The sequence below is a fragment of the Cyrtonyx montezumae genome, unplaced genomic scaffold, assembly GCF_038088225.1.
Source record: "Cyrtonyx montezumae isolate F1298 unplaced genomic scaffold, pur_monq_1.0 scaffold_18, whole genome shotgun sequence".
NCBI lineage: Eukaryota > Metazoa > Chordata > Aves > Galliformes > Odontophoridae > Cyrtonyx > Cyrtonyx montezumae.
Genome location: NW_027071914.1, coordinates 2,539,500 through 2,683,678, shown reverse-complemented (window position 1 = coordinate 2,683,678; position 144,179 = coordinate 2,539,500). Strand labels below are relative to the sequence as shown.

The following is a 144,179-nucleotide window of genomic DNA, read 5'->3' as shown; positions in this document are numbered from 1 at the left end:
TAAGTTCCTGTGCTCTGTTGGCTCTTGAAACTTCAGACTGTCTTTTCATCCCTGTTAGATAGCTAGAGCAGGCAGTAACAAAACAGAAGTAACTGTATGTTACAGTTTTACCCTGGTTAGCTGGAGTAACCTTAAGTCAGTATCTGAAGTTGCCATGAGGATTTTGCTCTTGAAAGGCCTGGTGAGGATAGGAAGCTATACCTTCTGTTTTCAGACTTTTTAGTAGCTAGGAAGATTTCCAGAGGCAACAGCCACTTATCTGCCCCAGATAAAATGTTCACAGTACTTCTATGGGAGAGCTCAGATAAACATCTCTAAACATGACCCAACCTTTTGATCACCAATGTTCAGATAAGATAACCCCAAGTACATTAGTGAGATGAGACTGAATCAGCCTTGAAATTAGAGATAAAAAAGACTGACCTAATTTCTCCACTCTTATCTCTTCTCCCCTCCTCCTGCCCAAGTGTTAATCAAGTTATATAGTCTAATGTTTCCCAGCACTTTAATGTGTTTGCTTTAAACAAAATGAACTCTTAAGAGGATCCACAGTCCTCCAGATCTTTCTGATTGCATCTGTGTTGCGCTGTGTGCTTCCTCATCCCTTTTGAGGCTTTCATATATTTTAGCTCCTTCACACTTCCTTGTGTCATCACTTAACCAAATTCTCCAAGACATCCTTTCTTTTTAAAAATCCCCCTCCCATTTTTATATTTATTTTTGTTTCTTTCTCATTTGACTATTTTTAAGTCTATTTAATCCCTGCCAACTCATTCATATCTTCCATCCAATTGGGATACACACAGCTGAACACAATACCCCAAGTTACGTGATGCCATTGCCATCTTAGAAAAAACACATTTATTTAATATCTGATTTTCTGTCTCCCCATTACTTACAGGTCATGTCCAATAATACTGTTTCCCAAATCTCTGTCTGATTGAGTACTTGCATTTTCCTTTAGACGTATTAGCTACATTTTTCTACACTGAATCATGTTTGTTTTCTTCTTATTATGGTACTAATCTCTTGAGGCTTCTTTTGAACAAGTGGATGGAAAGAGCTTTTTTTCCTTTATTATTGCACAAGAGGGTTTTATGTCTGTGGATGTGTCATAACAAAATGGTTTTGGTACCAGCAAACCTTATTCCCCTTGTTATTAAACCATAACACACTTCAGGACAACTTAGTCATTGTGGAATAACACTGTCTTATGAACACCACGTATACCTAGCAGTAAGAGAAAGTAGGCTAGAGATAGACAGAGAGGAACGACTTACAAGCTGAGTGAAAAATTAACATCAACTATTTGTGATGAGTTAAAGGAAAAAAAAAATCAATAACAGCTACATTTTTATGTTAATCAAAAATTTGCTGCTGTCATCCCACGTCTTAGAACTGAAGGACAGCAAAAGTATGTTTTTAATTGTATACAACTACAATGGAATTTGATCTGTACAGAAGCTGCTCTCTCTTTTTGACTCATGTGCAGTTAGTATATTTACTGTGTAAAGGTGGGATTTGAAGGATTTACTGTGCGTCATGGACCATTTTGGAAAGCTGTTTCTTCACACTCAGAGCTGGCCTTTCTTCAAGGCCGCTCTGTCCTCTTGCCATTTAAAATCACTGCTTGCCAGACAGAGCTGGTAGCAATGGAACTGGTGCGTTTCTCTTGAGGATAGTAGAGCAGCTCTCATGCACACAGCCAATCTCCAGTTTTCCCACAATTGTCTAAAAGTCAAAATTCTGTCTATTTGAAGGTAGACACGTGTCTCAAATATATGTAGATATACAACATGACACATATATGAAGATATTTATATATGTATATAAAATGAGCTTTGACCTTTTTGAAATACATCTTAAGTTTCTGTAGTGGCTGGTCTACTGTACATTCCAGAGTAGACCTGTCAAAAAAAAAGAACTTCTTTGACCCTGACAGCGTAACTTTCAGGTTTGATTTGAATATAAACTGCTGTACAAAAAGCTCAAATTGACAGGCTCACTGAATGGAGGAGAAAGTTCCCTACAGCTTATTTACAGCACGGGAGGTTATACTCTTGGAGCTTATTGCAAATCCAGTACCATCTGACAAAGCTGAAAGATAAGATGTGGCTGGATGACAGTTCACATGTGAAAAAACATCTTGGTGGTGAGTTAGCCCAGAAACATTATGTCTCTTTAATTCAAGAGCTCTGGTGGGATGCTTAACTCAAGTAAAACCAACACAGTTCAGCTGAAAAGCTGACAGCATTCTGCTTTATACCACTCGGTATGTTGATACCTATAAATTTACGTGATCTTGTAGCAACTGCATGTTATTTATGCACTATCTGAATGTAGATACAGAACCTGATAAAGCAGGTTCTGTAAAGAGGCTTATGTGGGGAAGAAACTTAAAAAAAAAAATAGAACACTTTGGAAATACACCACAATACTTACAGCTCTGGGCAAAGAATAGTGTGGGAGTTAGTTGGGGAAGAAGGGGGTTGGCACTCTGAGCGAGGAGAGCTCAGTGCCACCGCTGTCAGCCTGGCAAAATCTAGGCTAATTTCCCCAACCCAGATGGCTGAGGAGCATGGAAGTAGTAGAATAGAAATAAAAGAATAGAAAAGCAAGTAAGAAGTAAGAGTAGGAGGAATTAACTCATCCCAGGGAAGTTGAAGTTAATCAGGAGCAAACACTGAAGTCAATAAATAGAGGGAGGAAATAAAGAACAGAAGAAAGATTCTCACTTAAACGTTTATAGCAACAAGTTCTAGAAGAACTCTCTTGAGTTTGCATCCCATGGAAACAAAACCATCAATAATACAATCCTGGAAAAGCATCCCCACTCCAAGCCTTGAACATTATGGATCCAGGAAATATTAAATCCATCTGCTGTGGAGAAAATGTTTTATCAACAACAATAACAAAAAAAAAAACCCATTTGATTTATTCTCTAGACATTGGGCTCAGACTCAGTCACTAAGCTGTGCTATCTAATGTGGTTAGACAACTTCTAGGGAACTAACCTCTTGTTGCTGTTACTCATAGTATTTGCTTTTCCCCTATTGCCTTACTCATCTGATTCCTCCCTTCTTATTATAACCCTGGGTGAGCTGATAGGTCATAATTTATACTATGGGCTGAGACTTTTATGCTTTTGTTGGTAACTTGAGCCAAGGAAGTGAGTTATTCTTGCCTTTGCCTTGTTTCTCTGTCTCATTCTTTCTCTGTCTGGGAGCTTACCTAGACCTTGAACATACTAACTCTATAGTACTGCTCATGAGGAAAGAGGCTAATTAGCTGTCTGTGACTGTCTTTGGATGAGTTTGTTGTTCTGTTTTTTCTTTTCTGGATACCATTTAGTAGAAGCCTACGTTGATAGAGTACATTTAGTCCCAAAGCATTCTTCAAACCATGGATTTATCCACCTAAGTCATTTTAACTAATTCTAAGATATAGGCATAATTGGAGAAAAGCACAGAGTAGGCAGTAACACATGTAATGCTAGTAACCAAATTGCATGAAGATGTCAAAATCACCATCTGGCAGACAGAAGGCAGTACATTCACATGGAGCAAAAAAACATCCACTACCCCACCCCATTTCATTTCAAAAGAACCTCACATACTGAGCGTTCTTAAAAAAGAGCTTCCAAAGACAGTGACCCCAGGGAGTACCCATCTCACCTAAGGATGTTCGTATTGTTTCAGTTTTTCCACACAAACATAATTTAATACATTCTCTACATCTGCCACCATCAGGATTTCAGTGTGTTCATGACCTATGGCAGAGTCAGACCTGGTTGGTTCTTGCGTAGGCACCATCAAAGGAAAAGTGTAAGGGTTCAGTGAGGTAGCAGTAAGGAACAACCAGATGGTCAGTTGGGGCATATTACATTTCTTCCCAGGAAAAGTTAAAACATTTAGCTCACCTGTCCCCTTTTCAATAACCATAAGCCTCAGAACAAACCAACCAAAACCCTCTCCCAATCCAGAGGAGGGAAACATTATGAGAGAGTTTGAATAGGCCCCAGCAATAAGGATAAATACAAAGCTACCCGATTAAAATACACTTTACCTGCTTCAAAAATGCCCTTATGATCTTCTGAATTGGAGCAGTAATTCTCAAGGTGCTGTCTGATGGCTGCCATGGCCTTGCCAAGGGTGGTTCCATGTTGGTGGTGAGAGAAGTGATTATTGTATCTGCAGTCAGCTAGACACTGCAGCGGGGAAATCTGGGAGATGAAAGGCACCATATAAATATACAATATTATTACTGCTATTACTATTATTTCACTGGCCTTTTGCCTCAACTTCTGGTTGAGTGAGAGAATATGAGTACTCCTGAACGTCCCCAACCCTACATTTAGTCAAGCCTTGTCTTTAGCACTGCAGACCTCCAGACATAATTTTTCCCATCATCGCAGTTCTCAGAGCCACAGACCACGTTTCTTTACTTGGTATTAACTTCAAAGTATTTTTCCTTTTAAAATACAAGTCAATGTTATTTGTTAAATGACTGTTTTGAACTTGAATCCAATATTTTTTAGTTAAAAAAAAAAAATTTTGTTTTGTTTTGTTTTTTTTTTATCTGGAAGGAATCCAAACTATCCACGGCTTTTATAACCCAGCTTCCTTATGAGTCAGGACATTTATTGCCAAAAAAATATTATCTTAACTTTATTCCTACTATATAGCAGTGACATCTAGTGGCTTTCATTAGCGTCATGATGAGCAAGGGAGAGACACAGCTGGCATGACTGGCAGAATGAAAGATTCAGGGAAGTTATTCTGCCATCGTGGAGTCAGTGGAATCGAGGTGTGCTCTTCTAAGATGTACCTAATATTAAAAAATTCTAATAGCATAATGAAATTAAACTGTCAAGAGCCAAGCTAAAATATTGCATTGTTCACAGCAGAGAGCTCCTTCCTTCACCACAGAAGAAACAGTGTTCTCTTATTTCCAAACCAAAGCTCAGTGCAAGGTAATTAATTACCGCATAACCTAAATGTCACGGGCACAGCCCAGCTCCTTTGGAAAAAATGGGCTGTGCTTCATTTTTCCATAAAGCAACATCATGTCTTAAACATTTATTGCAAAGACAAAGCTCCTTCTCAGGCCTTCAGCCACGATTCATTTGCATGCCGACAATTTTATACTCAGAAGCATCAAACATTTAAGTTTCAGTCTCCTTGTACAAGAACTGATGCGGTGCAGTGGCATTCAGAGGCTCCTGGAGTAATACTGGCTCAAGAGTTTGGTAAAGCGTAGCATTTGTATTGATGGCATGAAAGTCTATCATTAGCTTTGTAGATGAAGAGTTCTTTTTGTTTTTTTTAAATTGTGGAATAACATTAATATTACACCAATCTCTCTTTCTTTCTCACAGTAATATTGCCTGCAAAATTCAGTTGGCACAAAATTTGTCAGATTTTCTTTCAAGGCACATAGATTTTGATTATGATGTTTGAAAAACAATATTCACCTGGCGCTGGGGCTTCTTCTGATTTCAAATTCTACCATAGATTTTATACACATCTTCCTGTTCCTTCAGCATGGAAAGTCCTTTATCACTACACTGAATTATCCATGTAAAGAAAATCATTTAATAACAGCAAAAAAAATTAAAATGCTGTAACTGAGAAACAGCCAGCAATAACTGCTCTGTTTAGTGGTGGACTTGCTCTTGCTACATACAGAAAAGGAGAAAAAAGGTTGGAAACCTTAATTTTGCACACTACCCTGTGCTGGCAGCAGTTTAGGTAAACCACAGGTTCGTTCCATAGCGGACAGAACCCTTGTATTAGCATTGCTGGGAAAGCCTGTGTTATGCAACTGCTGTGTTATGGCTCTGCACGTGTGTGCCTGGGTTTGTGTGTGTACACATGTGTTTTATTATGAAAGGATTTACTCTCCCGTGTGCAGCAGTGACAGCATTCAGGAGGAAGTCATGGCTGGGAAATGTCTAACATAATATTTGCATTGAGTCTGCAGTTTGCATCGGTGCCAGAGCTGTCGCTCTGCTCCCCCTCCTCAGGATTACTCGGGGGGTTGTAACACTAAATGTCACGATCCTCTTTGAAGTTTAGACTTCAGAACTGAGACGTTTTTTTCCACGCTGGCAGTTCAGTTGCAGCCTTCTTCCACGGATGCCAGGCCAAGGGAGCAAACTGCCAGCTCCACATCTGCCTGAAGCACCTTCAGACTCTCAACCAACCACTTCCACCGGGGATCCGTCGCAGAGCTCACCTGCTGCTTGGCTGCAGCATCACGCTCCTGGAGTCCCACCGAGGTCAGACCTGGGGGTGTTCTCCAGTGCTTCCCAGCAAACCCTGCTGGGGGTGCACAGCCCTGAGCCCACAGCTGATGCCCACAGGGCAGCATTCCCCGCTGCTGGAAAGCGGTGAGCCAGAGCAGCATCCTGAGGGGAACTTCAAATGCTGCAGCAGGTCTGGGAGAAATATTTATACACCTGCATTTTCACATATGCTCTACTTTCCCACTTTATAAATACACGGGATCCAGTTGAACGCTTGGCCTAACAGAGCCAAGCATGCCCTCTTCTGTTTGATGAACCAGCTGTTTTTCTGGCCTGTTCGGACAAACGTATTTGTGTGTGTTGGTTTTGCAGTTCATTGGGAAAAAGACATAAAAGACAGTTCATGTGTGCATTTTTGTTATGTATATAAGTACCAGGTAGAAAATTCCCTTCAGTCCATTTACTTGTTTCCTTTGCATTTTGAAAGGAAGCAGTGTGTAAAACACTTCAGAAGGCACAAAGGGTGGAACATTAATGCTTTTCAACAAACAAATGCAAAGTCCACTCGTGTAGGTGAGATACCAGAGTAGGTCAGGTTAGAAATCACCATAAGCTACAATATCACGCAGTGTCAGTCCACACACAGGACTGATCTAGCCTGGGCAGCGGGCTCCTCCTCACAGTCATTCCTTTGGTTTTGGCTTCCACATCTGCATTCCATGAATGGACTGACGCTGGCATTAAAGATACACAGTGGGATTTTCGAGGATCCAAGATAGCCCCAGGTGGCACTAAAATGAGCGTTTTATGGATTGCTTTGGCTATCTCCTCCCACACAGGTAAACGAGGCATAAACCTACCCACTTACCTCTGCTCACGGGCAGACAACAAATGCAAGCTTGTGAACCTCCCCTCATGGAGCCTTGTCAGGAGCTAACACAACATGACAATCTCTACCAGCTCATAAAATTATAATGGGATGTCAAGGAATTTATTGCCAAGTCTGAAAAAGAAAATCATTTCAATATCCTAGTATGCGCTCACCCCAGCCTTACAACCTGCCGAGAACTGGGTTTTAAATTGCTGCACTAGCCAATCCCTGCCAACTTTGACTTCTTTTGGAGGCATTGTTTTTTTATTCAGCTATAACTAAGCTGCATCATGAGCTTTTTTAAGGAAGATGTGTATCTGGAACAGTGCATGGAAAACCTCAGGTTAATGCTCTTGACAGTTTGTCCAGGCAGTAAAAGGTGGTTGCATGTAACACCACAAAAGTTGTGCAATCCCCCATGTAAGGAACTTCTGCTCACACAAATCACAAAAATTAGGCAAAGGATAGGATGTGATTCCTGGAGGAGTCTAATTTCACCCTGCTAATTTTATTTATTATTTAATTCTTTGTGTAAGGGCTGCATTTATAATTTAGTATTTTGTTCTATTTGCCTTTGGGGCCAAACTGAAGAAGATGAGGTAATATAAAATGATCCATCTAGATAAATGTTCACATTTCACAGACATTTAAAATAGTCAGGGTATATTTTCACAGCTATCTCCCACTTCCATTCATTAGGAATATCATTATGTTTTGTGCAGCAAATGAATTTTTGAAGATCTTATTTTCTGTGCATGACCTTATTTCATGATTTCACAGCCAAGCCAAAAGGGAGAAGACAAGTTAACAAAGAAAGCCCATGTCCTGAAAGAAAGACTGTTCTTGAAAATGTCAGCTATAACAATGGCAGTGGATATGTATAAACCAACATGTTAAAGCACTGGAGAAGACAAGCCAAAACGATATCAGTAAGTTATAAGATTTCTGTTTCATTTTGAAGCAAAATAATATTTTCTTCTTCTTTAGGAATTTTTCACAATGTTTCATTTCCATGCACGACCTCAAAGCTCATATCTGAATGCTCCCAAGGGGGAATGTTAGAGGGACAGAACACTTGTCTAAGTCACCTGCATTCACGTGCTCTTTACAATTGCTTCGCTAGGGATAAGAGAGATATGCCCCATCAATTTAAATGCTGGCAAATCTTTGCAAGTATGATAAGCAAATACTGACTTTTTCACTGTCAAAAAGACAATCGTAGTTGGATTGGCACCAAAAGTAAGTGAGGAGAACAACCTACTAAATCAATAGCTGAGCTAGGTGGCTGAATATGTGAGAGAGAAGTGATTTCCAAGCTGCATGCCAAGCTCGTGTTCTCTGTGGTGGGGCCCCATTTTGCGTTGGGGAAGTCGGGACACTGAATCGCAGTATCATGGGATTATTTGGGCAGAGAATTGACTGCTGTTGGCTGGAGGTACTGAAAGACAGCGCTGATCTTGCTGTAGCTCTGAAAATAGATCTGCACCTGTTATTAGTGTCAGTGTTGCCATTAAAATCCCATCCAAGGGCGTAAATAACTTGCAAACGAGAAATTTTCAAAATAGACACCACTCCTCTTCCCAAATCTTTCTAGTTACTCAAAAGTCAAGACAGAGTATTCCAAGAAAGAAGGAAACATAAGATAAAACAATTAAGAATGGTGTAACAAAAGTGTGCAACAAACTACTCCACGTTTAAAACGTGATCAAAGGTCAACGTATTGACTGGGACATACCTGAAGAAATACAAGGCCAATTTAATGTGCCAACTTCTTTCTTCCTGCTCTTCTTCACTCTTGCATGTTGCTTCCAGGCTTGGCAAAGCAAAGCCCATCTCTCACTGCTTTCCACTTGCTATTGTACCTGCTATCTGGATCACTCTTGCAGTTGAATGTGGCTTTTGTTCTGTGTCTGGCAATGTAAGAAAGTAATATAAGTTACTGTAACAACAAAAAAAAATTAGTCATTTCAAAAATCTTTACTCTGGGGTGTGATGTGAGCTGCTTGAAATTCAGTAGCTGGATTGTGAAGTAGTTGTGCTACACCTCCCATTAATCTTCAAACACAGTGATTTCAAGAGAGCATATTAAGTTTTTCAAAATATTTTCCCATGAAATTACAGTGGGGACAAAATAACCCACACACAACCATACGTGGAGGCAGAGGACATTTACATACAAAAAAAGTGGAAGGATACGCACTTGGAAGAGGTGGTCACTATTTATAAGCAACAGGTTCAGTGATGCAGCTAAGAGAGTGTAATGAACAGGTACGTACGTAATAAAAACTGATTATACAGGGAATATGGATCCGAAGAGAGCAGTAGCAACTTCAGCTGTAAATGTCCTTCCTAGGTGTCCTCAGTCATAGGCTTGAGGTCACATTATCACATCTTTTAAATCAGCAGTTTCCATATTGTACACATAAGTAACACAGTTCCCACTACTCCCTATCTAGTGCCCAGATTTCCTATTTGAGAAGATAACCTTCTTTCCCAAGCTCATCCAAAGCAGGGCATGCACCAGCCTGTGAGTAAGAGATTAAGACATACAGAGGGTCTTAGCTGAGATTTCTCATGCTGTCAGCCCATGTAACAACATATATATTTCCTAATCAACTTGGACACCAGCTGAGCAAATAGGACACCCATCCATTTCAATAAGTTCTTCCACACAAAATACTGATTTTCCCTAAAAAAGGAGTATAATCTGTCACTGCAGTAAATGAGAAGAAGCATGGCAAGCATATTTGGATTGTGTCACATGGGACAAGTTAAAAGCTCAGCAATGGGATCAGGAGTTGCCAAAATGTCATAGAGGTAGTGGAAGAAGTGAAAGCCTTGCCAGCTCTCTCATGAATGTGTTGGCTCTAGCATTTATATGCTGGATGCCTTCATGTGGCAACTTGAATTTCCTCAATTCACTCCTCTTGTTTCAGTGATTTGGTCATGGAATGAAAAAGCAAAACGCAACAAAAGCACCCAATGTATGTGATTAATCACTCACTCCACGTAACTCACAGCAAACAGCCAAAAGCTGCTCATGGCAAGCAGTTCACCAACACTGCAAGCTGAGGTATATTTATATGGAGTGTTCAGTCTATTAGAAATAGGTATTTGCAGGAAATCCACCAACAGGAAAATACATATATATGCTACTTATTACTGGTATCTTTGTCAATTCAGTTATTTACCTAATCCAGCAGAAGGTACAAACCATGATGGCCTCCCAGGAGAACCAGCTGGACACAAGGAGCACATAACACCTGCTAAGGCACTCAAACCTGTTTACATGCAGGATTCAGCAATAACAAGCACGGCACACTTCTCAAAAATTTTGCTTAAACTGCACGTATTTTCAAAAGAACGTGGCACCAGATATACAGTAACCTGAAAATCTGTTCATCCAACTTGGCCCATATGTGAGGGCTAAATCCTGTAGGAACTAACCACGCAAAGGCAACACCTGGCTTCAGGCTCACTGTGGTCTCAGAGTGGTCATCAGATGCAGGAGAAAAATACAACCTTGAGGGCAAAAGATCTTACCCAAGATCATGTGTAGCAATGCCTTGTTCTGCAGTCCTGCTTTCTGAGTGGGCTTCCCTCCCAGTACACCCCAAGTGGCAAACAGCCTGAAACAGATGGATCCGCACCAGCACATATACAGCTGTAAATAGATCATATATAATGTGTTTCATTTTGCATTCCCAGCTTGCCAACAGATATTAGGCCATGTGTCTGGTCGTGAGAGAGAGAACTTAAGCCCTGCAATAATAGCTACAAAATTTTTCTTCATTTACGGCTGTGGGAGAAGGGCCCCTAAGTGAGATGAAGGCCCTGTTGTGGCTGAATGTAATGATTCATGTGAAGTCTTGAGCAAGTGATGAGTATCCAAACCGAACCAGAACCCACATCTCCAAAGAGGGGAGGCTGCCCACCGGCCCGTGCTCACTCTTGCTTCCTGGATACTCTGCTGCTACTCCGGTTCTTCCTCATGAGTTAAAAATGTACTCTCTCTGATTGTCACCTGCTCTTAGCACTGTTCCTCAAGAAGTCGAGCTGCTTTAACATTTGTTATCCAAATACAGTATCTGTGGCAAATTAGCTGCACACTTGGAAAGAATCACAGCAAATGAGCAATCAACACCAACAATTAAAAATAGTACTGGCCCATTTTTGTTGTACTTGTTAAATGGTATACACTGTTGAAACAAATGGCTCAAAGCAGCACGGGGCATTTTGTCTACAATTCACGTCCTGAGGTTGTGTTAAATCTCCTCACATCTAAAACACAACACTTCTAGTGCCAAAGGGGTTACATTTTTCCCCAGAATCTAGGCAAAGTACAACGTGTGAATCTTCAGAAGGAACAGTATAGGAGAGGCAAACCCAATACAAGCAAGAAGTTCACATTCAAGGATGCAAAATTGCAGATACTCATGTTTTGGGATTACATGCATTCTAGCAAGTATACTGAGAGGAGCACTCAAGGATATCTAGTCAGTTTTCTTGCCCAGTAACAGGATTATGAGTTTCTTTACAGAAATAATTCTCCATCTGTTCTGGATTGCCTATCTGCTCACCAACATCTCCCAAAGTTAATAGAAAAACATGAAAAAAGCTGATCAAGCACAAGGCCTTTTGAGGAAGGAATGTGAGCAAGGACATGCTTGTGCAAAACAGCATTATCACACTAGCTGCAATGTGCAAATAAGCTCAGGCATCTGATAAACCTGTCCCTGAAGCAATCTGCCTGCAGTAAACCAGATCCCGTAGATGTGGCTTTGAAGGAAAAGTGAATTCATTCTTCAGCATTGCTATTTGCCTTGCTGGTCATGCAGGGCTAATTTTTGTTTTGCTCTTGCCCTGAATATATAATTTTTCTGAATTCTGCTCCAGATTTCTTTCCCAACCCTTTCGAGACAACCAGCGCAGGCATTTATGCTTTTCTGTTCTCAGAAATGTGATCTTTATCAAAGCAAAGTCTGACCACCCTTGCCTTTCGTGCTAGGATAGCTCTCTCAAGACATCAGAGGCAGTAGGCACACGGCAGCAATAAGGATGCTACTGAATGAAAAGGAGACATTTTTGCAAAGCAAACAATGCAAACACGTGCCCCCAAACCGTGCCTTTATTACATTTCCAAGTATGACCTGCAATCAGAGCCACAGGGAAGTGAGGACCAGACATTTTCACTGAGCAAGAGATTCAAACTGCAGCTCAGGGCCTTGTACACACTTTTTCTCCCCAAACAAATAAACACACATATCTCAGTGTCAGGATCCAACCTCTCACTTTGCTTAACTACACGCTTGCCTAAAAAAAATCCCACAGGAACACAACTACTTCCATACCAACCTTTTTTTCCAAGCCCTGCTTGTAATTAAACTCCCTAGCACACAATCATCACCTTCTAAGGTCCTTTCTCAGCCCCCTAGTCCAGCAGCTGTCCCCATGAGTTTGGCAAATGGATGTAATAGTGAAGTTACTGCTTCACTTGGCAGCTGCCCGCTGCTGACCCTTGCTCTCTGAGTTGGTCCATGGCTCTTGCCATGGAAGAATGCTAAGCAGTGCATTGCCTCATCTACTCCACTTCTCTCCCCAGCCCTTGCAGTTTGTTCATCCTCAGCATTATTAGAAATGTTAACATACCTTACTGGGTGTTCAGGAAGCACGTCTGTGCATCAGCACTGCCATCCTCACAGTGCCCGCCCGGGCTCTCCTTGGCCAATATCCATTTGTGCTTGGGCATTTCATTCATGAATTTGCAAACTTTTATCAGTTTTTGACACCAGCATCACGACGAGACAAAACTAAATAGATATGACACAGAAATACACATAGGGTGCATCGGCTGTGATACAGATGCACAGCTGAAACACCCATCAACTCCAGCCTGAGATGACTGCATCCAAAGGAAAGCCATGCTGTAGAGTCATGAAACCACAGAATCACTCAGATTGGAAAAGACCTTCAAGATCACCAAGTCCAACCCCAACCTAACCATACTACCCTCACTCCAACAACCCACTGCTAAGTCATGTCCCTGAGCACCATCTAGATTTTAAACACATTCAGGGATGGTGACTCGACCACCTCTCTGGGAAGCCTGCTGCAGTGCTTAACAACCCTTTCTGTAAAGTGTTTCTTTATATTCAACCTGAACCTTCTCTGGCACAACTTCAGGCCATTTCCCCTCGTCCTGTCGCTGTCACCAGTGAGAAGAGACCAACCTGGCTCTCACTGCAATCACCTTTCAGATATTTGAAGAGGGCAATAATGTCTCCCCTCAGCCTCCTCTTCCCCAGACCACACAGCCCCAGTTCCTTCAGTAGATAGGGGGCAGAGGGGTTAAAGCACGATCGAGACACAGACTTAAACAAAATGTAAACTACTCTTCTCCTCCACACCACAGTTCCTCAGCACTGATCAGGGATAATACTTCCTTTTACCCATCTTATTTGCCTCTCATCTTTTAGAAAAAAGACCTTGTCATTCAGATGCACACACTTTTTAACTGGATTTCTACAGCATATGTTCCTTTGTCCAGATATCACAAATCAATTCTTCCCAAGGTAAAATATTTGAGTCCACAGCTTTTCTCAGACCAGAAAACCCAAGCTAAAAGGCTGGAATGCAGCTCACCATCTGAAGCCATGTAAACCAACACGTCAAGACAGCAGGAAGTCTTGGGAGGGTGGTAAAATTAAATTTTTCCCAAGCAAAACATTTTCATTAATTTGATAACCAGCAGCATTTTATTTTGACATTAGCTGAGATTCCAATCTAGATAATGGGACATGGCAGCTTTCAGCTGAAAGCTGAGGGAGGATTTTATACATACATATATAACAACATTCAAATAGTTTGGAAGCATTTGCTCCCTTTCTGACGGAGAGTTTCACCTATAAGCAGCACACGCGGGGATGTGTTTTAAAAAATATTTCCATATGCTAAAGGAATGCAAATGGCTGCCAAAGAAAGTGGCTGTTACAGCAGCAGGCTGGGGCTGCTTTTAAAGGAAAAACTGCTGCAGAAGCGAGGTATCCACAGAGGTGCACTAAAGCAACACTAACTGCAGTGACCTTGAGATGACCTAGACCTCCTCATATTACAAAAATGAAAGGGGAGTTAGAAAATCTGAGGCCAATTAGACGCTTTTTTTTTTTTTTTCCTGGAGACATGATGAAATTTCCTGAAACAAAAACTTTAGCAAATTCTATAAAATACTTCTAGCTTTGGTGGAAAAATAAATTATTGCCTTTTTATCTCCTCATTCCTGAGGCACAGAACTGGCCCACTTCTGTTTGTGCAGATGGATTGGAGGGAAAACACCCAGAGAAGGGCCAAGTGGTGAGATTCTTGGCACGAGCAATTAAGTGTGAAGTTATTCTCAGGGCTGCCTATTTGTTATTGCAGCAGGAATCATTAAGATTATATGGAAAGATATTGTCTGGGAAAAAGTGTGAAGTAAGGATTATGTGTCCTGAAACGCAATTAGCGAGCAAAGCATTGTCTGGGATCTCTCTGGACCAGCAATTCAGGTGGCTACCAGGACACTCAGCTTCACTTGTGAAGCATGTTCATTGACCAGGCCTGGAAGCAGGAGCCAGCTTTGCTCTGAAGATAGGAGGTTGTCTCTTCACTGCCCTGCACTGCTTCGTGTTCCCTTTTATCAGCACGTTGGCCAGTAAAATGCAGCTTCTGGGCACTGTGGTTCACGGGGCATCGCTCCTACCACGCGCAGGCAGGAGCTGATAGAGAATTCAGTGTTCAACAGCCAGGCAGAGGTGGGTGATAGCTCAGCCTCCTGTTGATCAAGTCCCACGCTTAGTGAAGGCTCGTGGTTCTGGACTGCCTTTTCCTACACAGGACACCTGAGAAGCAGCCAGGGATGCTTCCAGGGAGCGGCACGACTTTGCCTGGCCTGCATAGGATGCTGCCCACAGTTTCTTGGAAGCATAGGATGCTGCCCACAGTTTCTTGGAACATCAAGGCAATGGCCATGTTTTTGGGAGACCTACCTCACAGGAGGACCATGCCCTTGGCTCACAGCTGAAGCAGCTCAACTGTGCAGAGCTATCTCCTCCCCAGGGCTGCAGATGGGCAGGGCCAGGAGTGCTGGTTCAACACCACAAAGCCCAGAACACAAGCTCTGATGCAGAGTTCAGGGTCAGTGCTGAAGTTCTTCACTGCCATATCAGTCACTGCTGTCCTGCTGCCCCCAGTCCTGCTGATACCACCAACACAGTGTGGCTTTCTCCACCTAGGCACGACAGGTCATTTCTTTGTGATGAAAAAAATCAACCCCCCAACAGCACGGAGCAAATGAGACTTACAGCTTTGCGGGCTGCAAGTCCACAAGGGCTGTGACCAGAGGGGCTGCAAAGAGAGATGGGAACACTCTTTTTTTAATGGGTTTCATGCCAAGAGGCACCAGGGTGGGGTAGGGAGCACGAATGGGCCTTTCCAGATGTTAGTCAGACCACGCATCAAGGCCTGCCAGCCCATTTATGCCTGCACCCCTCCGCAAAAGTGAGGGTCCATATAAAAAGCCAATGATTTTCTATCCTGCACAATGGGAAGTAGAGGTTTGGGGCAACACCATGCTGGCTACTGCCCTGCCTCTCTCCTCCTCGCTCAGCTCAGTAGGGAAATGTGTGTATTTCAATCCAAATGCTGGTGGTTTGGATTTTTCCTTTCTCAGCTCGAGTCTCGTGGCATTTGCTGCAAACTGTCAAGGGTTTGCATGTTCGCCAGGAGCATGTGCCGAAACAGAGGAATGCCTACAAGCACTGGGGAGGAGTCAGCAGGATGCCTTTACCCAGCACTTGCCAAACCAGTCTGGGGGGTTTGGAGTCAATGATGTGTGTGTTTAATACTCCCAGCAAGTGCCTTTTCTCAATCAAACCCCCCACATCACCTCTAAGGAGCCACTGAAACGCAGACAAACCTCCTGCAGGGAGAAGACACATGCAAAACTAATCAGAGATGTCATAGCTAGATAGGAAAGACTTGCAAGGTCATTGGGATCATCTGCTGGCAAGAAACTTCATCATGCTGACACCACGAGTTCCACAGGCAGCATCTCTTGGACACAACTGGATTCCCCTCCCACGAAGGCTGCTTCAGGTTCATAGCAGTGACCAGACAGCAGGAAAACAGTACTGGGAGGGAGAGGGGTCAAGCTCCAAACCTTTGCAAATGCAGCTGTAACTAAATACTCCCTCATGCAAAGCAGTATTAGCTAACTATCCAAGAGGAGACAAAAAGCAGTCCTGACTAATGCCTACATGGATACATCCAAATACGTTTTGCAGAGATGCATAAAACCCGTTGAAAATTCTGTGGCATCTCTCCTTGGTTCAGTTGCAATGTTTCCTCGTTGAATTACTGTTTGGAGTATTTTTAAAAAGAAAGCCCAAGGATTACCAGTTTTCAGCTGCTGCAAGTAGCTTGTACGGGGGCTGTACTGAGTATTTGCTGATAGTGGGAACACTGAGCAAAACTAAGGGAGCTCAGACAACCGAATCAAGAGATACCTGGATTGCAGCAGGTCCTTCATCCTGTCATGATACTCAGATTCAACGCTGACTAGTTATTCTAAGAGGATGTTAGCTAGAAAGTTTGGTATTTGCTGCTGATCTACATCATCTCATGTTCGGAACTGCAGCCTCTTATCAGTGACACCATAAACGAAAAATGAGTGCTGATGGCAATAAAAACTGGAAAGCAAGCATTTCTATGCTGCCTTTCAGAGCAGTAGTTTCTCCTGGTTTGTAAGTTGTTAACAACTGACTTGCATCCTGTTTCAGTAACAAAGAGCATAACACAAATGTTTTTAAGGTATCCAAGAAAAAGCTGGAGCTTGGAGAAGCCAATGAGTGCTGCAAGTCCATCCCTCTGCAGGGCAGCAGCAAGAGGCTGCAGGTACACAGGGTCCAACGCAGCACAGGGCAGCAATAAAAGCTGCCACTGACAAAAAGCACAGCAGTTCCCTCAGCAGGCTGAGCCTGGACCACAAGAAAACCTCATCAAGACGTGAAAGAGCGACGCAATTTGAGCATTCCCAAGGGGTGAGTCAGCTTGGGTTTTAAACTGCACTGATGATTGCAGCCTGTTTCATCAGCACTGTAGGCAGCGGAGCTTTTGTCTGGCACATGCAGCTTTTCCTCCATACTTCTTCCAGTGAGCAGTGCATACAAGGCAGGGCTGCATTGCTGCAGACAGGATCCAGCCTGGCACCTTTAGGGGAAGCACTAATGGAGATGAGGAGAAGAGGATCTTTCCCACTTTTCGTTTTGGTTTTTTTTTTGTCTTTCATCTACGCCCATCTGTTAAGTGAAGCTGAGCTCCCCATGTCACTCAGAAAAGGCAGAACTCAGTCCTGTGATGTGCTTTGCACATGAACCACGAGGCTCCCGTGGAAAAACTCTCAGGATGAGGCTATCAGGACTGGGCTCCAAGGCACAGCATCAGGAGCTGCACAAAGCCACTGCTTCCTCTGATTCCAGGATTTCCTTCCAGGTGGAAGATTTGAATTTGGAAACCTCTTTCCAGCTGGTAGCAGAGGAAGGCCTGGGCAGCACCACTGGAGCATCTTCCCATGGATTCAGGTACAACGGGGCCCAGATCAACATCACACAGCATATGACAAGCCTTACCTGGAGGAGGCAAAAACATCCCAGCAGCATGTCTCGGGAATCCTGACAGGGAGTAACTGCTGAGGGATTCACTCTTCTGAGAGCTATAGATGGAGGGAAGCCTCATGGCTGCCTGTCGCAGCATGACCCGAAGAGTCTGCATAACAAAACGAACAGTTATGTGAGACTCCTTAAACAGACTGCTCTGCTTGTGCTCTAGCCCTTTTCTTTTTTCTTTAAAATTTAAAGCATGGACACACTCATCCCTCAAAACCATTCCCATTTGCAAGTTCTAATACACTGGCACAAAGGAAAGCTCAGATTCCCAAATGACAGCAGCCGCATCTTGCCACTGCAAGCTTGGGAAAGACAGCTGCCTGCCACACTGGAGACCTGCAGGCCTCCCACTGCTGCTCAGAACCTCCCAGAATGCTGAGCCTAAGGAATTCCCACTGGAGACCTTGGCCTGGGACCCTTCCCCTACATTAGATCTGTAGATGAGTGCAGGGCACTTGGCTGAGAGCAGTACTGGAGCAGCACCTCAAATCCCACGGCTATGTACTTGCTTTCCACAGATGCCCTAGAGAAGTTCCCAGTCATCAAATGAGATCCAAGAATTCAAGGCAGAAGTGTAAAGATATTCGAACAGAAAGAGGGTCAATCTCATGGCAGGAGAAGAGATAACTCTAAGAAATGCATAGTGCAGGACAGCAGCTTAAGTAGTGAAACCAACACAACCCTGCAAAGACATCAGTACTTCAAGAGCTTGAACTTCTTCCTGTCTCTCTCCAAGGCATTTGTGCTACTGCCATCAGCACAGGTAAAGCACTGGGGAGCCAACCCTGCCACTGCTAGCACCCCCACAGGGGTGCCACATCTCGTGCCCATCCGTGACACCTCTGTCCTTGAAAATACAGAGATCCCCAGCACCTCCTGCCTTACTAGGTTGCACAGATGGACGCTGATGGCTCTGCCACTCAGGGACACCAAGTTAACCTGCAAGGCTGTAGTAGGCACCAAATTTCCACCCTGCTGCTCCCCCACGTCCAGAGAGAACAGGCTGCAAAGCTGAGGCATGCTGCTCATGTGCTGCTGTTGGGAGAGGTGCCATCAGCTCCACTGGAGGCTCTGCATCAGGACAGAAGCTTTGCTGGAGAGACGCAACGTGTCCTGATGGGCACCTCGTGGTCTCCTCCTACCAAAAGAGCCTTCCCAGCCAAGAGGGCTCAATCTGGCAAAGCTCAGTCCCCAGTCCCCAGCTCTCCTGCTCCTCCAGCATAGAAGTGCCAGCCGGTCTCAGGGGAAGATATACAGAAAAAAGTACTCTTTTCTTCCAAGCGTGTGTTTGGAAATTAAAGATGAAACCTTCAAAGGATTCCTTCAAAGGAAAAAGGAGGAAAAGAAAATAGCAGATTTTAGACTGTGGAAAGAGAGTAGTCAGGAGATACAAACGCATCTCCCTTTATTTGCACTGAGCTGTGCCAAGGAAAAGATGAAATCGCAATTCTTTAAATTAAGACAAGCAGAGCTGTTTCTACTTCAGTCCAAGACCTGTCTGCAGATATTAAAAAAAAAAGAAAGGGCCACCCAGGAGGGGCTGACTTAGCAGAGCGGCCTGCAGGAGGGCTGGGTGCAGCTCACGGAGCCTGGCAGCTCCGTGCTCCTGGATGAAGGCAAAGTCCTTCCTGCACAGCAGCTGCACACCTGGAGGATCCACAAACACAGTGGGGACATCTCATGGCTTGTTCTCTGCAACCAGAGGGGGAACATCCCTCAGGAGCGGGCACTCCTATCTATGTTCTTCCCCCTGCTGGCATGCACAGCCTCTGCTATTCGTGGAGCCCTTCCAGTGACCACCGAGAATAAGTCTCTAAAAATATCCACCCCTCTCACTTCTCCAGAAGGGAAGATTGTAGTTTCCTGCCTTCCTGAAGGCTTTTGACTTGTGGAAGCAACAGCTCTGCATTGCAGCTGAGCAGGGGGAGCAGCAGCTGCAGAGGAGAAACCCACAGTACCAAAAAGAGGAAGAAAAAGAGGCAGGAAATCTGCCACTCGCTGTGCACACAGGGAAAGAAGCTACCAGGGCAGGGTGAGAGGACCCAAGGCACAACTGATGGCCTGAGGCAGCTGTGAGAAGCACCCACATTTGGAAGCCAGCTCAAATCATGGGGACATCAAAGCCTTTGGTGGACCGTAGCAATGCAGAGCAGACATCAAAGCTCCCAGTCCCTCAGCACTGTGTGCAAGCACTCAGAATCAGCCTTCATGTTCCACCCCCAGGCCCAACTTGGCAGCACCCACTGCCTCATCCACGAAAGGCTTGTGGTAAATGGTTTAGATCGCAGAAGTTCTGTTTTGTGGGCCTGGTATACAGCGACCACTTGCTGCCACCTCCTCCTCAGCACTGCCACACTGCTGCCCTGAGCTACTCACCATCTTTGTAGCATCTCAGTGACCATTTCTATCTGATGCCCAGATCAATTCCTACAGCTTCTCTCGAATGATCTGCACAAATAACAGATCTGAGATTCCTTTCTAGGAGCTGGGCCAAGTTGAGCTGCAACTTTCAGATGCCAGCTCTCAGTGCATCCCCCAGCTGTGATGCTTGCTGAGATTTCAGCACCAAATCCTCTTGCCCTGCAGTAGATACCTGGCATTACCCATTCTTTATTTATCATCTATAATACTCCTCTCTACGATTAAGACTAGAGCCTCCAACACTTCTCATAGGGGCATAAGCCCATTTCTGCACCATAGGAAAAGCCTCTCAAATTGTATGAGGAATTGGTATGCAGAACTAGCACCAGGAGCAGGCTGGGAGCCACAGTTCAGGTTGCATCCCCCAGGGGAATGATGCTCAGTGTTCTTACACTGTGCTAGCAGCAATACTCGGCCCTGCAGCAAAGAAAGTACAGGTCTCTGCTGCCCTCTGATACAATCCCGCATCAGCCCCACGCAGGGCAGGGAGGGAAACATCCTGGCACCAAAAGAAACCATTTTTGAGGGTCCTGGAGAGGACCTGGTCAGGAAGCTCCTCGGCAGCACTTCCACCAGCCAGCAGGTGCTGGGTCTGACCAAGGGACTGCCCTGCCTGCAGCACAGCCCTGGCCATGCTGTGCAGATGGTTTGCTATGCTGAGCTTCCATTGCCACAAATGAGGTGATAGGAAACCTTAAAAATCCTCAGGTTGGGTTGTCCTACTCAAACAGCAGGGAGAACCTGAGCACCCGTACCCAGCTCCTGCCCTGCTCTCCCTAAGCCCAGGGCCAGCTAGGGACCCTCTCCTTTCCAGTTCTCCATAAAGCACTGCCTGTGCACCTGGGCAGTTACCTTGACCCCACACAAACAGGTTGACTCTGAAAGTTGCAGCCCTCCATCAGGAGCGTGGACTTAAACCAGCAAACCCAAGAATGTGAGAGCTCAAAAAGAGCAACCAGGGAGACTAAGAGCCATAAAAACCTGCCTGGGAAGCGCAGTGCACCTGCACTGAGGGGAGCTCACCTCTGCACACTGAAGGCAGTCTGCTCCATGCTGACCCCAGTCATTTTGCTCGGGTCAGTTCCAGCCTCAGGAGCTAGCAGGCTCATCCCTGCTCCCTGAAAAAGTAGAGGGATAACATCTGCTCATTCTTTGGACACAGGAAGGTTTTGTAATGCTTCCTGCACGCGTGTTTGCACAATTTGCTGTAAAGATTTGGAAAGAGAGGCCAAAAAAAAAAAAAAACAAACATTCCAGATGCTTCCTTGATTCAGTCCACCAGATTGACATTTCAAAAGTGGTTATTTGTAACAGGGCGAGCGTTTCAAGGGTCACCTCCCGGCTGATAATCAGCTCCTGCTCTGTTAGGAAGTGGCTCCTAGCTCCAGACAGCAAAGAGGTTTGGTGCCTGCCCAGCACACGCTGCAGGGCAGTGTTGGGCAGCCTCCACCACTGAGCCAACACCTGAAACTCATTAGCTGTAATTGCTGCCATCCCTGGTAGGGGCTGACCCACAGCAGGAGATCTGGCACGATCAGGTTCTACAGAAATACAACCAGGGTTGTGCAGGACAGGAAAGCAAGGTGTTCCCCTGCATCCAGGCACTCTGCACATGCTGTTCCCCTCCACTTACTCTATCTTCACAAGTTTTCCCACCGGGCAACCACCACCCTCCCAAAGCCCAGGCCGTCCTGCTCACACGCCCCACTTGGATTTCTGCATCTCACAGCTGCTCAGAGACAGAAAAAACAAAACCAAAACGCTTCTGGACATGGTGAGCAGCAGAGGTGAATGAGGAGCAGACATCTGGAGAGCAGAAACACGCTGCAGCAGAGGAGAGCCAGCAGCTCCAAGCACAAAAGTTGGGCCTGGAGCACTCAGCTCTATCCCTGCCGAGGAGAAAGCTGTGGGCAGTAACACCAAGCCCCAGCACTCAGCCCAGCCACGCTCACCTCGCTGCTCACTCTCCCACTGTGCCATGCCAGCAGGTTTGCACTGCCTGAGCACACCTGTGCCCAAGGAAAGCACATACCAACAGAGCTCTAATAGGAGCCCTTCTCCAGGCACTAAGTTTGCAGTGAAGCTGTTATCTCAGTGCTGATGTGCTGAAAAAGCCAAGAGTAACCGTCCGGCATACCCTGACAGGCAACAGCAGCTACTTGTAGCAGCAGCACAGTACTAACTCATTCCAGTGACAGATGGGATCCTAAGAGCCTCAGACAAGCAGCAGTCTGTGAGAAAGCACAGCAGCACAGCCCAGCAAAGCCCATCTTTAGATGTGCACTTCAAAAACTGACCACAAATGGCTCGCATGAGACCTGCTGAGCACTCTGCCCCTCCGATCCTCTTTTCAGACTATGCTCAGAGCTGTGCTGAATCACACGCACACCACTGCTGCTCCAGAGAAACGTACAGCACCAGTCAGGGTAGTGGCACAGCTCCCCAGCTTGCAAGGATAAAAACACAGCTGCCCCACACATTCAGGGCACTGAAGGACACGATGCACACACCCGCTGCCTCAATTTAAGCACAAAGCCTTTCCCACCACCACATAACAAGCAGTTTGGGCTAGCAGCAGCTCCCCTGCCCCTCAGAGAGCACACAGCAAAACCATGCACTGCTGTAACACAGTACAACAACGAGAATGGTGACGAACAGCTCTGCTGTCAATTTAACAGCCACAGCTGTGGCAAACTGACAACACTCAACAGCCCACCCTTAACCACGGGCAGACTGGCCCTGCTTTGCCCGGTGCTCACAGGACAGCTGATGGCAGTGAAACACCCCCAAGCTTTGGTAAGGATTGAGAGCCAAAGGAGGACCCCAAACCACACAAGGGTGACGGTGAGCACCCAGCAGAGGCACCTCCAGTGCTCCCAGTATGAGGTCTCCCAGTGGGAATAACCAGATGAGTGCTCCGAGTATAAAGGCAAGGACAAGCAAAGCCCACCCAGCTACGATGGATTATTAAATCTGACCTGGCACTTTATACTCCATGTATCTGCAGATGCATCCCAGAGCTTTCTTAAGGCTTATTTGGGGAATGACACTCAGCAAGACATTCACAATGGCTTTAAATACTTCCACAGTGCACTGCTAGCCCTGAGGTTTTCCTCTCCCTGAAGTACAGCCAGCCATGTCAGAAGAGCAAAAGTTGCATACATCACACACTTAGAATACCAAATTTGCTAATGCTTTGCCAGAACCCCCTGCACTCTCAGCACAGTGGTTGCAGTACCTTGACCTATGTTCCAGGTTAATGCAGAGCAGCACTTCCAAGAGATGTCCGAGTCCTGTGCTGGGTGCCCGCAGAGATGGCTGCACCTCGAGGTGACACCAGGGAACCCCACCACACTGCCCTCATCCCCGGCCCCATGCAGGCAGTATGAGGCACTGCTGGGTCTGTGGGATGCACTGGTTCTGGTTGGACTGCTCAGCAATGAATCATTACTCAGCAGCAGCAGCAGCGATGGCTCTTTCCATTATTTAAAAGCAAAGTTTACTCAGGAATAGAGCTGACAGAGCCCCAGGGGATGGAGTGCTGGCCTTCCTCACGTTACCATCTGACCCATGTCAGAACACAGCCCAGTAAGTGACTGGATGCCTCCCACAGGAGCTGAAGCACCTCTTCAGCCTCAGCACTGCACGTCACCAAAAGAAAACCCAAGGAAAGAGGTTTTTAAGACGCAGGAGCATCAGAAATCCCCTTCTGTGAACACAGCTCAGCACGAGCACACCCTGCTTCAGCACTTTAACAAGTCCACCTGCATCCTTGGTAAATAACAAGGACATGCTCCTCGTGATGCTTCTGCCAACGCATGGACGCAAATGCTGCAGCAAAGCAGACAAGCTTCTCCAAGATGAGGAAAGCAGCTCGGCTCTTCACCATGTAACGAACGTGTAACAGCAGCATTAACGAGATGAAATTAATTACTGATCCATTCATTCAACAAATTAAGTTCAAACTTTTTTTTTTTTATTAAGCACATTCCACAGTACAAAGCTTTAGATCATGAACGATATCTGTACAATTTAACAGTTCCAATAAGCTGTTCATACACCAACTTTCCAAACAGGTAATTGGCAAACATAATTACAAGTTAGAATTAGACTATCCCAGTGCTTTGAAACATTAATATAGCAGTAATGTACAGTTGCTCAGTTACGTTAGCAAATCAAAGTCCAGAGTGCAGCCAGGATCACTACCATGAATCCCAGGAGTTGAGTTCCTTGGGTGCCAATCACAGAAGTGCACTGCTATGTTACACGAAGCACAGAGAGGTTGGGACCGCATCTTCAAATACCGTTATGTCCCCAGGAAAAAAACGTGAAGTCAAATCTTACACATGCATTTAAAAAAGGACTCCGTTCCTCAGAAACAAATACCTTTTGGTTGTTGGTTTTTTTTTTCTTCAGGGCCGCAACAGATTTTTTTCCAAGGATTGGATATTAAAGCTATCAGATGAGAGGCTGCCCTGCCCTCACACCGCTGCCAGGCCTACCAGGCAGGGGTGTGACGGCCATCTCCCGTACCTCATCACGTTTGGCCATGTGGGTGAAGTAAACGCAGTAACACACGAACGGGAGCTCAGCACTGACCCCAACACCCCGCTCAGTGCGAAGAGGAGAAAACCTCCAGGTGCACTTGTGTTTCTCTGAGCCCGTTTGACACAGAAATGAAGCACCCGAGCACGGCCGTGGCACGCTCGGATCAGCCCCTGGCAGTCTGACACCTCCGCCCTCCTGGCTGCACCAGGGGACAGCTCAGGCCCAAGAAAGCGGTGCCGGAGGACAAAGACGCACGACACCAACGATCAAGGGACTGGCAGCACGTTTCTGTGCCAACACGTATCTTCCCCAGGTGCTCCACGCCGAGTCTGACTGAAGCACGAAGAAAAGCCACCAACAGGCACAGTCACGCACGGCGAACGGGGATTAAACATTCAAGTTTGCATCTGTGTCCACGTCTTACTCCGACAGGAGAGAAACGCAGCCGCAGAAATCCGAGGGGAGACTGAAAACATAAAAAGGAACTGGGGAGATTCCCAAATAAAAGCATGCTAACGAAGAGAAACCAGGAGCAGGGCGCTGCCTTCCAGCTGAGAGCTACGGGTAGGGAAACCAGCACGGCAACTCCACTGCACCACGAGGAAGGGTCACAAAGCAAACATAAGTAAACGTCACTTTGGCCCACGGCACCTTCTCCACCGAGCAGCCAAACCAATGCTAAAGCAGGACACCAGCAGGGAGAACCCGCTGGTGTTCAAAGAAAGACAGCTGGAAACACTGCGGCACAAAATATAGGATACAGAACATAAATTAAACTTCTTTTTTGTTGTCGTCGTTTAATTTTTAAAAAGGTTTAGAAATTACATTTTAAAACATGTAGTTCCCATTAAAAAAATCCTAATGAATACTGAAAACCTCCTTTTGCAGAGAAAACGCCTAGGTAAATTCATGTTAACCCCTACAGTGCCAGTAGTTAGAACATCCTGCTGCCAAGTGCTACCACATCTCGTGTTAGTGTGTAGTGTCAGGACATCCTGACTGCGAGCACCTGGAGGTTACACTGTTATGTACATTATATCTACATGCTTATACAGTATCTGAAATGAGGCAAGCACACATGGAAAGGTTTTACTATAGCAAACATTAGGAAGCGCAGGACGGCTGTGGTACAGAGCACAGTTAAAAGGAAAAGACAGTGCTATACAACTAGTTTAGATAACCTAGCCTGAATTACAGGTAATCTTTAATTTAAAAGAAATTATCGGTGCAGGAACAAGTAAACTGTAATCCAAAAATATTACTGAGCAATTCAGAAATATTTCTAAGAGTCCAACGTACACTCCTATCAAACAAAACAGGCTCTGAATCTGTCATAAGAGCAAAGTCTAAAGGACAACGATGACTTCGAAAGCAAAGCTCTGTACATTCTGGGTATGTGTTTGGCACCCAAATTTCATTGGAGAATGTTTTTTTCTTTAAAGTCAGACAAAAGTGCAAAGCAATATAAATTAGGCCAAGTCCTTTCTTGACGTCTGATTTATTTCTGAAAAACAAGCCATCTGAGTTCAGGTTCTACGGACAATATACATGTGAAGCTTTGGATTTCTCATTGCAGGGAAGGGTAGGCTTCTGAAATTCATCTACTCGAAGTCAGTGAATTTGTAGTAAATTCAAAGACGACCACTGAGAGCAGGAAAGATTAAGAAATTTAGATACAGAATTGTGCTGCTTTGCATCTACACAGCATCTAGAACCAATTCTGACTTTAGCTGTCGGATCAACATCTTCAGGCATGTAGTAGCCAAAATCCAGTAGTTCAAGACTGTGAAACCCTGCAAGAGACAAAAGACAGGCTGAACTCACAACATGCAATCAAACAGCAATGTGTGGAGACACGTGGAGAAGGTTGAGCATGCACCATGTCTGGCACTCCACACTGAAACTACAAGAGCAAAACACCTGTGAGGAGTACAATGCTTAACATGCTAAGGAGGTACTCAGCTTTAAATAATTCACTGTGCTGAAGTCCTTCCTCCAACGATGGGTGCACCTCCACGGGACACTGTCTTTGTTGCTCCCAGCTCACCTCAGCAGCAAGATTCTCAATGACCTTAGTTCACAGGCTTTACTGAAAGTGACTTACAAGTGACCTTTCCTCCCCCCCAGGCTGCAGAGGAGCAAGCTTTGCTCAGGATACAAACTTCTATACACAGGATTTTAAGAAAACAGACAACACATCAAGTAGTTTTAGATTTTGTTTCCCCTGTCCAGACACATGCCCATGTAAATTCTTTCCACAATTCATTACGAATTTTGGTTCTACCTGCCACTTTCCAAAATCACTTTTGTGGACTATGGTGAACTATCCTGTTCTGATATGAAACTCCCATTAAAGGTTAAAACATCTTTAGACATTAACCAATGGCTCCCCTCCTCCCTACCCCAAGACCTAGTGCTTAATATAAGAATATTAGACTATCATATGGTAACAATTTTTATCATGTTACAATAAACAACAGGAATTCAACAGAAAGCAATAAAACTCTCACAGCCAACTGCCAGGACTGTCAAAAATGATCTGCTTTGAAGAGGCATAACATTGCAAGCCTTGTAAAAAACCAAGGGCGCGGGGCTGTTTCAAAAGACAGAAAACTATAATGTTTGAAAGCATATAAAACTGTTTCATTAAATGTCATAATGAAATATTAGCTGTTTGACCATAATTGTACATAAATTTATGATATGTGGATTCTGCTTTCAGAAAAACACATCGAAAAATGACATCACAGCATCTCTCCTGTACAGGAAACAGCATCAGGGGACAGTCATTATTGACACTAACAATTCCTGAGATCACATCCCTGCCTGTTTTTAGTTCTGCATCATGGGACAAGTCAGACATAAGCTGCTCAAAATTGTCAAGCGTGCAGAATTTGAAAGGAAGAACATAATGCCAAAGGCTCTTCATACTTCACTGACAAATCTCCATGATAGTGGATCTTGCAGGTCACATGCAGCAGGAAAGAAAATAAGACACCAACATCATCTTCTTGTGCTTATGACAAACTGTATAGCTTTTCCATGATTCAAAACTAATAACCATTCGACTTCAACAAGCCTTGGAGTTTCCACAGCACAACGTTCATCTAGGTATTGTCCCATGTGGCACAGCAGCCAATGGGAACATGTGCCTATAGAGGAAGCCAAAACCCCTGGGGACACAGCCATGGTGGTGCCAAGCTTTCCACAGCAAGCCTACAACCATGCCACACAGTTTTGGTGTGGAAGTGATGGGGAAGTAGCGTGGGAGGAACTCACTGTTTTGAACAGTTTCATGATTTATCTCCCAGGAAAATGTCATTTAACTACTTCTCCACTCACCACAAATGTTACATTATCACACTTGCTTTCACATTTCTATTGGCCTCCCACTGCACTAAGAATAAAAGAAGGCAGTGAGTTTTACTAAGTCACTCTTGTAGCAACATTCTTAACGTCAGAATTTCTTACATGAGCTGCTCAATACTTTATTCAATACTGCAATAACTCTTTTGATGTAAGAAATACACTCAGACTTTTGAGTTTTAATTTAGAAAAGGGCAGATAAGGACATATGCATGAAATACTGCAGGGAATACTAGTGATTCCCTAACATTCTTGCAGGACAGAACTGAAATTCATATAAGCAATGAGTTGATTTAAATATACTTCTACATCCAAGTTCTAGAGGAGCTGGATGTACATTCATTTCCTTTGATTTTGAAGCAAATAAGCAAGCTCCATTAACTGCTGACTCTGTGTGCTAACACAGACATCTTCCTTAGTCATGGGCCTAATGATATTAAATAATGACAGGCTTTAAAACTCAGTCCAGCAATGCCCAGGCTTTCGCCCTTGATGCTCTGTGGAACCTAACAAGCCACTGAATCTGATGTCTATGCAGAGAGGACATCATTGTGGTTTTCCTCAAAATAAGAAAGAGTTCACTCAGCAGGAACAGCAACCAACACTTCAATGAGGGATGCATACAGGTCAGAGGAAAGTAATTTTTAAGAAACTGCATCTCAAAGAAGCCAAGTATTTCTTCACATACAAAGATATTTCCTACCCAGAAAGAGAGGTCCTACAGAAGGAATGGAAAAAAGTCAGATGAAATCATTACTATAGCAGGAATAAACACACACAGATAGATAACAAAAATCCAGGCTTACACGAAGAGCCACAATGTTTAAGCCAACTACTAATTATCTACTTGAAATAAATCCTTCCAGCTGAGGCAATATTTCACCTAATTCCATTTGTTGTGGTGTTTTCACTTCCTTGAAAGCACCCAGTATCAGCATGGGCAAAGACAGGGCACTGGAGAGTTTGCTAAGGCAATTCCTATGTTTCCAAGTGCCAGCATTCACAGCTATTTATAGTGTGAAGTGCAATTGTTGGCAGCAGTGCAGATGACAGAAGAAAACGAAACCACTGTTGTAACAAACAGATCTACAGCAGAGCTTTTACCCACTGTGCCTGAAGGACTAAAGGAAGCTGACTTGCAGAAAAATCAAAACAAAAACCTCTTAAGTTTGACAGCTTTGTCACACTGCCTAACACAACATAATTTTTAGTTCTGAAAGTCTTCCCAGATACTTATGATCACCATAGAATTGCTCATTTCTGATGAGCATTTGTCCACGGGTTGTATCTACTTTCAGTTTACTAGGAACACATTAAGATCCGCGTTACAAAGATGCCTCAAAAGCTTTGAAAGATTCTGATTTCAACTTGCAACACTTGTACCATGCACCAGATCTCCCTCCATCTCTGATAACACTGCTAATATCTAATAACTTCCCATATTATACCTCGAGCACCCAATTATAATCAGGACCAACTACTGGGGACACGGGGTTAAGATATTACGAAGTGGCAAGTTTTGAATTTCTGTTTTCTTAAGGAAAACAACAGTTTATTGTTACTGTATCCCAATCTGCAGGGGAAGCAATACATTTATGAGCACGTTATAGGCAAAGAGACAAAGGCTTACCTTCTGAGGGTAGTAAAGTGCAGACTGTTATCTGGAGATGTAAGTGTATGTTCTAGAAGGAGAGCGTGTCTCGTTTGGGGCACTGGGTGGCACGTTCAAGAAATCCCAAATCAGAATCGTATCGTCATGGGAACTACTAATGATCTGAAATTCATCAAACTGAAGCCTAAAGACACGTCCTGAATGTTCCTGTGAGTAACAGACATCAGTTAGCAGGCCAAGAAGAGGATAACATTTCATTGCTCGCACAGATACGGACGTGGAATGGTGGATTAACATTTTGGTGCACTGTTAAGGAAGCCCTTAGTTACAAGACACTCTAGTCACACTAGAGTTCAAAGAAAAAGTGCTCATACATAAGCTGTTCAGCATAACACACAGCTTTCAATTAAAGCACTTGTAAACTCTGACTCTGCCCTGCAGGGGCCTGCTGCACACGTCGAGTCAGAGATTATTAAAGACTAATGCAGTCTATCAGCCAGGAAGCATCAATCTAGAAGACTGGCTGGCACTAACAGTGTACACCAGGGGGTCCTTCTCTCACATAACATTTTGCATTCAACACTGCCACCAGCCCAATTTTGTGAAGCACTAACACACCACATCATGGCTTCACCTAGGGCAGTGCTGCAAGGACCAGTATGGCTCGCTCATTAGTAAACACAGAGCATGTCCAAATGCTGCCACAAGGAAAGGATGCTCCATCAGCTCTTTCAAGAATCCTCAGCATGGCACTAGGAGGTCCAAAAAAGGCTTCCCTCTTCATCCTGCTTAGCCATTTGCTAGTACATTTAAGAGGAGCATGAGACCTTTGCTAACAAACTAACTGAAGCTGTCAAACTGATCAAACTATAATCTGAGCCACAGTATACCCATGGAAGAAGCAATTAGTAAAACTAAACACACATATGGCTTAACAGAATAGTTAAATCTCATCTTCACACAAAGATTATTCAAAAGAAGAAAAAACAGAAGTGCTTCTAGAATTGTAAGCACTTCTGAAGTGTCAGAAAGGCCAAACAGGCTGAGTAAGCCAGTTACCATCGTTTGCAGACAGTAACTTTGGGTTGCTGCTACTTTGGAAAAAATGTCTGATTCCTGAAGTAAATCTAAAAGAAAAATATTGCATGAAATTTCAGTTTATTGTCATAAAGCAAAGCCCTCAATACAAGGAAAAATACTGCTTAAGCAACAGCCTCAACTCTGAGAGTCCTCTGAGGCAATGAGAGTTCCTCTGTTAATTCTTTCCACTTATCCTCCCTTCTCTTTGCACACCTCTTCCTTTCAAACTGAAAGGATAGGAAGAAGGTTGAGGAAAGACTCGCAGCATTTCAATCCCACTATTCCCTTCAATAAGAGGAATTCCAAAGCCAGCATGACATTGGCATTAGGGAACCACGGTAATAACTGAAATGATTTGACATAATGTCATGATTTATTTTTTTAGAGTCTCTGAGAACGTCTTAATTTTTCATTCAAGTTTAAGTTCAACTCATGGATGATATGCACATTTTACTTCACTTTTACCAGAAGAAATACCCTAGGCTTTACAGAGAAGCCCCTCAATTTCTCAGCTAACGTAAGGTAAGGGAATAAAATGCCTCTCACTTTTATATGAAAGATTTCAGATAATCTCAAATTAATAAATTAATTATACATACCACTAACGTACGCAAGCATAATGTACTTGCTGGGGCACGAGGGTCAAGAGCAGCTTGCAAGTCCCAGACTTTAATTTTGCTATAAAGTTAAGATAAGATAAGGTTATAAGCATTGTTTCAAGTGTAAGCACAGAAACATCTAAAAGCAACGGACAAAATTCCAGAACTTCCCTTCAGCTAATTTATCAGAATCAAACAAAACGTTCTAATTTATTTTTTGAACTAAATTACTAAAGCTGAATCTCATAAAACACAGACAGTTTTGTACTTCTTTTTAACAGCAAATACAGCAATGCCTTTGTGACAGCCCAAGTGGGTTGTTTATACTCAAGACAAACTAAGTGCATTTGTATACACAAACCAGTTTGGAACTGAAGAACTCAAAAGCCCACAGCACTACTGATGAAGTGCAAAGATCCAACAGGAATTAAGCAGGGACTGCCAACCCCAGGGAGACGATAAGCCCAAATAAAAGGCTAGAGACAAACACAGTTCAAGAACTGTTTTCAATAGATCTACTGTTTACTTGAAGTACAGTTCATACAGAAAAAACTGGAGAATTTGGACATGGATGTATGTTGTCCTGAATCTACTGCACAGTGAAAATACTACTTGCAAGGCAGAGCAAATGAGAAGTGCTTATGGTGGGATTGTGGGGCTCCTGCCTTTAACCTGAGAAACAGCCACTGAACAGTTCTGAGGGCCCTACAAGATACATCTGTGCTCACACTAAATTTCTTCAATGCTGTTGTTTTAAAACAAACACAAACTTAAAGGAAGCATCAATGACTCTGAGTACATGGACCTGGAAAGGAACAATTCCTGAGGGAAGCAACAAAAGAATGCACTGTTTTAGACCAAGTGTCACTTCAGCCAAAATTCTATTTTCTGTTAAGAAGTCAAAGATGAGTGACAAATCTGGTGCGCACTAAAGCTCATCAGAAAAGCAGTTTCTTTTCTACGTAAAACTGCAGCCTGCTCTGCTGAAATGCTCAAGCAGAAGCCACTTAAATAGTGGTCCACCAGTCCAATCAGAAGAGACCTTTTGTGCCACAAACAAAGCCCAAAGGCTGTCAGAATGTTTTAAGAAAGGCAGAACGTTTTGCAATTGCTCTCAGAAACATACCCATCATAGGCTCCACTAACAATCCGCTTGTTGTCAAACCTGATGCATCGGACCAGCTCCTCATGGCCTTCCAATACTCTTAAACAGGCACCACATTCAATGTCCCATAGCCTTAAAAGAACAGAAGAAAGTGAGCACTTCAGGTTCAGTGCTAACCTTACACAGAGTGATTTAAGCATGCAATTGAATGGCTTTCTGTGGAAGATAGCACAATTTGATAAAAAAAGCAGCTGGTAGAACAAGGAGATGTTCCTTGTACGCAGAGAAAAACACACTGCAACTGCAGTACATAAAGACTAATCTAGACATTCAAAATTACATATAAATAAAGGCTCTATACTTGTTAAATTATTTTAAGAAACCTTAATATACTTTTCTTTTCCATTCTGCAGAAATAAGTGATTCCTAGAGGTTCAGAAAGCATGAAAACCAGTGACCAATGTCTCCATCTCTCAAGCAGAAAATAAGGCCAAAAACTACCAGAATACAGAGTTTTGTTTCCCTTCATCTGAACCTCACAGGCTCCCTTTTTCACGTGGATGTAATATGTTAACTCTCACACTGAATAAACCTCCAGTTATACAGCACCTGCTTCCATGGCAAGACATACTGAAGATGAACAGGGAAGCAGCAACAGTCTGGGAAATCCCACTGTCACATGTAAATGCACACAGGTGCATACTTACAGCCTGCTGGCACCCACCTAATGGTATTGTCAGAAGATCCACTGACAACTAGTCGATCCCTGTACTGCAGGCATGCAATGCCACGCTTGTGCCCGTTCAGAGTACGAACAAACTCGCATGTACTCGTACTCCAGACCTGTGAAACATGAGAAGAATGTTTCTCTGAGAATTACAATCAATAAAGGGTTTTGACTTCCAACAGAAGCTGTTACAAACTCATAAGCAGAAGCCTAAGACTGACATTTGCTGGAAAGCAGAATGAAAACTTAGGGAGTATTTTTACAGGCAAAGAGGAGGTATGTGGTCTTAGTGGAAGATGGCATTAGGGAATCTAGTAATGACAAGAGCCATTTGCTCTGCTATTGTACATCGTGTCAATAAGGAAGATTAAAAGGTTGGAGGTAAGCTTTTTTAATTTATTTTTTTAAATATTTTCAAGTAGTAGACACTGGTTCAGGTGACTTTGAAAGGCCAATGACATTTGAATCTTGGTACGGTAGTAATCCTTTAAAAAAAGAGAAAGCTATCTCATATACAAAAATAAGCTGGTTTGTTGTTTGTTTTTTTTAACCAATCTGCTTCTAAGAGAAGACCAAAGCCATGGCCTATTAAAGCTTGGTGGCTGTTCCTTCCTCAACACGAAAGTATTTTGATCAAATTTGTCCATTTTTAATGAGCTGCTATAGAAGTTGTAACGTAAAGGATTCATGTAAAGTAGCTCATTTTCCAAAATAAGTGCTGTGGGTCCTTTGGCAGATATTCGGATGTGAAACTGCCAAGAGCTTTTTGGCACAGTCTAGGGTAGCTCTGGTTCTAGAGAAGGAAGGGTGGAAACGCTTTTGTTATATTAATACACTCTGGGTAACTCAAATTTTCTGGTATGTAATAGTTTTCAAATACAGCATTTTAATTATTTAAACACAGCAAAGTCTGGTTTAGCTGGGAAGGGGCAGTATGGAAAAGCAACTTCTGATAAATTTCATGTCTGGAACAGGACTGCCAATTGAAATAAGAAAAAAAAAGGCATTTGGAAAAAGGCACAGTATGCCACATTTAACAAACAAACCAATCTTGAGATTAGAGTTCAAATGACGAGTAGGCTTTACTTTTTTGGAGCTGTACAACCGTGACCACAAAAATGTTACAAGCCTCATTATATGCACGAAGACATTAACAGCTAGGAGGAGGAAGCAGCTAGCTGAATGGCAAGAAGAAAGGCATAGAACTGTTTACAAAAGCCTTGCCTATTCAGATTGGAATTGTAACTTTCAGAAGCTTTTCTGTCTCAGTACGCATCCAGACCCAAAGGAGAGCTCTGCCAACTTACTTTAATGGTCCTGTCACCTGATGCTGACACAATATACTTGTCATCAAAGTCTACCACATTAACAGCAGCACGGTGGCCAACCAGGACACGGCGCAGGGTGATGTCAGTAGGCGATGCCATGTCCCAGACAGCAATGGATCTGTCCTTTGAGCACGTCACCATTAAGCCATTACTGAACCTCAAGTGAAGCACTGCCTCATTGTGATGAATCAACGTGTTCAGAACTTCACCAGTATTTACATCCCAAACTCTGCAAAAGAAAAGATATTTATCCCAAATGAATGAACTATGTACATTATACAGTGCAAACACAAACAGCTCTGCTACCATCTCCAAGAGAGGGCTTTCTGGTTCGCCAACACCTCTTTAGGCTATGGAAGGTCAGAAAGGTAGGAACTAGGAAAGTATCCTGGTTCACTTCCCAGTCACAAGCCGTAACTAGCAGCAGTGAGCAGTTATGCAAGGAAAAGCCTAAGCTAGGACTCCTGCTAAAAGAAAGGGTTGCACAGTAAGGAAACATGACTAGAACTAATCTTTTCAGGTGGATTAGAACCTGTGTAATGCACAAACTGCAAACCAAAAACAAATATTATACAGCTTATTTTTTTATACCACTGAGAGTTAGCACAAACCAGTATCAATTGGAAAGAAGCAGCTTCGTGGGCTTACATCAAGTGAAAATCACTAATGATTTTATAGTAAGTGATAGCCACTATGATCAGTTCTTAATTTCAATAGATGAACACAGAGAGCAATGCAAACCACCAGGAGTAAAGGCCCTTCCACCAAACTCTACTTCAGCATTTGCATATATAAAGTCTTCTGTTCACTGATAAACACTCCATATATAACGTTTCCTTTCACTGTAAGTCATAACTAAAGTATGTCAGAAGGTGATGTAAGAAACGTTAAATGAGGTCATCACCACGTAACCAATGCATCAGCCACTGCACTCCGTGTTGTGCTTTGAAAGATACAGGTCACATTCCTTCTCAATGCTTAACAATACAAAGCACGAGACAGACTTTGAAAAAAATGACTGAATGTGATGCTCTGCCAAGTGCAAATGCCTTACTTTTGGAACAGTGGTATTGCACTCACATAAGGGATGTTTTCTGACATTTGGAGATCATTACCTGATATTCACTCTTTTTAAATTTTTTTCCCCAAAAAACTCAACACTCACCTCACTGTAGAATCTGAAGATCCAGTTACAATGACCCTTTCATCATATTGCAGACAAAGAACTGAGCCAGTATGTCCTGTTAATACTTTCAAACATTCCAAGCTTGTTTTGTCCCAAATCTGTTAAAAATAAAAAGTATAAATGGCTTGCCAAGATCAGGAACATGCATTCAAGAAACTTGAACACTTCTGCTACCGAGAAGGAAGAAATCTGGACAGAGCAATAAGAACCCTTGGCAAAGCTGCCTGTCCAGACAGTGACTCTTGTCCTCCTTTCTAAGTTGGTAAGTCTCTTTGATGCAAGCTTTTGGCATAACAGTAAACAACCAAAGAACATGAAAAGACAAAAGGCTGTTTTGCAAAAAGAAATGCCATGGCACTCAGGGATAGCTTGCATGAAAGCTGCTTAGTTTTCATGGAAGCAAACCATTTGGAATGACAAAAAGACACAGCTGGCAGTAAGTACTACATAGTTCTCTTTCATGTAGGTGAACTCGTGCTTCTTTGCAGCCAGAAGCACTGATTTCCTGACTGCAAAGTTTCTAGAGTACAACACAGGTGAAGACTTTACAGGGCTACAGAAGGCATTAAACAATGCTGGAGTAAGATACAAGAGAACTCATCAAGGAAACAGCTTTCCATCCACGGCAGAACTACTATTTACACATAGAGAAAAGACAAAAAAAGTCATTACCTTAATGGAGTTATCTCGTAGGCCACTGATTATCTTCTCATCATCATACTGTAAACAGTAGACACCTTTGCTATTTTCAGAGCGGCACTGAATCCTTTGCAAATTATGTCGCCCACATCGCCAGTTAGATTCTATAGTCTAACAAGAGGTGAAACAATCAGGAGTTAAGCACGAGGCTGCAGGCTCAAGCATGATTACTCCAACAGATGCACAGCAAATCTTTCCCACTGTTACAAAGTTCATCCTTAAATTTTAGGGATAAGGGATTTAAATTGCGTCTCTCCACCCACCCATAAAACACCATCAATTTGGACCTCTGTATTTTGTCACAACAAAAGCAGAGTTCAGTGCTGAAAATCACAGTCAAGCAGCTTTCATAAGAAAGTCAAGAGGAACCATCAGAAAGATGCATTCCATAACGATCTGGTCTCCCCCTGTATTTACACAGACATCTTGCAGCAGCAGCAAATAACGTGTATGGTGTGTGCTCAGCATCACTGAGTAACTAATGTACAGACCCCTGGGCCCTCCCTGCCCCTGCCCAGCCATCTCCCACGTTAGCTGTCATGGGAGACAGGACACCTTACAGGGAGCCAAACTATTTCAGAGCAGAATAAGAATTATTTCCATCTTGTAATCAGCTTTCCTACTTGTGAAAAGCCCAATGTTGGCTCCAAAGACAAGCGAGATACGGGATTTTGGTCAGAAGGTCTGTGCACAACTCTGGGACAACACTTGCAGTACCTCAGAGGCTGAAATGCTTTTCATCTTCTAGCACAGGCACAACAGCCCACATATCTGACTGCTTAACTGATGCCCTCCACGGTGCTGCTGTGGGGTGAAGCTGATCAACTATCAGTTAGTTTGGAAAAGGTATTTATAATCAAATCCTAACTCTAAAGCAATACCAGACACTTCTGCTGTTCTGTGCAGTTCTTCCTCTCCTCTCCAAGACCAGAAAACAACTAAAGTGATAATTAAAGACAAAAGTACAGTGCAGCTATGATCTCCCAGTTCCAGGAAAACAAGCCTACTTTAGCACTAGCCAGTGTACCACTTGCTTTTCTGTGCATTTACCCCTTCAATTGTCTCCCACTCTGCAACTTGGAGAGAATTATCCACAATTATAATACAAACCTGATGTACTACGAGAATTTGTCTTAACTCAGAAGTACTAAGGGAAGCTTCTGGAAGAGCATGCAGACCAGTTGTTCATCCCCTTTCATTCTCTTCCAATTTGTTGGGGAAGCTAATGGAATTAAGACAGCAAGTCATTTGCCAGTTCAGGATCAGCTTTCCTGGCCAGGTAGAGGACTGCTGATTGCCAGACTGAATCGGGCACAGGCTGTTCAGATCTGACACTGGCTCCACTTGGGCTCCTGCTCTGAAGGTAGCAGACTGCTCATTTTGCTACTTCCTCAGCATGGGATGGACGTGTCAGGAAGGAAGGGCTCTCAAGCTTCATGTGAAGATTTATCATCTGTGCTCGGAGGGCAGAACTGCAACTCATTAATTCCTTTGCTGTTACAGAGCTGATAGGCTACTCTTGGAAACAGCAGAGAATTTAAGATACTAACAGCAAGAACCATTATAACTAAAGATCTGAAGGCAAGCCATTTTAAAATGCAATAACTAACACTGAATATGCTGGAGATAAAGTATCCCAGATTCAAGTCATCCAATTCAAATAGCTTTAAAAACCATATACATTCAGACATTCAGTTTTAAGAAGTCGCCTGAGGGAGAGTTTCCCTACAGGAACGTTCTTGGAACGGTCTGAAATTAGCAGCTTTACGTACCACGTGCTGGATTACTCTAACCACCAGGCACTGCAACACCATTTGAGCACCTCCACGCCTCAGGTTCCTGTGACAGCCATTACCAAGAGCTACAGAACACACCGAGAGCACCACAGATCAGCAGCCTCTAGCAGTTTTCTAATCTGAACAGCAGTCGGTAGGAGTATGCTGACCAAACATTTTGGAACTAGTGTTGGCTTAACTCTTCGTAGCTCACCATAGGAAGCGACATAATATGCTTACCACAAGAAAACGCTGGCGTCAGATAAAGGAAACTAAAGGAATTATTTCTATCTACATGAAGGCACCGTAAAGCTGTAAGTCACATGCAGGTGCACATTCTGATTCTGCAAGTAGATATCATTTCGTTTGTACGCTCTACGGTGTGGCTACTGTGGGAAAATACTTGATGTTTTTTGAGAACTTGTAAAATCCCCTTACACTGCGTAAATTTTCAGTGCGCTGGGAAAGTAGCCACAATACACAGAGAATATACAGCAGCATTTAAATTAGCAACAGAGTGAAAACAGATGTGTACGTATAGAGAAATAACATTATTTTAGATGACTAAATACAGCTGAGTGGGTGGGCAACCTGGAGGACCCTCTGAAAAGGAACATGTTTAATACAATACTGGCAACCACATAAAAGCTTCTGCTGTAGGAGATTTCTGGTTGTTACCAAATAGTGCAGTTAATAGGTTTTCAGCTGCAGCTCCTTCCAGGAGATATCTTAATACAGTACGTACACACTGAGTAGGTATGCAGGCGTGTACAAGCAGACAGGAAGAAAATCGCTGCTTCAGGGACTGCTACAAGCATTGTGGAGTCAGTGCTGAGAGACTCCATTTATTTGCATGCTTACAGCAACAAAGCTAACACCAATTCACACAGCACTCTACTGCATTTTCTGCAGACTCTCGAAATCTCCAAGGTAACTGTCCCTAACCATGGGTTTCACAGCTAAAAGCAAGCGGAGCAGAACGCTGTCCTTGGTTCACAGGCACAGCAAACAGTTCCACACACTTTACCAACCACTCACTTAAGAAGACAGCAGCAAGTATGCTACACAACCAAAAAAATCTGGACATGAGGGATAAGGAACAAATGGGAAGGTAAAGCATCTGCCATGTGGAGAGCCATTTAGCAGATGAAGAACAGCAGAAATGGACAGAAAAAGGCACTCTGAGAAAAACTCCCAGAGAAGCCCAAGATACAGAAGAATAGCCAAGCCTTAACCATGCCAAGGTAAGTTCACTGGTACAAGGACAGTAAAAAAGATGCAATCCACCTGGACTAGCAGTTGGAACATTTGCCATACTTTAGATGTTAAGCATAATCTATTAAGAGCAGGGTTTGGTTTTTTTCCCCCCATGTTTGATGATGTTCACTTCCTTGGCTAAAAACAGGACTTTTATCCTTGTGAATATTAGTGCAAAGTGGGTTTATCTTTACCCCCAAAACCAAAGAGACTGTTCTCTGAGAAAACACAACTTTCAGGACAGAAGCAGCAGGAAAAGGATCCTACATATTTGAACCACAGAAAGGGCTCTCCTGAGGCACTGGGCATTTACAGCAAAAACAGCTGAAGCCCCAAACCCTTGTTCTTCACACACTTTTAGAGTTGATCCTGTGTCATCAGGGTGAAAAGGGCTGAGTATCTCATTCCTTCTGAAGTTAAAAGGTTTGATAAGCAAAGATGGAATGACAGTCTGGCTGTGGCACCAGGCTCCTCACACTACTGAGGAATTTCCCCTCCCTGAAGATGCTATGACCATTAGGAAATTAAAAAAAAAAAAGCACCAAACAAGGATGCTGATCCCAAAGATCCCAATGGGAGTCCCAACATCACTGCTGGGTTTCCAATCTGCTGTTAGCCAGCAAAAGCAGAGCAGCTTCTGTAGTCTCTGTGAGAGTCTTATGAGGAAATGCTGCATGATGCACGTGGCCCAGGAGGCTTAAAGTGGTCCTCAAGGGCAACCTGCACAGTGCTGCCTGGCCTGTCACTGCAGCAGCACAAAGCACAGCACTTCAGACCACACAGAGCCAAGTGCCTCACAGCAATGCGCGGCAAAGCCTACATGGGAAGGTGAAATAAACAGTGACATGGTAATTAAATGCAAGAAAGTAATTCTAAATAAAGGCCAGGCTTGTGTATTTACCTGAATACCCAAATGACAATAAAACCCATCTTCATAAAGAATTACAGAAGCAAGACTAATGAACAGAGAAACAGGAACTGATTATAACCCCACTAACATAAAGCACACAGCAATCGTTACACATTTGTTCAAGTCCAGGCACAAGTCTGAAAAATAAGAAGAAAGGTCCACTTTCACATTAAAAACAAGAAGAAAGAAAGAACTTTTAGTAACTGGGCTTCCCATCTGACTTGTAAGAACACAGCACTTTGTTGTTACACTGTGAAGAACACTGAAATTAAAGTGAGGCCAAAAAGCTACGAATGTACTACTGAACCACTCCAAGTCCAAATATTGCATGGGCCTTCAGACCACTTTGGGCTAAAGTATCACTTTTAGGGTGAACTCTTTTAGGAGACCAGAAGAGAAGCTCTAAATGGTGGAGTCCAAAAATATAAACAACTCTACAGAAAAAGGAATGGGAAGCTGCTCCTATAACAAGTATTGCAATGAAATCACATGGGTTTTTTTTGGCAGAATTTAAGACCTAAAAATTAAGTTCTATCATTCACAGCTACTCAGATAAGATCCAAGTGTGAACAATATAAATTGGTAAATGTTGTCTTTCTGCATGCAACCAACCTGATACATATGAAGCTGCTCAGTGGTCCACCAAGTAAAACCATCCCCATCTCACTGCAGCCTTGCCACAGAAAGAACAGATCAGATGCTGAGTGGGATAGGTATGGACAGTGGAATAGGCACATCTGTTACCAAGGAAGAGAAGACCACTTGCAAAAACTGTATTAAAGGCCAGCAACAAAAAAGGAAAACCCTGGGGAACAGCTGACTGTAAGATGTTCTCTCAGAGTGGCAAAGCAATGTTACACACAAGGGATGCCTTAGGCAAATCAGGTAAAAAAAGAAAAAAAAAAGGAGTGGGGCTGCAGACAAATGGAAGCTTTAGCCCTAAATAACAATAATTTAGTATTAGAATTCCTACTGCCCAAGATGGTGGCAATGACTGACACGCTGAGAACAGAAGAGAGTGAAAAGGCAGGAAGTAAGAATGGAATGAGGTATCCACACAGCATCCAGCACCGTGCCCTGGGGAGGCCACCAAGCAACAGGCTGCTGTGCAAGACTCTTGGACTTCACCTGCACAGGTGGTGTGTTTTCCCAGGGAGGGAATAAACACCAGAACCCTCTCATCTCCTATTCAGTAGGAGATGTAAAAGAAGATGGAGATGAGCAAAGCAGTTACTTCTTCCCCAAAAGGTCTGTCCTCTGTATCAGGCTCCTCTGCACAGGTAGCCACGAAGCATGAAATCCCAGGAGATCCAAGGCAGCATCTGATGAAGAGAATCCTTTCCATCTCTGCAGCTGCATGTTGCAATGACCACGGTACCACCCACATATGGCTCTCGGTGGTTTTCTCTTTGATGTTCCCCCTCATCTCCAACTTCTATCAAGGATGTACAGCACACTTAGGACACACAGTGAAGAGCCAAGCTTTCAGGTTACAGATGTAGTGTTAAAATATACTGACTCTAAATGGACTCCTGCTACCAAAGAGAGGTACAATAAATCCAACTCTTCCAGACATGGAAAGGAAGTGTTAAAAATGTGAGCTAACATCAATGGAAGCAGAGAGCTCCTCCCAAGTACTCTGATGACACACAGGTGCTGTATACACACCTGACGAAGTACAGTGCTGATGAAGGACAAAATCATTGCATCTTTTAGTTCCCATTTGAAACAATAACTTTATCATCTCAATTAGGTGGACCTAAGCTTCCCAGAACCAAGATGAGAACTTGCCATGTTTTTGAAGACAAGGGAAACATTTATGGAACAGCCTCCTCAACTCATCACATGGACACTTGTGCTAGTTCTGCAGGGAAAACCGAATAGTTGGCCGGGCTTCACAAATATTATGGAAAAAGTCCAGGGACTCAGGGTTCTGCAATCAGCAGTATTAAGCTTCCCATCTTGGCATGCTGCCCATTAACACAACCCACTCCAAACAGCTGACCTTCATGCAGTGCTTAGGGACTGCACCCAGTCACAGGACACCTTGCAGCAAAAAAAATTCTCCCTGTAAACCAGTCTTGCAAACCCAGACTCCATTCCCTGAGATATGCCCCCAAGAGGGTTTTCCCCTGAAAAATATCCTGCAGAAGCTTGGCAATCCAATGTGGGACACGGAGACATTTAGCACTGCTGGACCACCTCTTGTGAAATGAAACCTTATTAAATATTTGGCTTCACAGAGGGAGAGATCTCTTTCCAAGAATTTGGTTTCCGATCTCTAAATGTCCTCTTATTTTCAAATCCGATGATTTCAGGAGTGACATGATGTTCCTAAAATGTGTTTGGCACGAAGTGAACAGCCACTGGCACTAGTAAGCCTTCAGAGAGGGAAGGGAGCCTCATTTGCCGAATCACAGCCTGTCCTACCTTGCAGTTAACGACACATCATGGTTGCATGGACTTTTGACCTAAAATGCACATAATGTCTGAGGGAAAGAATTCACATTTGCTACTTCTCATTCCTCAGTTTTCCTTCTAATCGTTAATGCAAGTTTTGGATTACTTTTCAAATTCTGTCAGTCAATCAAAAGAATAAAGGACATTCCTCTTAGAGTTCATCTCCACCCACAGACCCAGTTCAGCACCAGCTCCTGAAAACTAGTACCTTCTCATGTCACAACAGCCTAGCCAAATGTGCTTCACTTTCGTCCTCTACAGGGAAAATACTGACTGAATAGATTTCCTGTTACATCAAATAGCTTTTACTGTATTAAAAATAAAGTAATTGAGTCCTTCAGATGCAAGGTAATTCAGATACTATGATAATCATATTGCAGTGCTAATACAGTAGCCTTGGTAGGAGGACGAAGGGAGTGTCTGCATCTCTGGCTCATCATGAGCTCCCTCAGCTCTGACAGAAGAATGAAGATCTTACCCAAGGCCCAAACAAATATTTAAAGAAAAAACATTTTGATATTCAGAGATAGAAAACTCTTCAACACTGCTAAAATGAAAGTCTTATTTAAGAGCTTCTGCATGTTGCTTTGAAAAACGAAGAAATGGGGAAAGTAAGGCATAAAAAAGCCCAACCAAATGTAAAATCAAAACCAAGCATTAGAAAGTTAGGAAGTGTTCCAGCCCTTACAGTTAAGCCCTGTTGCCATTGTTACCTACCACCTACATCTTTTAACAATGTTAAAAGCTTCTTTTGAAAGTCCTTTAGGAAAGCAATTTGTGAAAAGTGCTTTAAAAGGGTGATTCATAAGAAAAAAAAAATCTAACACACTCTTGGACGCTGAGTTGTTAGCAAAAATACTAACCCCATTCCAGGTTTGAAACCTACAAACAGCAGTATTTCAAAACCTGAAAGAAACATTTAAGAAGAGAAGAAACTAACACAGTATGACACTCTCGCCATTCTGCCTTCCCCTTCCAGCTGAGCCCAGAGTGGGAAATACATAAAGCCAACAGTGATGACACTGGAAGTAGCCATTAGTTTCAAGCAGAGACTTCACCATTCCAGAAGACTGGACAAAGATGCGTTTGGTTCCTGAATATGGACAGAGGCTGTCATTCAGCTTGCAAATAAGCATCAGATTTCTTTGCATAGGTTACATTTAACCCATAGTTCTGCATCTTTAAATGTTTATAAATTGTTTAACAGGTTAAAAATATTTAGAAATTGGATTATATTTTGCAGCAGTTACATTTTACAGATAGGCTCAGAGTTCTGAAGAACTTTACAGAGTGCCAAGCAACACAAACTCACGTTTGCCATAGCAGAATGATTCCATTAGATCATGTAGGCCTTAAACATCAAAACACATTTCCCTGCTAATGAATTTCAGACCAAAACGTTAAGTCTATCACGTGGTTGAAATAAATACAATAACACCTGAGGTGTCACTGAAGAGTCCTGTGTGTATGCACAGCAAACTGAGCAAGACTGACATTCTGCTGCTAAGTACAACAGTAAGATGATCCTGATCAGAAATATCTTTAAGGAGTGAGCCCAACATTGTTACTCCAGCAAGATATCCACAATTTTAGTATCAGACAAAAGATCTGTCATTTCTCCCACCTCCTTACCACCAATACCCTTGCCGAGTTTGTTACTGCAGGACCAACTGTTCTTCCATCACAAAAATCTTCAAAAAAGATTCCCATTCACTGCAGAAAGTTATTTGTATCATTTACAGTTTTTCAAGTAATAAGTCACTACACAAGCTACACTTCCAAATGATCAGTGTTCAGCGTTAACCTTCAGATCATTTTAAGTGAGTGTAGCAAATAGACCAGAACATTCTGAAGCACCCAGAATTGTCTTGGAGTGATGTTTCCTAAAACTGCCATTTTATTAAAAACCACAGACCCAAGAGTTCCAAAATCTTTAAATGCAAAAAAGACAGTGTGAACACAAACCTTAAAGTAATGCTTTAAAGCTGCTGAGAGTATTTCTTACATTTTCAGAGCTCAGAAAGCAGTAGCAATACAAATGCATAACATGCTTCATTGTTCCAGCATGCATCTTTGAATCATTAAACTACAAAAATATTTCTGCTGCAGATAACACATGTCAGAAAACATACCTCTATGTCCTGTATTATCTTTGGGTATAAGGACCTGTAAAATGAATTTGGGGGGCCATCTGTTGGTCTGTTTTTAAACAGGTACTGATCCCTAGAAAGAACCAGAAACATATTTTTCAATTTACCACAAAGAAGACAAAGTGTAAAGGAATTCAGAACCTGTACAGAACATAAGCTTACGACACATTCTTACAGAATTCTTGTAATAATTTTTAGTATTGAAACTATAACCCTTCAGAGTTCACAACTTGACAGCTGTATTTGAAAAGAAACAGGTGTTTTTCTTATGGCTTTCTGATTTAGGGCTCTCTGCTTCGCAAGGCTTTGGCCAGCAGGGTGTCCTCCTCTTGCACAGCTCCTTACATTATGCCTTGCATTTTCTTAGGCACACCACTAGAGAGCACAGAGAAACAGGTTTCTAAAACAGAACACACCTGATACCTTCATATCCTTGCAAAAGATGAAAAGCTCTTTACTGCTGCTGCCCTTACAGTCCACAGAAGAGATAAGGACTGCAGTGATACCCACTGTGAACTTGCTCTCTGGTGGAGCTCACAATTAACTAAATCTAACAAAGAGAACACATTAAAAGATAAATTACTGCCCAGGTACTTACCAACCCCTTCTTTCTGACAGTCCCTTCCACAGCGGATCTGTGCGTACCATTCTTTCAATCAATTTTTTCCATAGCATTCCCTCAGAGATGACTCTCTGCCACTCCTTACATACCAGCTCTGCTGCACAGAGTGATCTGGCATCAAGATAGGAAAGGATGTTTTCTGCTATGTGATCTAAACCTTGCTCTACAAAGAAATAAAAGCAATCAACACGTCAATCACTTCATAGAAAACTACTGAACATGTTTTACAGTACATTCAGAGGAAGCCAACACAGCTTTATTTAAGGCACTGGAGCAAATGTGATTATTCATTGCATACATATAAGCATCAGTTACGAATTAACTCCACCAGATACATCAAAATATCCAACTCCTTAGTCCTTTCCTACACCTAGGCTGGCCCATTTTCACAGGAAGAACAACAGCAAAGCAAGCTGCACCGTTGTGCAGCAGCAGCAGAAGAAAGCATTTTGCTGCCTCTCAGCACAGAATCCTGGATGTTTTAAGCATGCAATGCATGGGGCTATGTGGTCCAAGAAGCTGGTATTCCTCAAGATCCTTTATCACACATCTGAATACAAGGCTGTAATACTGATTCCTGCTGCCTTACGTGCAATGTTAGATAACTCATCTTAGCAGAAGATACACTGCACAGCAACAAACACAGACATCTCCAGGAGAAGCTTTAGGAAATACTCTGCAAAAAAAAAATAAAGATTAAACACAGAATCCCTTTTGTACTGCAGCTCTACAACCTACTGGTGCCAAACTCTCTCCTTAATTTTGGTTAGGACATGAGTATGCACAGTGCCCTGCAGCCTGGTGCAAGCAGGAGAAAGCAGCAGGAATGCATCAGGTGAATTCATTACAGGTACGTGGTGCTTTAACACCTCAGGCAGTTATGCTGACTCATAGGTGGCTACCAGCAGCCTCCAGGCTCAGGGAAGCTACTCCTGAAGGATGTACACCAGCAGCAGAGGGCAGCTGCATTCAAGGGGGATAATACTTTTGAAACAACTTCAGGTTTAACATAGTCGTGTTCAATGCAGCATTTGTATTTGGTCCCAGTGGTGTGATTGTTTCTAAGAACAAGAAACAACTAAAACCAACTCAGGATCACCAGGAGTCGAATACTGCTGAAACAGTGTCAGCTGGTGGCTCAGCTTCTGCACCATAGGTTTAGCTTCAAAGATTTCACAACATATGTAAAACAGCCACAGTAACAGATATCATCTTTGTATCTCCTCTTCACCTGCTGCTCTCCCGGCCCTGGGCACACCACAGAACAGAGGTACGTGATTGCCTGCTGACCACGCAGGCTTTGATGGGTCAAAGAACAAGTTCAGCAATGTGCATGACAGAACTCCAAGCTGCATTGCCTCAAATGAGAGGCTTTGGACAGTACTGAGATGTCACAGACACAGTTTTGTGGGGACTCTCATGGCATAACTGCACCTGCAGCATAAGGCATGATAGCAGTAAGCCAATATGCAACAGTTATAGAGGACAGGAGAAACACTGACATTTTGGATGATGATCCGAACTACCAGAAGCAGCTCAACACTAAGGACTGGTTTTTTTAAACAGTCCTTCCAATCAATTCAGAGAACTATAAAAAGGCATCTCCTAAAAACATGCTGGGTTTAAACAAGATTTTCAGTGCCAGTCCTAACAAGATTCCAACAACTGAGAGGTGGAAAGGTCTAAGTAACCAGTGGGTCCCCAGGCCAACAACTCCCACACCAGGGAAGCCTCACCCAACACCAGAGCATCTCAGAGCAGCTATAGCTGCAGCACCTCCTGCACTAAGAGCAGCCTGTATTTGTACACATCTTTAAAGCTGTCTTCCAGCTCTCTCCACCCCAGCCTTGCTTGTAACTATCAGCTTCAGGATTCTAAGCACTGTTTACTTAGGATACATCGAAGTTACCGTGATTTGGCAACGCTCCCAAGGTTTCTCAGGGCAAGGTAATCATTGCAAGGTCCTTTGCCAAAGTTAAAAGCACAAAACCACTGGGAAGCGAGAAGACAACTCCACTCACTGCGAAAAGCAGAGGACACAGCTTGTGAAAACAAGACAGCTGTGCTGAGTAAGCAGCTGTGATGCTGGAGGTTACAGGTGTTAGCAACAGGGCACACACCATGCTTTAACACAAACAAAACTAACAGTTATTCAGGACGTAAGAACAACACCATGGTGTTCAACAACGCAAGATCAGGACATGACCATCAAGTACAGCTGTCACATTCCCAGCACACAATGCAGAGGATATGGCAATTAACTCCCACAACTGCAAACGCTATCCGTACAGTGGGACTGCATGTGAATGAGCAAAAGAATCACATGAAGTTCATCAGGTAAACTAGCTGTACCACCAAGGGAGCATCTGTCCCCAGCAGGCACATTCTGGTCAGTTTCACTATGAATCTCTTGTCACTAACAGGGTACAGCAGAATTCATGCTGAACAAACTCCTGCTGGATGCTTCTCTGGCCTAAGAAGCATAACTATGCCGGACTGGCTAAACTTAAATATAAAACAAACAAAAAAGAAAACCACCACACAAGCTATACTGCCATTCACGGATAGGGAAAGTTAAGACTAATTAGCTGAAAACATTTAAGTGAATCCTAACTGCACTTTTTTCAACCACACACTCAGAAAGAAAGGGTATGGCACAAAGCATCCATGCTGGCACCTGACTGCTGCTAACACCTTGCTCACAGCTCTGGGCAGACCATGGGCACCTCAGATGCAAAGTCCCACTTCCCAAGGCAAAAAAATGATGGGTAATGTGGGACATTCAAGTGACATTCATATGCAATTATACTACTTTAAAATTTTATCTGTTACTGCCATCTCCTGGCAATGAACTAAACAATTATTCCACCACAAGGCAAGACAAGAATGCCAAGGAGCTGTCAAGTTACCAATAGCCAACCCAACAAAAAAAAAGCCACTGCAGAACATCCTCTGAACTCAACAAATGCACACATTGGCCTCAGCCCCTATTCTACTGTACCTAGATCACCTTTCAGAAAGCACCAAACAGACCCAGGTCTGCTCTGAGCCGAACTGAAATGCTTTTCAGAGTTAGGAGGGCAGCACCCCTTGCTTTCCAGTAGCAAATTAAGTGTTTTAGAATCAACAGGCAGCAAACAGCACACTCACTTACTGGAAATCCATACGTACTAGTTGAAATCCTAGGTGTAAGAATTCCAGTGTCACTTAGGCAGTTTTGGTAGAGTTTGATTTCCGCTGCTGTTTTGAGTCTACCAAGGAGCATCAGGCTCCCAGCCATGGTGGCAGACAGCAAACACCATGCTGGCTTTCCATCTTAGCTCTTGTAGGGCTAAGCAAATATAAAGACTGTCAAAGCCCACTGTCTTGTAATTCCCTATTTAAAAATGTGATGCTCTCATCATATGTGTGTATTCAACAGCTTCTCCAATTGCTTTTAGCTTTCTTTTCCTTGAAAAATACTATTTTTCAAAATGATAATTCTCCAGATTAAACGCCACTGTGCAGAGCTGATTAAGAAAAATGACAGACAAAAGCAGAAATGTCTTATAATTATTTGGTCTTCAAACAATTGCATTTGAAAGGGCAATAATACTCCTTTGAAAAAACAGTTGAGAAAACCTGGATCCAAATCCACCTCCAGAAATGCAATCAAATTAAGCAGACAAATGCAACTTCATTAAATAGAGAAAGATGATGGTTACCAGACAACAAAACCTACTTCAAGGTATTCAAAAGACGTGGTGTGCTTTCTAGCAGGCAATAAAGCCAGCAAAGCTGAGGGCAAGGCAGAGACCAGCAGCCAGCACACTGACCTCAAGCTGCAGCCTGAAGGCCCAACAGTCTCTCCAGAACCTGCCCTGTTCTTGAGGGGGATGACGTGCAGTTACTTGCTGGCTGCCCACAGACACCGTGAAGCTGAGATGGCTGCTGTGCTGCTAGGAGTCACTGCCCCTGCTCCTCAGGTGAGAGGAGCAGCACAGCACCAGCCAGCTGGCAGTGCCCGACTCATGCCAGGATGTGGTGTAGCAGAACACGTTGCAGAGAGCTCAGAGCACCCGGCTGTGCCTGGCAGCCTCCTGCTGCACGTGCAGAGCACACAGCCTTTGGGTTGGCACCCACATCGTGCTCAAAATCCTGTTTTATAAAGAGCATTTAACTGTAATACAGCAAGATTTTAAAGACAGAGCTGGAATGTGGTTCCTAAGAGAGCAAGTATTCTAATTAGCTTAAAATACACAGAAAGCCTTCTTTCCTAATAAGACTTGTTTTCTACAGGATAGGAGTGCTCTCAAGAGGGTTAATACCTGAGCACCCATCAGCAAACAGATGCTTTAGGAACAAGGAGAATTTGGGCCTGGGGAGCCTTAAGGCAGGAGGTGCTTGGCTGCTTCTCATCACTTGACAGACCCAGGACTGCTGCAGACTCCTGCGTGTGGTGCAACCCTAGTACCAAATACTCATCAATTTTGCATTGAGCTAAACTGAGGCTTTTCATGAAAGCTGGCTGCAGTCAGCTGCCACAGCTTCACAACAGAAGAACGTCTCTACACGTCCCAGTCCGTGGCTGTACACTTTACACTTCAACACATACAAGCTGCTTTTTATGAAGCCTGTATTTACTGAGTTCTGAGGATCAACTGCAAATTATGAGGTAGAAACCCTTCATTAACAGGCATAATTTTTACAATCCTGCATAATGGCTAAAAATAGATTTGTAAAGGTCAGCAATGAGTGCTTTCCAACGCTGTTAGAATACAGGAATCTCAACTTCTACGAGTACACACAGCCTTGAAAGCTGCATGCAAAGCACAAGCGTACAACCTCCTGCTTGCAGAGACATACAGATTTACCTCACTCACACCAAAGCCATGTCAAGTGAAATATTTATGCAGAGTTGCACAGTGGGACCAGCAGCAGCTGAGATGGGCCTGAGATAATCCCATCAGACAAGATGCAGGACTTCACTTTCAGACAACTTAAAGCCCAAAGTGGCTGCAAGTGCCTGTTTTACATTAAAAGTCTGTGAACGCTTGGTTTGAAAAGCAGTTTCTAAATTAGGGACTAAAACTTTTGAATTTTCTTCAGTAGAACACATCCAGCATTTATTGGTACACTTACCTAATAGTGAATAACATTATTCCCAGCCCTCACATCTCTTCCAGAGCTTTTGTAGTTTTACAGAAGACGGTGAAAAACGACGGCTGTTGTTCATTACAGGTACCACATGAAGATTTGGTTGAATTTCAACAGTAAATTGAAAAAAATTACAATCCACGGGGATTTCCAAGCTCAATGTGCAAACACTGCTTTGTATGACAAATGGAACCCAAATGTGAGATGTCAGCCCTGTAAGCCTGACCAACACTAGTCACAAAGCAGTCACTTGGATTGTGCAATTGCACTGAGTTTGATCATTTTAGAGATCCGGGTGAATCTGTGGAAGCTGAGGCATCATCAACTGTGTGCCAGGCTCGTGGCAGCAGGAAAGAGCCTGAGCACAGCCCAGTGTGTAAGGAGAGAGCCTGCAGACTGAACATTCTGCCACTACTTGCAGCGAAGCTCATCAGAACAACCACTTTCTCCACCGAGGCAAAGGGGAGCCAGACATCACCACCACTTTCCATTTTCCCACATTCTCAAAGGTGTGAAAATCAGCAGAGATAGCAGCAAGCAGAAATGATTTCAGTTTAAAACAGAGATTTTGCTTACACCAGACCAGCAGAACTACCTTTGAAAAAAGGTTGAGGCAGGCACTGCTCAGCAGCCCAGCCAGCAGCACTGTGGCACAGTACCGCATGAAAACGTGGCTTCTATCAGGCGTTCTGGGAAGCTGCATTTTCTACCATGAGTATCTGCAGAAAAAATAACTCCTTCAAATGAATAAAAACATCACAAAGCCCCCAAGGTTTCCTCGTGACATGAGGCAGCTGCTGATTCTCAGTGTTGCAGGTAGTGCCAAACATAAAGAAACCAAAGTAAAATAACTGAAAACAGCAAATCACCTCCAGCGAAGCATCTCTCTTTACAATGCTGCCTTTAAAAAGGTTGATACAGGAAACAGGAACAGCTTCCAGTACCCACATCTTCAAAACAACAAAAGTTGTCAACATACATATCTATTTGTTACATATATAAATGCAGTAAAAACAACTGTCAGCTATGAAGCTCCCAAAAACGTCTCAGGAATACAAATGTGATACAAAAGAACTGTGCATCTCCATTATATCTGCCTTGACACATAACACAAAGGCAAACAAAAGTATAATTGAAGCTCATGCTTGCACACGATGACTGTGATGGTCTATTTCACTTTATTTTTGTTACATCTTGGATACTCCCCTAGAGAAATCAGGAAATCAAGAGCAAAGCAAGCTGAAATAAACGTCCACTACTGAAAGGAGAGCTCTCCAGCTAAAATGAGGAGCACATTTTTACGCATGTGCCTTGATAAGCTGTCTTCTTTTAAAAGAAATTTCATGAAATGAAGATGTGAGAGAAAAGGCAATTTCCTCCCTTTCATGGCCTCCATTCATATTTTGATGACTTTTTTCTTTTAATAAAAAGGAAATAGAGCACATGAGATTCCATACTATTTTGTGTCCTACCCCATATTCTTCATCCTCCTACTTCATCCCGCTGGCTACTACAAATTTCATTTCAACCATGCTTGACAGATGAGTCAGAACCCCATCACTACCTCCAAAAGTTGAATTCTTCCAAGTTTTGGAAAAAAAAAATTACATATAGAGAACAGAAACCCACAGCACCCAGGCTAAGACATAGTATCAAAAACCAAAACAGGTACCAGAGAATTCTGCAGGTGACACTACCAAAGCAGAGCACCAGCTAAAGAGCATGTAAGAGTCAAGCTGCCCAAGAAGCCTTCCTCACCTGTCCCTGGGCTCACCAGATGACCAGTTTCTAGTTCTTTCCACTTTTATCACCTCCCTGTACCCTCACTGCTCACATTTGTGGCATTCTTGGGATAATGGCCACAGACCACTCACTGCTGGTGTCAGACTGTGGTATTTTACTGCCAGCAGAAAACAGAACAGATTTGAACCTTATCTGATGAGTACTTCCCACTCTGGGAATGACGTCCACACACTTACCCTACAGAAGAGATCTTTTCAGAAATTCATGGGAAGAAAAACCCACAACTTCCCAGGAAATTAAAAGCTACAGATCAGATTTCATGTACTGCTTATTAATGCTCCATATTTTTCAAAGAAATTAATATCTTAAGGGTAAGAATATATTTCATATTTGAGCTTGACAAAGTTTTACTCTGATCTGTGACAATGGAGGTTCTGAACAACTGAAGAAAGGAATCACAGATGGACAATACACAGAAATCCACAACTGCTTCAGCTCTCGAGTCAGCAACGAGACCAGACAAACCAGATTTGTTTATCTGTGCAGGCAGCTTTTCATTCAAGATTTGGAAAACGTGCTATTCTTCAGGATACACCACTCAAACTGCTCTTCGTGGAACAACACTGGCATCCAGTGGCCAACTCAATTAATCACAGAAGCAAATGACTCAGCTGCCCCTCTGCATTTCCTCTGATTAGGACACATAAGAAAATTGCTTCCATAAACACACTTCATGTAAAAATGAATATTAATTTACCTGGTAGCGCAGTGATGAAGTCCCGTTGTAACATGGGCTTCAAGTAAGAGTTAATATGTCCATGCTGATAGTGACACATTCGTGAAATAAGGTGTTCCACAAATTCAACTTGATCTGATTCAGACCACTGGTCGAAATATTTAATACACAAGTCTTTTTCCTTTTCGTAGTTTCCTTCTGATGGTCTTTTTCTTGAGACAATCACAGATGAAGTTCCATTACTTATCTGTTTTTCAGAAACAAAATGTCAGTACTTGCAATGAATGAGAACAGCCTTATGAGAACTCTCCAAGGAACAGAACATGAGAAGAAACAAAGATAACAAACAAACTTCAAAACATCATTCAAGCTACAGGCAACGCCATGCACACCTCATCTTCCATAGCAAAGCCCAAGTGAAAGGCCCTTGTTCCAAATCAGAAGTTATTAATTACGCCGAGACTGGAATTCTCCTAGCTCTTACCATTTTAACATCAAAGACCTTACCTGTTTCAGAACAATTTTTCAAACTACAAGGTTTCTACTGCACGTGGCATTTTGCTGCACACTGCAGTCTGCCTCCACAAATGCTTTACAGAGGCTCTAGCAGTTAAAATAATACGTGTTCGGATATAACTTCTCCAATTAATATAAAAACCATCAAGACCCTCCATGTCACTGTCGCACTGTTTGCCCACAAACAAGGCCCAAGAATGACATGATGTCAAGCAGCAATGCTTGTTTTGTTTCTGAAAAACAGCTCATGTCAATGTTTGAGACATCCACATAAAATAAACCCTGCGAGTTTCAGCGACAAATAAGGATGTCTCAGCACACCACCCCAGGACTTGCTACTTATCAGTAAAGAGAATCAAAGAGTGGTGCCAGGCTCTTCTGAGCTCTTTATGATATCAAAAAGGGCTCCTGAGGCTCTCCTAAATACTCCCAAAATAGTCCAAAGCCAACTGGTTGCAGCTCCTTTCTATGCCAAGTGTTGGACTTTTCCTTTTAAACAAAGGCCACCAGCTCCAAAAGGCTGAACCTTCTTCACACTTTGAAGCACATCTGTGTCTGCTGACTGCTCTTTGCAGCACAACCGTGTCATCCCAAGGTCAGCACAAACCACAGAATTTAATATCTAATCATTTCTCAATTATTGTTCATTGATGCCATCCTTCACTTGAAAACTGAGCTTATTTGAGGATGGTAGTCAACTACATTTAAGGATGATTATGCATCTGCAGGCACAAGTATTTGGAAGCTTCCCAAGGGAAACCACAGCCCGTCGCTCCCCATGCACACAGCAGACCCACCTGCCATAGGGTATTTTTCTTTGGAGACTCATCTTCATTCTGATCCTCCATCACTGACGTGTTCTAGGAAATATGGAATTGGGATTTTAATTTTCTGCTTTTCATACTACAGCCATTGCTCACTGTACAAGCATGATGCAAAAGCAAATTAATTGAACAGGTATAATTAATTTTCCCAGTGAACGGAATTATCAGAGATTTTTGGCCACAAAACCTGCGTCTTGTATATAAATTCCCCTTCTAACTGACACATTTATCAAACCCACTTACTGTAAAGACAACTCCCCAGCCCCTCTTCCATTTCTTTGAAGGGTTTTCATGCAGCCTTTCAACGCTTTTCTCAGTGGGAAATAAATTCACTCGCATCCTACTCAGGCCAAAGTAATTAAACCTGTCAAAGCAATCAACTAGCACTTTCTGCCAAAGCAAAACTGCACGCATCTAGTTGAAAATAAATGAGAAAAAAAAAAGTCATGACATTCTGCTTGCATGCAAGAGTATTAACTCCTCTTTGCAGACCCAGCTCAGCACAAGAGGAGGGATCACCCTCTGCACCCTCCTGCAGTCAGTGTGTGGCCTAGGGCCCCTCGGCAGTCACCAGCTTCCTTCACCCTGACTTTATTTCAAGGCTTGCCCCACATCCCCACTGCTCCTCCCTGCTCCTCAAAAACAACAGATGGAAGAATTTCCAGAAGCATTCAGCCACAAATATTTCTTTTAGAGGTCACTTCTTAAAAATCTTTCCTTCTTTTCATTACCTGCTCACTTCTGTCAGTACCCCTGCTGCCATTTCTTTCTGCCTGCCCACTGGCACTCCACATCTGGGCTTCCCACCAGCCTGCCCTCCCCATTGCACGCTGAATAACCAGCAGATGGCCGCCAAGAAAACGTGAAGATCTTCAAACACTGCCTGCATTTTTTTTAATCCTTCTTCCCCTCTCTCAGGGGAAAGAGGAACAATACACTCAAGTCAAACACGTGATGAAATAAGTCACACATCTCCTTTACTCTTGCCGTTGCTGAATATGGATTAACTTCTTAACAACTACATTCCCAAATCAAAACGTTGCTCCACATCAATAAACATTTGTCACTTCATCTCCCTCTCCCATTAGGAGTGAACCACACCAAAATCAGCAAACTTGAAACCAAAAATTAACAGCATTATCCCCACAGGCAAGCCCTGCTCCACCACCTGACCCTAGGGCTGGTTCTGAAGCATACCCTGAGCTCTCTTCTGCCTTGCTGTTAGGTATGAAAATCACATCTCACACAGAGGGAGGATGTCATTATGAAAACTGTCTCCCAGGCAATAGGAAAACTCCAGTCTGTCTGGTTATGGCATGCACAGCAACACCTAATACAAGTCCAGGAGAGAGAGAGCAGAGAACCCGGAGCTGGACAAAGGCAGTGAAGGCACTTCTGCTGCTCCCCAGACAGGTACGTTTCAGTGCTTCTACACATGTATGAACAATAACACTGGATAAGTAAGCACCACTTCCCACGCTTCCCGATTATGGATTCTGGAGAAGCACATCCTCTGTGCTGCACAGCCCTCCTGGCACCCAGCAGGCCCCTGCCTGGTAGCCTGGCCCAAAAGGCAGGCACGGCTCCAGGGAATTAAGCCAGGTATGTTTTTCAGTTTAAAACCAAAGCAAACTACTTTAAAATTGCCATACGCTGTAACCAATGCTTTCAGTTAGTACGCACTGAGATGAGTAAGGAATATCACAATTTCTTTTGATGTTTAAGGTTAAAAACACGCACTGATTCTACAAGCTGACAGCACCTAGGAGCCAAGAAGAGGAACCCACAGAGAGAGGTTCAAACCTTGAAGTCTCCCATTGTCATGCCTGGGGGTGGGGAGGGGGGAGGTCCCTGGTACATACACTGCTGTACTGGAGCAACAGGAAGGCTGCATTTCTTCTGCCCCCCTCCACTTATATCTCTCATCCTTCAGGAGGTCAGAACAGTTCTGCCCAAGGACGGTTTCTCGGTTCCACAGCAACCACCCAGCACACACAGCAGTGATGCTGAAAGGCACTTCCACATCCTTTCAACATCTGGGCCATGGACACAAGGGCAGACCGTGTGGATCCACTTTTAGCTGGAAATTTAACTCTGCATATGAGACTGCATTTTACACATAGTATTTGTTAATTTAATGGTATCAACTACAGGGTTTACTGTGTCATTTTCTCCTATCCTAAACTTGCCCCAGATTTCTTGCACTGCTCTAGAGCTTGAAGTTTTTAATCTTTCATTCTTACACTTTCTAATCCAAAATATATGGCTTGGTTTCCCTATTATATATAACCTAATAAATTCTGTTTCTGCCTTGTAGAATGCTTAACTTTTCTGGTAATTCCCCAGATCACATACAACCCCACTCATATGGGATTTACACACTGTACACAGACTAACACATCACCAGGACTTAACTGCAGAACACAAGACGACCAGGCAGATCCTGGTTGATCCAGGAAGAAGTGATCAGACAACTCTTAATTTGTCCTGCACATTCATCAGAAGAAGAATTTCAGAACTCCTAACAGCTGGTGCCACCAGTCCTTGCTCGGGAAGGTCTCCAACTATTAGGCAAGAAGGCAGATAGGCATCTACAAGTTGGACACTCCTCCTTATGCCATTCATTCCCTGCTCTCCACCTGCGCCTTGCTGCCTACCCCACCCAGCCTCGACACAGCTTCCCATTGCCCTCCTGCAAGGCTTCCCAGTAGCTCCTGAGCACCAGTAACACCGCCCACACCATTTCCCTGTGCAGCAAGCGTGGGTGCAGGCACTGAGCTCCCTCCAGCTCAGCTGCATGGCCCTGAGTCCCTGCATGGTGCTGAGCAGCGCTCACAGGCAGACAGAACAGGCAGGATGTGCTACTGCCAGGACCACAGAAGCCCAGCAGCTCCTCACAATAGATGCTGAGCTTCTGAATACTGTCAATTAGTCCTGCTTCTAAGTTCATTTTTTTTCCAGAAATTCTTGTTAACTTACTCATAGCTCTTGCAAAATTAGAATGATATTTCAAACCAGCTGTCATTCCTTAATTAGTCAGCCTGGAACAAGCACTCCATCCCCTACCAGGAAAGGCAGCGACAGCGACGCGGTAACAATGGGTCTGAGCAGACATTTCACGCTGCCCCAGGTCACGCTCAGCTGAATAAAGTCACTCCACGAACAGTCCATCTCCATTGCCACCAACAGTAAAATCAGCAGTGGCAATGAAGTGCACAAACTGCTCTCTGTGCTGCAGCATCCCATGCTCCCCCTCTCACCCTGCAAGAACTCCAGGCTTTCCTCAGCTTTTCTGCTCACAACATCTCCAGTCCTTGGGATAGCCACCCTTCTGTGGGATGCAGGTGGATGTGGCAAATGGGCTTAGAAGTTTCTTGGGGAGAAGAAAGAGGTACTGACAAGCAACATCATTACATAAAGCTCATTCCCTTAGGAAGTCTGATTCTAAAAAGTTTTAAAAATCAAAACAACCATCAACATCCCCCAAAGGGAAAAACACTGTCAATATTATAAAACATCATAAATCACAGCATCAAACCAGATCCTTACATACCTGGTAGCAACCAAACTCTGGCACCTCCCTGAGGTTTACAGATCCACAGACGCATAACCGTATGACACCGGGTGCAAAAGCACCTCCAACTTCCCTGCAGACTAATAGCTGGCAAGGCAGGTCTTGCTCCCAGAATACAAGAAAAAAGCTGCACCTTTCCTTATAGCAGAAAGCTATCCTGCCTCCTGCCAGCCATGCTAGCCACAAGCAGGCAGAGCTTCACGTTTCTGCACTTGGGAGTGCTTTTAGACACTTTATCGACTGAACAGCAGCACGGTGAGCTTTGTTCTTTTAACCCAGTTTCAGTTCCAGTACCGACAGAGCAATTACAGAGGTGATAGCAATAACCCTGGGAACTGGGACGAGACTCACAATTAGCTGCAGCAGCTCCCAGCCAGGCAAACAACACTGCAAGACTCTCCAGTAACTCCTCCCTGCTGAAGGATGGAACCATAGCTTTAGACAAAACTAGACAGGAGCTGTGCTACCTTGAGAAATGGAAGAGTTTTCAGCCATGAAGAAATGGAAAGTGGTGGCCAACAAGAACTTTACTGCCTTGCTGTTAGATCAGTAATTCTAATCTGAGATCAAGTAAGCTAAGACTTTCAAGATCTCATTTAAGTTTCCACTTACTGCAGAAACTTCAGTTAAAGCTACTGGATGAACAAAACACTTCAGTTAGTCTGGCTCCCATTTCCTTCAGCACACCACGCCTCCATTTAGCCTTACAGAAATCTAAGAAATGATAGAAGAACCTACGTACATACGTGGATACTCAGAAGTCAAACACAGAGGCTGAAGCTGGCTCCCTGCAAGCTCACACTGCCTTCTGAAACCAGCTCTGCCAGGGACTGCTGAAGGCACTAATTATCAGCACCCAGGGGAGGAGAGGCATCCAGCACCCAGCATGACAACAGGACCACGTCGGGAAGGGGATCAGGAAGAAAACCAGCAAGACATCTCTAACATCTGAAAGCAATGGGGATGCATCTCTTGTGGATTCTTGCTTTTGAAATAGCCAGGAAGCCCCAAATGGCTTAAGAGTGCTGAAAAATGAATGCAAGTCCCTCTTTAGGAAGTAATGGTCACTATTTTCTAATCCAGGAATCCGCAAAACGGTGTTTATTAGCGACATCTCGACACTAGATCAGAGACAAGAAAAGCTTTTAACTACTGAGAGCCCAAACACTAAGTGATGTAGGAGAACCACCAATCTAAACCACATAAAACACAAAGCAGCTCTTTTCACATCAAGGACAAAACCTCTTCTCATGTCCCTCCAAATCTGCAGAGGAATGCAAATTGCTCTGGTGGCTCCAAATTCCAGCTCAGAAATAGACAGCCGCTGACAAAATTTGCCTATGCTAACAACTGGAAAGGCTCATAGCCTCCAAAAAATCTCTGAGTATAGCCAAAGGCTATACAGGGAGGAAGCATGTAAAAGACTCCTGTATCAACAAAGTAATAAGAGATTAGGAGCAGTTACTCCAAGCGGGGCACCAAAGACGTTCGGCTTCACAAGATGGCCCCAGCAACGCCACAGCTCCAGGTCTCAGCTCAGGCTGCCTACAGCAAACGGGGCTACTCATCATCCATTTTTGCCATTTGCTGTTGTTCGTTCTGTTTTTCAACTTAGTGAGATGATTAAGCCATACCTGCATGAAAACAGTCCCCTGAGATGAAAAGTAGAAAGTGGAGCCAACGGCCAAACGATTTGCCAAATAAAACTTAGAAAATATATGATGGTGGAGAAAACTCTTAATCCGCAGCTCAGACACTATAAAGCACTGTGAAAACAAAACTCTAAGGGTCAACGAGTTCAACCTGAAGGGGGTTTCAAGTAAATTGGAAGCCAGTTCTGCTGAACATGGTCACAGCTATATTTGAGATCTGTACTAACAATTGCTTGTTTCAGCTTAAATCGAACTGTTTATGTAAGCATTAGGTAAGCGCACGAATCAAGCTCAATCCCCTTCAGTTCTCCCCTGGCAGCCAGGCTCCCCAGTTGCCAGGTAGTGCAGTTATTGCTGGAAGTTCAACCAAAAATATACTTGAAATACTGAGAGTGTACCCAGATCTAACAGCTGAAGGCAGAATTAGAAGGAAATCCTCACGCTCAAAATAAAGCATCGCTTTTATTAGTCTCTGCCTAACCACCAAAAAGTTTGCAAGAAGATTTAGAAGCTCCAACTCAAACGGGAGAACCATCTGAGAACAAACACTGCTTGGACCACAGTTCACACACTTGATGCTTTTAAAGGACACCTGCTGCTTTTACGTACCCGATTTTACCTCTCCCACGGGCCTGACTTTGAGGAGGCTCTGCCTGAGCTGCCAGCACCCAACAGTCCCATCTCTGCTCAGAGAAAGAACATCTCAAGCCTTCCTGCATGACAGTTATTCTGGAGGTGAGGAAGAACACAAACAGGCACTAACAACTAGAACTGCACACTACAGATTATCTGGATTAATCACAAGTGCTTTGATGGCCACAATTAGTACCAGTATTTCAACCTGGCTTCTGAAACATCGATCTTTGCTTTACGCCACTGCAAAATTAATCTGCTGCTCTTCAGTAAATGCATGACTGCAAATCTCTTAACGTTTAGCACGTCTGACCAAACATAAACTTCAGAAGTCACTGTGGGCCACGTCCACAGAGCACTAAACTGCATCGCTTGCTTTTACAGTGAGACTCCACCAAAATAATCACAAGTTGAGAATTCCTGCTGTGATCCAGCTCCATGAGACACCAAACAAGGGCTCCAAACCCACGGAAGGACTCAGGGCTCTGGCACCTCCACGCAGCAGGCAGCCAGCCGTGTGCAGGGCATGGGGCCTGCCGCTGCCAGCAGGGCAAGGAGCTTGGTAATGCACAGCCCAACCTGCACGGCACAGCTGCTGGGCAACTGTAAAAGCCAAAGAACTTTGCTAGCTTTTCAAACTTCATAAATAGCATGACACAGGCTTTCATAAAGATCAGAACCATAGAATTGTAGCTTGGTATAAAAACTTAGCTGACTGATTAAACTGGCAGTCAGTTTTTGGCTGGAATAAGAGCAAACCCTGCTACTTCTGTCCAAATCACCAGCTGTTTTCCAGCGTGCATATATTTTCACTCGATGGATGTTACTAGGAAAAAAAACATATAATTACCGCAATCCCAAGAGACACCAGTGTTTTCAGCAGCAGGTGTAATTGCTAAAATTAGACAGGGAGGAGAATGCTTTTGATCTGTCAGACGATTTAAATTGCCCATACCCTCCCCTATTTTTTTTTTTTTTACAATACACAATAGCTTTGCACTTCTTAGGGGAGAGCTTACCTCAACAGGTACCGTGCGGATGGTGCCTTAAATATTCCTTGCGTAACTGTTCCAAACACACCCTGCTCTCATGTAATTTTCTGAGAGTCTGGAGCAAAGAGTCGGCAACCAAAACCTGCCTGCATCCATCTCATCTTAACACACTGTACGTACGAGGACAGGGAACACTGAGTTGTGTAATTGTGGCACTTGGATGAGTCAGCCCCGCGCCATTCCGAGCACTGTGGCAGAGGTTTGCCCAACAGACATCAGGCAAACTGCTTCCCTGCACGTAAGGATGGGAGCCCTGCAGAAGGGGCACATGGGAGCCCACAGCCCCTGCCAAGCAGTTCCTAGCCTTCAAACACAGGCGTTAATTTGGTGCTTTCTGCACACATCCTTCTCACTTCTATAGCTTAACTTTACTACACACCAACCACAGCTGAAAACTGGCTCTATCCTCAAGCAGCTGGGCTGCACAGTGCTCTGCCAGCCTCCTGAGAGGCTGAATTCTACCTCCAGCTCACAAGCCCAGCCCGCTGTTCAGCTGTCCCGCTGCGTGGGGGCTGGCCAGGCACCCAGCCCACCCTGGCAGGTTTGGTGCTGCATGCAGTCGGCCACATTCACAAACATCTCAGTGCTTCCACAGCACGGTACCGTGGTCCGGCTTATCGTCGACACTGCTGAAATTCCTCAAACTGAGGAGCACGGTCATTGCTGAACTAACTGAATTAAACACTACTGAAGTTGACAGAGCTTCCACTGCATCACAGGCACTCATCCTGAGCCGCCAGGGAAGGCACCGCATGCTCTCCTACACAATCCTCATCCCTCCTTGAAGTTTTTCAGATTAAAGGCAGGATGAAGAGAGTCTCAGAAGCAAATTTTAAATATAGTTGGTAATAGGGTCATTCTTCGACACCTTCAGATTCATCCAAAATACATCAGCCTATGTTAAAATGAAATATGTTTGCAATTCGGCTGCCTGGTGCAAAGCTGAAATACTCTGAGGGTTATTCCTGGATGCCCAGAGGGAATTTAGGTTCAGACTTCTGCTTCTGGATCCACGTGAAAGCCATTCTGCCCAAATTTAGTTACCTCAACGTGCCAGACAGCAGCTGCGCCCAGCTCCCAGCACAAAGGTGCCTGAGAAGTGGTACAAAGAACACAAACGGGCATCGGAGACTTCTGTCTATTAAAAGAACCCAAATCACTTTTAAAAGTCCAACCAACCCTTCTTCCATCCCTGCTGTCATTTGCCACACATGCTGGCACTCACCCTCCTCCCCTCCCCCTGCCACGTCCAGCCCTGTGCCAGAACAGCAGAGCACAGCAGGAAGACGGCCCATGGACAAACCCCCCCAGCTCACTGTAGGCTGAGCCACACACACACACACACCACGCACTGAAGCACATGGAGCAACTCCCAACAGCCACAAGGCCACATGATCGAGTTCATCACCATGAAAGAATAATAAATGAGGATTTGAGGAACAAAGGATAAGCTTCAACTAAATCAATTCTCTAAGCCTTTCTCTAGTTTTTCTCGGAGCAGATCTGGCACTTTTCCTCCCCATCGTCTCCTGCTTTCACTGGCCACCAGGACCATGTCAGAACTCATTCTTCAGGTGTCCCTGAGGAGCAGGAAAACTTCAACCACATTCTGACGAGAAACCTACACAGACTCCCCCCCACCCCCCGTATAAGTTACAAAAACATTACTCAAAAACACGGAGGAGTCTGAAACAGCAAAGTCACAGAATGTCCTTGGTAACCTCAAGTATTTGTCTTCTGCAAAACAGAAGTGTGGGAAGAAACATTCCTGCGCACAAGAAATTATAGAAGCTCGCACAATGAAAATATTCAATAAAAATCAAGCCTAAAACCAGCCAGCTGCTCCAACAAAGATTCCAGTGCCATTCAGAAGCCGCTGGAAAGCCATGTTTTATTCCAAAGATGCATGGCAATATTATTTCCAAGTTGGCAGCTAATGACCCACATTATTCCATGAAATCCTAACCACTTACTAATTGTATGAAACAAGTTTCTGCTTAATACCCAATTTCAGTGCATTTTTGATACTCAACCAAAAGCCCCAGGAAAGCCTTCTCTTAGATAAAGGCCATGGACTAGCTTCAGTTAAGAAAGAAGCCTTCAGCAATAAAAGATGCTAAAATCCAATACCCATTTTCTTCTTCCCAAATCTCCACTCAGCCTCGCCTGGGTTTAGCCAAACACTACACTCAAGTGCCGATTTTATCGAGGTATTAAAAGCAACGTGCAATTGCCTAATTTGGGTTTCACATGATTTATGTAATGGATGTCTAAATGCTCTTGACCTCCAAGGCCAGCATCACTGCTCCCTGCAACTTCAACCTGCAGTTAATTAATAGCAGAAAGCCTCTCGTTTGAAAGCTCTACAGAAGGGGATTTGAGAGCAGGGGGAAGATGTGCCCAGTGTCTCAGGTTCTGCTTTTGGGGGGACTGTTTTTCATCCATCACTTCAGCAGTTCACTTTATATTCCAGCACAATGCATCAGTCCCATGGAGAACTGGAGAAGTTTTACAGGATCCAAAAGCAGCACGTTGTGCAATGAAGCCCTGAAACCAAAGCTGGCACTGCTGCAGCAGGCCAACAATTATCTCCTCACTTTCTGAAGACATTTGAGTCTCACATCACTTCAGTAAAAAAACTGCTGCATACTTCCAAACAAAAAGAGAGTGTTCTCCAGAGCTCTGGTTTTCATGTCCTGGTTTGGAATCTGGAAGGGTTTTTGCTTCCAACTAGCAGTACTAAAGATAGCCAACAGCTTATGTAGAACTTAACAGACACTGCAGGTAAACATAAAAATCCATGCAGCCACTTAGGAGCACCAGGTATCGTGGCCTTCAGTCTTCAGATACTGAATTCAAAGACTTTTGGCCCAATATGTACGGTTTCTCCCAAACCACACAGTAGTACATAAGCTCAAGACCTTCAGATTACACTCCCTCACCTAAGCTCGAGAGTACAGAACTGTTCCTGGATTCCTGCAACATCATGGATGCCTTTTTTTTTTTTTATGTTGTGTCTTGAATAAATCCCCCAGCTCTAATATCTTCAAAATCTTAGCAGACAAGAGCACTGTGACTTCCCAAAGAAAGTTCCAGGGTGCATTCAAATTTCTCAATCACGTTCACAACTCTAAAGGTATCTCCACTAAGCCCTTCTTTAAGCAATTTTCCAAACAGGGCATTTAATTATGAGCCTCTAAACATTGTATAGGGAGAATCTCCATGTCCGCTGTTCCTCACTAACAATTTTTTCTTTTTTTTTTTTAATCTTCAGCTCTTTTCATATTTTATGTTAAACTGAACACTTGAGAGTAAATATTTTTGCAGTTATTGAAGAAAACCCCACAAGGTAAAGAGCAGAGTAGATGCCAAAACAAAAAACAGAAAAAAAAACCAGGGTTATTCAAGAAGCACAGACCAAGCCACCCCTAAAATCTGGCTTAATGCCTGTATCAAGAAGAATGCATCAACCTAAAGAATGATAAAAATACTTAAGAACTCAAAAGGAAAGGGTTCAGCTCCAAAAGGTAAGAATCTCTCAAAGCACCAGCACAATGCCATGCAACACAATTCAGGACTTACAACATCTCTGTGTAGCCAGGCCTCGCAAATGTGACTGCTTTGTTATAGATACATCCTACAGAACAGTACAAAGTTTTGGTTACAGTTCCTCCTTCTTTGCTACGTACTCACATCTCCCATATTCGATATGTGGGTGTTTCAAAGATTGGCTCTGTCCTGTTGGGCTTGTCAACTGCTGGCTAATCTGTGACTGTAATTTATGTCCGTTCTACCCATAAAAACCAAACCATGTATGTGAAGACTTTCCTACACCCCAGCCACTAAGACCTCTAGCACACAGGTCAGACACAAATGGAGCAGGCCTGGAGAAACCAGTGAAAACCTTGCCCACTAACCCCTGGGGGTCCTTACACTGAAAGAAGGAACACATGTCCTGGCAGGAACCACTCTCCAAGAGCAGTATAATTCATACTGGCAAAATTACGACTAATGCTGCTGATAACACTGCAGCCCAGTTCCCCTCAAGCATCCTGGCTGCTGCCCTCTGACCAGAAGCTGAGTAAAGGTACTGCACAAATTTAATTTGCACCTTAGCAGGAAAATTTTGTTTATTTCCTGTTTCTTTGCAAATTCTTTGAAGGGAGGTAGAGCAGATATTAAGGATGAAGACTGCGTCAGACGTACATGGAACAGACCGCCTTGCATCTTCTCTTCCCTGCTATGGCACACTTCACTCCTTCTGGCACAAGCACGGCATTATTAACAGGCAGGCTGAAGAACACGGCAGTTTACTTTGCAGATTTCTTTGCACCATAACAGGGGCAGGGAGCATAAACCTCCTCTTTACCAACAGAGGGGCAGAGGAAGTGCACGCCCAGCAGCTCTGTGCTCTGAGATGCAGGCTTCTGCAGGCGCATCCTAAGGGCTATCAGGAACAACAGCTCCCGCCCACTGCTTGTGAAATGCATCAGCCTCAATGCAACTGTGCTAGCTTTCCAGAGGAACATAAATTGATGCTTGAAATGATTCTTATCTGTGGAAGATAGAAGCCACGGCTCGGGATTTGCTGAAGCAAGGTCTAGCATCTTTGGCTGATAGGTGAATCCATCACCAAGAAGTGTGCTTGCCTCCTTAGGGATCCCTCCCAGCCTGAGAGAAGGCAGACTGGGATCTCCAAAACAGCAGCAAAAGGCACATTAGCAAATGACTGATGGGGAATGCATTTCTAAGCTCACAATTCTGTTCCTACATTCAGAAGACTTCTGCAGAGTGCAGCTTAGTTAAATATCACAAAGGGGGTCAAGGAACTACAACTTCCCTCTGATCTCTATCACAGCCATAAAGATTATAGATTAGGCGGATGACTTTTGAATACTAAAAGCTTCTGAAGAAAAAACAAAGGTGAGAGAACTGCCCTGTAATTAACAGTCACTGGGGTCAACTAACTTGAAACGCTTGCATTACACGGAAATATTTCAAGGTAGAGGATCAGGAATCCAGACTTATAGACATTCAGTGCACGTGCGAGGCCTCTGGTATCAGGGAACACTTGTGCTCCTCAGTTAAGGAGGCTACAGAGGAAGAGCTCTGGTTCATAGTTGGACACGAGCTCACTGGCTAACACTCAAAGCCATCTAGCAAGTAACCATTCTCTTCTGCTTACAAAGTGAATTTACCCAGTAAAGTGAAGGTCCCTCTTCTTGCCCCTACAAAACAGCAGGCTTAGTTAATAATTAAAGTTATAAAACCGAAAGCACTCAGTAACACAAAGAATGACAAAAAAGCACTTGTAACACTTTCCTCTGGATAATAAATCATTCCAGGGAGAAAAAAAAAAAAAAAGAACAATTTCTCTCTGCACTTCACATTTCCTCATCCTGTCTGTGTCTAGGCCTCACCATGGCCATGCAGCAGGAAGCTGTGCTGGGCACCATGGTTAGGGTGCTGCACAATGAGAGACACAGCGACATCACAGCACGAGTGAGAAGAGAACACAAGAGCTGGGTAAAAACCTTGCCATCGCAGTCTGCGCAGCAAACACCAAACTGAGGTGCTACAGCAGCCCTCAGAGCCTGCAGCAGACACTGAGAACTGAAATAAAGATTTGAGAAGCTGCTGAAAATGTCTTATTGCTATTCATTTTAAAGGAGACTCCAGCTCCAACCAGCAGAAACATCTAGCTGCAAAGTACCACTGCTGTTGAGCAGGAAGAAAAACAGGCATTTACCATGACGATAACAGACCCAGCACCACCCACACTGCACAGACTGCAGTCAGAATCACAGAACATCATGCAGCTATTAAGGTGGGAAAAAGCCCACTAAGGTCCTGGGGTCCAGCCATCACTTGAGAGCCTTTTGCAACCACTGGGCTTGGCCCTACAGCTTTCTGTCTCAGAAAGGAGTCTGAAGCAGAGGGGCAAGCACAGATATTTCAGAGATTGGAGAGAACGCCGTGTTCCTTCAAAAATAATAATAATAATAATAATCGAATCTGCATTTCTTTTTTAATGGACCTGTTGGACTGCTTCCAAGAAGGAACGGTAACAGTCTGACTGTTTTGAGGCAAAATACCAGAAAACATGTCAAAGAAATATTTGTAAATGGTTTCAAACCTAAGAGGAGAAGGAAAGCAGTTGTCTGTTACAACTCCTTTTAACAGCTGCGGAGAGGAATAACATTTTCAGAAGGAGGCCGACTCAGTGACAGGCTATTCATCACTCCCCATTTGTGATGCTGCACACCATAGGAAGAGGTCTTAACAGAACACAACTACTGCACCCATTGTAATGTTAAGAATCCTGCTTCACACCCATGTCTGAATCTGTGCTGTGAAAATGACAGCACGGCAATAAAAAGAAAAGATGCTGAACTTTCCATATCGATAAATCAATTCTTGGTTTTCAAATACAATTTTCTCCAGTTCTAGTTTCCATTTTTGTACTTCCATCTGGCATCTAAATAGAAATGCCAACCACCAGAGACTCTAAATTAGTGAGGAATAACAAATAGGAGCATTGGCAAGTTCACGTTAAACTGTATCTTACCAATTAATAAATTCAACTTTCCTCTCTGTGCCCTTGCTCAGCTGTGATAGCACTGAGATTCCTTATCACTAAAAAAATCATTTCCTTTGCGGAATATACTGTTGTAAGAAAAAAAATATTGAAGACCTAATGCTTCATAACTCCACTCACCAATTTTAAGTTCCTCCAAGCAGTAATAAATTACAATCGGTCAGTTCAGAAGGCTTTTAAGATGTTTTTGCAAAGACAGCTTCCAGTTATGGGGGGTAAATCAATGCACTCCTGTTGTAATGTGCAGGAAGGACGGGCTCCAGCAAGGAGCACGCCAATGTCACCTCCCCATGGCACACAGCCCTGGGTGAGTGCTAAGGAAGCACGGGACACTGCAGACAACAAAGAGCAATGCTCAACAGACAACAAATAAAAAGGAGCAGCAAGGAACCACGTTGGAAGGGTGTCAGTAGGGTAAGCAAGAAGGGTCACACCAGTAAGAACACTCAAGTAAGACATTAGCCTGCTTTCAATCTTGCAGTCAAATGTGTATTAAAGACAGGACTCACCCAGCAGCTATTTAAATCCAAGTGTGTTCATAATGGTAAGGTGAACACCTTGGTACAAAACCACCATTAAAGACAATTAAGTAGTTACAAATAAGCCCTCAGATACTATAGTATTTTCAACAATTAATTGGCACTCAGTACGTGCTTTTCCATGCAACAACACCAGCCACGCTGTGGGTTTTTTTTAAATGATGCAGCCCTCTCCATTCACTATAAAGTCACAGAAAGAGGGCAAATATTCACAGAATGGCTCGGGTTGGAAGGGACCTCTCAAGGATCATCGATTCCAACGCCCTGCCATGGGCAGGGCACGTGTTCAGAAACTTCCCTAAAATAAGCAGGTATTTCTCTGCACAGAAAAGCACAGAATACAAAGTATGACTTAACCTAAAGAACTAGAACACGGCCACTCAACCCACGGGCACCAGAGGACATCTGCTTAATGCTACAGTTGCATTTTAGAAGCACAGTTAGGCTTCAGGGCATTGCACCTAACCTCAGCTTCCTCCAGGTAGGTGTGAGACCACTCCTGAAGCCTTAATGTTCCAATGACTACAGACGGAGCACAACATCCTGAAGGAGCTCTGCAAAACTCCTAACTTAAGAACTGGATTTCTCTCTCATTTGGACAATATGCTAACTAGCCTACATACATAATACACAGATAACTAATACGACGCTCAGGTAACTTCATGACAGTGAAGGGCTTCTCGATTCCCCTCCTTAATTTATCATCATTACTCTAATCTCATCACATGGCTCTGGGTAGACGTGCCCTACCCACTTCTACACATGGGCTTATAAGCTATGGCACAACAAAAGGCAAGTCACTGTGCCAAAAATGAAGAAATGGGGAAAGAAAGCGCTGCCACTTTCACTTCCAAGTTCCCCTCGGGCCTCTCTGAGTCACATGCCTGAAATGAGAACTCTGTTTTTAAATCTCTCACAGCTGCTTCGAAAAGATGGAAGAACTCTTCATCTGAGCTACAGTTCTACAAGAAGTCTGACTGCCATACACTCAGAAAGGCCTTCACTTTGGAAGCACTACGAGCAGTGATTCTGGCTTTGTAAGCAGCCTGCTCAAGACAGCTCTCCAGCCCCACCTTATCAAAACACCTTGTGTACTCAAGCAGCACATTCACCAACTCAGTTTTGTACTTCAACCAATACTGCCAACAGAAGTCTGGAATACAGTGTATTCTGCATCAGTTCATCTAATGCTGAGTCTGGTCCAAGCTTGCATCTGCTCCATTTACAACCTACCTGTTAAAAGGTGCTTTAAGAAAAACTCCTCATAATAACAAAGCTTGCCATTATTTCAACTGGGGGGACCACTGAAGAGTCCTGCTGGTTCTCAGATTGGTGTTTGCACTCCCTGCCTGCAATCCACACCCTGACCTGGACAGAGCCCACCCAGCCCAACACACCTCCTCCAGAATGGACTGCCCACGGCCCAGCAGCTCACTCCCTCACAGCCTGCAGTCTGAAACCAAAACACTCAACCACCACCCAGAATCCTGATCTTAACAGCACAACTGCTCCTATCTAGCTCTAGGCTATTCCATACAGCTGCATGCCCAAACTCCAAGGGCAACTCCAACCCTCTGCCCTGCACTGGCACAACTGCAACCATCTGCTGCTCGCTGGGTTCAGCCACAGTGCAGTGCCACTTTCTACAAAGCTATCACCCATCTATACATTTACCTTAGAAACTTTTTTCCCCCCTTCATTTTAGAACTGAAAACATAAAACATTCCCACAGGAAAAAAGGACATATTTTCACAGAAATCCTGAAATTTAATTTTGAAACTCAGAGCTGCACTTCGTGTGCCAGAGGCTCTCAAGCAGACGGTTACTCTCTAAGGCAAAGCATTCATGTTACCCAGTGTGAGTGGAAATGGCCAGACTGCAAACAAAGCTCGACTCACATTCTCATTCACAAAATCAATTTCTCTCAAATACTCACTTTGCATACATGAAAGTCCAAACCACTGAATAACGCCATTGTGTTACAAAACTACTAATATTAAATAATCACTACATCTCCTAGAAACACTACATTCCCAAACACTTCAGGAAGTGCCATACAGATACTGCACACGTTTACTTTCCAAGATAAATATTTTGTGAGTTCAAAACTGAGCTGGTATCAAAATCTCCCTTTCATTATTTGTCTTTTCCAGTCCCTCCCACACCGGTAAAGCGGCAGCAGCAATTCCCCACGTGTAAGAGCCAGCCCCCAGCCCCTCCTCTGCACTTTCTGAAGCTGAAGTGCTAAGTGAACTCCAAAAGCTGCAGGACCCCATGCTAACTGCCCTGCATTCAAACATGCGCAGTGATAAATAGAAGGCTGTAACCAGGATCATACTTAGTAGAAAATTAAAAGCTTATCCTTTCTAAATTAAATCACAAAAAAACATTACAGGCTATTCAGTTCATTGCAATTCAAGAGAAATGGCAAAGCTCGTTATGTATTGTGGGTTTGGTTTTTTATTTTTTGTTTGTTTTTTGTTGTTGGCTTTTTTTTTTTTAATTAAATGAGAAAGCAAAATGTAGCAGGCAACATGCACAACTATGCTACTTATATCACAACTTCATAAACAGGCAATAGAACACAAAAGCTCACCACCCCCCAGAGAACCTCCTGTACAGAAAGCACTCTTAAGGTTCACTCCTACAATGCAGTTAAGTAGAAGATTTCAGAAAAAGGATGCACAAAAAACATTTAGCAGACTTAACAATTTGATTAAACAGAGTCCTACGAGTTTAACAAAGTTCAACAGCATACGCATAACATTTACAACAAGAAAGAAGAAAGGCACCTGGAGACATCTGACACTGGGCATGCTCTGCAGGCATCTCAGTGCGCACATGCTCTCTACCAGGTTGGAGCAGCCTAGCCACAAAGACCTTGGCACAGAACACTGCAGGGTGACAAAAAGGAAGGAAGAGAAGAAGCAGTTAGATGCCACAACAAATCACTCAACGCAGGCAACTCATTAGTACGTTCACATGGGTACTTATCTACAGCATTTCTATGTTCATCGCAAGGTTAGTGGCCAAGGGTAAAATAACAACTGAAGATCCTTCTCAGGAAATAAGCCATCCCTCTGTCCTGAGGATAATGAGCTCATGTGCCTCACCTGCAGCTGCATGGCTGTGGTGCTTAGGTGCCCATTGAGCCCCCTCCCGGAGTGCCCCAGCTGCACTAGGACCAACTGGTGCTGCTGGTTTTGCCTCCCCCCAGGCATGGGGAGCTCAGGAACCCTTGGTTAGGTGGCAGCTCTTCAGAACGCAGCCCTGGGGAGTTGGTGAGGAAGGTCTGGCACTCCATGCTGTCTCAGCTTTCCCCACTTGTGCTTATTTGTTGTGATAGCAAAGCCTGTATTAACACTTGTGAGGTTACGGCCTAGGTGTGGGACACTGGCACAACCAAAAATACATTTTCTTTAAAAGAGGAGCTACGCCTAACTTAGTTTGGGCTGCCAGACCAAGCTCTGCTTAGTCAAGGTACACGGTATCCTGATGAAATGGGTCACTGGGGGAAGGGCTGCTGCTATCAGTTCAAGGTATCCTCCTGTCAGCCAAATTATAGCCCAGCAGTATTGATGGCTCATCTCACCACCTGAGCTGGGAACCATGCTTAACTACTCAGTGCCACACTGGTGATGCTGGAAGCTGGGCAAAGTTTGCAAACACGCTTTTCTGAAGCTGGAGAAATTCAGTGCAGACATCCTCCAGACATTTTATAGCTCTGTGGTATTATTTCACAGCTCCTTTTAAGGATACATTAGTACAGTACACAACCATCAGATAAAATTAAAGGATTCAGTTACTATCAAGTGATCTCAGACCCAGCTCCAAATCCTGCCTTCCTGTAAATTTCATGTAGGCTTCCAAATCAGTTGCAACAAACACCAAATCATTACAAGAAAAAGCCACAGATGTCAAAGCTGAGAGCAGAATACCCACAGGTGAAGGCTTGAGGAGAGCGGTTAATTTGCCAGTTACAAGGGGAAGGAGGGAACCCAGAGCAGCTGAGGAGGGCAAAACCTTTTTGTAAATTTTCTTTCACGTATTCTGAATAAAGCACAAGAAAGCTTACAGTTTTCACCCCTGTGCTAAAGAGAAGTGAAAGCAAAACCAGGATAAGGATGATCCCAGCAGCACCAAACCCCGCTTCACTTCTCTCCCCAGCCCTATGTAAGAAGGGTGCAGCTCCAGATGGCTGTTTTGCACTGTGCATGTCTAATGAGATGCAGAGACTTTGTGGACAGAGGTAAAAACAAAATTAATGCTTTTTTTTTGTATTTTTTTTCCTTCAATATCAAATACATTCTTTTTATGTTATTAAAAGATTCTTTAAAGCTTAAATACATGTGATCTTCCATCTAGCTCCCAATAAACCCAGCATCTACAACTACTTGACATTAGTTAACTGACGTATCCTCACGCAAAGCCCTGGAATTGAGTTCCCAGAACTGCAGCAGAAAATCAGACAGTGACATCAGGGCAACTACCTGAATTTCAACAAAACAGCAAAAAAGTTTTTATATGCTTAAAGTTCTAAGCACTGATGATGACACTGAAGAGGTGGGACACTGCATTGTCAGTATACAGCTCTGCCTTAATAATAAAGCGGTAATTAGACTGTAATTGTTTTTAGGAGCAACTCACTAAATAAGCTCAATATAAAGAACTGAAGAGCAATGTTGGCAAACAGAGAATAACTTTTTAATTTAGTTCAAAACACATTAGACAAAGAAGCCATTTCCACACTAAGTTTAAGCCACACCAAATACCTCTCCGTGGCATTACAAAATCCTGAATAAAAGATTTTATAAAGAGCAGTGGACACTTCAGTGCAGCAATGATATTGCACAATGCTACAAATTAAATACTGCATTCTACTTCACAAATGTGCAAATGTTTGTGGGCTTTACTGACGTGCTATTTTCTTGACCCTGTCTGCATCAGCGCCGTCGGTCATAAACATCAGCACAGCACTGTATGATGACTTTTACTTTTTGAGTAACACCCACCTGAGCTCCTGCCCTCACTTTCCACTTGCCTTGCAGCAGGTTCCCAGTGAGCCGCAGCACTATAAATAAAGACTGGGAACGGGAAAAGGAAGAGAAAGCTGCATGACTAAGTCCTTGCACAAGGCTTTGGTTCCAGAGAGGCTGGCTCCAGCTCCCAGCACATCCCAAAAAACAGGAGGAAAAACATCATCTGATGTATTCAGTTGTAATAACTTTTAGGATTAGGGGTAAAAACAACCTCCTCGGCCCCAAACAACACAAAGGTTTTGTTCACATGGGACTTCCCATATACACAGAGTGCTGTTTTCTTGAAGCACGGTAAAATGTCCAGAATATTTTTACTTTGGTGCATTTAAAATTTGAATCTACTTCCCAACTGGAACATTTGTGCTTTCTTTCTTACAAAAAAAAAAAAAAAAAAAAAGGAAATATCCTGTAATGCTCACTAAGTTAACCCAAGAAAATGCATAGGGCTTGAGCTTGTGCTCCTGATGGAACTAATACACATTTTTAATGTGGTGATAGCAATGTTGCAGTGTTAATGCATCACTGATTATTAACCCTTATTACCACAAGTTCCATAAAAGCATTAGAGTTGAGAACTCAACAGTTTTCACCAAAATCACATTCAGTTTATTTATACAGAGGTAACTTGAGGCATAAAAATGGAGTGCGCTACGTTTACAGCCTGGGGGAGTCTGCTCTTAAAGCAAAACCATCCCTGCCCCTGCAATGCTTCTGGGCAGTTCAGAAAAGCTCGGAGGGAGATGGTTTTTTCATTACAAACAGAAATACAGAGAATACATTCTCCAAGAAGCATGCCTAACCACGTGAATTCCCTCCTCCTGCAATGACTTATTTATCACATGGTTTACTACAGAATCAAAATTGATTATAAGCCCCTAACAAATCATCCAGGCTCCCACCTTTGAAGTGCTTCTCCCAACTTCCTCATGAAAACCAGCCAGCTCCTCAGCGCTTCAGCTCTCGTTTTGCATTTCCAGAGCAGAGATCCAGACTGGGAAGGCCGGGTACAGCCAACAAACTCAAACCTTCCCCCTGACTTCTCTTCAGGTGTTTAGTTGTAAGAGACTCACATGCTATGCAAGATTGTCAATTTACAGTGTGGTTCACTATTTAGGCCTGGACTAACAGAAATGATGCTTCTTTCTTTCTGTGAATATTGATAAATTCATGGGGTAACAACTGTTACTTGAAATGCTCTGTCTGGGAATGACACACCCACTGGCAGCCCACTTGTAGTGCTGCTAAAGGGGGATTCTGACACGCAAACTTTGACTTTCAGATGGTATGACTTCACAATTTCAATGCTCCCAAGGCAAATTTAATACCAAGCCCAGAACTTTCTCAAAAGTCAGTATGAACCACAGTAAGAGAAAAAAAACAGAAAGCAGTTAACACAGTTCAAAGGCCTTCAGTATTATTTTACACTCAGCAGGGATCAGTTGGTGACCATTCCATCCCTTTTGCTAGCTGGGATGTCATCTACATCTTACCTGGTGGCTTTACCTGAAGTGATTCATTTGAAATACTGATAAGCAAAACAGTGCCGAACCAACTGGATGTTGGAACAAGTACCCTGAGTATTTGCAAGTGAAAAAGTAAAAGTGTCAAAGGATACTTGTAATTGTGAATAATTAATTGGAAGTAAAGTGCGTGGGCATGCACATAACACAAATAAGCACGTTCCACAAGTGACAGCCTGGCTTGGCACAGTCGTGCATTCACTACGTTGCACGTTTTGGCACACCTGGTATTTTTGCTGAGGTACTCTAAACAAAAGAAAATTTGTCAGACCAATAGCAAGACTTTGCACTCTTCCTATTTTCATTTCAAAACCAAGTTGTCCCTTGAGAGATGTGGCGTATTCACATGCGTCATACAAGTATGAACCGGTGCCATCACATCACTACCTTTCCACATACAGAACGCAATCTCACATCCAGACTTGAGTGGCTGCTTTGGAAGGCTGAGCACTGTCCTTGCTGCAGAGTACAACTTCTGTGCTCAGCTGTGCTGCTTTAAGAATGGCCACGTTCTCGGGTCAAGCAGGTGGTCTTTGTACAAGAGATTTGGCTTCCTCTTGCACTGCTGCGTTCTGAAGAGCTACGAAAGTAAAAGGGAGTTTCTCAAAAATTAATGGAAGAGTAGCAAACTCGTTTGAACTTGTAAAATATTTCTGATTTTTCCTTTACTGTTAACACATCATTTTAAAAATAGGAAAGCAATAGCTGAGTCATGCCTCCAGCAGAAAAATTCATTTACATAAGTGACTGCCATCCCCAAAAAATTACTGCTCAGCCTCCCAGCTGCCCTTCAAGATCTGCACGTAAGACTCTCGCATTTGGGGAAAACACTAAGTGAGAATTCAGGGAACTCAAAGCAAGACAAATGAGGAGAATTTATCTGAAAAATTGTTTTCCATTACCACGCAGTTCTTCTACATAGGGCAATGAATTCACAGAAGCGTGATCAACAATGCAGTCCCACTCTGCTCCTGAAGATCAAAGAATGCGTTCGCTACAACAAAACGAATGCTACAAAAGGAATATGGGTTCAGTGGAGAAAGGATTAAATGCATGTTTTTGAATACAGCAACAACATTACTCCATTATCATTTATTCATCACGATAAGACTCATGAAATGCAGCATCTCGTTTTCAGGAGGACATGGAAGACTACAGAGAAAATCCTAATGCATTTACAACATAGTTATTCTCCAGTGCTAACTGAAATCACTCTAAATCTTCTGAAATACAGTATTTAGGTTAATCTTTACGTCCTTCGTACACAACATCCCACTTCCAACAATTTCAAAAGCTCAGGATTACAACAGTCCTTGCTACAATAGCACATCCTACATTACACAGAGGCCATCTTGAAAGAAAATTGGCTTTCCTTATGCTGAAGGAGCAGAGGTGTTACAGACATTCAGACAGCAGTACACCTGCTAACAGTAAATCAGGACCGGAGGGAAAAAAACAGCTGTAGAGACCTAGTGCTGCCAACCCAAACAGTAAAAACTTACAGTGAGTAAGTTAAGCAATTCAAAGCCTGTAGATGAAGCTTATTAAGACTGTAAGAGTTGGCTTTGATTCTTTTCAGTATTAAGTTATTAAGGATAAAGAGCAATGCAATCTAACAAATATTAACCTGACCAAAAAAAAAAAAAAAGATCAGCTACGGGCAAGGCAGTGTGCACTTTCACTTGGAAATCCAAGCTCAGTGTGTTATAAAATGCTACAGTCACATTCAGTGTTTGTATTCCTAATGTTGCAGGGGAGTATTTCAGCAGCCTCTGAAAGCTGACTTGCACTTTACTTTTAAAAATGCAGGATTCAAAACCTGGACAAGAACTAGGCCTGCAACATGCACACCCTTACATCTGTGCTCAGCTTGGCTTTCTGAATGCCTCTGACAGAACTGTTCCATGTTTCAAGCAGTTCAGCAATTCATACAGTATTGAATACCAGCACACTGGGGACATTAATCAGCAGGAGTACACATTACAGCTTCTCCTTCCCTCCCCCAAAGTGTGTGTTAAATTATTTTCTCATTTCAGATTTCATCATTAAAGATGTCAAGATCATTTCTGTCTCCCAATTCTCTCATTTTAGTAAAGGGCACACTCAGGGCAGCAAATGCTGCAGGAGATGCTACTGCAGTAGAGCTGCGAGGTGAGGGATGGTCCAGTGGAGTAGGAGACACTGCAAGAAACGTGTCAGACTAAGGATTATCCCTCAGACTTGGTGGTTTTTTTTTTATTGTACTAAAGCATGCCCAAGATTTCTTCACCCTAACCAAATAAAATGCAAGTACTCGAAAATTCAAGCCTGGAACCAACAGCATCCTGTGCACAAGCAATTCATGATGTGTGTGTTCATCAACTAAATGCAAGTACAATTTTTGTAGAAAATACCATACCAGCAAAAGAAACACACAGCTACAATAACACATGGTATCAGTTGCACCTACAAGAGTTTCTTCTATGATATATGAAATACTGAGGCCTTAACATTTAATAGCTGTCTACAGAGGAGAGCACTCAAGCGGCTTAGTGTTACTGCTATTAATATCAAAAGGAATTGAGGTGTACCTGCTTCACACTAGCTTTAGAAATGAGTCGACAAGTTCATTAAAGCACTAACTGACAACAGAGCTGAGCCTTGGGAGAAGAGGCTCACCTTCCCACCAGACACTCAAGGCACATAACACTCTTCTCTATGATCCAGGGATCTGGCTTTCCCTCCTAACACATGCAGATACCTCCCAAGCTTATTTGAGACACCAAACTGCAGCCTTTTGCAGTCATTTCAAAGTCTCAGAGCAACAGGACTCAAACACATCCACAGGGCTACCCTGAAACAGATGTACCACGCCCCTGCAGCACCTCCTCAGCACCCCACACAGCTCAGCACCGCTGAGAACCACCAGTAACACAACCTGAAGCTGAAATCTCCCAAAGGATTTAAAATGCTGATTCTGCTGCCCAGAACAGAACTTTAAATGGTATTTCAATAGGACAAAGCTCCTGGAATTCATAACGCAAACAAGCAGAGAAGTTCTGTACATTTCCAGGGAACTCACAAGAAAATACAGCTAGAAATCAAAGCAGATAGCGGTTGCTTTCCAAACTCAACAGAAGAGTTCAAAGTCATTGATAAGGCTGCCTCCTCCTTCCAGAAGCAAGATCTGGGAAGTGTTTGCTTAATGCCCCTGTATCTGTAGATACTGCTATCTAGCTCTGCAGACGGTACATCTACCCCACGTTCCTAGGCCTTGCCTTCACAGGAGATCAGCAATGTCCTAACAAAGCACAGCTGTCTTCTCTGAATATGCCCCTCCTCTAAACTCACAGTGGCAGCTGGCCTGGTGTGTTCTGGTATCTGAGGGACATCAAGCAGTAAAAAGCGGTCACTGAATTTGCGGACAAACTCATCTAAGCAGAAGCAGCAGGATATAGTACAGGGTGACTTCTTACCTGAAACTTTGTTTCTGCGCTTCAGATCCACCAATCCAGAATGAAAGGGGATTCGAATGGGCTTTCCTTCTTTTCTGTTAAAAGAGAGCAGCCAATCATCTTCAGCTTGGTGTATCTACTTCTTGCGTGAATGAAATCCCCATTATGCTGTTAGAGACAGGGCCAATACACCTTACCGGTAACACCTGCGTTAGTGGGGGCATCGGATTGGTGGATCTAAGACAAAGAAATGGACTCACAGACAGGAGATCGCTCTTTCCCACATCCTAAATGAATGAATCCTAAAAAAAAAATTGTTTTGGGGCAACAGCTCACTTTGCAAAGATCGAGGAAGATGAGAAGAAACTGCGCTGCCAACGGTGAAGTAATCACTACAGCTTCATCCACCAGCTTACACCTGACAAACCGCCAGGCAAAGCACCTCAGCAGCTCTCCTCACTTTTCCACAAACGTGCTCTAAAGCATTTCATTGCCTTGTTTGGTTGGTTTTGGGTTTGTTTTTTTTTGCCTTTTCCAGATTCAAAATGATCTGACTTTCCTCACACACCAACAGCACAAAGGTGGGGCCTCCATCTGCTGAGAGCACTCCGTACTGCTGCACCTCTGTGAAAAACCCAGAGGTGGGAGACAACAAGATAAGGCACGCTGTTCCTAACCAGAGAGGAAGGGCACCCCTTCCAGAACAAGATGGTGAAGGACTCCATCCAGAACTTTCCAGCAGAGTGCTTACAATAGGAAACAATGTCTTTGAAATAGCTTTAACTGTAACCTAAGAGAAGATCTAGCCTGAGAAGTTCCAGCTACACATGTAACAGAATAGTGAAAGCCTACCCTAAACAGACCAGGCAGCGTGACTTCAAGCCAGATCTTCCTGCAAGTCTGAGACAGCGGACAGAATGATCTCCACTAACACCAGTTAGAAACAGCAGAAGCATTTTCTAGAACACGCTGCTGCACTGCCCACAGAGCAGTTCTCACACTGACCCTTCCAATCCAATCCTTGCACATCAGCAAAGGAGCATCCTCTGCGTGGGATGATTTTTTGCTTTCTGACCCTCTGTAAAGCAAGCACCAACCATATGGCAACACACATTCCAAGGGCAAAGCAGGGCTGTAAGTCTAATATCAGGCCCAATATATGACTCTTGAGGCTGCCAAGTAAAGCAGTAAGATGTCAAGGCACATGACTCAGAACTTAAGCAGTATTAATATAATTTTGATAGCTGGCTGAGCTAGATAATGTACGGATTTGCTAAGTCACAACAGAGCCAGAGGGATGTCAGCAGCAGAGGCATGACGGCATTCCTTACAAGAGTTTGAGTGTGACAGCACAGGTCTGATTTTTCTCTTGGAAGTTCCTCTCCATCGAGGAGCAATGGAGACAACACGAATATCGAGTTTCCCTGGCTAGTCCTTCAGCGCCAAGACAGAATCGCTTAGAAGATCTCCTATCAAATACAAGCTGTAATTGGAGCTTAAGTTTTGCAAACAGATTCTGAGTATAGGTTTTCCAAGAGCTGTGTGAGCTTATGTCTGAAACGCTTCAATTGGTGCGACTTAAAAAGACAGAAGATTTAAACAGAACACCACTGTGCAAACCATCCTGTACACTCACCTCCCCAGGAGGCACACAGTGCAGGCTGAACACGGCTTTAGTGTCAAAATCCCACACTCTGCAACCCTTCAGCAGCACAAAACTCAGAACGTGTCCAGGCCAGAACATGCACAGCCCACTGCCTGAGCCAGGCCAATGAAGGAAACAAAACTGCCACACTGCATGGCTCAAAAAGCTTTATTCCAGTTTACACAGAAAGCATGCTGCTCCTCCCCTAGGCCTAGCAAGCAGGTACCTACCTACACCTTAGAAAAACATCTGCACTTGTACAGGGGTAGGCCCAGGACACCGAGCTACTCTGATTCCCTCTAAACACTTTGGGTTTGCAGGATACCAGTACAGGGATGCAGCTGCTATGGGGACCTGTTTCAGCAAAGCAATGGAGAAACATCACACTTCCAAACACTCCCGTAGTTAATTGAGCCTGTATGATAAACAAATCAATTTTCCAAAGGGAGACTCCCTTTCTTATTATTAAAGCACACAAGGTGTTGCAACGATTCGGCATTTGGTCTCAGTCACGCACCACTCATACTGGGAAATGTGAGGAAGAAGTACAGGAAAATGGAGCGGGCTGTCAGATGTCACCCCACTGAGCTCACGAATACACCAGCAAACTGGAGAAGGAAGGGATTTTCCAGAAAAACCGGACTTTCTGTGAATAACGAAGTGCTATCAATACCATGGAAATCAAGCTGTGAAATCAGATTATGTAATAAACAGTGGCATTAGTATAAAGAAAACATCACCAGTGGAAAAAAAAGCTAGAATGTAAGTACTGTTATTAATCAGCATTACTTTAAACAACTCAGTACATATCCTCATTTCCCTTTGATTTCTTCTCTCCCTTGCAACAGCAGCAGCTCATGGCAGAGCAGCCCTCTCAAACCATGGTCTCTCATTCTCTCCCACACACCATTCCTGTCTCGCTGGCACATTTGCTGCACCATCCATTTCATAAGAAGCCCATCTCGCTTTTCACCCTGCTGCACAAGCACTCAAAGCAGCGCTGGAAGATGAAACTGAAAATGCCAAAGCAACTGTGACCTCTAACAGCACAGCAATAAAACGTAACGCATCAAAAGCCATACATCAAGTTGATCTAACAAGTAGTGAAGGTGTTTTAGAAAACGCACACAAAATGAAAAGGTACATCCATCCTTCAGAGAACAGCCCCAAGCCTCTCTCAGGATACAGCCTGGAAGAAGACAGCTCCCTTTGTTTTGCTGAGATGTTGGTGCAATGCTCATCGGCGATCCAAACTGAATCCAAACATCCAACAACTCTCCCCAAGGGACAGGCATTGCCAGCACAGCCTGAAATGCAGCAGTGCCATACAGGCACCCTACAACCTCCTATAGGAGCAGCCAGGAGCAGGTCAGAGGGCTCGGCTAGTGCGCATCTGCCTGTGGGTGCGATCCCATCCCACGCTGCCACCTGCACACCGGGTTTCTCAGTGATTCAGGACCTGTGGAATTGCATCGCAGGGCCCTGGAGCTCCCTGGGGGTGCTCACAAGGGCTGGAGGTCACACGTGTTTCTCAGGCACCAAGGCAACTCTGTCTGCTGCTCCTTATGTGCTCAGCGCTGTTGCAGAGGTTGGCAAATCTAGTCATGTTAGATAATTTAACTGAAGTGAGGCAAAAATAATCTGTGAATCCCAAATGAGTTTTAAAAAGCCTTTGGTGAAACGCCAGCATCGAGCTTCCTGAAGAAACAGCAAGCTTTCCTCAGAAAGAATTTAAAGATACTTAGGTTCAGAATTTTCCCTACACATGGAGCATCTGCAGTTCTCCTCCACTTGAATTAAGCAGTAGCTGTTGCCACCCAAATCAGTACTCCAGCTGGCTTTTCTTGCTTGTTACCTGCACTGAGCATCTTTACTCAACCATGGCTCTTCTTCCCTTGGTAACCAGTTCCCCACTCTATTGTTCCACCTCGCCCTTCCCAAAACAGCTTTCCACACTTCTCTGGTTATTTCCCTCATTTCATCATAGCTCTGCTGGCTTTAAATTCAGTTAGCCAGCTCTAATTCATTTTCTTAAGCTCTTCCTTCCCATTCTCAGTACTGCTGCCAAAGTCACAGTAATCTATTCACTTTGCATTTTCATCTCTCCTCTTACGGGCACTATGAAATGTGACTGTCAGTCCAATGACCTCTGTGGCAGTGCAGATCTTACATCTGCTGCCCCAAAGGCTCTTCTGTGCCTCCCAAGCAGCAAGCCAGCAACCCGCCCTCACCATTTCCCTTTTTGCCCCCAACTGATGAAACAGCCCAGCACATTGCCAGCTGCACACTCACATGTCTGACACGCAGCTAACACTGTTCATTTAGCTAATGAATAAAGATAACTGTGAAGCATAGCTTGCTCTACCCTAGCAAAGAAAGCACAGTAACTAGCTAATACACAGGTCTCCAAAGGTCCTGCTGGCTCTCCATCTACTCCCAGACTTCGATTAAGAACAAAACAGGGACACTAGAGCTAGAACAGTGCCTCCTTTGTTCCAGATGCAAATACGATCATCGCCCAGTCCATCACTATCTCTATCTCACCATAGGAGTAAACTCTTTGAAGGGTTCCTCTGAGAACATTTGGACAAAATGGAACAAAATGCAACTGCCTGTTTGGTGTGAACTGACTGAGACAGGGAAGGAAGAAACAAGGCAGAATGTTACAGGCCTAACGAGATTACATCCAGCTGCTGTATCCGAGTTTCCAAACAGAATGCTCAGGTTTGTTTCACACTTTCAAGCTTCAAACAGTCTGGGGGCACACCACATCCAGCTGCAGAAACCCAGGGAACTCCAGGTAGCACTGGCACCATCTACAGAAGTTGCTGCTGGCAAAGCAGTCCTGCATGAAATGCTTTATTCTGAGATGTTACCTTGTGAATTTGAAGACCTTCAGCTCCCATCAAAGTTCTGCCAGGAGAAACTGAAAGACTTTTGGCAACACATTGAATTTAGTTCTTAGTTTATTATTTACAGAGGCACTTAAACACTGGACAGTAATGAGGGAGACATGCTAGACAATAAAGGTGTCATATGAGGAAGAGGATTTTCCATATACATAACTTTAAGATACAGATTGCAATGCAATGTAAACAAGTGCTGTCAGTGGTACTCCTGAGCACGGACCTCCTTCCCAGCACCTTTCCAGGTTCCCCCCAGCACAGCAGTGTGCAGAGCCAGCACACCTGAGCCAGCTTTGCAGTGGGGGATCAGCACTGGCAGCACAGCACAGCACGCCAAGGGCACAGAGGGAAGGTGGCTCAGTGAGTGGGAGCACTGCCACGCTCTACGCCCCGTGGGTGCCCAGTGGGCACAAGACTCTGGGAAAAAAGGACAGATCTGTCTTAAGATGCAGATGCTACAAGGTGTGCAGTTCCACCCACACCTGTGTAACCTTTTAACCTGTATACAGATTTACTGCCCATACCTCTACGTTCTTTTACAACCACATTAATGCGGACTAGGAAACTAGTTATCCCTGCCTTAAAGCCTGCTGGTGAAATAAAAGCATGGCTTAGTGCGGCCTTCAGAGGGAACGAGAACCATGGGGCTTTCAGCGGGTACTGAAGGCAAACACGTGTAATGGGTTTGATGCAACTGAACTCAGGTTTTATAAACAGCTCAGAATGTGTAGGTAAAATATATATATACACACGTTTCACAAATCATCTGTTGTCAGCATTTCACCTTCAGAGAGTTTGATTCTTTAGAAGAGCAAAAAGGTTACTGTTATCTGATTTCACAGGGAAAACCAAAACCAGGCGTAGAAAAGAGCCCTTTCCATCATTTTGGCAAGCCCTCCATCTGTTCTGGATTACCTCCTTACTCCTCATTTCATTGTCTGCCCACTCACACAGTGTATCCAATGGAGACAGTGCTCCCCGAGCCCAACTGCAGGCCCCTGCTTCCCCTGCATGGCCGGATACCATATCCCAGCTACAACTGCAGGCCATGGAAAGTCCTAACTAAATCACCTGCTCATCACTGTTAAAACGCCAACAAATTCATTTCCAGAGCTAGAACAAAATAGTTAAAGCCTTCAGCTGTTCTAAGATGGTGACTTCAGAACACTAGCTAGAACTTCATACAGCAAACAGAAGTTGTCACTCTGAAACCTTAAAATATTTCTCTTAGATTCCAGCTTTAAAAATAGACCAATATTATTTCTGACTGATTTTTCTTTAAATAAATGCAAATGATCCATCTAGTGCAGAAAAACTTGAGGGCTAGAACACCCTGTTCTCTGACTTCTATGCAACTAACATGCTGACACATTATCTCTTGTTTATCAGCCACTCAAAACTGCTTTGTGTTTGTTTCTCAGAACTCCTGCATCACGTATCTGCACCTGCAGTACTGGGACTCAGCCCTGGCATTGTAAAGCAATGAGTGAGCACCCAAAGAGCTGCAAACACAGCCTCCTGGATCAGCAGGAGGCAAGAACATCTCGCCTGCAGTAAGCAAGCACCCACATCTTCTTTCTGACAATAACATCCTTGAACAGAGGAGCATCCCATCAGATTTTGCACTTTCAGATTGTCTCTGGCGTTGCAATGTTTGCTGCTGTTATTAACTGACACAAGAGTCTGCACAAATGCACAAAACACTGTCATTGCTGACTGAGAACACTGTCAATACCATTTCTACTCCTGTTCCGTTTCTTTCAACAAATCTTCCAGGGAATCTCATCTGCCACAACTGCAGAGCACCGAACCTTTGTGTCAGGGCTCCATTCCAAAGGGCTTTTGGTGACTTCAGTGAAGCATTTCAGCTCAGACACAAGCAGTTCTGTGCAAGCCTTTGCCAGGATCAGAGTTAAACTACTGGCTACTCCTTATGGAATATCAATTTCTATTGGAAACTACAGAATTAACTGTTCACCTTACTAAAGCTTCATATTAATTTGTTTTGAAAAGGAAAAAACTTGTTTCCTAAGCCTCCTAAGTAATGAAAATGTTAATATCCCATCCCTATTTGCCTTTCCTGTAGCACATCTCCTAGATACAGCTGTAACAAGGGGACACAGCCACTATCAGCACTCAGAAGTTATATTTGTTTCTGCTCATGGGCAATTTGGCCAAAACCAGGGATGGCTTCTCAACAGGGTTGTTACAAAGGGGAAGCAAGAAACCTGAGTGAGGCCACAGTCCCTTCCAGCCCATCAGAGCACCTCACACACCCCAAGGCCAGGCAGCATTCGCAACGCACTGGCACAATAAGGAAAACACTGCTGGGATGCACTGCCCGTGTTGGAAATGCAGAAGACAGCACCTGCACCACAGCCGCTCTGATGCCACCGACATTTAAGGGAGAGCTCACCAAATCAGCTGGAGCAGCGGGATCAGTGAAAATGGCCTTTAAGCTGCTGGCCTCAGTGATGGCACTGAGCACCAAAACGCCTCTGGGGCCGTTTTCCTTTAGGCTTACAATCTCTGCTTACCCACAGTAGGCAGCACCAGAGGGAAGCCGTTTTCTAGACCCACTGGGTGAGCAGGTACTAAAAAAAACCCCAAACATTCGGTGCCCCCACTACGCCCACCTCGCCCACCTCACCTTCAGCGTGCGGCAACAGCCCATTTGAGATCTTATCACCATCCAATTCCACGGCGTCGTGCGGACCTCTGTACGCAGCAGCAAGCCGTGCGTATCGCGATACAAAGCAGAAAACATCGAGCATCGGTGGCTATCGCTACCTGTCGCAGCTCGGCGCTGCTCACCCCCAGCGGCGGCGGCGGCAAACCGGGGCCGTCCACGCCGGGCAGCGGTACCCACGCTCCCCGCGGGGCGGGCGAAAGGCGGTTCCCCCCCGGGCGCGGAGTTCCGGACGGGGCGCTCCGCATCACACCCCCCCCCCGGCGCTCAGCGTTACGCGTTATCGTTATCCTTCCCCTCCCCTCCACCCCCCACAGCGATCGTTTGGATGCGCATGTTTCCGTTAGCCTTTCTATTGCTTTAACCGTTGTGATTTTGAATAAGCTTTCTCCTCGGAAACCCCCAAAGGAGGGAATTGGGTGGGCGGGGGGGGGAGGGGGCGGCGACAGGAGCGGCGCGCGGCCGGGCCCGGCCCGCGGCCACCTCCAGGGCAGCGCCGGGCCCCTCAGGCCCACGGCGCGGAGCCGGGACCCGCGGGAGGCTGCGGAGGGGGAGGGGGCGGGGGTGACTCACCATCAGCTCGATGGTCTTGTCCTCGATCACCGAGTCGGGCTCCATAGCGGCGGCAGCTCCGCGCGGCGCCCGCCCGCCCCGCGCCCGCCAGGCCCCGCCGCCACTCACCCGCCCCCCCGCCTCGCGCGCGCACGCACGTGACGTCGCGGCGCCCGGAAGAAAAGCGCCGGCGCCCGCTGCCTCCGCTCTCCCCGGAGAGCACTGCAACTCCCGGCGGCCCCCGCGGCGCCGCGCTCCCATTGGCTGCGAGGGGCACCCGGCGCGCTCTGCGGCCGCGCGGGGAGTGACGGGAGGGCGCCGCGCCGCGTGACCGTTGTGAGGAGACAAAATGGCGGGGGGCGGGGAAGCGGCGGCGTTTTCTGCTGCCTCCATCCGCATGGCGGGCTTGTTTCCTGAACCCGGTTTTCTCCCCAGCTCGGAGTTGGCTCCGCTTAGTTTTCTCCTTCCTCGGAGGCGCGGTGGTGAAGGCCTTGGGCCTCGGCCGCGAGCTGCGGCTCTTAGCAGTGCCTGCAGCTCCCGGAGCCCCCCCCGCCCCGAGCTCCAGGCCGCCGCTGAGGCCTGCAAGGTCGCGCAGGCCGCAAGCTGGAGGTGCGGCGGGCCCTGAGTGCAGCGGTACGCGCTGGAAACTGGAAGCCAGAACGTGGTCTGCAGCGATCTGGTTGATCAGCGTAGCTCTGCGCTTGTGATGGAAGTGTGCTCAGTAGCTCTCCTCCTCAGCTTGTTTCTTGCCTATTAAAATCTGAGCCAGATGTTTAAGAATGGAGTAGAGCAGATGGAAATGACACGGAGTCCTTTGTAACTGACAAGGCATCTGCTTTCTGGGGCACTTACATCAGCAGAAGTACATTTTATTCTTAACAGTTCTTCCAATGAGGCCTACACCCTTCTCATACAATTCCAGACCAAAAAGGGCCCTGCAGGTCTCCCTGCTCACCAGACCCCATCACCCTGCTGCTGCTCAGTGTGGAAAGTGGGACTGATGTGCCCCAGGAGCTGCTGCATTTACACAGCTGCAGCCAAAACTTGCTCAACACAGCCATGGCTGTGTGCTGATCACAGTTCTCATCCCAGCACACTCCATGCCCACAGGAATCATGTGCCAGGGCCCCTCCTGCCACATCTAGAGGCAGATTATTTCCACCTTCACAGCCTACAGCTAAGGACTCACAGATGGAGCTGCACCCTGGTTGCTGCACAGATCTTGATCTGCTCACTCCATGAACCAGCAGATATCCAGCAGATATTTCAAAGAAAAATTCAGTAGGTGTAATTCAGAATACATGCAGGGCAAAGCCTTGCTGGCCAGGACAACGCCGTGTCACAGAGCTACCTACAAAGCACCCCCAAAACCTGGGCACCACTATTGTTTTTTGAGAGTGCAGAGCATTTCTGAGCATGTAAGAAAAGAAACAAGCAAACATTTCTCCAGTGCTTTGAAGGCAGGTAAATCCACGTCCTGGCAGCCTGAACATCACTGAGGTTAATGCATGTCAGTGACAGGCACTACGTGAGCACTTTTTTTTGTTGTTTTTATTTTTAATTATTTTAATTTTTTTAATTATTATTATCATTCATATCTACATATATCATCAACTTAAACTATTTTTATTTATTTATTTTCAATTTTTATTTATTTTTATTCTTTTATTTTTTGTGCCATGGTCTCTACTAGACAAAGGGCTTGCTTTAAAAAGGCTGTGGCGACCCAGACAGAAGGTCTGCCTAGAAATGTGGCTACACAGGTCTCTGGTTGCAAGGAGTGCCAGAGCCTGCTGGATGAGGGTGGCAAGCAGTTCTCCTGTGTGAGGTGTGAGCAGGTGGAAGATCTGCTTAGCATGGTGGCAGAACTGAAAGAGGAGGTTGAGAGACTGAGGGCCATCAGGGACTGCAAGCAGGAGATTGACTGGTGGAGCAGCTCCCTCGAGTGCCAGAGAGAAAGGCGCCGGGGAGATCCCCCACAGTTGGTGGTGGACTCCCTGACCTGTCCCTATGGGACAGAGGGGGGTATCTGAGGGATGGGGAGGGCTGGCAGAGAGTCCCTGCTCGGTACCTTGGGCAATCTCCCCCTCTGCCTCCCCTGTGTCCCCAGGTCCCCCTAAGCAATAGGTTTGCAGCATTGGACATTGAAGAGGAGATAAGGGGGGAGGTGCAGGAAGATTCCCCCAGGAAGTCACCAATGGCAAGGCAGTCGACTCCGTGCATTGAGACTGCTGCTGCCAAGAAAGAAAGGAAGGTGATCATAGTGGGTGGCTCCTTTCACAAGGGAACTGAGGGCCCCATTTGCAGACTGGACCCAAACGGCAGGGAAGTGTGCTGTCTCCCTGGGGCCCGGATCAGGGACATTGCTAGAAGACTCCCGGACTTGATACGCCCCACCGACTACTATCCATTACTCATAGTTCAGGCAGACTGCAATGAAATAACTCAGAGAAGCCTGCGAACTATGAAAAGAGATTTCAGGAGTTTAGGGTGATTAGTTCAAGGGCTGGGAGCACAAGTGGTGTTTGCTTCCATACCTTCTGGGGCGGTGAAGGACAAGAATGGGCTAGTGATCAATCATTGGCTGAGAGGCTGGTGTAGAGACAGACACTTTGGGTTTTTTGACCATGGGGCAGTTTACTCGGCTCCTGGCCTGTTATCTGTTGATGGAATGCACCTGTCTCAAAGGGGGAAACGAATCCTAGCACAGGAGCTAGCTGGACTCATTGAGAGAGCTTTAAACTAGCTGTGACGGGGGAAGGGGATAAAACAGGGCTCACCAGTAAAGAGCCTAAGGAGGTTGTGCTGGAGAAAGGGGTGAGGCAGATATCTCAGCTGAAGTGCATCTATACCAGTGCATGCAGCATGGGCAATAAACAAGAGGAGCTTGAAACCTTTGTGAGGCAGGCTAACTATGACCTTGTGGCTATTACAGAAACATGGTGGGACCTCTCCCATGACTGGAATACTGGGATTGATGGCTACAAGCTCTTCAGAAGGGATAGACAGGGAAAGAAGGGTGGTGGCATAGCTCTCTATATCAAAGAGTGTTTTGATGTTGAAGAGCTTGTGGTTGGAAATGACAAAGTAGAGTGTCTATGGATAAGGATCAGGGGGATAGTCTTTATGGGTGACATCGTGGTGGGGGTCTGTTATAGACCACCTAGTCAGGATGAAGAAATAGACGAGGTGTTCTATAAACAACTCGTAGATGTTGCACGATGGCCAGCACTCGTTCTCATGGGGGACTTCAACTTCCCTGACATATGCTGGAAATATAATACTGCGCAGAGGAAGCAGTCCATGAGATTTCTAGAGTGTGTGGAAGATAGCTTCCTGACACAGCTGGTGCAAGAGCCTACCAGGGGAGGTGCCTTGCTAGACCTACTTTTCACTAACAGGGAAGGATTAGTAGGAGATGTGAAGGTTGGAGATTGTCTTGGCCAGAGTGACCATGAAATGGTGGAGTTTGCTATTCTGGGTGACGTCAAGAGGGTGACTAGCAAAACTATTACCTTGGACTTCCGGAGGGCAGACTTTGACCTGTTCAGGACACTTGTTGCAAGGGTCCCTTGGGACTCGCTCCTGAGGGGTGAAGGGGTCCAGGAAGCCTGGATGCTCCTCAAGATGGAAATCTTAAAGGCACGGGAGCAGGCTGTCCCGGAGTCCTGTAAGTCGAGCTGGAGGAGAAAAAGACCAGTGTGGATGAACCGGGAACTTTTGTTGAGACTTCGAGAGAAAAGAAGAGTCTATGTCCTCTGGAAGATGGGACAGGCTAATTGGGGTGACTACAGAGAACTGGCCAAGATTTGCAGGCAGAAAGTTAGAAATGCTAAAGCCCAACTTGAACTTAGACTGGCTACTGCTGTAAAGGGGAACAGAACATCCTTTTACAAATATATTAACAGCAAGAGAAGAACTAAGGGGAATTTCTCTCCTTTACTTGATGAGGCAGGGAATGTAACCACAGGTGATAAGGAAAAGGCTGAGGTTCTCAATGCCTTCTTCACATCTGTCTTTAATAGACGGAGCAGTTGTCCACACAGTACTTGCCCTGACCTGGAAGTCCGGGACGGAGCGCATAATGCACCCCCTGTGATCCAAGCAGAGACGGTCAGAGATCTTCTCCTCCATCTGAACTGCCACAAGTCCATGGGGCCAGATGGGATCCACCCAAGGGTGCTGAGGGAGCTGGCAGAGGTGATTGCCGAGCCACTTTCTGCCATCTATCAGCATTCCTGGTTATCTGGAGAGGTCCCACAAGATTGGAGGCTTGCCGATGTGACTCCCATCTACAAGAAAGGCCGTAAGGAAGAGCCGGGGAACTACAGGCCTGTCAGCCTGACCTCGGTATCAGGGAAAGTTATGGAGCAGATGATCTTGAGGGAGATCACACGACACGTGCATGGCAACAAGGGGATCAGACCCAGCCAGTACGGGTTCACAAAGGGCAGGTCGTGCTTGTCCAACCTCGTCTCCTTCTATGACTGGGTGACCAAACAGGTAGATGAGGGAAAGGCTGTTAATGTAGATGCAGTAACCCCAGACAGTACAGAGCCCTGAGCTCGGGCTGCAGGAAGGGCTTGTACAGCAGAACCTCACAGGGCCTGAGCAGCAAAGCCTGCACAGCTGCGGGCTGCATGGCACGAGGACGCCGCGTGGTTGGACACATGGCTTTTGTCACAAGCAGCAGCACTGCTGAATGGGCTTCCGGACACCCAACTGCTCGGGGCACAGGCTCAGCTCCTCCCATAGCCTTGTTTGTTGAATACAGATGTGAAGATAATGGATGAGGGAAGGAAATGGAGATCAGGTGTGGGAAGTGAGGCCATGCCCAGCTGCGGTGCCCGGATCCCATGACTCATGACCGGGTGGGGTGTGCTGGGGTTGTGCTGCTGCTGCACACACAGCTCCTGTGGCCACTGCAACTGCAGCATGGTGCACATGAGAGGCAGTGAGAATCACCCCAAAGCTGGAGCAGAGCTAACCTCATGCAGATCTGTGGTCAGCCCTCATCAAACTGGCAGGAATGGGCTGTGACCCTGCTGTCCCAGCACTGCTGCTCCACACCCTGAAGGATTCAGGGATGCCCCAAGATCCACTACAGTCAAAACCATGCACCCTCCTCATGATTTTCTGACTTGGATGCCTAGAATATACTTGTTTTTATGCCTCTGTAGACATGCTGTCACATCTTTCCAGACATGTCTCGATTTGCTGCACAGGACACGGTCCTAGCTCCCAGCAGGAACCTGGAAATGCAGAGGTGGGCCTAGAGGAATGCCACCCCTGCACCCCATGGCTTTACCAAGGTCTCTGCCATCACTGTGGGCTGAGGACTGCTGCCCAGGCTCTGTCACACCTGGGAGGCATGGAGCACATGGGAGGGAAGTGTTTAAAATTAATTAAGCTGCAAACAAAATCCATTCCAGTATAACAAAATAAGGTTAAGTGGAGATACCACTGTGGTGAAAGAGGGAGGAAAAGAGCAACGAGAAAGAAATGGGGCGTGATAGTGTGTGATGAAACAGCAGTGACGACAAAGCCCAGGTGCAGGATTGAGGCATCTTCATGTCCTGCCCTCCCTAAGCATGCTCCTGGCTTCTGAGCACACCCAGGCACAGATGGACTCCAGCACTTCATCTCACCCAGGAAGTCCCCACGCTTTATCTCGTGTGCAGCGTGCTGAAGTTGTGCCCTCCTCCTCAGTGAGTCAGTGTCAGCTTGCTCAGGCCTATGGCATGCTTGGGGCACAGAAGGTTTCTCCTTGTAAGAAGCAGCCACACACAGGTGTGTGCTCAGCCCCACACTGCCTGCACTGGGCTCCTAAGGACACCTCAGCAACCTCAAAAGCCTTAAACAAACAAGAAAATCCCTTCTATAAACAGAGACAATCTCTAAGCAAACTTATCCTTTCTTGCTTTCTGTCATCCAGGTCAGACAGTTCACAAAGAAAAGGCAGCACAGCAGCAGTAGTAATGCCATCCACAAGGGCTGCAGCACCTGAGGGACAATGAGCTCGGTGGGAAGAAAGCGAGAGCATCGCTCCCTGCCTGGGGATGGCCCCAGAGTGCCGTGGCATGGGGCCACGTGGTTGTGTCACAGCATGATGAGCCCCAGGAGCACAGCTTGCAGGACCCGCAGGGCCAGGCTGCCTATGGCTACTCAAAGCTACCTGCTTTTCCCCAAGGACAGCATCCAGAGGATGGCTCTCCCTGCCTTGTCCCTCTGCCATGTTCCATTCTCCTTGACAGAAAAAAGATTTTTCACACACTTTTAGCTCTTAGGTAAATTGCCTGCCTCTATACCCTCCTGTCCACAAAAAATACATTCTTATACTAGGGGTAAATCCAGTCCTTAGTACCCAGGAACACCCTAATTGGGGAACCCCAGAGGCCTGTACTGAGCACATCCCTCCTGAACAGCCCTCCACCCTCCACTGGCAGTGGTTTACCACACAGGCATGGGACACCCATGAGCTTTTCTTATTGCCACCTGGGCTGAAAGCAGCTCCCCAAACAAATACAAGAGATGCAGAAGGATTCTGTGAGCCTGCATGCAGCCCCTGGCCTGCTGCCCAGGGCTGCACAGCACCGTGCCCCTTCAGGCAACAGTTACTTTGGGATGCACATGGCTCAGCAGAGCCCCAGAATCTTTGGAGGATTTTCCCCGTGCCAGCGTGACAGCACAGCGTGATGGAAACCACCAGCCCTGTTCAGGGGGCCAATGCTTCGTGGGATGTGCCATCTCCCTCCTGCAGTGCCATGGTTTCACCCAGCAGCATCCCCAGCTCGCAGCCCAGCTTTCACCTCCCTCCATGATCTGAACCTGGCCAGTCCCAAAAGCAAGATCAGATCTGGCTGCCAGTTTTGGGTGGCCCTGCACAACCAGGGCCCCTGTGGGCATCCTCCCAACCAGAAGCCCCAGTGCTCAGTCCTGCCCTACCTACAGAGCTGCCAGAGACTGGGCAGCGTCTGTCAGCACCTGGGGGCTATGGGATGTGCAGGATGAGAGCAGTCCTGAGCACACAGCAAGGGCTGCAAAACAAGGAAGCTCGGCCACAGGGATCCCATTGCTGGAGAACGCTGTAATTCTGTGCCAGTGCAGAAACTTGGTGGCCCAGCAGGTGAAGCAGCTTTGTAGAGAGACCAGCCCTAGCATTAAGAGAGAGAAATCATGGGTTAGAAAAAAAGGTCTTCCCTTGCAGCTGTTGAGGAGATGGGGTTGAAAAGAATAATTCAACACTTGCCAAATAGTTCAGCAACCCAGACTTACACAGCATCCTCCTCCAGAGGCTCTGCTCTCCAGGTCCTGGATTTCGGAGCTGCCACATCCACGGGGTGACCACAGCTACTCCAGGAATGGAGGAAAATCACCCTCTATTTGGAGGGTAGGCAAAGAGGCACACAGGAAGAAGGGAGAGGAGCCAGCAGCGACCTCAGCATGGCAATCATCAGACAGCTCCATAGAGCAGGACAGGCCACATCACCACCCATGCAGCCCTGCAGCAAGCAGAGGGGCTCATCCCTGCTGACCCCGCAGCTGCAGCTTAAGGTCACTCCGGCGTCCCGCTGTCAGTGAGCAGTCAGCGTTCGCCCTTGGATTTATTTATGCAGTGACAAAGATTCAGAAGTGTTGGAAGTGCAGTTTTTCGCCACCGACTAAAAATAGCTGAGTGAAATTCCAGCGCCGCCGGCTGCGCTCAGCCTGCCAGGACAATGGCAGCTGTAGGCTGCTAGTGCCAACACGCGGGCCAGGCTCCAGCGCCCTGAATACCGAGGTGTAAAGGGCAAAATTGGGCTGTCGTTGCAGCTACGAAAAAAGCGGTGCTTAAAAAAGACCATCATCCAAATACCTGAACACATGCTGCCAACACTGGACAGGGGGATGCAGTAAGAGTGGGACAGGTTTACTCTGTGTAAAACAAAAACTCAGCCAGCAAATCCAGGGCAGAGCCCTTCCAGAAGGATGCTGTTAGCAGCCCACAGTACAGCAGGGATGCTGGAAGTCACGCTGAACGGCTTTTAAACACAAACGTGCACACACACCCTATGAGTTGCTGCGGGGGCACGCCGTCACCTCTGAGCTCTGCGGGGCCATGTCCTGCACACACACCAGGCAGAGTAGGTGCCCGCCACCAACCCGAGCCCACAGCACTATTCAGGGTCAAAAAGACCAAGTCAGTGCTTTCAAATGAGACAGTCCTAGTGCTAACGCTGACCCTTGCAACTCAGACAGAAGCGAGCCTGCAACAGAAGCATTTTCTGAAGGGCTAAAGGGATCAGTGCCATTATGTCAGCAGTTACAAGCAGCAGTTTCATCACTTTCCTCCCCAGCGGCCTCATCCTTCTGCTGACATGCCCCTGGGTGATGTCAGGGACCCGAGCATCGCTTCTGTCTGCCAGCTGAAAGATGCCAGAGGCACACAGCGAGGGGACCCGGCCCCACTCAGTGGCTGCTCTGACAACCAGACACAGTTGTGTTTTCTCACTGAAACACGAAGGGGAAGAGATGTGAGAAGCAGCCAAGTAGATTAGCAGAGGAGGTAACAGCAGCTTCCAAGCACGTCTGGAGCGGAGCTCCTGTGGCACCAAACTAGACAGCTTTCAGAATCTGCTATTCCTCTTTTCTCCTTGGAATACAAAGTTGAACATTAGAAACCAGGTTTGCTGGTAGTGTCATTACAAGGTTAATTGAGGCATGTTTGCTTTTCCTGAAAACAACATACATCCACAGCCCAGTTCCAGCTAGCGAGGCTGGGTGCATGTTTCCTGCTTCTCCCATGACATGCCCTGACTGATGGGATGCCTCATTTCATGCTGATCTCAGCCTGACACTTTGATTTGCACCACAAGCTGAACACAGTCAGCTTTTTGTACCAGGGCTGCAGACAGCATGGGATGCACACAGCAAAGCGTTTTGTGCAACGATTTCATCTTATCAGCAGAAATGCCACAGCTCCACAGCCTCCAGCACGCAAGGACCTGAGACCCACCAGCCTGTAGAGCACAGAGCAAGGCAGGGAGCTCAGAAGCTGCACTCTGTACTAAACTGCCCCAGAGAAGCAGCAAATCCTATTGCAGAATCAGCTTAGGTGGAAAGGAAGAGCAGCCCAGCAGCTGCAGCACACATCCTGCTGTCCTGGCCCTGCAGCACAAGGGTGGGTGCTCAGCTTCAGACAATCACTGCCACGGGAGACCAGCGGAAGGGTGAGTTAAAGCATCTGTTTGAAGTCCTCCTATTGATGGCATCTGTTATATATTGCCCTGTGGCAAAGCCATCAATACATCTGTTTTGGATACAGGAAAAACCACAGCAGGTAGGCCAGAGTACAGCAAGTACAGCTCTGATCTGGGTTAGTCCTGCACGGAAGGGTCAGGTAACAGGGGCCTCTCAACACACGAGTGATCCATAACAGGAGCACTAAGTGCCAGTTCCTGCACTTGTGAAGTAATTTTTCCTGCTCCCTGGTTCAAAATGGGCACCTTGGGTAATACAGCACAACATAGTATGAACTTTTTATTGGTGTGGTGGGTTTTGTTTTTTTATCCCCCTCTGAAGTCAGATTTCTGCCACAGCTCAAGAGAGCAGCTCAGCGTGACAAGGAAACAAGATGTTCTCAAGCTTGGCTATGAAACAGCCACTTTAAAGCTCAAGTACGGATCTGAAGCCTTGCTGGCATAGAAAAGAGCAAAGCAGGTGTTTCCTGGACTAAAGAAAATAAATCAGGAGTCCATACTATATTCTTAAATATGGTTTAATACTCTTCTCCATTTCTGTACATCACAACACCAAGATATCACTGCTTGGGATCTCTCTGCAGAGGCTATATAGAATGCGAAGGCTAGGATTTTTCACCCCCGTTTAACGTGTTTGTATGTGTAAGTGTAATACATATCAGTATATATTGATATACACATCAATATATAATGCAATATATATCACTGAAGAGAACACATTGATTAAAGAAATACAAAAATTTGGCATCATTTCCAAACTTAAATAGTAAAAATAAAAACTACAAAAAGGAGCTGCATACCCTAACGTATCATGTGAAACAACAAGCAGTATATTCAAAAATGTAAATTTACATCCAATTTTTCTGGTCTTGTCATGTCACATCAGACCCATTTACAATGGCAAAATCCAGAGCATACCGCTGTGAAGGCCGCGGGTGTGCTCAGAGCTGGGCTTGTGTGCACCTCTGGCAGACGCAGCCACACCTTCCGAGAGATTGCAGCTTTGATGCAAGAACAGCAAAGCCCTCTGCCAGGTTATAAACCAGGGTTACAAGTCATATTTGCTCACAATGACAGTAATTTTGGACCTCAAAGAACAGTGTGGCAGAAGTTTAAGACAAGCTCCTCCTCCATTCAAGTGAAACAGGATTACTGGAAAAAAAAAATAGGCAGGTATGCAACTAGCAACAGAAGCTGCTTTTGACTGATGCACTCAGAGTGATCCCAGTGAAGAACAGAACTCCCAGGCACGAAGATGTCAGTGCCCATCAGAGGACCCAATAACCCCCAAAAGCAGCAGGACGTGCACCACCTTGAGCCTGTGCTAACTTCATCCTCCGCCTGCAGGACCACCTGAAAAACCCTCAGCCACTCCTAACAGGCCAAAACGCATCCTATACAGCGGGCATAACAAAAAAAAGCTTCCGAGTCTTGATGCAACCAGAAGTTTTAACCCGTTAAGGGCGCATCAGAGTTCAGCATCAGATTTACAGGACACTTGAGAGCCACTACAACAGACTCCCTTAGTGCTGGAGACAGACACCTGGGTGGGCTGTGCCGAAGCTCCTGTTAGCATCGAGTGGCCCAAATCACCAGCACTAAGGCTTCAGCCAAGGACTCAGATCACTGATTATTTCTGGAAATCACCCGCTTCTATTACAGAACTGTGGGTTCGATCAAATTCACATAACCAAGGAAACCTTACGCAGTCCTAAAGCAAAAACAAAACAAAATTACTGAGGAACAAAACGAAGTGTACCTTCACTTAAATCATGTTTATTTTTGTCAACACTGAAAAAAAAATCCTGAAGGCTGCACTGCTCAAATCCAATTAAGCCCAAGACCTCAGCAGCATTTTCATTGCAATCAGTGAAGTGCATTTCCTAGTTTGTAAGAGCAGTGCTTCTGCAAATAGGTAAAAGCACGTTTGGCTGGTAAGCCTCCCCAAACCATCTGAAGCAAGCCACACCTTATAAAGCTAGCACTCTAAGGTAAGTGCTTTCTCATTCTTTTGAAGAGAATAAATGGCTCCAATTTCATTACATTTCTTCTTCTGCAGTCTAAGCTGAGAATGCCATGTAAATGGGTCACGCTGCTGCAAAATGCAGCAATTGATTTCTCCAATCAAAGTGAAAAGAAACAAACCAGTAGGATCTTACTTCTATTAATTTTTGAAGGAAGAGGTTTACAGCAGTTAATGCATCATGAAGGTTAAAAAAATCATTTTCATAAAATACAAGAGCAACCAATTTCACCATTGAGTAAAAGTAAAAATTGGGATTCTTTTTAAATTAGTCCAAAGTGGCATATAGGAACTTAGTAGTTTGCTGCTGTACTGACACTATGACAAATCAAAGTGTAGGGTTTTACTTTTTTAAATCCAATGTTTGTGGATCAAGTTCTGGAAATGTTCCAATTCTAAGGCAGGGATCTGTTGTGTTTTCCACCATGAGTTTGCTCCTTGGGTTGGATGCTGGAGGGGCGAGGCACGTTTTGCCGGACCCAGGTCGACTACCTAGTAGTCATCAAGGTCAAAAAATTCATCGTCTCCTCCTTGGTATTCCATTCCCTGGAAGTCCACTCGGTACCGCAAGATACCTGGTAAAAACAACACACTTTAGCTCCTTCCAAATTCAAAGAGCTCGAATGGCATTGAAAAGTTGATTCCCTGTCTGTACATTACAAGTTTCTCACCGGAATTTGCAGAAGCTAACTTTGCATTTGTACTGCAAGGCAGCTACAAGCTGAAGGCTGACAGCAGATGCACAGCTACAGTGAACGCCACATCCCCATGTCACTGCTCAACATAATACACCGTCAAAAGAAAGAAATACCTACCTGCCCAGCACAGACCAGTTTTCTTTATGGCTCTGCTGGTCCACTCCTAGGAGCACTGCATCTCCAAGAAGCACCAGAGACATGTCATTTCACCCTAACATGGCTGCTTTCACTGAGGCCTAGCAGTTAAATCAGAGAGCATCTGATGCTGAAGCAACTTTTACAATGTAAGCTGAACTCAGCAGCTAACTTCCTGGACTACTCTTACCCCACATGCCAAGCCAGGCTCCTGGGATGCTTTTGTCCCCAGAAACATTTACCTAGGTAAAGTTTATTTGAACTGAAGCCCGGTAGCAAACAGTACGTCACCTGGCTCTGACAAGATGAGAAGGACTCCTACAATTATAAACCCTCAAAAGGTTAGAAACCTGCTGTTTTATACATAGCCAAACTCATCGAGCATATTTCCTCTGAGTGCTATTCTTCGACTGCTAGAAATCCTTTCTGCAATGCAGTGAAGGGTAAAATATAGATAAGTTTTGAGAGACAAGTAATATATCCAACTGCTTCAAATAGGAGACTTGTGCTTCTCATCCACCATTTCTACATAGTAGGGCACAGTATTCCACAAAGCACCAGTACATACAGACAGAAGCAGATCACAGCCCTTCGCAAACTCAGCAGCTGGAAAGGACAATCCACCCCCTGTGCACTCTGAAGGGCAAAACAATCTGAGGAACAGCCTAAAAGCAACAGCTGCCTAACGTGCATCACCATCTCGCTGCATGCGAAACACACCTCAGAGATCCCTGCTGAACATCAGTTTCTTAAACTGGTGTAATGACTAGTAAGAGTAGGGCTCATCTGCTTAGTTCTCCATTTGTGCTGGCAACAGATAATCAGATCACCCACTACAAAAGAAACAACAGCAACATTTTCCTTCTGCAGTTTACCTCCAATTCCTCCAAATCCTTTGACAAATTGGGATCCTTCCTGTGATTTGTCTGTAACAATTTCCAATGTTGCTCCAAATTTCTTGTAGTTGTTTGCAAACCACTCCAGAAGGGGCATACTTTCTATCAGTTCGTGTTCTTGGCCAGTCTATGAAGACATTTGGGGAGGGGAAAAAAAAAAAAGAATGTTACAGTCATTGCATGTTAACTGTCAATAATGCTCCTACTGTGAATTGTCTTTGGCTTGAATATCAGTGTCCTGTCTGTCTTCAGACTGACACACTAGCTTCATGCTCCACAGGTCAGAGCAGCATGACATTTGCCAGGGTCTGAGTGGTAGACACCACTGGCACAAGCACAGGACTCCTGGTGCTAAGAGATGAAATATTGACAGCTCTTGTTTTGGACTTCCATACCACGGAAGTCAGTGAGGAAGTGTTTATTCTTCCACTCAACTGTCACCTCACACTACTCTTAGTTTTCACTGTTTCTTTAGATTTACTTTGTACCCAGCAAACAGTCCACTGGCACTGACTGAACCAGGCACTGTTTACTCTGGGAAATACTGGCCTATGCAAATACAGAGGCAAAAAGCTGAGTGTTGTAAAGTAGAAGGTCAAGCGATTATTGGCATAGAAACACTGCATCACTTCAGATAGTAATGTAAACCTTCTGCACACTGAAGGAATTGACAATTACCCCCAGAAGGAGAAAAAGTGGCTGGGAACAGCTGTGCTGGCAGTCCTAATGCAAGATAAAGATGACCACCATTTCTATGAGGGACAGACTTTTGCCCAGCTTAGACTACATCAAACAATACAGACCCACCTTCTTGAGGCATTCCAGCCTGTAAAGGCATGAAACACGTAGACAGTCAAGGACAGATACATATTTCAAATGTATCTAGCAGCAAATTTGAATTCAAGTGCAAGGGAGTATAGCAGTTTCTAATCTTATTGTTGCTGTTTTTTATATTGACTGAAGCAGTGAGCAATGTCTGGGACCTTAGACCACATGATACATGGCAGCTACCAAACTCCTCTGGTGAATGGGTTGATGGTGGACAAAGACACTATCTTGCCTGTCACCTAACCTAATTTATACAGCCTCAGAACTAGCAGCATGGAAGACTGGATGGAGAAAAGCAAGGCAGAATCCAAGGGTTACACACACCACCCTCCCCACGTCTCCTCTGAGCACAAGAAAGGTTGTCATGCTCACATACTTGTGACACTAAGTCAGACATTCAGAATTTGGCTTCACCAGTACATTGAGAATAGAACTACTACCTGCAAAGCTAAAATACCTCTTTGTCTGTGAAGTGGGACTTATCCTTCTCCTGCTCTGGTGTCAAATACAGGATCTTCTCCTCTGAGAAGAAAGAAAAAAAATATTAGGTTGAGACTATCAGAAGCAGGTTAAAACCAGCAGGACACTGGAGACAGAGCCATCACAACACAGAGGGCTGACACTGCCCTCCTTCCCAGCAGACGCTCTGTGGGAAGCTCAACAAGGCACACCAGCAGTGTGTAGTGTGAAAAAACAAGGGAAAAAAAACAAAAACACCCAACAACCACAAAAAAACCCCACAGCACATCACAAATAAATGCAAGGATAATGCCACAGGAATATGGTTTGTATACAATCACTAAGATTTTTTTCTAATGGCCACAGAGCTCATCAGTCTCCCTTCTATAACGCACCAGTGTAAGTGCATTTATACTTACACTAGTGAGAGACAGACAATGGCACTCTTCTGATAAATTGTCACCCTAGCACTGCTGTTCTTTACTCCATAACCAAAGTCTAACCAAGTAAGATGGCTTAGGTGTTAAACTCCTCATGAACTTTCCAGTCCCACAGAAGCACCACCTACCCTCTGTGCCTTGGCAGTGCAGAACATATCTCATGATATCCAGATTTTCATAGACTATCAGTATTTCTACGGCTCCCATCTCCAAAGCTTTTAGTGTATCTTCAACACCAAAGCAGTACTTCCCCGTGTCCTGACTGATTTCATCGAAGTATCGTCCTGTAGCCAAGACACACAGAAACAGATTGTCATGAACAAAGATCACACCACATGGATTATTAAACAAGCCTGATCTGAATGCAAGAAGAAACTGAGGACTGCAGCATTGCTGTACGAAAGCAAGGCACATAACTTATCAGAGCACATAACTCAGAAGATTCACTGTCAGTAAATCAGCTCTATTAAACCCTGCCCTGTCAGGAACCTCGATCCATCTGAAGGGTTACCTTAGCTAAGGAACAGTAAATTGGTCTCATCCATCAGCAGACACTACTTAACTCTGTTCTCCTCAGTGTAAGGTAGCTATTGCTACTACTGCCCTCTTATACTTTCAAATCAGCAGCATCTGTCTGCTGACAGTCAGATGAAGAACCGTTTCTACTGCTGTCTTAAAAACCAATCTTAATTCTTATGCTGAAGATGCCAACAATCCAAGGAAATCTTTTCTTCCCTCCCATCCCAATGTCAGCAAAATGCCTGAAACTAAGGCAACCGCTGATGAAATGATGGACAGAAGGCCAGAGGAGCCCTGGTGGGGAAAAAAGCAAACACTTCTTGAAGTGCCATTAAATCCTGCAACATTTAAGAAGGTGTCTGGAGTACAAAGCATCACTGCAAGCTGTACTTTTCTCAGTTCAGAAGTGCATGCACTCAACCAGGCCTAAAACAAAAGCAGAGTATTCAGTGAAGTACATCTGGCTCAATAAAACACTAAATATGTAGTCAGATACCTATTAGTTTCTTCTCTTGAATGAATTTCACATTGGAGAGGACCTCAGTTGACAATTCAATTGCTTGATTGAATCCATTTTCTCCTCCGTAGGAAATGTCAACTAGTTTGAGCACTTTGGATTGCAATCGCTAAAAGAGAAAGTATTACACAGCTTTACTACTTTGTTACACCTCAAGAATAAATACCTGGAAAGAGTTGCATCATTAATTTATTTTGTTCACTTGTAAGCAGAGGCTGTTCTGAGTCAGAGGGACCTCTGAAAGCTTTCAGAGTGAAAAGAGTGAAATCATTTAAGACACCGAGGCTACTTGCTTCTGGAGATGCATCTTATGCCAAAGCCACCGTTAGTACCACCATGTTACTACCAACAGCTTAGGCATTTATTTACTCAGGAAAGGCCACTCACCTGATCAAACATGTCAGATTGACTTAATTCAGTTTTGAAGTCGGCCGATCCAGCTAGAACGAGACCAGCCACGTTCACCTTGTCTCCAGAAATGAACAGCTGCACCGCTGTCTCTGCCACCTTCCTTACATAGTTGTGTCGTTTCTCCATTCTCAAACGAGCGAAACGCAAGGCAGACTGACCTCCTCTACCTTTACAAGAGAACAGATGTGAGGTAGCAATTTGGAAGACTTTTCATTTCAGGAAGGTTGTTCGCACATGGTCCCCACTGGGCCCTGAATAAGTGAAGCCAAGGGCAGATGCAGCCTTCAGAGTGAGTCTGCCACAGGCTGAGCTAGGGGCATTCAGCTGGAACAGCAAGCAGAGTTATTTATTCACAGAAGGATACTTCTCCATGCATCTCGCAGCAGGTTTGTTAATTTATTAAGTACAGATTGCAACTCTATAGCAGTTTTGCACAAATGCACACTGCATCCTGTACCTTCCGTAAAAGCTATCTCCTCTGCCTCACCATTCTTGCTGACACACTATTACCCAGTATTCTCTACTACAGAAGCACGCCCTACTCTACAGCTACACAGGACCATAAACTGAGAGTAGCTAACAGATAATTCACTAAATTCATTAGTGGCTTAGTGCAATACAGCATGACATACTGGAACTAGAATTGTGCTTGCTCCACTATGCCTCTGCTTCTTACAAGGAACAGGTCTGTGCTTTTCACTGTTTCTTGCATGCAATACCCTGAGATGCAAATGACATTACTACCCAGTAATCTTTAGTTTAAAATGATCCCCAAATCAAGTAAACGCCCAGACACACCAAGAAATAACGAGTACCCCTTTAAGGAGATCAACTGCACATTACTGTGATTCATTAATTTTGACAGAAGGCTCAGACTAGAGGCTTTGCTGTCAGATTTCAAGGGAGCAAAGAACTGACTTCAGCTGCACACATCCAGGCTAAGTTCCCTGCGTCTACCTTCACATCCCCCTCCCAACACACTGGTACTCAGCTGCGAGCAGTTTAGAGATAAACCAGTGCATTACCATGCTTCTTTGGAAGGTCCACAGTGAATTTGTGCAGGACTTCTCTTGTGTTTCCTTGAAGAGTTCCAAAGAGTGCACCGCTACCATCTATTACAATAAAGCCAAACTTGCTGTCATCAGAAAGCAGCGCTGTAAGAGCCTGGAACAGAGAAGTGTTGTCACCACGAAGCACTGGCTTGTTGCAGATCCTGCTTCCAAATGACTACCAGGCACCACACATCCCAATAACCTCAGGTCAGCACACAGCCTGTAAGACTCTTATAAATAAAGCAGACTTCCGATTACACTTCAAACCAAGAAGGATATGAAAAGAAACTAATGTTTGAACTTGATAACTAGTTTCACAGTGTTACCAGCTCATCATACAGTGCCACATTCAGGTGTACCAGTAAAGCCTTAAAAAGAGGCACTGGAAAACCGTTGGGTTAAAGGCATTGCACCTCCACAAGGCTGCATCACCTCTCCAGTTGGCAAAAGTGGAAGAGTAATTTCTGTGGCATCCCAGCCAGGAAAGCCAAACCTGCTTTGTGAGCTGACTGGGCTATTAGTCAGATCAGCTTTATACTACAAAGCACCAAGAAAGCTTGACTTCCATCCATCACAAGTACTGTTCTGCTGCACCTACTGTCTTAGTCCCACAGACAGAACAATGAGCTATCTACAGTACAACAAATTCAGCCTTACAAAGCAGAATTCATTTAACTGTAGCAATAACTGCCTTGTGAGTAACTACCTACAGAGAAGAGTCATAACTTCATTTTGCTGGAAAAACAGTTACAGATCAAGTTCTTCTCTTCATGGAAGGGAGCTAAACTCATCTCGTAAGGTCATTCACGTTGCCTGACAGTTGCACAGTACAAAGGCTTGCAAGCTCCTACCGTCTGATTTCTTGCTTAGCCCTCATTCTGCTGGTGTGGGATTCCTTCAATGGAATCCATCACCCTCTGTTCCCTGGTGAGGCACAGCACACAAGCAGTTCTATACATCCATTAAATGTAATAAGAATCTTCTTTCTGATGTTACATTTCAGCTGGCAGAAATGTATTAGTCAGATGGAGAACTCACTTGTAGAGTTCCAAATTGTTTTGTCACCAATTCAATAGTGAAAGAGTGGTGATGGTTTACTTCACCAGACCCCTAACTGCCTGCATGCCTGCCAGCTTGATTATTGGGCTGAATGGCAAGGATAAAAACAAATCATCTCTATCCAAAATCCAGACAACCAAGTCTACGCATTTCAGGCATGAAAGAAACGGAGACAGTGAGGTTTAATGGAATCTTCTGGCCAAAGTAAATATTCTGTATTAATTCCTCAGCAGAGGGATGAATGAGATGAGGAAGTGGCATATTACATTGCAATCTATTTAACTGGGCCAGAGCCAAGCAAATCGTGTGACTGGAATGAACGCTCCAGCCAAGATATCAAAATAAGTCATTGTAAATCCTATCCTTCAGAAACACATTAGGGTTCATATCCCTCTTGGGAAGTTGCTTCAATTTCACACAGGCAGTAACACATCTAGAGAAAATCTTATCAGATACCCTTGCCAGACAGCAAATGACTATGGTTCTGATGTTCCTCATTCCCTCTTACTCTTTAAGTACCCAATGATCAGCAGTTCCCCCAATTCCCTCTTCATTAGTTCTGCCAGCAATTCCACACTATCCTATCAAGCACAAGAAAGGAACGTGCGCTTTTATTCCGTTCCTTCAGCCTGGGAAGTGTCCTTTTCCCACTTCAGCCTAACACTGAAGATCACATCCTTTCTTCCACTCCCCGACATATCCTCACTTCCCTGTGACATCCATCTGTGTGCCCCAGCAGATGTCCTGTCTCGAGTCCCAACCACACATCAGGAACCACTCGGTTAAAAGCACAGCTCAGTGACCAAACCTGACAGTCACAGACAGATCAGAATTCCAACACTAACATCTCACTGCTTGGGACAGCATGCAGTAGGTTTTTACAGGTAAATCTGACTCTGCACTGCAGACAATACCAAGTAAAAATAAGTATGTTCTCCAATAAGACAGGAGAGCAAAGAGCCACCAGATAAAGATGCAGTTAGTGTTCACGTCACCAGTAGTATCAGTTACCAAAAATTCCTCTCCAGTTATTGGCACTCTCCTGCTGAGCAGTGCTACACACCAGCAAGAGTATTAACAGCTGCCTCCTGGGAACAGCCCACCGGGCAGCAGCTACTTTTTTGTACTGAATCAGTGCCCTCAAGCAGGAGCTGCTGCCAAGACCAAATTAAGCCCTTTCTTGATAGGGCAGAAGCAGCCTATCACCATCCACCCACAGCCAACAACTGCAGGGACAAATATCTCCCCTGGCTTTCTGCCTCTGACTCTCTCCTGAACCCCCCTTTGTTTACCTCCTGGTTTCAGTCGCCCATGGACACAAGCAAGAGCTGTACTCAACTGCTACACCTCCCAGGTCAAAGGTTCACATGTTATTTGTGGTGAACGTTATGGACACGAAGTACCATCATCTACTGAAGACCTTGAGAGTGCCACTGCCAGAGCCAAAACAGATGTAGACAACAAACTGCCCTCACACAGTTAAAACCACAACAACCCACGTTAATCAAAATATGCCTCAAACCATCCATTTGACTAAGATAAGAAGATGCTGGATGAAAAAAATCCCACCTCACCCCTGATGCACATGCAGGTTCTTCATCAAGGGTCTCAGGTAACACACCCGTTATCAAGACTGGCAGCACTGAAGCCATCTTGGCATTACCTTAAGGCCTGGCTTGGGATAAGATCTATGGGCCTCTAACACTGCTTCCAATTACAGTGAAGAGCTAATGCCTGTGGGTTACACTAACTCAGCAGCTGCTTGCTGGGCCATAAAATCAGCTATAGCAGGAGGTGGACTCAGCTCTTCAACTCCTTTCAGCAAATATCACACATTTCTGCCTACCAGCCTTTTGCAGCAGGACATCTTAATTAAAGCCAGCTGTTCTACAAACCATGGGCTCACACACACACCAAGGACTGCTTCCATGAATCGAGCACAGTACGAACATCTTGCCTACTGCAAATCCAGTGGACAAGAGGAGACTTCTTACCTCCGTGTGGAATTTGTTGTCACACAAATACAACGACGTATTGATTGGTTTGAAAGGTTCAAAGTCGATGTTGACTTTCTTCTCTTTTCCTTCTTCTGTCACAATTGTTCCACAGTAAACAACCAGACCATTTGGAGGTACTGCAAAGTACATAATGCAATTTTAGATCACTGTGAAAGAGTGCAAGCCGTAACCATCAAAAACTATCCAGCACTGAGACTTCTGTCAGAACTGAATCAGAAAGTCTCAAGTTTTTTTTTTTACCTACCATTTCCCCCACTTTATTCCCTCCCAAATCTCTACAATGGAAAACAAACTGATGTTTTTAGTTTGTTATACTGAGAGCAGTAAACAAAAGGTAATCTTATCTAACACTGACGGAACGACTCAAGGTACATGTTCCTGAAGCACTGCTTTATGTTAAACCTAGGAGCATACAAGCTCGTAGAACCCAGAGAAAGAATGAATGCCCCCATAAAACTCTCATGGTGCTCACATAGCAATTTCTAGACTGATCGCCTCAGTGAGGGCCATTTGCCATTGTAAAGACAGCACTGACCAACTCTTTTCCAGCACTTGTTTCTGCTCAATGGAAAGTCACTAGTTTAATGCCCATTAATTACACAGAACAGCTCTTAAGGCTGACCAGGTTTAGACGAGTCAGCACTGCTAAGGACCAAATCATGAGCCCTCTTACCAAAGACAAGGATTATCCTTCTACTTATTTCCAAGGGCTACCCCTGAAGTGATCCTCCAACATAGCCAGAATACCAGAGTAAAACAGCAGCACAGGCCAACAGATCTGATTAGCAGAATTCTGCTTACGTATACAGGAACTCAAGATGCTTCCAAGCGAGGGAAGTTTGCCAGCAGCCACAGACACTGGGAGTTACCTTTGTTATACAGTTTGAGTCTTTGCTGTACAGATGTAATGGCTCCCAGTACTGAAAGGCGGTTCACTCGGGATTTAATGTTGGAGGCAGTGCCAAACTCATCCGCTAGCATTTTTGCCACTCGTGATATCTGGTCTTTGGGGGGAATGATCAATGATATCATGCTGGTACCATTGCTGAAAAAGGAGAAAGAAGACTTGTGAGCAGCCACCAGCCAAAGTACCATCGTGTATTCAGACCACATTCCAGTTGTCTCCTCCCTGCCCCCACGGCTTCCCCAGCCTCCATGGATGCTTCAACCCCCTGCTACCAGGGTAGTTCATCTTCTGCTGGACAACAGCAAGAGAGAAAATGTAACAAGCTATTCCAAGGATTTGCCTCCATAACCAAGAATTCACATTAGCCACTTACAGTCCAGTCCTCCAAAGGTGCTTGTTTAACCTGGCATACTACTTGGGGAGCAAAGAACATAACTGCAAGCAGTCCTCAGCTGAAGTTATTTAAAACAATGCAGCCACATACTTAAGGACATTTTTAAGCCCATTCCGTTTGATCTCAGACAGCTGGAGCACTAACCAGTCCAAGTGTTGCTTTAACACATTGTTCTCTTCAGATTAACACAAAAAAAACTGAACTGGAAGGTTACTTTGCTGCAGTTGGTCTTTCCTACTTCCCTGCTAGCACTCCGCCTCCTAGGGAAGCCCTCTGCTTTAAATAAGGTGTACTTCAGTACACCACAGCTGGCTCAGAAGCACCAGCCCCGGGCACAGATAAGACCCCACAAATCACAGAGCTAGCTTAAGCTAAATGAAAAAAAATAATAATATTGATATTCGATTCTCCTAAAGCTTTGGTATGGAACCTGCAGAGATCTAATTTCCAAAAGCAGCTCTGTGGTTCAATTCCACCCAAAGCCAAAATGGACATCAGGGACATTTGCCTTCCTACTGGTACCTCCCATTCACCACTGATGTATCCCAGATGCCCCAAGTGCTGCTTCTGCACCACCCCAGATTTAACCCAGGCTTCATTCCTCACATTTAGACAAATATCATAAAAATCAAATGCCTCACCGTGTCCTGTAGCTTTCTCAAGAGCAAAAGCTGTACTGATTCAGAACCAGATCACCAACAAAGTGCTTTTCAGCCATTAAAAAAATAAAAAACATCCTAACATAAAATCCATAAGAGCAGACAAGATTCTGTGAAGCTGTACCACAGTCCCTGCCTGAAGTGACTGGGCTACAGAGGCAGCAGGGAGGTGCTTCAGAAAGCCTCCCTTCATCAGCCTCTTTACAGAAGTTGTACAGCTCCCTTCCAAAGATCTTCAATTCAGGCCAAGTCAAATCAGGTGCTGGTAGGTTAAATAAGTCTCTGACCTTAAAGACAACTAATTGGGTTTAATATCTGAGATCCCCACACACACTAATCAGGAAAGTCATAAAGAAACACTTGCATGCGTTATTCCCACAGGGATCTCTGTGCTGCCTGACAGTTACCACAGACTTCCAGGTCATGGCAGCCAAGAATACTCCAAGTACACTCAATTAAAGCAGCTCACTCCCCGGTGAATGGCACGCCTTGAGGGACACCTAATGGCCTCCTGTTCCCAGCAGGCTCCTTTGAGTGAGGCCGATCAGAAGGAAAGCAACTCTTGCTAACTCTTCTCAAAGTAGCACTCTTGAAGCAATCTCACAGTTCATTTTTTCCTCTGAAAGCAGACACTCACTGCTTCCCAGAGACAAGGAAGCTCTGCAGATCACACCTAGCTGGCTGCATCATGACCTAAGGGCGGTCCCAGCAGCAAGAGACACAGGACCAACCCTGAGCTCTCCTGATGGGAACAGACCACATGCAACCTTTCCTCTGTATAAAGTGGGAACAAGCAGATAGCGAGGTACAGGAGCCTAGTGGAAACAGCAAGGAGGAAGGCCAGCTGTACCCTTGTCCTCAAGGAGGAGCCTTAGACAACATGTTCTCTCTGTAAATCTCACCAATGCTTTGCACAGTGCAGTACTTGGTGTGATGCAACCCTTCACCAAACTCAGCACAGATTTAAATCCCAATGCACTTTCCATCACCAACATCAGGTGCATTTCTCAGGTTTGACATGCCTTCATCACTATTTACTCAGACACAGCTATTCCAGGCACTGACAGCTGCAGTGCCCAGCAGAGCAGTGGGTGCTCAGCTCCCAGCACTGCCCCCCACATCCCCACACCCCGAGGGGCAGTCCGAGCTGGCACACACCACAGCTGGGCACAGCCAGCCCATCCACCTCTCGTTAGGCAGCGAGCTAATTGGAGGTAACAGCACTCACTGCTGCCTGCCTCAGCTCCCCCTTCTTTACATGAGGGCATGGTTGAAGTCTGATCCCTACCTGAGGGCAGGTCCCTGAGAAACTGGACCAGCAGGACATTGGCTCAAGCAGGTCTGCACACAAGTGGCAAAGATGGCAGCAGAGCTGCCCTGTGCAGCACAGAGACCACATTCACCTGCCACAGAAATGGCTTTTCCCCTTCAAAGCAAGCTTGTATCTGCACGTGACCTTCCTGCAGGACAGTGAGGTCTGAAAACCTGCAGCTCCACCTGTTAAAAGCACCTCTGAGACAAAATGCAGCAAAGAAATCCTAAGAAAACTGCAGTTGAAAAATGCTTGGGGGATGGAAGCACTCTGCATCTCTGCATAGCAATACAGCCACCAGGTTTCCTATTGGTCTGTGCAGCCAGTGCCTCAGCAAGGCGACAGGTACTTCTGCACCTCCCATGCCTCGTCCTCCTCCACAGCTGCTGAGCATGTCTGAGTCAGTTTACTCCAGGAGCCCTGTATGGGAACCATGCAGGTACAGCCTCCGCCAACAGCACCCTCTGAAACCAACAGGCTTCACTACTCAGGAGCACATGGAATACTTGTGCCCAGCTGCCAACCACCATTCCCACAGCAAGCACGCTGCCAGGCAGAACTTCATTACCAAGCTGTTAGAGTGAACAATTAAATAATCCATCTGGATTAAGGGAAGCACTCACAGCGAGGGGTCGAACATGCAGTGAGCTGACTTCCCCCCACATCACCCCCAGCTCTCCCCCAAGGAGGGACCCGGGGCACTGCCCATGACAATCTGCTCTGCACTGCCAAGAGGTTCTCCTCTCTGGTTCCAGCTCACCCCAGACAAATTCTGCTCCATCAGCTGGAAGCTAATGCTTTCAGACTGAACTGCGCCAGGAAGTTTTAAGCAGCTACAGACAGTGGCTGTCTCTATTCCGGGCTCACAGTGCCAGCACAGCAGCCAAATAGCTGCCACTGCAACGTAAGGATGTGCACCAAGATCCAACATGCTGAGATGCCTGCTTTGTAAGAAACTGGCATCCTTGTCTGCAGGACAGCACAAAATGTGCCACTGCTCATAGAACCACAGAGGAGAAAACAATTGGAAGCAATGAGGGCACCTGTCACAGACTGCAAAGAAACCAGGCGGGTGGGGGCAATTAAGTGCCAACCTCTGGAAAAGTGGAAACACTTCACTGCTGGGTGCTATGGTTACTAAGCACACCATGCCAGCCCTGCCAGTAATTGGCAATTAGCTCAGATTTAGCATGGCCTGGGAGATACCAGCACTGGGTATCTCCAGCACAGATCCAGGCTCTGAATTTGCTCCTACCACCCCAGGGAGTCTCCAGCTTCACTCCTAAAACCCACCAGAGCTGCGTGGGAGAGGGAGCTATCAATTCAGAGCAGCGAGCAGTGGTGTGTGCACTGCTGAATCAATTCTGGCCTTGGCCAGAGCTGAAGGGACAAGTTTTGCTGGTGCTCCTGCAAGAATGTACCTTGGCCTCCAGAAGGTCATCGCTGTGAGATCTTCCTGCACTTCCTAAGAGGTACCATCCCACAAGATCTTACTGTGTCTTGCAACAGCTGTGGGATATAGGATCCAAGCAGGACACGTTGGGCTCTTCAGAAGCAGAGCGGGGACTTCAGAGAGTGCTTCACCCAGCTGGACAGCCACACTGAGCCCCCAGCCACAGCTGGCATCAGGAGTGGTGCTCTGTGTCTGCATTTCTTAGTTTAACATGAAGAACCCCCCCGACAGAATGCAAGTGTGCAGAGCAAGCAGTGTATCACATTCAGAACAAGCTGCCAAATATACCCTGCGGCTGGGTGCTGTCACAGCTGAGCCTCCTGCTCTGGGCTGCCATCTCCATCTCCACAAGTTCAGTTTTGCCACTCAGAAGCAGCAGCTGAGCAGGCCCCAGCCCTCCAGCTCACACCACACACAGGCCCAGCAGTGTTGTGATGATCTCCCACAGCGTTATCTCATGGAAGCAGCCACCTGGAAGGCCCCATGAAGCAGCAATGCAGCAGCACCAGCCACTGTCCCCTCCTCTCCTCCTAAGGAGCAGCTGGCCTCCTGGGACGTGGGACAGTGCTCACGTAACAGCCATGCAGTATAAATAGCAGCTCCTGGCCCATCCTGTGGCATCAGACTTGTCCAACAACAGCTGAGCTGTGCTTCTTCCACAATGAAGTGGTTTACACTAATAGCACACTGCATAACGAGCAGACACAGAGGCAAGGGAGGTCAGCCATTCTCTGTGACTCAAGTGTATTTTCACAAGACACCAGCTTACATGCACCTTGCTTTCCTTGGGAACAAAGGGAGCAGCACAAGGCCTACGTGCAACCACCATAACCTGGCAGGAGTGTGAAGCAGCTTTCAGATAATCTGACCTTACCCACAGGGTACAGCTAGGAGGCTGCCTCAAGCTCCATACCCTTCCCAAGTATCAGCCCCTGTCTCCAGCCCAGAGGACTACAGATCACTGGGTAGCTCATGCTGCATGCACAGCCAGAACTACAACAGACCCCTTCCAGCAGCAGCACATCCATGGGCAGCTGCAAGGTGGGTGCCAGCAACACCCATGTAAACCCAGGCAGAGCTTACTGCAGCCAGGCACACAGCACAGGACCAAGAGCATTATTTCCAGAGGCCTTTGCCTCTTCAGTGAAGGCCTATGTAGCATAGTCCCACGCAAGCAGCAATGTAAAAGAACAGCTGAGGACTTTTTTGATCCTGTATCTGAGCAGAGATGTTGAATGAAAGGCTATAAAAAGTAAACGTCCTTTGGTACAAGCAAGTACGGAACTGCTGGTTTGGACTCGCACAAAACACAGGCCACGAGACACTCCCTGCTCACAGAAGCCTGGATGCAACTGTGCTGACCTTGCCTAGGGGAAGTTCTATGCACACACTCTCACAGCCCATGAATTATGGCTGGGAAGTGCATAAGCAGGTCATAGATGTGCCCTTTAAAGACTTTATGTCTTTTAATAACACAAACTCTCCTTCAAATAGGAAGTGACACAAGTTCACTTGAGATGCCAAACCCACACAGATGACTGCAGATGCAAAAGTAATGCAGCTTTTCCTAGAAATCCTGCCAGCTTCCGAGGAATGAACCGGGCATCCCATTGGTGCTTCAGACACAGTGTCATCTGGAAGCCTACCCAAAGCCTGCACTGCTCCACTGCTCTTCGACACCAACACAGCCAATGCATCACAATCTAATTGCTGCTTGGGAAGCAACAGCTCTTGGAGGTGTCTCCTTCAGGAACAGAGGAAACCCCACAGTTCAGTGGATAGTCTCAAAGCACAGCTCAGACACACACTTATCTACACACAGCCCACACCACCACTTAGAGGACAGTGGGAAGTACCACTACCCCATTTAAGCTTAAGGTAAAGAAGAGCTGAAAGCCATGCTGTTGGCAGCACTTTGTATTGCACTGTATCAGTAAGGACATCCCAACCCCAAACCTCAAAGGCACTGTACACCACTACATACACTACTGTTCTGAATAACCTACCAAAAGGCAGCACTAGTCCAAAGTGTTCCTCCAGAGTTGCCAGGTCTAGCAAAGGAGGATGCGAAGACCTGGAAGAGATTGATTCCCAAGCAAAGGTATGTCAAGGAGGATCTCCTTGGTACTACTGTCATCTACAAAGCAGAGAAAAAGCAAAGATGAGAAGAGCAGGCACAAGGGAAGGATCACGGAGCCAGGAGACCAAGCCACTCTTTCCTCAAGATTACCTTACCTTCAGGGTAAGCTTTAACTGGAGAAAAGGAGCCCAGGAAGCCAAGTGGTGAATGCCCCGATCAGCTTTAGAGTGCCACCTCTGCCCTGGGCAGACAGACACTGCAGTTATTGCTACCTCAGCCTGCACAGCACCGAGCACTCATCCTGTAACCTTGACCCAGAGCTCTAGACAGGAATCTTGTACCCCATCTGCCAGGAGGTCCTGTGTTACAGGAAGATGATACACAAAGCACTCTGCGTAACCAGAAAGAGCTTCGAGGCAGGCATTAAGGCTGCCCTGAGGACATATTCTGTCCTCTTACCCTAACCCACTGACCTTCTCAAAGAGGAAGAGCCCCCAGGTGCCATGTGAGCTGAGTGCAGGCTGTGGAGCTCAACACCACGCCAGCACCCCACACACAGAGTGAGCCCGCCTTCCTCCGCACACCCCTGCTCCAGCAGCAGGGGAGAGCTTCCCATGGGGAGGCAGCAGATGACTGCTTCTGCCCAAGAGCAGAGGGAAGGCTACAAATGTGGCCCAAGGGTTGGGGTGGTTGTGCAGCCCCCCCAGCAGCCACTGGATCACTGCCAGCACCTGCCTCCTGAGCTCAGTACTCACCGCTCCCCAGGGACAGAAGGGCAGCGACAGAAGAATTGGGTCACGGTGACTTCTCCATGCGGCACAGGACTTGGCCAGGTATCACTTGTCTGAGGGCAGCAGGTAACTGAGTCCTTGCCCGCTGAGCAGCACACGCTGCTCTTAGAGCTCAGCACCCCAGCTCAGAGCTGGTGACCAACATCTTCCCTTCCACGGCTGGAAGCAGCTCCTGCACTGAGGCTGCTGCTTTGGCAACGGTGTGGGTCCCACATCAGTCCTGGGGCTCCAGGAGGGGACCCAGCCTTCATCCTGCACTGCTGGGACACGCTGGATCAGCGCCAGCAGATACTGCTCACCCCATGGGAAAGGTGAATCAATGCCACATTGAAATCCTTGGATCAAAGGCAACGCATGACAAAAAGATAATTGCATAGCCATGTTCTGAATAGGCCTTCCTGGCTGCATCTGACCTAACGCAGAAAGCCTGGGTTCCCAATTACTGGTAAGTGGAACAGGCATTTCTGCACTTCAGACACTTGTGACTCACTGGCAGGCTTGGTTGTGCCACAGCTCCCCTGCTCTCCCTCCTCACTCTCCAATTATTAATGCTCCAAGTTTTAAAGACTTGTTGCATTATGCTAATGGGCCAGTTGGGTACAAGATGTACACTGAGGGACTGAAGCACAAATCCAGATTTGTTCGTTAAGATGTTAATGCCTCAGAGCTGCATGGGAATACGGAGCCAAAAGGGAAAAAAAAACAGAATTGCCACAAAGCCAAAAAAGTCTGTTCTCTTTCGAGGTGTTCATTCCCATCTCCTACCACGTCATTTCTCTTCAGCAGTCAGGGTCTCATTCATTAGCTCTTTGTGAATGATGATCTGTGCATGAATCATGCTGTTCAGCAATGATTCACGTGGTTGTAAAGGAGGGTATCGGGCTACCAAACTACCAAAGGCCATAAAACACCGACTGCAGCTTGTCTGACACGGAACAGCTCTCCCAGAGCAGGTCATTTTCCACCACCTGCTAGTGTTCTCCAAACAGCACTTGATTGTTGCTATAATTCAAAAGGAGCAGGTAGAGCAGGCAGGTGAGACAGCCCAGGAAGCGTTTGGTAACAGTGGCACAGGCAGTGTCAGCAGCCCTTCTGCCACAGACCCCCCACCATTAACACTGCTCCACGCAGCCCCAAAGCAAGCTCTGAGAGAGCCTGCCTTCCTCCTGAGCCCCAGCAGCCCTCACCTGCAGCACCGTGAGCAGGGAAGCCACACATGCAAGGTGATGACCTGCCACACAGCCCTGTTTTCCCTCCTGCCACGGGCTGCTCCCATGCCAGCCTCTCTGCCAACGCTTCCTCCTCATGCTACCAAGAGTGAAAGGCAGTATTAATATTGTAAGTTTCCTCTCTAACAGAAACATGCCCTTCTTTGGAAACGACCCTGAAGGCAACTGGACTGAGAGAGCACTGCTTCAAGGAAGCACTTCAGCTCAGATATGAACTTAAATTATAGTAACGATAGCTCATAAAGCCAAAGCAGAGAATTACTGCCAACGAAGACAAGCCCTGTGTGCCACACAGCCCTTTCTACTCCTCCAGCCCTTTCCTCATGTACCCCTCACACTCCCCACGAGTGAAAGCTGCTGGAGACACGTGCACACTGCAGCAGCTTGCTGCACAGAGATCTTCGGGGCTATTCTATGGCAAGCACTAACCTGACACACCAGCACTACAGCCCAGCTAACACAACAGATGTTGGAAAGCCAAGGATACCCTGCCACAGCACTGCCCTGGGCAGGCCCACCAGCTCAGCCAGGCCTGGCCAAGGTCTCCACAATACTCCACATCCTAACGTGAAAGCTTGAGCTCTGCAGAAACAGATTCTGTACCAACACAAACCCCGGCACAGCTGCAATGACAAATGGATCCCACTGAGATGGGAGGGGAAGAGATCCACTGTCATCCCAGGAGCAGGGGATGCTCTGAAGCCACACATCTCCAGCAGCATGGCCAGAAACCCATCAGAGCGATGCGAGATCAAGGTAAATCCTCCACCCGATGCATGGCATCACTGAAGGACAAGACAGCCACACCAGTGCCTCCATACCTGGAGCCACACAAGGAACCAGTAAACCCCCCATAACACTGTGCAGTACAGCAATGCAGTGTCAACCAAGTGTCCAGCACAGTACAAAGAGCAGCCCCATACCTGCTACCAGTAGAACATGCTCCCTGCAGCCAAGGGCTACAGGCACTACCAGAACTGACTGAATATTTGCACTGCTTAATTCAGGAGAGAAATGCTGCTCACCACTGTGGAGCGACATAGCACGGGCAGCCCCAAACTTCCCCAGAGCTTGTTCCAATGAAACGAGGAGGAATGCAAACCCGCACAGGACACCCACCTGAAACAGACGCTGGTTATTCTCTGACAGCATCACAGCATCTCCACCATCACCTCACAAGTCTGTGGGCTTTGAGGTCATCTCTGGCAAGGCCCACTGCACTAACAGCAGAGCAGACCACGACTTGTCTCACTCTCCAGAGCCACCGGGTTGCCCTAGCAGGTCTCAGCCCTGCCACCCTGCCCAGGCACGAAAGCGACAGCAGCACAAGGTGCAGAGATGCACAGCCAAAGCAGACTGCAAAGGTGGGCCCTTCCACCAGGACCAGCAAGGCTCCAGATGGACTGAGGGAGAGCCCGGCTGCTACCACAGCTTTCTGCAACGTGCACTGGGCACAGTGCTCCTCTGCAAGCCACAGGTCAGCCCGCAGAACGAGCACGCGTTTCATTTTGCAGAATTCCTGTACATTTTCACACCTCTCTTTACTGGTTGCTTTTTATTTGCTTCCCATTTGGTTTCTCCCATATAGCAGATGGAAGTTTCAACTTGACAAAATCCAAACCGTAGTGAGAAAGCCTCATTTCTCTTCCCCGTGACCCAGAGGCACCACGACCATCCCCTTCTCTCGCTGTTTCTCCATTCTCCTGCCTTAATGCACTCCTTACAGTTATAACTGGAATAAGTTACTCGTTCAGGCCTAGTTTTTGAGTTTGCTCAGAAAGCCTGCATACATCCTGTTAGTTCACCTTCCAAAATACTCCGTTTGGAGACACATTCTGCTCCCCAACCTCCACCCACTCTGTTTGTCAGCTGCAGCAGGCAGAGCTGCCAAGAACACCTTTCTGTTCTGCTCTGCCCTCCGCTCCAGCAGGGCAGGATGGCAAACACAAGGTTCTGCCTTTGCTGAGCTCAAGGCAGGAGAGGTGTCTCGTGGAAGCAGCTCCCTGAAGGTTTTGCCATTACAACACAGCCCCACAATTTGCAGCAGCACCCACTGTGCTCTTACCCCAGGTCAGAACACCCACCTGCCCAGCACAGAACTGTTTGCAGGAACAGAGTCCTCGTCACTGAGACTTGGAGAAGTTTTTCAAACGCTACTGAAGTGTGACATCTCAGGCCTAAGCCTGCAAGGAGACTGCTAGCTGTTGCTGGTACTTGATTCTGCCAAGCATTTACAGCTTACATGAGCAGAAAAACTGAACTCAGCCCTGCTAACCATTCAGGGCCATGGAAGAACAAAGAGCGATTGTCAATTTCATACTGACACTGGAAAACTGCATGAAGCAATAACAGAAAAGCTCTGAGACACAGGATAAGGAAAAACACAGTGGCTAACACCACTCCTGCTCAAGCTGCTGCAACATCCAAATGCAGAAACAGCTGCAGCTACCAGGGGGGGCACAGCCTTTCACTGCGACTGTGTGTTACACAAACCAACCGTGGACTGCTGACTGCTCAGAAAGCAGAATGCTCCTGTAAGGGAGAAGCTGAGATGCTTGATGAGAATCTGAGCAGCTCAAGCTACCAGCGAGAAGGGCTAGACTTCTCACAAGGGCATAACTTGCTCATCGTTGTCCTTTCACTCTCAGCTCTTCTGGCTGGAAAAGTTAATTGCCTGAAGCACAGAGCCCAGGCCCTGCTTGCCCTCTCTCACACTCATTCTGCAGATACCAGCTACTCCCTATCCCTTATCACCATATCAGAAAGACCAATTCATTAACTTCATACAGGGGCAGACAGTTTGCAGCCCTGCTTTGGAGCACACAGAAGACAACACATAGTTCTGTTTTCAGAAACGAGATACCAAATGTACCTCCTCCTTCACCCTGTCAGCAGAGAGAGGGTCTGGGGTAGGTTTGGGGCGGTGCTGGTTTTTGTGTTTGTTTTTGCCAGGCTCTTGCTAACCAGAGATCACTGGTAACACCAGCACTCCAGAGAAGAGTTTGGGAAAAATTACAGGACGTTCTTCTTGCTAGGATGCTACCTTAGCATTCAAGCAGCAGCTTTCCCCTCACTGCCCTCCAGATGATGAGCTTCTGGTGAAGCTGAAGCTCTAATCTCCTCACCTCATCTTCTGGCCACATACTGTCACTTAGCTCAATTATCCCAGGCATGACAAAAGCATTTCCTTATTCTTGTGCTTCCTTAACATCCCAGTAGTACTTCACACATTTTATTGAGCTTTGATAGAAATGGCTGCAAAAAGTGCCCATGAACACCCAGCTCCTGCTCCCTCTACTTCCCATCCCTTTGATCCACTGCAGGAACAACCAGTGCATGAAACTGGGACACGGCTGCTGGGTCACTATTAGGAGTGCATGAGTAAGGGAAGGTGGAGACACCGAGGAGTCCTGGCTCCCACATTGTCCTATTTAAAGGCTTCGCCCCCTAACCCACCCCAGAACAGGTCTTCCTACTTGGCAGGAAGGGGAAGTGACTCTCCCAAAGGCAGGAAAAGCCTGCTTCGCTGGCTCGCACCTCTGGTGCCAGCAGGCAGAACGCTTCTGGTAGCAGGAGCCACAGCATCTCTTCCCCTTACTGGACCCAAAGAGAGGAAGATAATTTCAGCCAGGACTCACTGAAAGCAGAACATGCATTTACATGTAACCGATATAATCCTGCTTACAACAAGGACTGCAAGCATCAGCAGCCTTCAGCAGGTGGTTTAGCAGCTAGCACACACTACAGAAGGAACGAGAGCATCACAACACCTAATAGATGTGCTGGACCAGACGGCTCACCTAAAACTCCTACATGCATTTTACTGCACTTGTAGCATCTTGAACATGAAGCAGGGGTGTGCCAGGGACGACAGATGGGTGGGGGAGGGCAGCAGGGCAGCTGCCCCAGACTGAAGGGCTCACCTGCTCCAAGCTTGCCCTTCCCCCTCACTTTTTCCAGGAGCTCCCAGCTCTACCCTCGCCTCTCCAACATCCGCCTGTTCCAAACGATGAACAAACCAAGAGCTGTTCAGTACACGCATGCTTTTGCTCGCAGTTAGAATGAGATAAAACGCTGAACGCTTTTCCAGACACATCCCAGCACTGTACAGGGAACAGAAAGGTCTTCACAAGCTGCAACAGATGCCTGTAGCTGCCTGAGCCCTTCCAGCTTCATGGCAAAAACTGTCCTCAGGCTCCTGTGCTCGCTGGGACACCCCTGCCAGCACAACACATGCCATCAGCAATGCACGAAGGCACAGCTGAGTGATCAGCTCAGGCAGCCAAAGGAGACTCTGGAGCAGACAAGGACAGCCCCAGCTCCACATTCTCTTCTCCCACACCCCAACCCTTACATGGCTACATTGCAAGTCAGATTAAAAATACAAACTAATGGAGATGTGGCTTAGGTTCTCCTCCCCTTTCCCTCTTCTCTGGGTTAGTTTCCAGCTGAACGGTTCCCTGGCCCACTCCACCAGCACTAAGCAGGGGACAGGCGCCCTGAGCAGGATGGCAGCAGTGCCCCCACTGGTTTAGCACCAGTCCTGAGCAGCCTATGGAACTGCAGCTGTAAGGGTGGCCCAAGAGTCACCCTTAATTTTTATTTTACCAAAGCACACGCTTTTATTACTTTTTTACAGCTCCAGTGCCTACAGTTCCTGCAATAACCAAAGTCCAAGCAATTCTCGACATGCACAAGCAGCTGCTGCCCGGCGAGCACACGGACAGCCCCACGTCCCCTCCGCCACGGGGCACGGCGTGGGAACAGCCAGCACCTCCACCTCTGGGGAAAGAACGGCATTAAAACGCAACGCCAACTTCAGGGAGGGCAGAGACCTCGCATTCAGCACTCGCCGCGTCTCGGAAGAGCTTAACACGCGGGAAAAGGAGCGAAGCGCTCTCAGGAGGAAGAAGGGGGTGAAAAGAGCGCGGCTGAGGACCAACAAAGGGGGCCGCCCGCCCGCCCGCTGCTCCCAGCCACCACGCGGGGCCCAGCTCTCCCGGCGGCGACCGCGCTGCGGGGCCTCTCCTCGGTCGCTCGTCCCGGCAGCGCCGCCGGGGTCTGAGGGGCGGCGGGACCCGGCTCCTCGCGGACCTCCGCCCGTTCCTCCGCCCCACACGTGCCCGGTGCGGCCGCTCCCTCCCCGACCCCGTCCCTCCCAGCAACGGAGCTGTGGGCCCGGCCCCACCTCCCGCCGCTCCCCGCCGCTCACCCGCGGGCCGCCTCCAGGCTCTTGATGAGCTTCTTGATCTTCCAGATCTCCACGTTGCGGTCGGCAGCACTGGGATCGTCCGCCATCTTCTCCCTCCTCCTCCTCCTCCTCCTCCTCCTCCTCCGGCTGCGGCGGCCTGCAGAGGCGCGGCGGCACACGCACACGCACAGCAGTTAGAACCGGCTCGGCCCCGCCCGGCCCCACCCGGCCCGGCCCCGCCGCGCCCTCACCTCAGGCCCGCTCCCCCCCGGCGGCGCGCGGTTGGCGGCGGCGCTGACGTCGGACACCGGCTGCTCGCGCTCCCCCTCGCCGCGCTGCATGTGTTGCAATCGGCTCACATGGGGCCTCTGACATCACTTCCGGGGGACCGGGGCGGGGGGCGCTAACCCGCCCACCCCGCCCGCGCGGGAGCGGGGCGCCTCGCGATTGGCCGACGGGCCGCGCGGGGAATTGTGGGACAAGTAGTTCGCCGCCCTACTCGGCGAGGGGGGGGCGTGCGCGGCAGAAGTCTCGCGAGAACGGCGGGGTCAGCCGCGGGCGCTCTTAAAGGGGCCGCGCCGGGAAGGAGCGGCGTGGCGTGGCCTCGGGCGCCCGGAGGCCGAAGCGGGGATTGCGGCGGCTGTCCGAGCCGGGGCCGAGCGGAGCCCGTAGCGCAACACGCGTCACCCGACTTAGCTTTAAATTAAGCTTATAGAGGAGGCTAAGAGCAACACATTGAGAAACAACGTCGAGGGATGCGTTCAAACCGTGACAGAGAGAAGCATTCATTCAAGGCCAACCCGGATCAATGATTCAGGAGCCCGGGCGCCGCGAGATGCCGATCTGCCCTTGCCACGGATCACGAGACGCGGGCAGCAGCGCTGCGCCGAGCTGCCCCGCCTTCACACTTGTTGCATGCACACAAATGCCTGCCCGCCGCCGCGTTGTTGCTTTTCCCTTTCCAGAAGGTCGCACACACGGAAGTGCAGCAGAGAGGTGACCACGTAACAGCGCAGCAAGGGGGAAACCGCGGCTGGCAGCAGCAGGGGGTGGACCCTATCACCTCACACCAACCGCATTCCCCCCACACTCACATCCAGCACAAACTGCAGGAACCCGCTGCTGCTGCAGCTGCACAGAGGCTCGTGGCAGCGGACGTGCTCCCGTTCCACCCCAGGATACCAACAACTCCACGTTGGATGCTTTTCTGCTTTTATTGAAAAAAATCCAGAATGGATCCACCAACGGTTTTATTGTCCAGGAAATCGTTCTGCCATAAGCAAAGAGCAGACACAGCATGGAGCAGAAGGCTCAGACAAGTGAAGTATGCAACTTCCACGCGGCCTCTTCTGTAAGAAACATTACAGCTACATCTGAAGTAACCCAACCTCCTTCAGAACGAGGCCACAAACCGAGCTGCAGGTCACAGTGTTCCCCAGCAACAGAAGCAGCCTTGTGACTGCACTGCTCACAGCCCTTACGACCTGCTCACCAATACAAGGAAGATCCACTGGAATTTCAGTCTCCACCTTCTGATTTAATAACGTGCTTTCCAAACTTTGATACCAGATTTAGTACACCATTGTGTCAAGGATCAGAATTAAATGCTCAGCAAGTCCCCATGTGCCTCAGTTGAATACCACAGGGCCAAACACTTAGGAGTTCACATTTGACTATCCTGGCCTGTATTAGAAATAGTGTAGCCAGCAGGAGCAGGGAGGTGATCATCCCCCTGTACTCAGCTCTGGTGCGGCCGCACCTCGAGTACTGTGTTCAGTTTTGGGCCCCTCACTACAAGAAGGACATTGAGGCCCTGGAGCGTGTTCAGAGAAGGGCAACAAAACTGGTGAGGGGCCTGGAGCACAAGTCTTATGAGGAGCGGCTGAGGGAGCTGGGATTGTTTAGTCTGGAGAAGAGGAGGCTCAGAGGAGACCTTATTGCACTCTACCACTTCCTGAAGGGGGGTTGTGGTGAGGAGGGGGTAGGCCTCTTCTCCCTGATAAGTAATGACAGGACGAGAGGGAATGGCCACAAGTTGCGCCAGGGAAGATTTAGATTAGACCTCAGGAAGCATTTCTTTTCTGAAAGAGTGGTCAGGCACTGGAATGGCCTGCCTAGGGAGGTGGTTGAGGCACCATCCCTAGCGCTGTTCAAGAAGCGTCTAGATGAGGTGCTAAAGGACTTAATTTAGTAGTTGGGTAGAGATAGTGATAGGAGGATGGTTGGACTAGATGATCTTATAGGTCCTTTCCAACCTTATGAACTTATGAACTTATGAGTTCATCTTGCATGAATTAACTTTCATCGTGTGACAGTTTATCTAGCAGACACATCACTAAGTTTATACATTTAAGAATTTTATATATAGAATACTGCAAAAACACAGTGAGTCTGAGTTCTGCTCATTTCTGCTCAGGAAGGTCCCTTCTCTCCCAAGCATCAAGAATATCCACCTCTTCTTCGTACTCTCACCGAGGTAAGACAGACTTCTTACTGCTTCTCTTCCTTCTGATCTCCTGAGCTTCCAGAACTCTCTCGCTCCGAGGCCATCTGTGACAGAGTTAGCTAATTAGCTGCAGTAACAACGTGCTTCTCCCAGCTATTTTCCCCAGACCAGCTGCTTTGGTTACCAGACCCACGGAGTTGCTTCAACTTTTCTCTAAAGAAAAGGAGAATTGTTCCCTAGAGAATGGAAGCTATCTCTATCTCTGCGTGACTGCTACCAAGAGGAAGGAAGTTATCTTCCCATTATTTACTCTCTCCCAGGGGGCATGACAATCTAGATTGCAGCACTGCACAGTCCCAGTTCAACATCAGAAAAGCAGCTTTGCACAGGACAGCTTAGCACCACCAAGGCTGCATGGGCAGTGAGTGCTATTTCCATCCCAGTAAGTTTCCCTTGGACAGATGAAGCCCATCTGCCAAGAAGGGCTCAAACAGGTGGGCCCTGAGCAAAGGAGGCTGAGAAAAACACCCCTGTGGCCTTATAACAGGAATTTTAAGCAGGCTGAACAAGAAACTGTTGCACAATCACACTCAAAATATCTTAAAGCATCACTTCAGGCGCCCCCTACACATACAGGGGGAAGCCTGATCTATGTGTCCCCAATGCTCCTTTTTATCAGCTTCCAGCACTTTTCCTACACAATGCTGTGCAGTACTGTAAGACAATCTGTAAGGCAGCCACCCACAGCAGGACGGCCAAGATCGCAGTCCTTCTGCTCCACCTGATTTCCTACTGCTGCCCCTGGAGCTGTCACTCAAGGGAGCTGCACTGAGACAGCATTGCCTCCAGCACAGCCCCTGCCTGGATGTTTGCTGGCATAACTCACCCCTCCCCACCCAAGCACTATAAAACACAAATGACTGTGGACCCACCTTCTTGTATGCCATTTCAAAGAGTTTGAGGGAAGCTTGCTGCAGGCTGGTTGCTGCCTGCCTAATATTTTCTCCTGTTTCAGTGTCTTTGCGAGCCAGAAGTTCTCTCATTTTGGCAATTTCTTCCTTCAATTTGTTGCACTGCAAAGAAATCACAGGAACACGATGCAGCACTGAGCACCACTGCCCGGTATCACAGCACTGCTGCTTCACCCACCTAGCAGCCACAGCACAGATACCTTTTCTTCTCGTCAGAAGCTGTGAAGTTCAGTCTCAGATTGGAGCCATATGGTCTGCAGGGACCAGAACTGCGCTCAGTTCCCAATGGGCACCTGTCCACCTCACTAAATGCACCACAGTTGGCATTAATGGGTCCCCCTGGATACGGTTTCAGCAGAGATGCCAAGGACAGAAAGCACTGCAGAGCCCAAGCAGCCTGCCAAGGAGGAGCGTGCTCCCCCAGCACACCTCACCAGCCAGTCCATCACCCCAGTGCCAGGGTGAAGGGAAAAGAAAACTGATTTTCACCTATATTTAAGGCACTGTCAGAAAGCCAGCAAGTAATGCTGCTCACAACCCTGTTTAATCCCTTTGTTACACGTGGGAGGAGCAGAGAGGCAAACAAAAGCAATACGGTCCCATCTCAGCCCCTGCAGCCATCTGTCAAACCCTCCACACAGTCTGGCATCTCCTGTCGGGCTGGCACGCTGCTGGCGAGGCAGGCCTGGGGAAGTGAGGTTACTGGGGGACAGCTGTGCCAGCAGTGCTTGCTCAGCACCGCTCACAGTGAGGACGTGGGCACAGCTCTGCTCATTCAGAGCATGGCATTGGGAAGGCACTGTGCCAGGCTGCAATCTCTACCCAGATCACACACGGCTTCTTCCAAGCACCAACACCCACTGCCCCTTGGCTTTCCCCAAAAAGCATCACTGGGAACAGTCCCTGCAGGGAACACGGATGTAAGTGCTGGAGTTTTCTCTCACAGGGGCAAAAATCTTAATCCCAAGCACAGAGGATCTGAGCTGAAACACAGAGCCTGAAGCCATCAGAGGCTGCTTAGCCCAACTATAGGCTCATTCCCTCAGACACCTCCCAGAGCCCCCAGGAGCCCTTTCACTCTGTTTCCAAGAGTTGTTCACTTGATGATTGTGCAATCTCTTTTAAACTTGGCTTTTTAAATTTATAATGTGGAAATTAAACTGTCACTTGGAATGTTATTAGAAGTGCTACTTTATCCACTTCACCCCAATGACAGAGGGGAAAAAAAAATGGAGCTGAGTGAGTAACTTCATGTCCTTCCAGTTCTCAGATGCTGCATTCACACTACTGATACCACCAGGCCTGCACAGCAGCTCTGCTCAGTCCCTCAGAGCTCAGGCAGGCACTGCTTGTAATCCCCAGCTTCTGAGCAGCACTCTCATGCAGGCCACAGCAGTCCTTATCACACCACTGCAAGGCCAAGGACACGATTCACGCAGAAATCTTGGATTACCAGCCTCTCAGGCTCTTAGATCTTCACTTCCATCGAACTCACACTTTGAAATAAGATCTCTGCTATCATTCAGACCACATCCACACCAGTATGCTCTCACATCCTCCCGGTCACACCCACTCGTGTGGGAAACCCTGGAAGTCAGTGACTGTGCTGCCTGAGTGCAGAGTGGCAGCACGCACAGAGCTGGTGCCACTGGAGACAGTCAGCTGTGAATTCAGTGAGATTCTCAGCAAAGATGCAGTAAAGCATCTTACCTCCTTTCCTGTTAAGGTAACAGAAACTACCCACCTCGTCTGCTGGCAGCTGATCCTTGAATTCCTCCATCTTAGACTCCGTATCGTGGATGATGCCTTCAGCCATGTTCACTGCTTCCACACGTTCCTGGGTAACAAGAACTCATCAGGGCTCACTGCATACAGCACAAGTTACAAGCTACACACAGACAAACATACACAAGCTACATACAAACTAGCTGTTCACATTTCTTTTCCCAAGCTGCCTGACTCCATTCTAGCTCCCACCACAGTCCTTTTTACAGCAAGGTAGAGCAATAAACTGCAGATGAGCCATTTCTGCACCAGCCAAGGCTCAACAGGCAGTCTGCACAAGGCAATACAGCCACAGTTCCAACTCCTCGATACCCAGCAAGTCCTGCCTCCCTAAAAGGGACCAACAGCACTGCTATCACTGAAAGGCTGAGCAGAGTTCTACATTCTGCTCCTTCAGAAAGCCAAGAGCTGTCTGAGAATACTCCAAGCTTCATCAACATGAGCACTAGAGACAACTCAAAACACAGGGTTGTTTTACTGTCACTTTCCTGGGCACTAACTGAAGAAGAGTTGTAGTTCTAAGATGCAATTTGATCCAACTGTTGGCATCATTAACAGACTATGGAACACTCAGCTCTCTCCACCTCAAAGAACAGTCCACCTGAATGAAGAAGTGATGATTAGTGAAGCATCAGTGAAGAAAGCAACACCACCACCTCCGTGTGGCAGCTCCCTGGACAGACGTGACTCCCACTTCCACTACAATAGGGAAGAACTCACTCAGTGATTTAAGATCAAAGTACAACATCAGAAAACGTCTGCAGTCTCTTCGAGTCCTATGCCACTATCCACGTTCCCTGGCAGCGATGCAGTTATTTAACAGACTTCCAGAGCAGCCTTTTACATGTCTTGTGTCTAACCTAAGGGTACTAACATGCCAATCTTTTGTGGACCTAGTGCATTTGAGGCACAGAAATGCTACTTCATGTGGATTTATTCCACGTATTTTATCCTTTAGTCTCCTCCTGATCCCTTCACTTACTGCAGGTAAGATTTACAGGGCTGTAGGACATCTGAGACAGGTTTATACAGAACAGGAGCACACAAGGCAGTAAATTCAGTGTGCCAGCTTCAGCAACCACTACGCATACGCTGGTGCCATCTCTGGGCAGGCCTCCCTCATGCCTGCCTAAAAATCAATGCTCTGTATTCAGAAGTGTAGCTCAGTAGCCCTGCTCTCATTAAACCAATTAGTTCCAACCATTAATCCTATTAATATCCCAGGTTCAGCCATTCAACCATGGCAAGTGTCAGTCAGTCAGCGTCAGCCCTGAGTCAGCAAGGCTTTCAAACACCTCCTCAGGGCTTCACGTGCATCGAGGGCACTTAGCAAGGGCTGTACTCAGATGAGTAACACCTTCAAAATGCCAGACAGTGAGATTTTGAGGACTACAAAAATCAACTTCCCACTTAAAAAGGAAGAGGATGTGGTGCAGCTTTGATTAGCAGGTTCTCTAAGTTAAACTCTACAGAAAAGCAGATGGAATATCCTCTTCACAGAATCCTAAGAATCAATGAATGGCTTGGGTTGGAAAGGACCTTTAAAGATCAGCTCCAAGCCCTACCATGGGCTGGTTCCACCCCAACAGAGCAGACTACCCAGGGCCACATCCAGCCTGGCCTTCCACACCCCCAGGGATCGGGTACCCACAGCTCTCTGGGTTGTTTGTGCCAGGGCCTCACTGCCCTTTAAGCAAAGAATTTCCTCCTATTTATCTAATTCCCCCCCTCTTTTAGTTTAAAGCCATTCCCCCTTGTCTCATCACTATAGAATGTGCAACAAGCTGCTCTCCCTCCTCCTTGGAAGCTTCCTTCAAGTACTGGAAGGCTGCACTGACACCTCCCCTGAGCCTTCTTTTCTCCAAGCTGGACAACCCCAGCTGCCCCAGCCCTTCTAGCACCCTTGTCGCCTCCTCTGGATCCACTCCAACAACTCCACATCTTTCATGTGCTGGAGGACTGACCTGGACACAGCAATGCAGGTGCTCACGAGGGCAGAGCAGAAAGGGACAGTCACATCCCTGCCCTGCTGCAGCCCAGGACCCTGGTGGCTTTCTGGGCTCCAAATGCACACCGCTGTCTCACATCCAGCTTTTCATCCACCACGATCCTGAAGTCCTTCTCCCAGCCTGTACACATCTGGGATCACCCCAATGCAAGCACCAAGACTTTGCATGTAGTCGTGCTGAACTCTCTTTAGGTTCATATGGGCCCACTTTTCAAGCCAGTCCAGGTCCCTGTGGTTGGCAACCTTTCCTTCTGCCATCGCTATCAGCTGCACCACCCAGGTACGTGGCATCAGTAAACCTGCTGAGGGTGCACTCAGCTCCATCGCTGATAAAAGTGATGAAGAGCAATGGACCCTGGAGGCCACCACTGCAACCAGCCTCCACCTGGACACAGAGCCATTGACAGCAGCTGTCTGGCTGTGAGCATCCAAACAATTCTTTATCCACTGAATAGTCCACCCTTCAAATCCATATCTTTCCAAATTAGAAATGACTGTGATGTGAGACCATATCAAAGGCCCTGACAGAATCACAGAAGGGCTCAGGCTGGAAGGGACTGCTCCCTTAAATGGAACAGCGTGAGAAGCTGGCTGTAGTAGGCTAACTTCACAAGAACAGCTGAGGCAACAGGCAGCTGGACAGGAAAGGGCAAAAGCTGAAGGCAAGCAAGTTTGCTTACTGCTACCTCCATATCCCTTTCTCAGAAAATAATGGTTCATTTTGCAGGGCCATGCAAACCAAACCCAAATGACCCTCTGTGCATTTCTTGGAGATTCAGAAGGTCAAGTGAATATAAGAAAGCAAGCACATATTCAGGGAACTGCACAAGCCAATAGCTCAAGACTGCAGATCAGAAGCTAGGGCTCCTTCAAGGAAGGGACAGTCAACAGCACATAATGGCAACAGCCACTGGGTACACTACTAGCTGCAAGGCACCACAGCAACCACGTTACCTTTCTTCGTCTGTCTTCCTCTGCATATTTCTCTGCATTCTTTACCATGTTCTCAATTTCATCTTTGCTGAGGCCACCAGAAGACTGGATAACAACTGCGTGAGAGAAATAACATTAATAAAGAATGTGCTCTCATCTTTGAAGAAAGGATATTATTTCCCAAGCCCTCTCAGTGGCAGCTGCCTTGCTCTGGGACTCCACACCTGTGGAGTACTCCGTGGGCAGTACAAAAGCAGGCAGCCTTTGAAGTGGCAGTGGTGCAGCCAGCAAGATAAAACCCTGTCATCTTAGATCCATGCTCCCCAGCTCCACGAGACACTTCCTGTCCAGTGGTTTGCAAGTCACCTTGTCTGCTCTCCAGTTATTATTTCCAGAAAGCACGTTCAAGAAGACCCCAGACAAAAGGAACAAGTTAGAAACCAAAACCCCAGAAAAACAAAGCATATAATAATCCAGAAAGAATCACTTTCCTACTGATTCTTTTCACTGCTGGAAAGCAACTCAGGCTGCACAGTAAGACAATGTTCCTACCCAGCTAGCTCCTCATGCTGCCCTTAATAATTGAGCATGGCATGATTCTGCAGATTGGTTTCTCTAAGTCCCCTATTTTTCCCCTTTTGTGCCACAGAGTACAGTCTGACATAAGCTTAAGTTCTGCAGAAAAGCATTATTTCATTGGGAATGAGAGGACCAAAATATTGCAAAGTCCAAGTAAAGTGATACCTCGAGAACCAAAGTTACCTATATCGTATTTGCCAACAGTAAAGAAAAACCCACAAAAACCCTAACACGTGTGTTTTGGGTATGTGAGATGAGGAGCTCAGCTTTCTAATTAGAACCTCACTGCAAACAAAAAGGCAGCTGAAAAATATCAAGTGACATTTATGCAGAGCTAGAGGGCTGCTACACATGGAAAAATCCTCAAAGAAGTCAAAGCAACACACCATATATCTTCAGAATCAAATTTAGGCCCAAAACCAAGCAGCATGATTAAAGACAACAAATACCTCCACAGTGCCAATGGAGTTAGCTGCATTTTTCTTACTCAACATGACTGATCACTGAACTGATCACTGAAGTAGTTTATTTCCTCCAAGAAACTACTGAAAAGCAGCACGGAGCTTTGACAGTCAGAGGAACAAGAGAGACCTGTCTTGTACCAGAGGAATCCATCACTGCTTCAAATACATTTTTTAATCCCAAAACAGGGTGACAGAAAATGTCAGCCATGTCAGTAACTCCCCTAGGACACCAGGCCAAGCATCCCACTGCACTCAGGGCAGCACACTGACAGCCTGAAGCTCCCAGCCACGTAGAGGAACAAAACAGGGCCTTGGGACAGCTTCAGTTTACTGGATTTCTCCTTTAAAAGCTGACACCTCCATGTTGGCAGACTCAGCAGTCTCTGTGTAAGCACAGAAAGTACTCTGGGAGGAGCAGTGCACCGTGGAGCACAGCACAGGAACAAGCTGCAGGATTCCCACTTCTGTCCCCCCGGGGTGCAGCACACTGTTCCACAGCCCTCCTTCTCAGCCCTACAGAGCACCCCAGAGCACTTACTTTGCTGCTCACGTCCAGTGCCTTTGTCCTTGGCTGACACATGAACGATACCATTAGCATCAATGTCAAAAGTGACCTCAATCTGGGGCACCCCACGTGGTGCTGGAGGAATCCCAACCTGCAAAGGACAAATGCTTAGTCATTACTGCCCTGCAGACATGGGCTCAATATACGGCTCCAGCACTGGGCACATCACCTTGATGATCTGCCAGTTAAATTAATATTAACTAAGCCTCAGAGCTGATCCTTTCAAATGCCTGCTGGCATCAATGTGGCAATTTGCACCATCTTAAATTTAAGATGTAGATTTCTGCCCAGCACAACTATACTGAAACAAAAAGTAACCCCCCAGTTTGGTTTGGAGGTGGCCTGGTTCAGCTTTAATGTTAAACATGACACCCTTCACCTCCAGGACAAGTCTCTCCTCCCTCAGTTCTGCACAACTAGACTCCACTGACCATTCCTGGAGCTATGATATTAAAATAGCATCAGACATTTCCATTTCCTTTCGAAGTACAAAAGGAAGGCAACCCCCCTTCTTTTTTGGAAGGCTCCCCTTAGCAACAGCAAGTTCCAACAGTTGTGCCTGAGAAACTGCTGAGCAGTCCAATTCTGCAGGGAGCAGGTTAGTCAGCCACATGCCACACATGCGAGTCACTGGAGCACAACCCTCCTCCACTAAGTTGGGCAGATCCAACACTTGTAGAAAAGTAGAACAGGGCTGGAAATGAGCCACCCTAGGGACCAAACTAGCATGGAGCTTGATTTGATTAAGTCTCATCTTTGCAACTCTAGAGGAAAAATCAGCTTTCAGATTATATGCTGCATAGGTCTAAAACAACAGAGCTCATTAGTTCTTCGTACCCTCAACTGGAGACAGCTCACCCAGGTGACTGAATCTAGCCCTGAAGCTACAGCAGCCACTGCATCACCCAACACTACTCGAACTCCGAGCTCCACTAGCTGTTCCCCTGTCACTGAAAAAGAAATCTACAGATCAGGCTTTACTTTCAAAGACTGCCTCTTTCTTTTGTATTTAATACTACATATAGCATCAAAAGCCTTCTGCAGGATAACTCCCTCCTTACACAGCCTTCAGGGGTAACCCGACACAGGGAAAGCCTTGACCTTCTCAAAGAAGGTCAAGTCTAAGGTCATGAATATTGAGTAGCCAACATACCAAGGTGAACTGGCCAAGAAGTTTGTTGTCACTAGCCATCTCTCTCTCCCCCTGGCATACTTTAATCTCCACTTGAGTCTGCCCATCCGCAGCAGTAGAGAACACCTGTGGAAGACAAATAAAGTAACCAGATAGCTAATAAATTGCAATATGTGAATTGATTCTTGTTTTCATGTTCCTGTGCCTTAAAGAGCTCTGACTAAACAACAAAGCACCAAGACTAGCAACAGCCAAGTTCACTGGCATTTCATCTTCAAGGCATTTCAATGTGCAGAAGTTGCCAATGCCACGCCAGCAGCAGGCTCCAATGGCTGGCAGCCAGCCACACTACCAGAACATTGCCTCCTGAAGCAGCAAGGCCTCTGTCCCAGCCCCACACCCCAGAGAGAACAAGCCTTATCAGTAAGAGCACACACCAGTAGATTTAGCCAAGGCAAAGTGAGAGAAAGGATCACACCCAAGCCTACTAGGGGCCCAAAGCACAGGAAAACATCTGGGAAAAAACCCACCAAGGCACACAGATCAAGAAAGGCAGTCTGACTAGACAGGTGCTGTGCTCAGTTACAGAAGGTCTCCACACAATTCCTCTTCAGAATGATGTGTTGACATTACATCATGGCACACACACTGCAATCCTGAGCAGGACACAAACATCCTGGGACAGCTTGGCACACAGTAATTCAGTCCAGTTTATTTTCCTCTTTTGGGCTAACAGACATTTGGTGGCCAACATTCAATTCTGACTTCTAAGCTTCTTCTCCTTGACTGCTGGGTTGCTCTGAACAGCCTTCACTGGGCATGAAGAGTACCACAAAACACCCACCACACAGACACTGTCAGTACGTACCTGGCTCTTCTTGGTTGGTATGGTAGTATTCCTGTTGATGAGCTTTGTGAAGACTCCTCCCAGTGTTTCAATCCCCAAGGAGAGGGGAGTTACATCCAGCAGCAGCACATCAGTAACATCACCAGCTAACACACCACCTTGAATAGCTGCACCAATAGCAACGGCTTCATCAGGATTAACTGCTTTGCTAGGAGCACGGCCAAACAAATCCTGCACAGTCTGTTGCACCTGAATGGGGAGAAAGCAAAGTTCATACAGACAGCGAGCCATTACTGCACAGTGCTGTGGCCACAAGAACACTCCAGCCCTGGCCAAAGGTTTATATATCTTTATGTTCCTGCAGCCATGTAGCCCAGGGGCATGAAAGAAAGACTAAGCACCAGGCTTGTGACTGCTCCCTAATTCCCCATCCCCACTCCCTAATTCCCCATCCCCACTCATTTCAGCCTATAAATCCTTTCCTCTGGAGGTTTTCTCATAGTTCAGTCAGCCAACCACAAACCAGTCTGAGCACACACTGCGTTGGTCCTCACACACAGACCAGCTATACGCAGAAGGGATCGCTCCACACTGACCAGTGGGACTGCTCCTCCAGACCTCCTACAAACCAACAGTGGGCAGAACACAGCTGTCAAGGACAGCACAACTGCAGAGACAGCACAAGGAAGGTCAAACACCAGGAGACAGCACAAGGACAGTTCCTCTTGTTTGTGTCTAACAAGAAATAAAAAAAATGAAATGAAAAAGCTCTTTACTTAATGGGCTGTCTCACCAGAGAGGCAGACAGACAATGTCAGCAGACAGTTTAAGCTGCATTATTAGCTTTCCACTGCTCTGCTCCTTTGGAGTGACAGGCTCATGGTTGCAACAGATCTAGTGCTAAGTATCCAGAAGGGAATGCAGTAAGGTGTCTGCAACAGTGCCACAGCTCAGTAGTTCGTTCTTCTCCCTTACAGAGAAGAGTGTGTGAGCTGGTTCCCCTTCACAGCTTCCCTCCTTCCCCAGAGGACTCCTGAGGCAGACATCAGGTGAGCATCGTATGCCTGGGAAAGTGTGCCATAAGCAAATGTCCAACGCCTCTGCATGTAAGCAGAGACATTTGCAGGCAGTGTTTGCTAAAGAGGAAGACATTTTATGCATAAACCTATAATTAACTGCAGGTCTTTACCTCTCTGGAGGTATATTTTACAGCACAAAAAAACCATTACATCTATCCACCCATTTTACGTTTCCTGGAGCACTGGGCACATTAATGCCCCAAAGAAGGTGAGTTCCCTCCTAGCAGGGGTGAAGCAAACAACATACACCCGAGAACACTGTGTGCTATGCACAACATACAGGCACTGCCTTCAGAGCCAGAGCTGCAACTCAACGTCAGCAGAGCTTCAGAGCCAGAGCTGCAACTCTGGCTTCAGGCACTCAGGAAAGTATATATAACCTCAAAGCTGTAAGTACATGAGCTATATATAGCTGGGGGAACAAAAATTATAACTAAGAAGTATTTAACACTGTCTCCCACCCAGGACACATAGTGTCTCAGGAAGGATTTCCCCACTTCCAGAATGCTTTTCTCACTGGATACATGGTTTTGGTTTTTTTTTCCTCTCCATCTGGAACAGCATGGGCTTCTGGAAGGCACAACACAGTAACTCCAATTTCATCTCTGGTCAGAGCTGCAGCTTTAGCTTCTCTTGTCCCTCTAGTTTCCCTGCCTGGGTGACCTTATGCACTTATATATTAACTTCAGCCATTTCACATTTCAGGAAGGGGAGAAAAAAATGAAATTAAAATTAAAAAAAAAAATAAAACAACCATACCCCCAAATCACTGACAAGCAGAAAGGTTTTTGTGATCACTGCAGAAAATGGGAAGCTATATCCTTGAGACACCAGTGTGCATACAGTGTGTTTATACTTCAGGGAGCTAAATAACCTGTGCTGCTCTGAACAAAAACAGTACATTACCAGAAAGCAGTGTTTTATCTGCAAGACTGTACATGTCAGCACAGCAAGCCTCTAAGTTACTTGGTGCTTATCACCAGAACACCAGCTCCAGGTGTGAGGTAATGAGTGCTCAGAACAGCCAAGTAAACGTGCCTGACAACAGCCACTACAACCTCAAGCAAGCAGAAAAACACACAGAACCAGCAGGCAACAGAAAAGTTGTGCTGGTGCTGTTCCTCCATTGCTAGCTGCACGTGTCCTGCACGAGTGAAGAAAACTACTGGAAAGCAAAGACTACTGAGCAGCTGTTACTGAAGTGGAATTTGGTGTGTGATAATGGTACACAAGAGAGAACATTCTGTACATCTCAATACCCCACACGTTCAGTCAACAACAGACAATTGAGTTGAATTTTTCAATTCCCAATACCTCCCACTTGTCTTTTTAAATTGCAACTCAGCTACAGCCCCAGATTCAAGCTGAGCTGCAGGAGGAGAGTGCCTCGCCATCCCTTCCGTGCGGCCACTTGGCACATCTGCTCCTGGGGCCTTTAGCTACTGGAGCTATGAGGTTACCAGACCCCAGCTTTTCCACCACAGGTCACTCTTAACAGTGAGAAGCTGTTCAGCTGTGTGTGGGACAGGGATATCTCATACCTTGGGCATTCTGGTCATGCCACCGACGAGGATGACTTCACCAATGTCACTCTTGCTGACTTCAGCATCCTGCATGGCTTTCTGGCATGGTGCTACTGTCCTCTTGATCAGATCCGCTACAATGCCCTCGAACTGCGAGCGACTCAGTTTCATGTTCAGGTGCTTTGGTCCAGAGGCATCCATGGTCAGGTATGGCAAGTTAATATCCGTCTGCAGCACAAAAACTGTGTGAAAAGCAGGAACACAAAGCAAGGCAGCTCCCTGCAGACTTCAGGTCAAGCTATAGGTTCTGCTCTGCCTGTACTGAAGCATGTACATGATCACCCTAGAGCTTGATCTCTAACTGGTGGCAGGTAAGTTTGTATTTTACATTTCAGACATGAGATACGAAAGATTTTTAACAAAATTTCATAGCAAAAAAAAAAGTATCTATTGTAGTATCTGTGTTACTTTCAGGTCTTGCACTATTAAGAAGAAAATACGCTTTTGTTCTTCACAGCTTGTGCAACGCTGGCCTACACACACCATTTGTCAGGCTGTAAAGGAAGTAGCAAAGATGAAGGCACCTTTACAACAGAGGTGGTAAGCACCAGAATTTAATTGCTATTGTAACGAAGAAGTAAGAACTGAAACACTTAAAATTATGACCATAACTTATTCTCTTCAGTACAACACAGAAGTTCATCTTCAGAAAGACTTAGCCCAACAACCACTTAACATTTCATACATGGTAAGCTGCTCAGTGGAAGCAACCCATGATCACTGGGGAACAGCCTGCCTGAGATCCAGTTCATCACCACTTAATACAAAGATCATCAGCACAAGGGACCACAAGCTCTCTTTCTTACTGTCATTTGCACATGAGTAACTTGCATCCTGGATTTTAGAAGTCAAATCTTATACCAAAACCACCTGGTCCAAGTGCTGAGTCACAATGGCACCCAAAGACACCATAAATCAAAGCAATTCAAACCCATGATGCTTTAAGTTCTAGAGATTGAGTTTATAAAACAAAAACTCAACTCATGTTACCGGGTAGAGCATGCTCAGATATAGGGAGGACAGTGCCAAAAGGAAGCTGCTCTCCCTTCAGCACCAATGATTCTGGTTTATTTTCCAGTGTGCACAGACTGTATTTTTCCAGCTCCTGAGCCTGCTCACACAGAGCCTGCTGTCTCAGGAAGAACTATGCAACCATTGTGACTGGTCTGAACCCTGTGCTAGGAGCTTCCCACCAGCCAATAGATAGATCAACAAAAAAAAAGTTAATTCAGAACCTAGAAACTGGCAGAACCCCCACCTCAATTTCTATATAACTGACCTTAACTTCACAAGATTACACCCTCAGCTTACTGCTTCTCCAGCTTCTTACTCAGTGAGTAATGGATGTGCCTGAACACATTTAGATACAAAATGTGTGAAAAGGGCATACAGGATGCTTATTCTCTAGATAAGCCCTTTGTTGGGGAATAAGATTCTTTATAGAAACTGTTTCTTGCTATTTGCTCAGTGGAGTGTCACCACAAGACTTTGTAACTGCTCACACAAAGCCCTAAATATTTCCAGTCACACAGCAGTACTAGTTGCAGCTAAATTCTCATCACACTTCTGAAATAAGTAAGTTGGGAACACGTCACATTTCCTACAAGATGAGAAAACAGAACACAACGAGAACCCAGCATCTGCTATCACTCTCTGCTTCCAACAACTGATTTTGCTCCTAAACAGACTCTGCGAGTCTTTCCTGACAAAGAACTTTGATATACTGATGCCACTTGACTGAAGTTTGTTTGACAGCACAGGAGAAAAGCAGCTACTTCGGGGTTACAGAACCAAAACCAATGCACAACAGTCCAGTAAAACATTCTGACTGTCTGCTTTGAACCCAGCCACCTACCTGCACAGATGAAGAAAGCTCACACTTTGCTTTCTCTGATGCTTCTCTCACCCTCTGAAGGGCCATGTTGTCTTTAGTCAGGTCAACACCTGTCTAAGGAACAAAAAAAAATGTAAGTTAGCATCAAGTAATGAAGAGCTGTCCTTCATTGCAGTTTATATTTTTTAATCACTCTTCACTGCAAAAAAGTTTGTATAAACACAGCCTGACATGTTCTGCTGATTTCTCTAACTTCGGGTAAACTTCTTTAGCATTTCAAAAACATCTGCTAGCCCTCCCTGCTCTGAAAGAGATTATCCAGTAAGTTACTGATAAAAGCCTAGAAAAGCTGCCACATCACAGAATACAAAGGCAAGGAATCCTTGCAACGGAGTCAGAATTGCACTGCAATTTCCCCACAGCCAGCAGTGTACAGTATAAATCTGTGCTGACACACTGAACCCACAGATTCACATTAATGAAAGTAAGCAGACTACACACAGGATAGTCACAGAATCACAGGGGTTAAAGGGATTTCTGGTCATCCTCTAGTAGAGCCCTGATAAAGCAGGTTCCCTACAGAAAATTGCAGAAGGAAGTGTCCAGGTGGATTTTAAGTATCTCCAGAGAAGGAGACTCCATAGCCCCTCTTGACAGCCTGCTCCAGTGCTCCATCACCCTCACAGAAAGTTTCCATCACATTCAGACGAAACTTCCTGCATTCCAGCCTCTGCCAGTTGACCCAGGTCCTGTCACTAGGCACCACCAAAAGAAGTGTGGTGCCATCTACTTGACACCTGCCCTTTAGATATTTATAAGCATTGACCAGATCCCCTCTTAGTCTTCTCTTCTCCAGGTTAAATAGTCCTGCTACACCAGAAGAAAAAAAAAAAAGCATAAATCCTACTATTTTGTCTGTCTTCCAGAAGAGGAACATCCAATTCTTACATTTATTCTCTTGAGGCTGAAAGTCAGAAGAGCAGATCCCTCCTATACTTCTAAATCTCAACTGAACCATAGATGCCAAATGAAGTTCTAATTTATGAAAATTCCCATCTTCCCATACCAACTAAGTGAGGTTAGAAGACAATACAATGCAAAGTTGAATTCTGATGTCTTACCTCTCTCTTGAACTCTTTAACAATATACTGTAGCAAAGCCTGGTCAAAATCTTCTCCACCTAAGAAAGTGTCACCGTTGGTCGACTTCACCTCAAAGACTCCCTTCTGGATTTCCAAAATGGAAATATCAAAAGTGCCACCACCCAAGTCATAAACTGCAATGCTACAACAACACATGGAGAAAAATATTACCTTCTAGACATAATGGTGTGGCTCAGAAATCATTCTCACCAGGAGATGAAATTTGCAGAACTCATGTTGCTGACTACAGAAGTTAAAAGCCTTCTCTAAAGATAACAATAAGCAGATTACAGTGTGCACATTCTCTGAGTGCACTGAGCCTGGGTAGAAGTTTTTGTTGCAGAACACACTATGCAGTGATGCTGCATAACCTTGCCAGTTATTTCAGAGGTCAGCTCCTTCTTTATACAGAAGACGCACACTCGCATCAAGTGTGAAAGGCAAAGACATTTGAACCATCAAGAAATAAATTCTGCAGTACAGAATTTAAAGAAAGGAGGCTTTCACAGCAGTATATAATAATCCCTAACACAAACACAAAATCAGTTACCAAAAAAATAATCTTGCATTCACATGATCACCCGTGGCAGTGGTAGAAGGCTGAACACAGGCATGGAGAGGTGCAGACTGTGGGTAGCAGGCACCAAACCTCAGCATCTTCCTTATGCTACCCCCTCTGGCACCACTGGTGACAGCCTCTCACACAGCTGTCCTGAGCCACAGCTATCACTGCTACCAGCAGGTAATATAATTACACTGATACTCAGCTTTGATTATTAAGTTGTAGCTGCACGTTATGAACTCCCTTGATCAAGCAGAGTCAACGTAGAATACAGGTGACAGTACACAGCAATTGTACATAGCACAATTCACTCATGAGAATCTACTTTGGCAGAATTCCAACCATGATTACAATAAAAAAAAGCATGCTGCAGTTTGTTTTGGAAATGCATTATTTGAGGGTGTTATGAACAGGCACTTACATTTTGTCTTCAGACTTGTCCAGACCATAGGCAAGAGCAGCTGCCGTTGGTTCATTAATCACCCTCAAAACATTTAGGCCAGAGATCTGCCCAGCATCTTTTGTAGCCTAATGTGCGAGAGGAAGAAGGGAAAAGAAGGAAAAAAAGCACTAAGAACTGATCCTACATACAGTTATAAGCCCATAAATCTTAGAGCTTGCTGAATACCTGTCTCTGAGAATCATTGAAATAAGCAGGAACAGTAATCACAGCATTCTTTGCTGGGTGCCCCAGGTAATTTTCTGGAGGGAAGAAAAAAAAAGTTATCTTTAAAGTGAGAAAAAAAGAATCACCAACACTGCCACTTAGTTTGAAATCATCTTCCTGAACTAACAGAAGACAGGCTACCTGATCAAGAACCTGCTGCTTTCTGGGAAGATGCAGAAACCAACTCCTTCCGTGTTACATGGAAGTCTGCGGACTTCTACCAGCAATGCATCCCTGCACTTCAGTCAATAACTGGATGCCACTGGAGAATGAGAATTTGAGCTCAACTTGCCTTTCTGAGTGCAAGACTGAGGCTGATTTCTGTTTCATTGGAGTATTTCATATGCAAAGCACTTAGAGCTCATTTTTGTCCTGATTGTACTGTAGGTAACGTTCATACAGTATAAATAACATCCATACACTACATGCTCACAGGCATTTGAGACAGTAAGTTACATAAATTGGGATGTAATATGTATTTAAGGGTATAATCCTCTCTCAAAGAAAAACAAAACAATAAAGTGTCATCAAATGCAGATTCAGATAATTTTTCAGTTAGAAGTATACATGACCCAGTGAGAATTCACAGGCAGGATTTTTACCTATGCATTAACCCCAAACAGACCCTTATACCAGATAACTTGTCATTGGAATGTTCAGGGAGAAAGCCCCCTGCTGAAGGCAGAGCACCAACGTCCTCTGAACATACAAATCAGATTCATCACACCTAAATGGTCACAGACACCTTCCTATTTTACTCAAGGCAACTTCACTAAGTGCCCAGGAACTAACACACGTGTGTATCTTTGGGTGAAGCTTCACAACAAGCTTCGGTCCATCCCTCCAAACATTTACTTTTCAGATCAGATTGCAAAACACAGCTACTTAAACATATTAGCAATTAGAAAAAGGAGGAAAAAAATCCTCCAGGTGAATGGATATTCCTCCCTGGTGAAGACACAAAGTCACCACAGGCTAAGAAGCTGCTCCTGCAGCCAGCACAACAGGCCCCTTGAGGATTCCCTCTCTCACTGCACTTCTGGTCCAAGCCACTTTGAAACCAGGCAGACACAGCCCATGCTGATTTGCAGCCTGGGAGACCCATGGACTACAAGTTTACATGAAAAGGAGCTTCCCCTTCTGAAATAAGAGGGCTGCATTCAATTCAATTTAAAATAAAAACACTTCCATTGGTATTCTATTTTGATATAAACGTAAAGCACTAATACCTTCCAAAGACTGAAGTAGACATACTGATCCTCCTTGAGGTTTCATAACTGCCCATCACCAAAACCTCCTACAATCTGCCCCAGAGGACACCTTGCTACACAAGAATTCCAACGTTAAAAAGGTTTCCTTATGGTCACAGCACACCTGGATACCAGCACCCAGTACCGGGCTCACACCTGTGAGTATGCACAGCAAATATTGGACTGTACAAACCTGCAGTCTCCTTCATCTTCATTAGTACAAAGGCTCCAATTTGGCTTGGAGAATACAGCTTCCCATGGGCCTCTACCCAGGCATCACCATTGGAGGCACGGACAATTTTAAATGGAACATTTTTGCTGAAAAGATACAGTAAGAAAAAAAACAACAGTGCCACATGGAATTCCCATACCAACAGAAACAGCATGAAGCCACCACAATAAGCACCATCAGAACAGCACATGCCAAATTCTAGACCCAGAATACTCAATCATTCAGGTCAGGGTGTAAACTTCTGTTCTTACTCAACTACACTGTTTAATCAGAAGCACTAGGAACAATCATAGACCACTGATTGTAAATACTCTCAAGAATGCAAAGTCTCCTTTGGCAGATGTTGACTCTTCAGCACAGTACCTGGGGGAGAAAGTCCAAGTGGTGTTCCACTTGATTACCTGTTTAAAAACTTCAAAATACACCACAGCCCTCAGAAAACGTGCAGCAAAGCTCTGAGACGTGAGGGCATCGCAATCTGACCACCCCACCATCACACACACAGCCTCACCCAAACGAGGCGACGTTTGGTCGCGTGACACAGCGCTGAGTTTTATGCTTTTTCTGCTGCAGGTGGAAGTGCCCACCCCCTTCACTTACATATCCTTCTTCACTTCAGAGTCATCGAAGCGCCGCCCGATGAGACGCTTGGTAGCATAGAAGGTGTTGTGAGGATTAGTCACCGCCTGCCGCTTCGCCGGCATGCCAACCAAGCGCTCACCATCAGCGGTGAAGGCAACGACGGAGGGCGTTGTCCTGGCGCCCTCAGAGTTCTCCAGCACCTATGTAAAGCCACAACAGGTCACCATCAAAGAACACTGTCTCTGAAAACACTAGCTCAGACACGAAGCTGGTATTTATTTACTCTTACTTACTTTGGCTTGTTTGCCCTCCATAACTGCCACACAGGAGTTTGTTGTACCCAAGTCGATTCCAATAACGGCACCCTTAATGGCTTCTGAGCTGTAAAGCACAGTACAGGATAAATAACACTGCTGCTAGAAGAAGGCAGCTAATTAAACAACAACAGCCTTTCTGTTGCAAAGACAGGATGAACTCATTTTTCACCAGACACTGAAACAAACCCACATTCTACCCCAGATCATAACATGCTCTCTGCCTCTAACACTGGATTTTAACCTCTGGCCTCTCTGTTCAACCAGATCACTTACAGCTAAATCTCCACTTATTAAAGTATATAAAACACTATTCTGTCCAAAAAAAACCCCTTAATTAGCTGTTCTCAACATCCATTAAGATTCAGATATAAAATAAGTTGCAGTTAATTGTGGCCCTCCTCGCATAAAGTCTCCTGGACTCATCGTGGTTTACTCTTGATTTTCACACTCAAATTTGACAGAAAGCATCCACCTGGAGTCAAGATGTGAGCAAACTGGATGAGTTCATTTATGACTGCTTAGCACGAAGCGAAGAATAGATAAAGACAAAATTAGTTAAGACCATGCAGGGTCCTCTGGGACTGAGTGAAAAATAACCACCTTTCTGATCCTGAAACGCAATAAATTAATTCTGAAAAATGACAGTGAGAGAATAACTGTCAATCTCTGTCACTGCAGAGATCTCTGGCCTAAATCACTAAAGTCAAAGTGGAACCTCCCTCTTCTTTCTAGGAAGCATTCATTACTACTTTCTAGGCTAGAGAAAGCCCCCAACTCAAAAGCTGTCCTTCATAAACAAAGCCAAGTTTGGGGATGAAAAACATTTGGCAGCAGGGCTGTTTATCACCAGGGCATCACCTCCTCACACCCCGAGATGTTTAGCTGCCCTAACCGTACAACACAGAGCACTGATCTTGAACACACACAACCGCTCAGTTTCTTCACGCTGACCAGCGAGGGCAGTTCTCTGGACACAACCAGATTTTCCATTCTCTGTCCCAAATCAGCACCGGCCACAAAACACGTGACTGAGTTACACAACTGCTCTTCTTTACTCATTATCTTGCAGCGTGAAAAAGCAAGCAATGAACATGCACAAACTGCTGGAAATGAGCTTTATATGCAGTGAGAAGGAGGCCGTCCTGCCTTCACAGCAGTGTAAAACAATCGGTTGCAGCTCTCCCATCTTATTTCTATCATCAAATGAATCTCAGCATCGCGTTTTGCAAGCGCAGCCGCTGGCGGGAGGAAGAAAGGGAGGATAAGCCCCTCCAGAAAAAAGGAGAGCAGAACTGAGAAGGACGCAGCCCAAGAACCGCAGCAGCGCCTCGCTGGCTCCGGTGCTCCACCACCTCAGTTCTGAGCTCGGAGCGCTGAATCGGACACGCGGACACGAAACAGGGCCACACTCACGCGTATCTCCTGCTGGACGCCGCTCGGAGGACGCTCTGACTGAGGCCATTCCAGAAGGTCTACAAAACAAACGTTAGAAAAAAAACTCCAATCCTTCAGACCGCCTCCCTTCCCCTGCCCCCCTCCCAGGCCAGCTCTACCATCCGCGGCCCGCGGCCCGCTCCCCGCCCAGGCCCCGCCGCGCCCGCCCGCGCCCTCAGGCCCCACACGCACCTGCGCGAGCCCGGGAGCGGCGGGCACGGGGCCGCCACGCGGCGGCAGCAGGGGGATGCGCGCAGCGGCACGGCTGGCGCTCAGCATGGCGGAGCGGGGCGGCGCGGAGCGGCAGAGAACGGTGCGTGCGGCGCCGCGGCTCTTCTGGAAGCCTCTACCCACGTGGGCTGCGGGAGGCGGGGGGCAGCGATCGCCGCAGGACCCCCGGCGCGGGCTGCCCACAAGGTCGCCTGCTCCCACCGCTCGCTTTCAGGACGCGGTTTTGAGGCCGACGTCCGAGTATAGCTGCGTGCCGCCGGCGAGGGGCTGTGAGAGAAAAACGAGCTCTGTCGGCACCGCCTGACGGAGGCGTGGGAGCCGACGGGAGCCTGCCGCACACCGGCACCGCCGCGGACAGCCCGGGTCTTGAGCGCGGGCGCGCGCTCAAGGTCGGACAGGATAAAGCGCAGGGCGATTGCAGCGAGCTTGCGTCAGGGTGCAGGTGCGCATGCGGAGCTCTCCCAGAAAACCCGCATGCGCGTGGCGCTCTGTGCCTGAGCGGCCCTACTGCGGCTGCGCGGGCGGGGCCGCGCCGAGCTGCGTGCGCATGCGCAGCATCTTTGCTGTTGCTTTGGTGGGTGTCCGTTGGTGCTGTGTCCGTTGCCCGGCAGTGCGTGACAGTTTCCGAGCACCAGCTCCTGCCGAGGTCTCCCCTCTCCTGCCAGCTCCACCTGCGGGCCGTGCTCCGCTGAGGGCAGTGCGGAGCCCAGCCGGGTCCCACCGGCGCGCTCCCGCAGCGCTGCAGTTTGGTGTTTTCATTTGGCAGAAATTCCCAGCT

At 45.9% G+C, this 144,179-nt stretch overlaps 3 protein-coding genes and 1 non-coding gene across 7 annotated transcripts; all 4 read right to left on the bottom strand.

Annotated features, from left to right (window-relative positions):
• Positions 1 to 25,484: 25,484 nt before the first annotated feature.
• FBXW11 (F-box and WD repeat domain containing 11) lies at positions 25,485 to 86,565 on the bottom strand. 4 transcript variants are annotated; one of them, XM_065734463.1, is made up of 16 exons: positions 86,470 to 86,553; positions 78,854 to 78,958; positions 78,678 to 78,751; positions 71,456 to 71,557; positions 54,589 to 54,651; positions 53,297 to 53,522; positions 45,637 to 45,823; positions 45,021 to 45,111; positions 36,460 to 36,597; positions 35,767 to 35,885; positions 34,581 to 34,830; positions 33,271 to 33,389; positions 32,568 to 32,678; positions 31,442 to 31,520; positions 29,781 to 29,969; positions 25,485 to 26,577 (listed from the first exon to the last, which is right to left on the bottom strand). In XM_065734463.1, the coding sequence occupies exons 4-15, from the start codon at positions 71,504 to 71,506 to the stop codon at positions 29,808 to 29,810; spliced, it is 1,596 nt and encodes a 531-aa protein (XP_065590535.1). In that variant the 5' UTR covers positions 71,507 to 71,557; positions 78,678 to 78,751; positions 78,854 to 78,958; positions 86,470 to 86,553; the 3' UTR covers positions 25,485 to 26,577; positions 29,781 to 29,807. The 4 variants fall into 4 exon arrangements, with proteins under 4 accessions (XP_065590535.1, XP_065590540.1, XP_065590536.1 ...); XM_065734468.1 differs by lacking the exon at positions 71,456 to 71,557; XM_065734464.1 differs by lacking the exon at positions 78,854 to 78,958 and having other exon boundaries at positions 86,470 to 86,543.
• Positions 86,566 to 97,443: 10,878 nt separating this feature from the next.
• Positions 97,444 to 121,119, bottom strand: ETF1 (eukaryotic translation termination factor 1). Its single transcript, XM_065734462.1, has 11 exons — positions 121,010 to 121,119; positions 120,780 to 120,915; positions 107,612 to 107,787; positions 106,719 to 106,858; positions 103,639 to 103,777; positions 102,590 to 102,780; positions 102,182 to 102,311; positions 101,295 to 101,450; positions 100,725 to 100,789; positions 99,419 to 99,566; positions 97,444 to 98,285 (listed from the first exon to the last, which is right to left on the bottom strand). Exons 2-11 carry the CDS (start codon positions 120,863 to 120,865, stop codon positions 98,203 to 98,205), a joined length of 1,314 nt encoding a protein of 437 aa, XP_065590534.1. The 5' UTR covers positions 120,866 to 120,915; positions 121,010 to 121,119; the 3' UTR covers positions 97,444 to 98,202.
• Positions 121,120 to 123,094: 1,975 nt separating this feature from the next.
• Positions 123,095 to 143,515, bottom strand: HSPA9 (heat shock protein family A (Hsp70) member 9). Its single transcript, XM_065734461.1, has 17 exons — positions 143,363 to 143,515; positions 143,150 to 143,208; positions 141,713 to 141,800; positions 141,438 to 141,619; positions 140,799 to 140,923; positions 139,317 to 139,390; positions 139,110 to 139,216; positions 138,106 to 138,268; positions 137,006 to 137,098; positions 135,109 to 135,318; positions 132,510 to 132,737; positions 131,663 to 131,767; positions 130,483 to 130,600; positions 128,923 to 129,017; positions 125,920 to 126,012; positions 124,137 to 124,277; positions 123,095 to 123,308 (listed from the first exon to the last, which is right to left on the bottom strand). The coding sequence occupies exons 1-17, from the start codon at positions 143,447 to 143,449 to the stop codon at positions 123,249 to 123,251; spliced, it is 2,028 nt and encodes a 675-aa protein (XP_065590533.1). The 5' UTR covers positions 143,450 to 143,515; the 3' UTR covers positions 123,095 to 123,248.
• Positions 132,215 to 132,284, bottom strand: LOC136047783 (small nucleolar RNA SNORD63). The gene has a single exon (XR_010622126.1). It is a non-coding gene; the product is annotated as a small nucleolar RNA SNORD63 (small nucleolar RNA).
• Positions 143,516 to 144,179: the final 664 nt, after the last annotated feature.

What these genes read in the sequence shown, in the direction of transcription:
- FBXW11 (XM_065734463.1), bottom strand. Translation starts at nt 71,506, where the DNA reads ATGTGCGCACTGAGATGCCTGCAGAGCATGCCCAGTGTCAGATGTCTC. An exon ending in AGAAAAATACCCTATGGCAG is followed by an intron (nt 53,523 to 54,588) that starts GTGGGTCTGCTG and finishes TCTGAAAAACAG; the next exon opens with ATAAGTAATGGAACTTCATC. An exon ending in AGATAATACAGGACATAGAG is followed by an intron (nt 36,598 to 45,020) that starts GTATGTTTTCTG and finishes ACCTCTTGTTAG; the next exon opens with ACTATAGAATCTAACTGGCG.
- ETF1 (XM_065734462.1), bottom strand. Translation starts at nt 120,865, where the DNA reads ATGGCGGACGATCCCAGTGCTGCCGACCGCAACGTGGAGATCTGGAAG. An exon ending in TCAAGAGAAGAAACTAATAG is followed by an intron (nt 101,451 to 102,181) that starts GTATCTGACTAC and finishes TCTTGGCTACAG; the next exon opens with GACGATACTTCGATGAAATC. An exon ending in CCCACTTCACAGACAAAGAG is followed by an intron (nt 99,567 to 100,724) that starts GTATTTTAGCTT and finishes ATGTCTTCATAG; the next exon opens with ACTGGCCAAGAACACGAACT.
- HSPA9 (XM_065734461.1), bottom strand. Translation starts at nt 143,449, where the DNA reads ATGCTGAGCGCCAGCCGTGCCGCTGCGCGCATCCCCCTGCTGCCGCCG. An exon ending in TCTGAAGTGAAGAAGGATAT is followed by an intron (nt 140,924 to 141,437) that starts GTAAGTGAAGGG and finishes GTATCTTTTCAG; the next exon opens with CAAAAATGTTCCATTTAAAA. An exon ending in GACAAGTCTGAAGACAAAAT is followed by an intron (nt 138,269 to 139,109) that starts GTAAGTGCCTGT and finishes GTGTTGTTGTAG; the next exon opens with CATTGCAGTTTATGACTTGG.